At 39.7% G+C, this 124,242-nt stretch overlaps 1 protein-coding gene and 2 long non-coding RNA genes across 17 annotated transcripts; 2 read left to right on the top strand and 1 right to left on the bottom strand.

Annotated features, from left to right (window-relative positions):
• Positions 1 to 23,131: 23,131 nt before the first annotated feature.
• On the top strand, positions 23,132 to 93,702 carry LOC148427586 (neural cell adhesion molecule L1-like protein). 14 transcript variants are annotated; one of them, XM_088407343.1, is made up of 31 exons: positions 47,225 to 47,419; positions 49,614 to 49,789; positions 51,062 to 51,170; positions 51,270 to 51,463; positions 51,550 to 51,672; positions 55,220 to 55,390; positions 55,647 to 55,676; positions 55,853 to 55,961; positions 56,068 to 56,249; positions 56,379 to 56,513; positions 56,656 to 56,796; positions 57,764 to 57,875; positions 59,237 to 59,403; positions 60,946 to 61,111; positions 61,199 to 61,323; positions 63,417 to 63,521; positions 63,979 to 64,176; positions 64,396 to 64,466; positions 64,537 to 64,759; positions 65,543 to 65,578; positions 66,057 to 66,172; positions 67,090 to 67,294; positions 67,589 to 67,711; positions 69,128 to 69,310; positions 76,114 to 76,179; positions 76,630 to 76,737; positions 77,792 to 77,953; positions 80,530 to 80,661; positions 82,548 to 82,620; positions 84,733 to 84,808; positions 93,281 to 93,427. In XM_088407343.1, the coding sequence occupies exons 2-30, from the start codon at positions 49,708 to 49,710 to the stop codon at positions 84,806 to 84,808; spliced, it is 3,723 nt and encodes a 1,240-aa protein (XP_088263469.1). In that variant the 5' UTR covers positions 47,225 to 47,419; positions 49,614 to 49,707; the 3' UTR covers positions 93,281 to 93,427. The 14 variants fall into 14 exon arrangements, with proteins under 14 accessions (XP_088263460.1, XP_088263474.1, XP_088263475.1 ...); XM_088407341.1 differs by having other exon boundaries at positions 80,530 to 80,706; XM_088407334.1 differs by lacking the exons at positions 47,225 to 47,419; positions 84,733 to 84,808 and adding an exon at positions 23,132 to 23,328 and having other exon boundaries at positions 80,530 to 80,706; positions 93,281 to 93,702.
• LOC148427584 (uncharacterized) lies at positions 89,898 to 123,115 on the bottom strand. Its single transcript, XR_015864712.1, has 3 exons — positions 123,066 to 123,115; positions 93,259 to 93,477; positions 89,898 to 90,221 (listed from the first exon to the last, which is right to left on the bottom strand). It is a non-coding gene; the product is annotated as an uncharacterized LOC148427584 (long non-coding RNA).
• Positions 96,727 to 109,554, top strand: LOC148427585 (uncharacterized). 2 transcript variants are annotated; one of them, XR_015864704.1, is made up of 4 exons: positions 96,727 to 96,843; positions 104,706 to 104,771; positions 104,871 to 104,921; positions 109,319 to 109,554. It is a non-coding gene; the product is annotated as an uncharacterized LOC148427585 (long non-coding RNA). The 2 variants fall into 2 exon arrangements; XR_015864698.1 differs by lacking the exon at positions 96,727 to 96,843 and adding an exon at positions 97,752 to 97,894.
• Positions 123,116 to 124,242: the final 1,127 nt, after the last annotated feature.

Below are 124,242 nucleotides of genomic sequence, written 5' to 3'. Positions count from 1 at the left end.
AAATGACAGTAATAACTCATAAGTAGTGGATTACAGTTATGAAGTAACTTGCCCAACACTGCGAATGACCTATCGCAAAATCTAATCAGAATGTTGATGGCATAAATAAAGCAGTAGCACAAAGCACTTTCTGGCATCCGACAAGCACGCCAGCATGAGCTAATGAAATCCTACATGGGTTGAAAGCAAGATAACAGTGATAATGCTCAGTTTTGCTCAATATCATCTGAATGGTGTAGATCCAATTTTGTTTATAGCCCATAAAACATGTCTGTCATGTTGCTGGATCACTGAAACAAATGTTTATTCAATCAGTATGAGACATTTACCCTTGTGCAGTGGTTTGAACATTTTTCGGCCAGTATTTCAGTCAAGATTGGCACACTCCTGGTAGTGTGATAACTAAGTTGGGTGCGCCATGTTGTAATTTGACGTGTCGCCATCTGAGTGAAATTTCAGCTCCCTAATGTCTTCTTTCAACGTTTTCCCTTTGATGTGAAACACCTTTGATGTAAACATAGAATGATTGGACAAAATGCTGTACTGGGGTTGAGTAACATAGAATGACCTATTCTGGGGAAAAGGGGGTTTTATTAGTGGAACTTTGTTGGTTTATTTGTTTTGTGTGTTTGTTTTGTCCAAACGGAGAAGCGGCCTAGCAATTAATTGGGGCATTGTCTCTACTACTGAGGAGCAGCACAGTAGTAGTTCAACACTATTGAAAACTACAATTGCAATGGTAAACGCATAGTTAGATGAATGCTATTTGGACATTCAAAACCTGCATTATGATCTTAGTTGAATCATCCACATCCTCTTGTTTTTGGTTGGAATTTGTGGAGGTGTACTCTGCATTGTGGCTTTTGAATGGAAATATCCCATTCAGGCATGGCATTCAGATATCTGAAAAATAGGGTTGAATATAGTGTGCTTTTTACTCAGGTGTGTTTGAATTCTCCCCGGAAAGCCTATTAGAACACAATTATTACCAACATCAATAGCAATGAGGATGAGTTCTTTGTTTTCTACACCCTGTGAATTTAGATGGTCAAACATGGAAGCATTGAGGACAGGTCCTCTTCATTTGCCTCTTAACAGAAACTAGATTTGGTGAAGTCCCTCGCCCCCTCCTATTCAAAACATACTCTGCTTGCACACAAAGCATCACACACATGCACACATTTTGAATAATTTTATCACCCACTCTGCTGCTTTTGTGTTTTTAGTCACTTTCAACTCATTATATTGGATTGCCGGTACATGGGCTGTATGCTCAGGTCCTGGTGAGTCTGTTTGACCTCCCACATTATATCTGATGGCCACTCATGTCTCATAAACTCACATCGACTCATTTCATGCCACAAGCCTCTAATGAAAGCTTAAGTAAAGAGGATATAAAGTAAAGAGGAAGAAACCTGAAGAAATCCAGACTGTATAAAGAAATGTGGTCATTGGTAACCCTAATTTATCCTCTAACACATTTAAAAAAAGCAAAGTTGACCTTGTTGAAATTTGTAAATCGCTGTCTTTACCCTGTGAGCAGAAGATGATTCTTTAAATGATGTTTTAGCTGTAAATATTGAATGATTAACATTTAAAAGAGAACTGTTATTGTCAATCACAACACTGGTACTCAAAGGAAGGATGACTCAGTCAGGTAAAACTGCTGAACTCAGACACCGTGTTTCAATGCGAACGGTAACATCCCCAGGCAAGACCCGTTTTGGCAATACGCCATCTCACTGCCTCAGCCAGGCATCCGGTGTTCACGCACTACTGTGCAATTGAGAGTCTTCTCTAAACATAGCACGATGTGCGAGGAAGCTGAGTTACCTGTTGAAACCCATGGCACGCATTGGGAAAACAAACAAATGCACACAGGCCGGAGCTTGGCTATGACCTCACAATCTCCTATAAGCCTTCTTAAAAGAAAGAAGAAGAGACAAAAGTCCAAATTAATTTTTACTGTCAATTATTTACAAAATCCTAGTTGAAAATCTGGGGTGGCAAAAATACCTAAACCATGTTGGCCAGTTTCCCCGCTGCTCACCTACATAGTGCTCAAAATGAGGTGAAGAAAAAGAAACCCTCTTTAAACTTTTTGATTAAAGGCTCTTGAGGGTTGGCTCAACTTTCAAGCCATCAAAAATGTTTTCCAGAAGCTTTGTTTGCATTCAGACTGTCAGAAAAAAAAGCATCAAAATGAGCTGAAACCAACTAAAAGAAACAATGACAAAACAAACAAACAAAACATCTCAATTGGATGTGTTTTTGTCAAATTACATTAAACACCAGAAGTTTTGCTTTTTGGCTGGTACAAGACACGTATCAATATATACATACAATATCGACACTTTTAATCGACACTTTCAAAAATATTTTTGAATAAGGCCATGGATGAGTAATATCTTGCCTGGACTTTTCTCTGAATTTGTTGCTGTAGTCATAAACGCACCCCGGATCAGGTTCCTCCATGTTGTTGCTGCCCCGTTTATTTTTTTGCCTGACAAGACCCCACCGTGGTTGACGCTACCTTCCTCTGTTTCAGACTATTTTGTCTTGTCATGAGTCGCAGAGCTTGTAACAAGTCTGTTTTGACCAAATAGAGAGCAATAAAAAATATAGATATCAGCTTATCGGATGTAGGGAATTAAAGTTAAAAAAAAAGTCAGAAAGCAACACTTTCCAGTATTTTATAGAAAAAATCATTAATTCAAGTACTGTATGAATCTCATTTGGGACTGTCGGACGACAGTCGGAATTTTTCGAAAAATAGCAAAAACTGGTAGATCACGCCTGTATAGATTTAGGCAGCGCTCATGCTTAACTTCGACTGTGCATCAAATTGGAGCACTCACACATACAAAACAAGATTGTCTGTTTCAATAACACCCTATTGTGCGATACTATTCATTTCCAGCCAGAAAAATAAATCCTCTCACTCTGTGTGCTTGTCCTTGACACAACCTAGTAAGGTTGGCAAAACCTTGCCAAAGAGCCTGTCCTATTTGAGGGCCACCAGAGCAATGAATTCCGCATGGGGGGAGTTTGCGGTGTACGCAAATAATAAAATACCTCTTGTGGTGGAATAATTCTCTGCTCTGCTTTCACTTTGTAGTGTAGGCTGAAGAATTGTTCGAAATCTTACTCTAGCTTTTTTCCCTCCCTTAACCCTTTACTGATTACCAAAGCTGCTCATTCAGAAATCATGGAATATGATGCATTCATTTCTTTGAGCCCAGCTCAGCCACCCCCTCCAACCAAAAACAGAAGATTAGCAACAGGTTTATGACATCCATCCATTTTCTAGGCCGCTTATCCTTACTAGGGTCGCTGGCGTCCTGTTGCAAATCCCAGTTGTCTTCGGGCAGCAAGGCGGGTGACACCCCTAAGAGGTTGCCAGCCAATTGCAGAGCACACAACTGACCGACCACTCACTCACAAGCACACCTAAGGGCAATTTGGAGTACTCGATTGACCAATCACGCATGGCAAATGTCCAATACATATACAACAAACTTCACTTTAAAGCACTGAATAAAATGTTATGTGAATGTAAACATGGAAGTTACAAACCCAGTAGGAATAGCTGGAGCTTCCAGTGGGGGAATACTAGGGAATCCCAAAGGACGAAAACACATCATCCCGGTGACATTTACCAACACGCACACACAGCCCAAAATCCTGTCAAACATTCAACCCAGACAAATGGTAACACAACACAGCAAACAAAAGGGTGCCCTCGTTCCAGGACCGCCCCCCTAATAACAAGGTTGAGCCCAGTCGGCCGCAAGGAAAAAGTAAGTGTTCTTGTGTCACTAAGCACCCTGTTGAAAGCACCGCGGGGAGGGCGCTGACCGTTGCCACCGCAAGGCGCGGCCAGCTGGAAGCCACTCGAGAGGCAACAAAACGAAAGGGATTGGTAACATCCAAAACAAAGCTGCAGCGTTTCCAGCACTGCATGACTGCAGTCTGTGAGAAGGTTTTCTCTTACCCCCGGGATTATTTTTGATTTATTATTACTGCATAACCAGCCAACAGGTCAACTGTGTTTTGAAGTTGGGGTTCCACTCCATCAATCTGACCTTTGTATCTCTTCTAGATTGACTAGTGAAGCTGAGTTTAATGCATTAAGTCTATTTGTGATACACTCGTGTTATTAAATGCATAGTATTTACCCACACACACAAAAAAAGTTATTTTATTAATGACACAGTTCAAATCCCATCAGTGCTCAAAACTGTTGAACGTTCCCGAGCAGCATCAACCATCAGGTGGCTAGCTTAGTTAGCTGGGGGTGGTGTTTCTTTGTCTAGTAGTCGCTCAATAAATGCCGTACATGATAGATTTTGCAACGATGGATTTTGAGCACAAAAAAAACATTTTGCTCACTCATGATAACCCTTCCTCCCTCACTCAACATCCAACTCTTTGTGCTGGAGTTGTTTCCTCTCAGTGCTCAGATTGGCACACACGTTACCAATTTGCCACATAGCCACCCTGACTAAAAGGTCGAAAAATATTTATGGGACGATAACAGATCGAACAACAAGTCTGTTAGGTTGTAATATAGGAAAAGACAGTTGAATGCCTTGATAAATGCTGCCAGCAATATGCAGGTTGATTATTATTATTTATTTTTTTTATCAACAGGTGCGGCATCAAACTCAAGAAAAGTTTAAATCAATCTTCCTGTCAGTACTTTGCTAAGAAAAATTATGAACTTTGAGTGGGGGGCATAGGTTATTGCATCAGCATGGAGTTCATTCTCCAGATTAGTTTTGAATTTATTACTTTTAAGAAAAAAATCCACAACTTGTTTAACGCTGTTGCGTGTGCATTATTTAATGTGTGAAGTTTGTAACTTTTGAGATAGGTTTGCATTAGTTGTTGAATATTGCATGTGTATTGTTCAATGTTTGAGACTGAGGAGCTTAGCTTACCATGAAATCCCGATTCCCATCTTTTTGTTTTTATTTTGAAAAGATTGAATGGCAAGTTCCTGCACTTTCACTGCATTTGAAGATGGCTTTGGAAATTTGACATGAAGTTTGACTGGCATTCATGTTGAATAATATTTATTCTGAAATGAAAATGTCATTTGGCTTCATATACCATTGACTGAGTTATGTGTTGGCGGGAGTATTAATGGTAAATTCACTCATTGAGGTATTTTCCGCTCTAGTTTTTCCAAAACGTGGATCTAAGATTGGCTGAGGCTTGAAACACACTTAAATGCGGTCCTCAGCTAGCAGACAAAACAAGTTCATTTGATACATGGTCGGGAATTTGAGTCATCCTTTAAGTACGAAAAGAGGACGTGAATGTAGCACAGCTTATTGCTAACGAAAAAGCTAGTCAAGAAGCAATAGCTAATCGCCCTCTTGTTAGGTGCCAAAAGAAACTGCAGGAACAACACAAGCTCTATGTAAGAGTTTTCTACTTGCCTTTCACAAAGACAAGCATGCGTGTCCCATGTCATCCTATTCTGAAGAGATTTGTTTGCTGAAGCGGCTTGGACTTGCTGTCCGGGCTGCGTATCATACTCATGAAGCTGTGACGGAGATCGTTTCCGTTGTCACTCTCCAGCGACGCAGAATTTACCTCTGACTTCTTCGGACGAATGAAACTGGGTGCCGAACGAACAACACAAACCATAACTGATGGACTTATGTAACTTTTTAAGGACGCCGGTTTGAGTAACGTGATGGTCAATGTGTGCAGACAGATGGTGCGCCGCTAATATGGGAGTGACCCTGAGATGGACATTGAGGAAAACTATTTCTAATGAAACAAAAGATGCATATCAAACACTATGTTCTGGTACTCATTTGAGTGGCCCTCGAAAAGAATTATGTGCACCTCTGACTACAGTAGGTAATGTGGGGTTTCCATGGCAATGAAAGACCCAGTTGTCTCTATTACACCCCAATTCACCAGCTGCTATTCTAAGATAAACATTGGCTTTGATGCTTGGTATGCACTAGAAAAGGCGCACTGCATTATTATCATGTTTTTGCCAGTAGACTCATTTTTAAACCGTTCTGCAAAACCAGCTTGTTCACGAGAGTGAAAGAAGAAAAGTGCAAATGTTTGCAAGTTCTGCATATTCCTCATATTTAACCCAGTTTTGCAGAGGGAGATGTCGGCACTCTGCACCTAAATTGCACACTTTGCAGATTGGTTAGCAGACAGCAAAATATAACAATTTTACTCAAAGTAAGGGAGGAAGTCACACAATCATAAATGAGCACAATTCAGGTGGCTCTCAAGATGTTAATTATGATGGTTCTGATCTCGTCTTCTCTGTGGACCTGCGGAACTGTAATGACATTTCTATACTTTAATCACACTCAGAGTGTATTTTCTTTCTTTCTTGTGACAGTTGCTTATTGAGAACACACTCCCAATCGTATTGTTTGTGGTCATTGTTCTTTGCTTTTGCAGACTAGCAAGCGCTGCATTTGATCCCTTGAGCCCGCTGACACACATTTCAACTCCAGTTAATGGGGCCATAAATTATTGAGTCCTGAAATGAAATCTTTATCGAATCTATTGGTAGACAGACAATATATAACCTACTTTATGATGTCATTAAATATTTAATAACCATGCTTCAAACAGGTAAACCAAGGTGGTATTCACGTCCATAGAAATCATGCTTCACTCGACCTTAAATCCTATCGATGCTATCATTTCACACAGTATAAATCATAACTCTCGCCAATGACTGTCCAATTAAAACATGTATGTTCGTCTTGTCTACAAGAGCTCATAGATTTTCTTGTGTTTTCCTCCTTGTTTTTCTTCTCGCTTTTCTCGCTCACTTTGTTCTGGGGACATTAGCTCATTAGCCAGACTGCTTTTGGAAAGGCTCTCAGAGAGCACTAATTAGCCAACGTTAAACCTTATATTGCATAGAGCAATTCAATGTGGAGGATACAAGGACGGCTACCCACCCCTACCTCTTAGCAGCTGTTTCTATATCATACAAGCTTAACAGTTTGCACCTGAGAGAAATTTCCCATTTTTCCCCTTTCTTTCAGTTAGCAGGAAGCAGGACGAATGGTATGCACTACATCTTTGAATGCTCTACATTATTTAGATAAATCAAGACTAAAAGGACAAGGGACAGATAATGTGAGGCACTTATACAATCCATTCGCCTTGTTACAGGGAAGCAACTCCTCTCGACCAGCCAGCAGTCATTAGTATTTATTCCTCCACCATTCATAAACAATGATAAAAATCCTCTTATATTGTGACAGACTTCAAATAAAAGCCTAGTGCAATCCACTAGTCACACTGGACACTATTGGATGCAATAAGGAAATCGACTGTATTTACTCATTTATCAAGCTGCAGTATTTGCTTTCCTGTCGATAGACGGTATATGGACTATGGATTCCCTGTCTACATATGGACATTGAATGCAATGCAGTCTTGTCGCGTTTTGCAAACTCGTCTGACTCAGGAATCCCACACAGCCACAAATGCTATTGCCTCGGTTCACTCTGCTGCTATTGACCAGAATTTGACCAGCACCGATCTAGCGGTTGTGTAAGCATTAAAGTGGCTTTTCTCTATCATGGGTGCCAATCATGTTAAAGCTGTGCTAAATATTTATGCCATCTTCCTGCTAAACGGATCACCAATGACAGGAACGACTCTTTCCCTCCTCTCCTTGTCTCTTTGCTCAAATGCACATTGTCCCGCTCTGACTCTCTCTCTCTCTCTCTCTCTCTCTCTCTCTCTCTCTCTCTCTCTCTTTGTGAATTAAAAACACAAATAGAACAGAAAACAAATGGTGTAATACAAAACAATGTATACAAACTCTAAATTAATACCTAAATACATATTACTTACATACATGTAAATGAACATAAATACTGTCTGTTAGGGCCGGGTAAAAAAAAAAAATCAATAATAAAGTATTCGCTCAATAAATGATATAATAATAAAAATAATTAAAATTTTCCTTGGTTTTCATCATCTTTTTTCTTTCATAACGGAGTATGAGAGCAAGTGAGCAAAAGCCCAGGAGCTGACCAACATAGTAAATAAATGTATCCATTCCATAATTTCTATATATATATTTCTTAACACATTTCATGCAGTCAAGGGCATGCTTGGAATGAAAATGTGGACATGCCACTAGTTTTGAAAAAAAAAGTGTTGAATGTGTGCTCACAGACGTCAATGATGTGCTGCTTCTGCAAAAGAATGTCATGAATAGAATTCCTCACTTTTGTTAAAATGTTTTCATTTTTTTTAAAACATTGCTTATACATATGCCATAGAAGATTTTATTTTTTTTTTACAAATATTGCCCAGTATATCGCCATATGTATCGTAATATGCATTAAATGACAGACAATGTACTTATTAGTTTTACAATTATAAATAACTAGCATAAACAGAAATTTGCAGGACATGACTTTCCATAGTCCGATTTAGTTTTTCTCAGAGCCAATCAGATTTCTTCTTACATTGGATTGTATATTTTTGTCAAGTGGTTGAGGTAGGCACATTCACACAAATTTAAAATGGAGAAAGAAATATATATACAGTACTAGGCAGTTATGTTATTTGCCTGACTATATATTGGAACACATTTAACAACAATACGTGCATGCCACCTCGACAAAGAGTACACAAACTAAAGTGAGGCTCGAACTTGTCCTTCAAACTCCATGACAAAAAGAGAGAAATGTGACTACGCTCATAATGGCAAGTTGTACAGGAGATTCACAACGACCATTCAACGGATTTTGTTTGTGGTGTTATTGAGTAAATGTCACACTTTAGTGAGAACCCACACCACCCCCGCAACACCCACCTCCTCCGACCGCCTGTCCAATGCCACTGCTCATTTGCTTTTTGTGAAATACATTGATTGAGAAGCTTTTTTGGCTACATTATCCAATTATATATCCTGGTGTGTGAGGAACACGTGTATTTTCTGTTGTGACACAAGAAAAGGATATTTTCACACAAGCGCGTCATTTAATGCTGAATAGTGATCAGCAACATGCCCCATGTTCATTTTAACACGTTTTTGAAGCCATCAGTTGAACTGTCGAGTCCTTCAAGTTCACAGAGGCACAAAAAAGACAAAGTAGAGTCTTTTATTCCTTGTAGGAGCAAGATCACCCTGCCAGTAATTTGGGTGTTTAGTGGCTGACTTAAGGACTCTTTAGCAGTGTTTGTGGTGCGTATCAACAGCTACATCACGGCTGATAGTGTGCCACTTTAATGGCCTTCACTGCAGCTCCAGAAATCAAGCGAGCAGAGCTGCTTTAGTGCTTGTAGCAGCTCCGAGGCCACCGTGCAGGCTCCACAAAGAATAAACTGTTGCGGCATCATAATTTTTCAAGGTCTTTGCCCAGCTTTAAAAGCTCTTTAAATCGTGCTGCTCGTGGTGAAGTGCTGATCTGCCTGTGGCCTTGCTGCGCAAAGCAAAACAAAAGACATTCCTGGTCAACCCGGCCAATCTGACCGCACATTCAGTAGCGATTGTGCTCATGACAACATGCACAGTGATAAGCATATCAAAATAGCTTTTACTTCAGCAAAGATGGAGTTGGTGGGTGGGATGTTAAGTGAAGCGCAGGGATGGAAACAAGATTATGACATGCAATAACTTGCAATGGGTTTTCCAACACGGTGCACAGCTTCCCCTACTGAATGTTAGAGATACCAGGGAGTGGAATGTGTTTGAGATATTGAGTTGGACCTTTGAATCACTGATGGTTTCACAAGTCTGAAATGTTCTCAAATACAAAATACAGTAACAACCATCTGAATAGGCACGCACTAACACTGTCTGACAGACACATGCATATGTCTGCTGTTAGCAATATAACAGTGAAAGTAAACGATACAATATATATTTTAGTCAAGACAAAGAAAAGTTGTGGCCGTTAAATCGCCTCTTTATTGTAAAATGAACGGTTAAGGTAAACATCCAATGAACTGCCTATGAGCGCAATATCTTTGAAATGAATATGTACAGCTAACGTGTGTCCAACTTGTAGCCAATCGGATCACAAGGTGGCAACAGTAAGGCCAGCTAGAAAGCCTCACGTGGAACGTGACATATACGCTGTACTCAGCATGGGAGACAGCGCTATGCAGGTCAAGCAAGCTTGGCTGTTTCACCGTGACAAGCCCTGTGTCTTGTGTTTCTGTAGAGTGGTCATTTTCTGGCTTTTTTTAAACGAATTTAAACATATGATAGAAAAGGATTTCTTCTTGGAACTGAAATGCACAGACAGACCGTACTAGCAAGTTTACCTGACGAAAGAAAGAAGAATGGATTTTGTGTTGAATTACGTGTTTTGGTAGACACCTTTTTGGTGAGTGCAATTATTTTTTGGATGTATTTTTTCCATTTCCGTTATGTTTTTGCCATTTCAATTTATTTTTTCAATTAAAGGTAAATAATTAAAATGATGTTCTTATATTAAACTGTGATTTATTGTTAAAGCTTGCCTGCTCTTGGTGGACTTAATAAAACATTGTAGACAAATCATTTTGAATTAGCTTTTATTTTAAAGTTTTGACAGCATCACAAATAGTGATACGTTTCGCTCAACATTTCGCTCACTGCTTTCTCGACTTGTGTCCTCTGCGCGCTCAGTGAGGCACACACCTTACCTTGTGCCTCAAATCCAGCCAATCCGAGCTAGTAAGAGTATATTGATTGACTGCTTGGTCTTAGTTAGATTGCTTGTTGTGTTCACCATGGAGAGAGCAAACGAGATCGCGTCAACACGGATTTGGGTGGGAGAAGATGTACTCATTTGCAAACGATATATGGGCATTATTTTTAATATTAATATTATTACTGTATTGTCTTATTTGATAGAACTACCTTGTTAGATTTTGTAATTTAACATAACATTACACAATTTAACATAATTAAAAAAAATATATATAAAAATAATATATATATATATATATATATATATATATATATATATATATATATATATATATATATATATATTTAACATACTTAAACAGCTTTAGTTTTACAAATTTTGACTGTCTGGTGAATGAAGATGTTAGCAGAAATGTGTGCTCTACTAGTCACCATCCTAGTTTTACTTACACTTTTACCAAGCTTGAGATACTCTCCCAAAGAGACTGACAAGTGTGGTTTACAACATCCACAACATCTAGGTGTTGTATTTGCACCCTTTTTTTGCAAGCACATATAAATATTTAATCAGCAGAAGTGTCGCTGATGATGATACAAATGTACTATCACCTAAATATTTATTACTTATAAATATTTAATTTAATTCAGAGCGAGCAAGAGAGAGAGGGGGGGGGGTATTTGTGGGTGGATACATACATTCATATAGTCTTAGTGTGGAAACTCCTACAGCTTGCAGCAGCTTGGAATAGGATGATTGAAATCTCCCCACTGGTTCAAGTGGAAGCCAGTGCAGAAAGACTCTGCATTTCCTTTTTCGTTTTGTTTTATTGTTGTTTTAGCTCAGCAGTTTCCACTCAGTAAATTCACTTTCACACAAAGTATGAAGAGACCAGTAAGAACGATTGGAAATCAAGACACAGGAAGTTGAATGTGCTTGAATAGACTTGAATAAATGTCCTCACAGAGTCTCCTTTGGTCCAAATACTAGCTTTGAATGAACTGAAAATGAAAGGCAATGTCCCTATTGGTACGATGGATTCAACCCCTTATTGAGAGGGTAAATGACACAGAGTGGAACCAAGTGCCCACAAAATAATTGTTGCACATCATACATTTGCCCAAAGATAAACTAGAAGATCAGTATATGAAAGCGGCTACCCCATGGTAGACGGTAACATAGAAGAAACTGCTGTACACATCCAAATTATTTGGCAGCTCATTCTAGAAGAGCTCTTTAGAAACCTGCATTAACTTTCTGATTTAAGATAAATCCGCATAAGTGATGAAAATCCTTCATTGGTCAGTTTTTATCCTTCAATCGCAAGAAATGGGATGGACGTCCATCTGTGAGATGTTCATGCAAGTTGATCCGACCAGAGATTGCTGTTATATAATGACAAAGGCAACATGCTGACTGTGGCCGTTTTGAACTTGAGTGAGACAAAATGCCCTTGATCTTATAGAAGCTGTTAACAATGTTACATTGTTCTTCGAGTTCTTTAACTTGCATTTTGCCAAAGTCCCACTAATGCTTAATGTTGGGAAGAACAGATCTGCTCCCTCTTAGGAAAAACCAAAGCAGCTTGAAAGTGGTTCTATAAACCTTATCTTTTAAAGGGACTGTATTGAAATTCGGCACATTTTGCCATTGAGCAAATGTTCATTATTTGTCATTTTAAAATACAGTTTTCTATTAGCTGCTTTCATTTTAAAACTCCTCCATAGGTCAGGAAGATTAGTATCTTCCTTCATGTGTCTGACCTTGCAGTAAGAAATAAAATGTGAATTTGAATGATTCCGCCAGATAATGTCGCCTCCCCACTGTGGTCTGTTCATTGGGCAACAAAGTATTTCTGCCTGTTTCACCAGGGACCTTTGTGTGGTCAATGGCATCGCCAAGAAGGTTGAGCCGGATGGGATTCCACCGCACCTGTACTGTAGATTGGATGCTGAAGGACAGTACTGCAGAAGTCCGCCCAGAGAGGGTATTCGCCTTTGAAAACTGCCTGCCCCAAAGGGCAAGCACTGCAGTTGCCAGGTCGATTAAACATTTCGTTGCTTTCACATACTGCTTCTCCCAGGAAGCAGAGGTCTCTCACCTCAACCATCCAAGCCAATAGGTTCACTGATAAACCTCCTAGGAGGAACACAAATCTCTCGTTGCCACTCATCTGGAATGGGTTTGTAATGGTTGGTTTCCAAATGAAACAACATCCAGTCTCAGTCATGGCAGGTTGAGATCATCTATTTTCAGTGTTGGGAGTAACGCATTACAAAGGTAATGTAATTACTGTGAAGCATTACATTTTGCTGTAACGTTGTAGTGTAATGCATTACACACAAAAAATAGTAATATTTTACTCTGTAGAAGGCATTACAAATGCATTTTTAACCCGAAAGTGTTTTTCCCCCCCAGATTCACCAAAAACACTGCAAGATCGGAGGGGAAACGTCCGGGGCAAAATATTTACTTCCTGTTATTAGTAACTACTATGGCAGAGATGAATGCGGCAGAAGGAGTTGATGGGACATTTGCTTGAAGTGCTGAAAAGTCAGCAACACTGCAGTACATGCTTGGCCCTCCGAAAGAGAGACCAACACCCGTCTGTCTCATGCATTCGACGGGAACCATTTGTCTTGGAAAAAGCTCCATGTATCCACTTGTGCCTCATTTAAGGCTGACTGCCTGATATATGCTTTAATAATCCCAGATATAGATTAGATTTCTTTTAGGCAAGGTGAAAAACCTTTTCAACATCTTTATATGAAGACCTCTATTTTTATATGGAATCTAGGAAAATAAATCCCATTATAAAACCCTCCTCTTGTGGCCTGCGCTGTGCTGTCAGGCCATAAATGAAATGTTTGCCTCAGAGTGAGATAACCAAGCATTTTAGTGTTGTGTTTACTTCCATTAGAGAGCATTCAAAGCATATATTTGAGTGATCAGTGAAGTCTAATGGAACAAGCAATGAAGTTGTTCTCTAGTGTTCTTTTCCTGTGCTCACACACAGATGCGTATGAGAGAAGTTCAGATCAATGCTGCCAGCATTTGTTTTTACACCTTGTGCTCATGTGTTCAATAAAAAGAATCTATATCCAGTGAGTAGGTTTTAGATATGTATAGAACAAAGGTGCAGACCTGTATTGATTTTCAATAGTCTCTTTCTAATGGATGTTTTCTCTCTGTTGTTGATTATGCAATGATCTCTTGTACTTTCGAGCCACAGGCATACTAGATTGTGTCGAGAAGGACCATGTTGTAAATGTGGCCATCGTGTATGGATGAATGATCCGTTCTGGTTATCAGTGAAAGCACTGGTTTTACAGTATCCAGCTCAGCTATCAGATGCTTAAATTATTCAGTCGCCTTCATTACCATTAAGGATTTTTTTGCCATCATATGATGACTATGCAACATCTATTATAAACTCTTGTCTGTCCTGTGCAGGGGATCCGAGTTCCATCCCAGCTAACATTGTTGGCTATTGGTGGGTAAATGACTGGGATAGGCACCAGTAAGCCAGCAACCCTAGTGAGGATGAGTTACTATAGAAAATGGATGGATGGATGAAAGCCCCCTTTATAGAATTATCAAACAGTTTGCTATCATAACTGCCTGTCTGATAGTTCTAACAAAGCTATTTGTGTCAAAATCCTGAAATAATTCGATGACTCATAAGTAACAACTGGACTCAGTGTGGTAGCGCGTGCAATTGGAGTTTGAAATGATAATCGACAATGGAGAGGAATTCTGGAATTGTTATCTTTGGTAAATTTTAATTTTTGGTGAAATAGAAAGTCAAGAAGGAAGGATTCAACAAAGATGTGTGAGTTCGGCACTGCTGAAGTCGCAGCGCAGGTGTACGGCAGCTTTTTTCTTTTCATTAAAGAAAACAAAACAAAACACCAACACACTGTTAGTCCTTAAAGTGGTGTCAAGTGGCAGCCTTTAACCACAGGTATACACATTACAGCACTTTCTTGATGTTTTCACAACCAAGCACTTCTGTGAAAATTTCAAGTTTGTTTTCATTCTTTTGACCTCAATACTGTTAAGTTTCTTCTAAATGACCATTTCCTCTTATTAACAGTGCGACTTGCTCGTTCCATCGCCAAATCACTAAGTCATTTTGGAATATAAAAATATTCCAATATCAAGTGAACGAGTGACTCCTCCTGCCTCCCCGACATACACAGCGTTTCCAGCTCTAATGACCTGATCGCTCAATGCAATGCTGGGCTTTAAAAAAAAAAAAAAAACAATCTGAACACAGTTGCTCCACTAACAGACTTCTTGTTTTCTCCCTTTCTGCTCTTGGCTTCACCTTCAATATCCGAGCTGGAGCTCAACAACTTGAATGTCTTTCTTAAAAAAAAAAGAAAAAGAAAAAGAAATAAAACTGGACTGTCTATGCACAAAGAAATGTACACTAATAATATTTTACATTTTAGGACTCCAATCACATTGCTGAAACCCGCGGCTACTCCAAAATAATGACTGCCAATAAGTGAAACCCCAAGTCTTTGTATGCCATAACTATACCCGCAATCCCAGAACTCCATCCCTGTCACCTGTACAAAATCTCCTCCTGCAACTCTATTATGCAATTTTTCAATGAAAAGAATAAGTACATTCACAAAACTTTAAAGTGAGCCCTCAACTTCGCACTTCAGCCAACATTCACCCGCCCACACTTCCACTTTCTACCTCCTGACATTTTAGCAATCACAGAACTCATAATGAAATCCAAGCCAAGCCTGTAAACCTGAGCTCATCACAAACACAGATGAGCTCCTCATGGCAGCTGGTTCTTGACTCCTCAACATTCTCATCCTTTACGGCAGGAGTGCAGTCTTGACACCATTTGTCATACTATTCTTCTCATCAGACTTTTTATCCAGTGGCATCACTGTCTCCATTGAACTGGTTTACATCTTATCTCTCAGGGCAGACTTAGATCCAACTCAAGTCCTTCAAGTCTCTCCAGGTCACCTCAGTTGTGCCACAGATATCTGTCCTGGGGCCCATTCTCGTCATCATCCAGCCTCATCCTTGTCTGCAAAGTTTTCTCTAAATTAGTCATCCTATCCCATTTTTCTGCTGGTGACACCCTTCTTCACATCACACCCAAACCCTCTGCCACTTGCTCAAGCAATTTCCTCACTGACCTGAACGTTCTGAAATTAAACTGCAATAAAACTGAGATCATCCACTCTTTCCAAAAGAGCCAGCTTTTCTGTCACCATTGACAACTCCGCTGTTTCACCAGTCTCAGAGTCATCCTTGACAGTAGTCTCTCCTTCCAACCCTACATTAAAAATTCAATTTATATCCTCTATTAATATCAATTAAGATGGAATGCCCGGAGAGAACCCATACGGCTCGCGGAGAACATGCAAACTCCACACAGGAAGGCTGGAGCGAGCTGGATTCGAACTCGACACTCTGAACCGTGAGGCTGACGTGCTTAACATTCTTCAATTGAGCTGACCAAAAAATGAAGTCATTCTGATCGATTTTACACACAGTTTTGTGTCTTTCACATTTAAATTGAGCTTTGTGTGCATGCCCAGTTGAAGAATGCTGTTTACATCCCTTCTTGAAAGATTCCTGCATATCGGTTCATCCGTGATTCGAGGAATAATCACGCATGCCCACGTTTATCCCATCAGTAACGCAGCCAAGTCCAATAATTCCTTACTAAATAGTCTAATTATGGCATTTCAACAAGCCAGTTTTTAAATGGAGCCAGTAATTCACAGAGGTGGCTGGGCAAGAATGACCCCCATCCTTTCTTCCGCTCTGTCTCTTATAGCGTTCTGTGGGGGAGCGTGTCAAATTGTTCTATGTCCTCTGCAGCCCCCTTCCGGATGAAGGTTCCACTTAAAACAATGCCAGCACATGTGCAACCACGGCATACGCTCAAAGACATACATATGTGAAGCAATCTCATATCAAGCAATGCGGTGACCTTTCTGGTTATATTCACACCGTCTAACCAACAAAGACTAGATATCTCTCTGACTGGGTATTTCTCTGTCAAGTAGGCACCCCAACAGCTTTAGCCATTAAGATGTGAGAGCCTTTTTCTTTATTGCAGGAAGCCGGAGAAGGACCCGGGGTGTCCATTGTCCCTATTGTTTTTTGAAGCCTCAGCCGCAGCCCCCCCGGGAGTTGAGCAGATCACCATTCCCAGCTGATCTTATCACAACAAGTCAAGAGTGAAGAATAGGCAAACCCATCTATTCTATACCCCTCCAGAGGAGGAGAATGACCCAGGCAGGATAGACACTTTTACTCAGCGGTAACTAATAGGGATGACCCAGAATTGCTACAGAGAGAATGTGCTGTGCTGCTTGCTGATCTTCTCCATTATATTTAAGCAGGAAATGTAGTGAGTCCAGTCACAGAACTGAATGGCCATACATTTGTTTTGAAGTTCCTCCCGGTAGCATGGTGACAATGGTCAACTTGATAATCTTTTCCTCCCAGAGCAGTTCCCAATGTTTTTTTTTTCCCGATTGACATTTATTTATTTATTTATTTATTTATTTATTTATTTATTTATTTATTTATTTATTCATTTTTTACAAACAATAACCAACAAATTCAACTAACGAACAGTCTAACGAAACATAGTCTAAACAAATTCTTTTGTAAGTTGGTGTCCATTTGCACTTACTCATTGTTAAACGTAGAATTTTTGAAATAGATACAGACCTTTTAATTAATGTATTGCAAGTTATTAATTAACAGGCTTATCATAAAATGTTATTAGGTCAATTTCATGCATGCCCTGCAGATGCAATAACCACTTGTTAGTTTGCAACAGGCTTGCAAGTCTAACTTGAACTTCTTTCAACATTTAGTGATTGTTTCCTTCCTCTTCTTCTCCAAAGCAAGGAGCTTATTGATTTTGAGACTTTGACCCAATATTTTTCAAGCAGCAAGCGAGGTCAAATCTGATTGGTTGCTAGTATATCTTCCTTATCAGCACTCTACAGGGTGCTCATATTTTTCCACTCACACGCGTAATTTGATTTTTTATCATAAGAAGGGAAATTTTTCTTACATGATAGGTGCACATTAGTTAAATTCATACATATTTCTACAGCACACAAGCGGTAATTTTCAACCTATTCCCCTTGAAGCTTTCTATGAATGTTTCTTCTTCGTATATCAAATGGAATTTCTCCGCCATGCGGCCAAAGTACAGATTTACTGTATGGCACCCCAAACAATACCACAGGTATGCACAGCAAAGCTTCAAAAGCACATTAAACGACATAATTATAAATTGAAAGCCTTGAGCAACATGAATGCCGCTCCTCTGACACTTCCAAAATGTGCCTGTCTATTAAAGTCATTTTACATTTTAATTTCAATTCTTCCCTGAAGCAGCAATCTAACAAGCCACATATACTGCTGGTAAATGATGATGATGTAACTTCTTATTCCTTCCGCACAAATTCGGCATCCTCTTGGGTCGAATTAATGATTGGGAGCTGCAGGCTTTGACCGCACTTATCAGTCAGCATGTGTTCCCAGTCAGTCTCCATTTCGCATCCATCACCTTGCTGTTATCTTGTCATCAATTTGCACAGCGCAGTGCAGCTTTTGCATGAGGCTCTTGATGGTCCTCATGTTGTCTGCATGCCGCAATCAGTCATTAAATCCTCATGCAGCATCATCTCTGTTATGACTCCCCTCAGATAGAATACAGATGGTCCGTATTGTCTCAAGGGCTCCTGTTTCAGATGGAGCAGCAGACCCCAAAAACAAATCCATATCTTTCCACAGATTTTGTTCAGTCTGGCGCACATTGAGGTGGATTGGTTTTACTCAAAAAGAACTGAAAGAGCAGCTGACTTGTGCATGGAGATGCATATTATAATTAATGCAACTGCATGGGAAGGGACGCGCAGAAATATATCAGGTTAATATATTGACATATTTTGCCCCAAAATAGAGCATAATTGTGATGTGAGGCAAATCTCAACAACTATACAGCAGAGTTGATTTTTTGTGCAATGTTGACTCAACGGAAATAGGAAATCTTAAAGAACTCGCGTTTTGAATGCTTTCGGAGACTTCCAGGAAGCACATCTGGTTTGCATTCAAGCCAGTCGACACTCACAGTTTTATTAGTGGGGCGAGTTTGCGCCATGATTAATGATTTGATGGCAATCAAAAATAAATGCCTTCATCAAATGCATCAGCTGTACCGTATGTCGGATCTGACTCGCTTATACAAACTTTGCCAATTACATCTCCTTGCATTCAGGCCGCCTCTTACTATTTGATTGGAAGTGCTGTATCGTTATTCACCAACAGAGAATAGCAGTCGGCGGCGTGAAGATCTCCTTTGATAATGCATTCAGAAACATCTGATTCCTCCTCCTCCATCATGTTAAAAAAAAAAAAAAAAAAAAGTTGAGAACAACTTCTTCAAAAAAATATGACATCCGTTTGAACTTTTACTTTAAGTCAAAAGAGAAATACTTTGTCTCCATAATGTAAATAAACAAAGCGTTTCCTTTTCTGCCTTGTAACAGCAAATTCATGGGAATGAGTCTCGATTTTCATATTGACAGTATTCTCTGGTGTACTGTGTCATTTTGGCATGTCACTAGGGGGCATTGTTAAACCACAGCAGGCTACTTACACCACCAGAAACATGTTCTTTCATATGTTACCTTTTATATACCATGCTTTTCCCCACTGAATTAGTCAGCTGAATATATTTTTCACATGTTTTGTATTTGCTCACTTCACGTTGAAACCCAAAGGGCCAAAAGGTCAACGCAAACAAACACTCGAACTGAACATACTGTCATCAGTGCATTGCTTTTGCTGACAGAGGGTAAGGTTGTCAATTTGTGTGTGATGTGTTGGGGGTCTGTTTAGTCATGTACTTCAGATTTACCTCTGACACAACTAAAAGGTGCTGCAGAATGGACACGTCAGTTATGGGCAGAATGTTTTGAGCCACACACAGTCAAACACGGCAAGAACAGGGGTTCGTGGAGCACAACCTTTCTAATAAGTGACAGTCTGTGGACTGTCAGCTTTGTCCTCAATAAGAGAAAAAGGTCAAGGTTCAAGTGGCAGCGCTCCAGGGAGGTCCGGGTAGAAATCTCAACAGAGGCTTTGCTCAGCTGCTTGGAATGAGGGCTCATGAACAAATAGGCAACAGATTGCTTATTGGGGTTTGTTAAATTTGAGTGGAATATAAAATTATAACTATAAATCAAATGATCTGTAAGCCAAAACATGACTTTTAAAAACGATTGTCTATTACCTTGTCCTATTTAGGGTCACAGGGAGATGGAGCATATAGCTGGAGTTTAGGTGAAGTGTGACCTGTGGTACACCTCAGACGGCATGTCATCCAAGAACCATTTACACTCACATTACTAGCTATGAGAAAGTGAACATTGTGGGATCTCACGTATAAGACAATGCAAACTCCACACTTGAGCCAAGATTGAAACCCTTGGCCTCTCAACTAATGAATGAGGCTGATACCTAACGAGCCCACATACTGCCCCATTCTTATGACCAAACTTTAGAAATATTTTTAGTGTATGAAAGTTTATACTGTAAGTGCCAAAGATTTGCCACAGTCGAGGTCTGCTGCTATCTTAGTAACTAAGATGACAGTAAAACTCTTCTTATATTAAATGACACGCATGAAGACAACCACTTGTACACGGGCTAGCAGACTTAATCAGGCTTTATCAAGTCTATACTCTCCTTTTCTTCTGCAATACTCTACAATATATACTGTATTACTCTGGGGATAGGGACCAGGCAGGCCTGCGAATAGCAAAAATCTGTGTATAATTAATGCACATTAAAAATGCATTGAAACCCTCATCCGCCTTCTCTCTCAATTTTCTTTTCTTTTTCTTTAAAACTTGAAATTCAGAAACGAACAGGGATAAAACACTAGAAAAATACAACTAAAAAAAAAAAACAAAAAAAAAAACCATTGGGGGTAAGGGTGTTTGCAGCAAATAAGTGAATATGCGGCTAAAAAAGACATGTATGCAGGGGTCCTGAACTGTATTAACAAGACTGTGATATCAACATACCCTCTCTGATATAAAGATTTAGGTTCCACTCATCTGCATTTGAAAAGTGGTGTTTTAGAATTACACAATCTAAGACTTTAATTTAACAGTATGTTTAGGATAGCACAGGGCTGCGCTGCAACATATTGGAAGATTCATGCCAAATATTTTCTCAATTATTTACTTACACAGTCAATATATTATTCCAATAAGAAAAAATGAATAATCATTCTTCTTAGAATTCAATTATGCTATTCTGTCACAAGAAGTCGGTAAGTTCATTATTTTGATGACTTTAAATTTAACTCTGAGTTGGACATCATTAAGTTATTGGCCTGCACCAGTGAGGAATGAGAGTGGCAAATGAAGTCTTAGGTAGCTACGCGACATAAGTCTGTCTTAAGTTAATGCTAAGTTAGCTAAGGTTATTCCTTGTGCCAAACCAACAGTATTCTTTTGCTGCACAAGCTGTCGGGGCAATTTGCATTCCAATAGCAATTCATTGCTACTGCATTAACGCTATATAAACCATGTGCACACGGCTAATGAATGTAATTTTTTCATGTGTAGCTGCATAAAACATGCTCCTGTTTTTGTTGGCTCTGTGTAGATTATAATTTTGAGAACGCAGCATTGATTTTATGTAAATTGACAGATATAGCTGCCGAATCAGGCGTGCCAAACATGCGGCCCACATTTTGGCGTGCAAATGGTTTTAAACTTGCCCATGAGATAATTTTGTGAAGTACAAAAATGAGTTGAATATTTTAATAAATGAAAAACTTGAAATGTCTCTTGATAAATAGTAATGTTAATGTTCTGGAACAGTTAAAAGAGTTAGACTTGTGCCTTGGATTTTGTTTTTTGGCGCCGCTTCTGGCCGCTGTTGGGAATGCATTTCTGATGGGGAGGGGGAGGCGTTCCAGTTGGGAGCAGTTATGTCGATGCCACACGCTGTTGTCCGTCCTTACGAGAGCTGGCCCACGAGTGTCTGTGAGTCGTTTTCTTTAGTGGAATATTATTTACCCTAATATGCCCATGGTTGGTCATTCGTGTCATAATAGATCATAAGCTGGCTAATGTTAGTTTATATCAGCATGTTAAACGGTGCTGCCTTTGCATGTGTTGGCTTGTTAGCATTTTCGCGTTAGCCCATTAGCATTTCATATTGAAGAGAACATTATTTGTGGTTGTATGTTTGATTTAATCTTCACAGTTGTCTACATTTGGTAAGATGTGATTTTCGCATATGTATACTTACGTTTGGTATATATTCTTTGCAGATTTACAAAATAAAAATGAGTGAGAACAACACGACTATTAAAGAAGTTGCCCTCATTTTGCTGTTCGCTGTCTGTCTACCTTGACGAAAACCACCTTAACATATTGGGTGGACAGAACAGTTAATATTTTATGATTAATAGTGATGTTGTACTTGCTTTATTTTGGACAGTATAGTAAATTTGATTTATTTATTTTAAGTTATATAAATATATACCATGATTTTATTGGCCCCACCCACTTTGGAATAGATTTTCCACCATGCTGCCCCAAGATTAAATGAGTTTGACACTCCTGCTCTGGATGGTGCAGTCGTTCTCAAAAGGTCTACCTTCAGGAGGAAAAACCTTTTTCCCTATCATCAAGTTGTGGACCATACAGTATATTTAATTTTTCATTTGTTACTATCTGTTATTGGTTTTTGTTCACGTCTTAACAATGCAATTTAAACCTTGGACTTAATTTGTCCTTTTTATTGCACGATTTTTGGGACTCCATACATTTCTGTCGGGACCCTTAGTTATTTAGTATTGCGAGTCCCAAGGACCCAACATTTTTTAGAGGTAAATTGGGCACCGCAACCATCCATTTTCTATAGCCGCTTATCCGCAGTATTGTAGTTTTTTTTTCACAAATTCAAGGCAATAAAATGCAATAAATCTTCAAATGCAATCAATATATGTGCTTGGGAAGTTATGGCACGATTGTGGCAAGCCATCAAGAAGTAAGGGATATTCTTCCACTCACGCTGCTTGAAAGCGCAATAACTTAAGAATTGTACACCTGCCTGAGTTCATTAGCATTCAAGCCCATGCAAATAACATAAAGAGCGGAAAGAAAATGACAGAGGCTAAGCCCGTTTACCCAGAAAAGACAATTACATGCACGGATTAGCAGTGCTCATCAATCAGGCAGATGTGTAAGGAAGTAGAAGAACACCACGGGTTGCCCTACGAATGAGGAAAGACGCCGACACCGTGCACGTAGAAACACGTCGCGTGAAATACTTCCCTTAAGCCTATGGGTGCATGCCTCTCATAGTATGTCAACATCGTCACACACACACCCACACACACACAACACACGCAATCCTCTGCCGCGCATGTCCTTTGACCTCTTTTGCTTCCAAAATAGAGGAACGACCTTGTTGAGACTTGAGGTACAGTTGCAGTGGCTGACAGAGTCACTCAAAGAAGTCGCCTGTGGAAGAGAAAATTGGACTAAAAACGGGAACGCTATGAGAGGACTGCTAAATGGGACTGCGGCTCATATTTGGGACACTCCTGTGGATATCTAAATCGGTAGGAAACATCACTGCTATTTCCTGAACAGGAAAGGTTGTGCTGATTGAACATCTTGGTTGCTTGTGGCGGATGAAGTCATTCACGGGTGCTTTTTACCGTGGCATAATCTAAAGGCAACAACGGCTACTTCATGACTACTACTAAGAGGAATCCTAGTAATCTGAGTAGTTTGAGTAATCCTTGCTGTTAACCTAACAAACATGACCTGGCAAACTATGCCACAAAAGTCAGAGGAAAAAACATTGTCACCCTGCTGCTTCATTATGCTTTAGCAAATATAGTGAGACTTTCGCCTAGTGAGCATTTTTTCCTCTCAATTTTGTTAGCAATGGCAATGAGATGTGTAATGAAAGGCCACAAAACAGGAAATCAAACATTTTGATACAAGAGAGTCTGTCTTTTCAATACAATTAAGTAAAACTAAGTGACATACTCAATTTTACTTTACCAAGCAGATGCAATGTCAAATACACATAAGCAGAATAAGTATAAGAAGTTCAGGAAATCTTAAATGTTGCCTTTTGCTAATAGACTTGCATTGTTTGTAATGGAAATGACTGCTTTCCCCCCTGTATCTATTTTGGTTTTTTTCTAGTTTCACCACACATAAATATTTCATACACAATGGAAAACGATACATTTTATATTTCATAACTTATAACAATGTCCTCCATTCGTGAAAAAAAAAAAAAGTCATTAATGTTTAAAGGCAGGTCTGGTTGTCCTTCATTATATTCAGCCCATGTATTTGCTGAATTTGTAGCAACAAAGTTCCTTTGATGCCCTCGGGAGAATCTAGCTTCATCTTGTTCACACGAGATCATTATTTTGGTCCTACGTTCTATATTGTGATATAACATATATGAAATAATTAAGATGACGATCTTTTCTTTTTGAACAGCGAGAGCAAGTTTTTTGTCTCCTATTTCTATCACTATCACCTTTTGGGGCTTGAGGAATTACACATTTAGCAACTTGAGTATTAAAGGGGGAGTCAAACCCAAATGTGATTTTGTGTTGATTTGGCTCATGTCCCCACACTAGTCTAAACATGGCATTCTGATTATATATTGCATTTGTGATTTGAAGAAATTTGAAGTAAGCAGCAACATCCACCTACTTTATCAATTTCAAGGGGTGGACATTTTTGTCACTTTCTGTTGATTGAAAGTGACATCACAGTTCTCAGACGGCTCAAGTAACGACCAATCACGGCTCACCTGTTTTCGGTGTTTGGTCATGCGGCCTTTGCCAGCTGAACCCCGATTGGTTACCTGAGCCCTGAGTATCTGTGGTGTCAGTTCCAGTTGTAAGCAGTTGGTGATATTGCTGCACCCAGGGATGGATAAATATGAGTGGATCGAGTTTAGATTGCAAGGCAATTCTTAATCAGAATGTCATGTTTGGACTTGTCGGGCTGCACTTTATTGGAAAGACACTTCCCTTATAAAAGCCAGTAGTACAGGTAGCATTTTAACCAGACAAGTTCATCCTTTAATGCAGGGCTTTCCATTGTGTCGCTCGCGGTCAACCGGGGGTCCGCCTAGGGTTTGTTAGTCAACATCGCACTACATGAAAAAAAAAAAAAAAAAAATCAACTGAAAAAAAAAGAAACTAAGAAAATACGAACATAGCACTGTTTACATTGAATGCTGCTCACGCTGGGAGGTAAAGATTTTCAAGTACTAATCATTGTCACAACCTTGCCTCCAGGAGTAACTTCGCAATAAAAGCTTTCCAAGGCCGTTTGTTTCATACATTAGGGGATATCCTGCATTTTATTTTAAAGCATCCTGTGGGTCATTTTATGACCCCTGATTTAATGCATGTGGTGTGGCACAAGATATTGGGGTGTCGATATTCGGAAGGAACTTATCAAAGTCCTCATTTAAATGGTTTTGTGATATAAAAACTACAAAAAACAGGAAAAGTAATTTTCGAACTTTGTACACCGATACATTTCCTAAATCCTGTACAACTCAACTGAAATAAAATGACTACTGGGGAAATAAAATTATACATTTGGTCATGTGTGCAAATCTTCCTTTAACTGGAGATGCAGCTATGTTCAGAATTAGCCAATAATATCAAACTCATGTTAAAAATGGGAGCCTGACATAAATGCATACAATAACTTGCGTGAGAAGCCTTATCAAGCACCCTTAATTAATATTTATTATTATGACTAAGCAGATACTTTTTCCCGTGAATAAGATTTGCCTACTTCTACAGTCGTGTGCCAGGAGCATCCCACACTATGTGACAACTGTATCGAGCATGTGTTGCTACATGTCAGGCAAGCTGTCTCCACCTATTTATAAGAAGAGGAGATAATTACTTCTGTAATTGCACCTGTGAACGCCCCAAGAGCCTGATTCCACGCACTCTTTACCGCACAGGTTTACAAAGCAAGCGAGCAATACCAGATATAGTGTATTATTTATGCATTTATTTATTTATTTTTGCTGTAAATGGGTTTGTAGAGTGACAAAATAGAGTATATATTTCAGCATCTGAGCAATGTTATCCATACTAGAGCTATAAAAGCATTTCCAGGCAGGCGATGTCATTCTCAGCCTTTTAATCAGTGATGGGTGGGGAAACTCCTTGGCTGCCAATTCCGGAAAATAAACAACATTATCAAGATGCCTCTGCATGAAGGACTATGAAACACACAAAAGCAATCTGTAGCCTTTGGCTATTTTGGTCACATTTACGTTGGATATCGGATCCATGCAAAAAATGCCAGTCCTTTGTTAATAAAAATAAATTAGATAAAGCAAAAGACAATTTTGAAGGTACATCTTTCAGCAAAATCCATGCTTTGAGCTTCTTAAACATCAGAGGGATGTTTAGTACATGTGACAATAACATACTGTCTTCGTTATATGTCTGGAATATGGGATAAGATGGGAAAATGTGCTGCAGTCCGATGAAACCATGGGTGAACTTTTTTGACCATGATTCTGAAAGGTATCATGGTTAAAGAACCAGACACACACACGAAAATGAACACCTTACTGACAGCGAAGCTTGGTGGTGGCAGCAATATGCTTTGGGCTGTTGCCCTTTCATAGGAGCTTGGTCCTTCGTCAAGGTGGATGGAATAATGGAATGCCAAACGGTTACAGAAAAAAATACCAGTCAATTGCAGCACACACTCTTAAGGCCTCTGATAGAAAGGAAAGAATAAATGTCAGGAAAAGCCTGAAGTATTTTGGTAGTCCTTCAGGACGGGCCGACTCCTGTTTAACAGATGTTATTTTGAATCGGATTGATTAGTTTTGAGCATAACCAAAATTCATTTATGAGTGCTCACTTGTCCAACAACTCTTATGTTTTCATCCCTTTTTGTAAATCGTTTTCATTTGTGTTGCTCAGGTTATCAGTGACAACATTGGTTTAAAAAAAAACAACAACAACAACAAAAAAAACTTGGTCTCATCTTGGTCTAATTTTTTTGTTTTACAAAAGTCTGGTGTTCCAATCGGGGGTGCAGACATGTTATAGCCACTAAAACCGTTCGAGTGTCACTACCTAGGTGGCTTGCACATGATTTGTCCTTTGAATGGATTCGTTGGATTATGGTATTTATTTCTCAACGTGCATCATGCAAACATGCGACAATGATGACAAGAATTCAACAAGCATGAATTATTCTGAATTTTGGAACGAGAAACTGTCCGTGGGAAGGAAGAGACTTTAAAACCTTTGTGAAGAATGGTCCAACTCCTCATTCCAAGAAGAAAAAAACTTTGATCAAATTTGCATTACTAGAGGGGCAGAATAATCAAATTTTACATATCTGTGATTTTTCCTAAATAACTGAATTAGCAGTTCAGGCTCTGTTTGATCAGATAGTCTGAGAAGTCTGTATATTTGAATATCTTTCAGGCTTCATCTGAGGAATGCAAGAGAGCGGCTGTCAGAAACTGCTGAAATTCACTTTTGTGTGTTTAGTTGATTTTTTTTATGCTGCAAGAAAACCTCCTTTTTTGTGCGTGAGCTTCTATGAATAGAAGCCTTTAAGTAAAAGCAGGGCTCTTGTCCAGACATACACATTTTCTACTGGCTGTGAACTTGTAACATACTTTAGTAGCAGTCAAACAAAGCAAATGTACTTTAAATGCGCCTCATTCAATATGACACGCGTGGGTCTCTGTTCTGTTTTTAATATTCAACAATAGATTGCCACAAAATGTTCTACTTTGGATTATAATGTCTAATCAATTGAATGAAAACTATCAGCTCCAACAAATCATACCCCACATTTGTACTTGCGGTCCACCAGTTGAGAATTCCAACTTTAAAGACTATTTGATATAAAGGGCCAGGTGGCAATGCTATCTTTTCCCCAAGCTCTTGTCTACTGTTGTGCACCAAGTCTGCTTCCATGGCATTAAAGAACACACACGAATCACAATTCTGATTCCAGTTGGTGTCAAAAGAATGCGAGCGTAAAAACATCCTTTTGTGTTTGTGTGTCTGTGCGTGTTTGACTGTGCATGTGTATTTGGTGGGGCAATTTATTGGGCTCCTCTGAGGACAGACAGCGCACAGTCGGAATGCTTGTGAAATATTTGCAGGAGTCACTGACAGGAGAATTCACCACAGTTAACGCAGTGGTTTAAAATAGAGGGGTCACTGTCACAAGATGATTGGGTAATCACTCTGTCTGTCTGGCAAGCTAAAAAAAAAAAAAAGCTTTCTACGTCTCACAAACTCTGCTTCCAGTGAGGGATTAGGATTCTGTGGGGTTTTTTTTTTTTTTTTAACCAACACCCAATACATTTCTTGAGCGTTGTTCTTGTTGCCACAGCATCTGGCTTTGTGCCCCTCGGTCCCGCTGGTTCCTGACGACCAGGGCCAAAGGTGATGACTGGTCTGGCCGACAACTGTTGGGTGAAGTCAACGATTCACGCAGGGGGCACAAATAACTTTGCACCCGTGAATTTGAGCAACTGAACCAAAGGCTCTCATGTGGCTCTTTAGAGAGGCGGTGGCATTGTGTCTACAATTTGAAAAAACATCACATCAGAGTGACAAGTGCTTTGAATGTTTTGCATGCCGACAACTAGCTTGAACAGAACAGAAACTTAAATTCGTTAAACACAAATCAAGACAACACGCAAAAGCTGGAAAAGAACAAGAGGCAGATGACGCTGATTGGATAGGACACGGAGGGGGGGGGGGGGGGGGGCAGGTACACACAGACGATAAGTGGAACAGATCACACAAAGACTCACGCGAGGTAAACACAACAAGTACTTAGGACAAGAACCCCTAAACGGAAATGAACAGAAACCCCTAAGTAAACACATAACCCAAACTCCCCCATCCAAAACACCAACAGAAGGTGACAGAAACATGACTTTTCTGTATTGTATCGTACATATCAGTTGCAGAGTGGCTTCGGAAGTATCATCCCAAACTGCGACACACTAAGTCAGATATGGCATAAATAGTAAATGGTAGAGAGCTGGGGTGCCCAAGACCAGTCATCAAGAGCTCTAATCCACCATATTTTTCATGTAACCCTCATCCAATACACCTGATTCTAATGTTCAGCTAATAAGCGAGCTTTGCAAAATGGAAAATACGTAAAACAGACCAGATACTGGCTCTCAAGGACAGGACTTGGGCACCCCGAGTATAGAGAGTGTGCAGTGATTTGTAGTCAAGGATATGTTTTCATTTCTACAGAATTGCAGCGCACTTTGCCAATTTAGCTCGTATGTATTTAACATTAACATTTCCTGCAGACTTTATGAACCAAAATCACACCAAGAAATTTAATTTTCAGTACTATTATTGTTCTAATATTGTTTAATATTAGTTCAACCAAACAATCTATTGTATGCCTCTGAAACAACATTAGCGTAATTTTGCTTATATTTAATTATAATTTATTTTGTCAGACCATGGTTTCAATCTATTTATTTCAGCAGTTATTGTCTCCAAATTCTCACCGGAACAAAAAATATTAGTGTCGCCAGCAAACAAAACAAATTTCAGTAATTGTGAAATAATAATAGTAATTGTGAATTAATATAATATAATGTAATAATATAATATAAAGAAAGTCAATTTCATTTTTAAAATGTTATTAATATATAATATGAATAATCTTAGACCATAAAACCGAATTTTTTTTTTTTTTTTACTATTTCTATGCCTTGTATTTTTTTTTTAAATATTTTTATTCATGCTTCTCTGGGTATCTGGGGCAGCATGCTGGCTGTCGCATGTCAGTCTTGGTGCTTAGTGTTGATATTTGTATACAGCTATAAGCGACTTGTACAATGCATCTGCACTTGGGTGAGTAAATCTTGTTTAAAAAAAAAAAGTTTACCAACAAACAGTTTGCCGATGAAATTTTGCATGTTAGTACAAATTTACAAGCCAAACTATAAACTGTGAAGGTAGCAGGCCTTGTAAATTTCTTGGACACGAGCCTTTGGAGGATTCAGTGGCAATCCGCCTTCAGTGACGTCGGACTCTTGAATAAATAGCCCTCATGTGCACACGCACGCATTACTGGGCTACACAGGCTACACATTTAAACCTCAAGGAACTCGCATCAGCAAAAAAAAAAAAAAAAACTTGTCATTATACGTGATGCTGTCAACACTCAAAATAATTAACAATAACTTAAAATAGATATCGACAGAAGTCTGGCTGCTTTAAAAGCAACGTCGTTCTTCTCACTATGTATGTAATATATGTATCATCAACAGCGGCCAGAGGCGGCGCCAAAGGTGTTCAATGCCGCAATCTCGCAGTGGCCGAGACCGTGTTAATTATTGTGCTGACAACGCTGCGCTATGGTTAACTTAGCACACTAACTACGGTTCAACAGCTGTTAAGTGAAGCAAACGCTGCACATACCAGTTGTCCCAAGTTCTCGCTTCCGCCTTTCTACAAGCCAGGTGAATGCTCTTGCTTGGCTCTGTTTTGTATTGAAAGCTCAGCTGGCCGTGTTGAATTGTTCCCGGTGACCGCAAATTCAGTCAGTGATTCAGTCCTGCCCCCTGTGTTAGCCGTTGAATGTTCCCGAAGTTGATTGGCTGTGAAAAAGTTAAAAAAAAAAAAAAACTTTACATGGAAGGCGAAATTTCGCTTCTCGTGACCGCGCGCAGCCAAATCGCGTCGCTCCATTTGCGTCTCTCCATTTGCGTCCATGGCGTCGCCCAACGTGCATTCGCGCCTAGTCACGCGAACTCCATTGACTACAATACAAAACTCTCCACTTTTTCGCCTCGTTCGCATTCGGCGTGCACGTACCATTGAACTAAATCATCACCAAAACATTATTTCGGGTGCAGCCCGCGCGGCCCGGTACCAGCTGATCCACGGACCGGTACCGGTCTGCGGACCGGGGGTTGGGGACCACTGGTCTATAGTCTCTCTGGGGAGGAAACGAGCGTCACTTAGTACAGCACTCATACAGCCGACAACACATATGGATATGCGAGCAGAAAAAAAATTGAACAGATTTAACATTTACGATACCCTGCGCTGACTGTTTTCCAAGCAGGCTGTTGTTATATAATTTCAATGCCAGAAGTTACAAACTCATGGAAATACAAAATGGAGCGCGGGGCATCGGCACTTGAGACAGCAAGTCCCAGACAAGGAAGTAAACATCGACTGTGTATACGTTCCCCTCCTGCAGATTTCTCTATGTGGATCACTGCGCTGTTTTGTTTTGCTCCTGGAACCTGCGGAATGAGGAGTTCCACGGGTGGCCTTTTAGAAAATCTGGCCATGTCACTGTAAAAGAACTTGTCTGACGGCGCCATTTAGGCCTTCTCATAAAAAAGCTTTTCATTGGTGATAAGAAGAAAGAATTTGGCTGTGACATTCTGGCTGCTGAGTGAACACTCATTCCCTCTGTTAGGACTTGGATCGTCGACCACAAATACCCAGCAGAGCTCAGGAAGCTTAAACCTGCATCAAAACATGTCTCGACACGTACACTTAGATTTTGTTTTCTCCACGGTAGTTCAATAATTTAGAGTAAGTATAAAAATCGTTGGGGAGATTAGCACCAGTAATTCTTGTTTTGCTGAAAGGAATCATGCTGCTCACCTGCTGAAAGAAAAAACAAATCTTTGGGGTGGCGGTTGAAACTTAACATGCAGAAAAAAAGGTGGCAACTGCTCAAACGTGCGTGTTTCAAATTGAAGCATCGTAGCCATTTCCATAAATCAGGTAAGATTTGGAATCACGTTCATCCATCAGCTTCCACTTTTGTGAACGGAAGGGTGGTGCTGAGATGTACCTGAACGTTTCCATGGTAGCAGTTTTGTCAGAACAGCCTAATGGGTCGCACCCTGGCTCACAGCCCCACACTCTCACAAATAGAATTGTACGCCACAAGCGCGGGCATGAGGTCTCTTGGCATGATTGACACCTTTATTTCGATTATTTATCTTGATACCTTTCTTACAGTAGAGTGTGTCACACTTCTTGCTGGCACTACGAACAACATCTGCTACCTTCCATCTCCCAGAGCACAGCCTTTAAAGCTACTCTTTTCTTAAAGTGTTGCGAAGTGCTTTGGAGAATGTTTTTTTTCATAATATATCAATAAAAATGTCAAACAAGCTTAAAACAACTCAAGACAATTATTTGCTGACGCATTACGGAAACAGCTATACTTGCTCACCCACTCCCATTAAATGTGTGTCATATTCTTGTTCACATTTTGGCAGATCTGAGTAAATCTCAGAATTTTTGAGTCAATAATGAGAAAACATCCTTCGATCCATCAGTTTTGCCTCCATCAGTTGGATTAGTGTTGACTGATTGAAAATTGTGACATTTACACAGATTGGTGAATGATGCACAATAAATGATGCACACTGAAGGGGAGATGGAAGGAAGGAAAGATGGCTATCAACGAGGCCGTGTCATTTCTGTATATATATATATATATATATATATATATATATATATATATATATATATATATATATATATATATATCAGCATATAAATTCTTGCTCTTATGCAAGGTGTTAAGTGGTAGTACTCGAATAGTCTCTGTCGCATGAGGGCCTGTTTTCAAGAACAAATGACAAAGATTTCAAGAAATAGTTGGTTTTGTGAACATATTGTTGTTCTTCTGTGAGTTGTAATTAATCTTGTTGAAGGTTGCCTGCTCTTGATGGACTTGACACTTTATGGACAAATAATTAGAAATACCCTTTTATTTTTTATTTTTATTTGAGTTTTGACAGTTTTAATTGCGAATGCGGGTTTATCGATGTTTAAATACAAATAATGAAAATAGCCTGTGTTGTACACCATTAAGGTGATACAGTACAACGTCCAGTGAAGCATAGGTGAGCTTGTGTGTTTGATTTTTCCATAAATGATGGTATTATGAGGGATTTTTATTCCAGTCAGACTAAGTAGGACATCACTGAAGGCCTGAGTGGGATATGCATGGACCGACACTGCCTTCTAGCAGTTAACTCCAAGTGATTTTTAACCTTGCTATAATAAAATAACATAAAAAAAAGAAAAACAAAAACAGGATAGGATGCAGTTTTCATTGATAAATTATACATTGTTTCCTTCTGAGCAGGACAGGTACACTTTAAGAAATTGGACAATCCTTAAAAATTGAACCGCGTTGTTGTCTTGGTCCTGGGCAAGCGTAAATAAGCGGCATTCATGTTCATCATGGGTGCTCTTGGACATCCCCCGAAACCAAGCCCTTTTTACTCACTGAAGCTACTGTACTACTGTATGTCTTGGTATGCTCAGTAGAGGACAACTTTGCCTTTCCAGGGATACTGTATCGCATGTGTTCGAGTGGGATGCAAAAACACGTTATTGTTAACTGTCACTGTCTTGCTGAGACCAAATGTGGACAGAAATGAATAGGTTGGGATATGTAAAGCCATCAAATAAAAGGTATTATTTTCAACTCCAAAACATAAAACATTTCTTTTTTCGCTCATCTTCGCTTGTTTGTGGGCACGGCGCCAACGGTCTGTTCTTTCCTGTTGCTGGAAATAGATTTGAATGTAAATTAAATAAATTGCCATGGTTTTCCTGCTTGGATATTTGCCACAGAACTTCACCCCTCCCTCGTCCCCTCTGCCCCCTTTATTTCTCCTGTCGTGTATTTTGATGTCTCCGTTGCTTGAGCATTCCTTTGCTCAAGATCTTAGCAATGTTCTGCTTAACTACAAATATATTTTTTTGTGATAGTATGATGTGACACCGAAATAGTAGGTGTGGCTACAAATCTCAGGCCATTTGGGAATGGGAAATATTCACAAATTGTCCTGCTTGTTGGAAATTGCACCTCAAAATGAATGGATGATAAAGAAAAGTGCATTCACAACAGGAGTCTCAAAAGTTTTATGATGAGGGAATCTGGCCACAGACAATATTGAATGTGAAATTGTTTTTTTCTGTGACTTTTGTTCATTTATTTTTTTTGTCATGTCTCACTTCCGTTTTATGTTTGTTTTTGTTGTTTTCAATTACAAGTTTCATGAATGGCAGGATCTGTTTTTTTATGGGTTTTTTTGTATTTTATTGTTGTCTGTCTTCTCTGCTGGTGAGCCAAAGTCAATATTCCATCTCGAACGTCAATGAAAAAATATTGTATTATATTCTATTCCAGGGATGCACCCTCGGTGGCATATTTTTTCAGCCAAGTACCTCCCAACCATTGCAAAGCACTTTTGGATAGGAAAAAAAAACACTTGATATAAAAGTTTTGTGCCATCCGTGTCTGATTAGTTACAAAACTTTAGAAGCACTTATGATCATCTGTATACAATTTAGCATAATAAATACAGCGTTTTGCAAAGGATATAACACAATCACAGCTTTAAAAAGCATACAATTATTTGCTGATTCCTGGAGAAACCCTGTTAAAATTTCACATAATCCCTGAAGTACCACCACATGCCCCCAGGAGTACTCGTACCTACATTTGAGAACCACTATTCTATTCTATTCTATTCTATTCTATTCTATTCTATTCTATTCTATTTTATTCCATTCTATTGGTCATACCAGAAACTGTGTACGTTTGAAAGTCACTAATGGCGTAGCACATGATTTGATGGCCTGAGTTTTGATGAGGCAAAATGGGCTCTGGTCCAGCTGATTTGAATGTAACTCTGAATAGTTCAATGGCTCAGTATTTGCCACCAGAGCGTCTGGTTCTGGTCTCTCACCTACATTCAACGAGATGAACATCATCAGTCACACAGAATACCAATGGATACTACTGTATGTTGAAATAATGGTGTTATGAAATGTGCAAGGCTTAGGCTTCGCCTACATGTAACCGGCTAATTTAAATCTGCATAGACTCACCCTTGACGTCCTTGTTTTTTTTTTTTTTTGTTTGTTTTGTTTTAAGTCTTGTCTGTATGAAACCGCATAGTGCTGTTTCAAATTTATGTGCAAGCATGTCGAATCGCCAGGCGGCAGTAATGTCGCAAATTCCGTCCAATCAGAAAAAAATGATGCCTCTGACGTCACCGGAATCCACGTCTTCATCGGGAAACAAAAAGAGTAGCGCGATGACGCAGATCTCCTTTGAAGCTGGTCACACGCAACCACAAAACCGGAGGCTTGGGCATATCTTCACTTTGGCCGGAGGTTTTGAAAAATTCGATTTTGATGAAGAAAAAAACCCGGCTACATATAACAAATGGGGGAAAACGGAAACATTTACTGCCTATTTGCAAGAACCCCGGCAACAAGTACAAAGACAAGGAGTTAGATTCTGAATCAAGTGAAGTTGAGAGAGTTCCATATTTTAACATGTTACAATATGTTATAGTGTTTTGACAGTAATTTGCTGTATTACAATATGACTATGACCATTGCCATGTTGTATATGACACAAATATTTTTTTAAGCATCTTTCAGGATGTTGGAATTGGAATTGACATTGTATGACATTTCACTTCTTTTTCTGACGCAGTTGAGAACAAATTGCCATTCGCAATGCTGATCTAGTAGCACTGCAGTGTACCATTAGCTACACATAGTCACAGTGATTAATAATAATGAATACTAATTTGATGTACAGTGATGTTCAATCAGACAACAGGAAGGTCAAAATGATTTTGGTAGCACATATGCATTGATGTACTTTCAGCAAAAATATTATGTCATATCTAATTATTTAAATTTTACCAATAGTCGTAGATTTTGCTTTCAGTCACCACATGTTATTTACCATCCATCCATCCATCCATTCGTCCACCCGTACGTTCGTCCGTCTGTCCATCCATCCATTCATCAATTATCTTCCGCTTATCTGGAGTCGGGTTGCGGGGACAGCAGCTTGAGCAGGAAAGCGCAGACTTCCCTCTCCCCGGCCACTTCGTCCAGCTACTCCGGGAGGATCCTGAGGCGTTCCCAGGCCAGCCAAGAGACATAGGCCCTCCACAGTGTGTCCTGGGTCGTCCCCGGGACCTCCACCCGGTGAGACATGCCCTCAACACCTCACCAGGGGGACATCCTGGAGGCATCCTAACCAGATGCCTGAACCCCCTCAACTGGCTCCTATCCACACAGAGGAGCAGCGGCTCGACACTGCGCCCCTCCCGGATGACCGAGCTTCTCACCCTATCTCTAAGGGAGAACCCGGACACCCTGCGGAGGAAATACATTGCTGCCGCTTCTTTTGGTCACGACCCACAGCTCGTGACCATAGGTGAGGGCAGGAACGTAAATCAAACCGGTTTACAGAGAGCTTCACCATTTGGCTCAGTTCTCTCTTCACCACGACAGACCGGTACATTATCCGCATCACAGCAGATGCTGCACCGCTCTGCCTGTCGAGCTCCCTTTACATTTTCATTACAAACTTCTGAATTATTAAAATGATTGGATGAAACCAATTATTTAGTTGACTGATGTTGCAGGCATCCTAAAAGGCGTGAAGTGACGTCTCATCTGCATGCCGAGTGATCTGAACCACAGCGATGACAGTGGCATTTGGAAGCATCAGTTTTGTTCACTTTGCCATATATCAGATCCCAACCAATAGTGAGGAATCCTCTTTAAGCATATATTCATGGACCAATTTTATTTGGAGCATAGACCGAAACAATCACTTTCATTCACGGAGCACCGAAGATGCAAATGAAATGAGGTCGTAAGACTTGCACAGGCGTACCTCCGTCAGCACTCTGTGTTGGACAAGCTGTAAGTCAGGCTGAGCGATGCAAGGTGCAAGACCTATGGATGCTGTCTCATGTAATTTAGACCTACCTGCTTCATGAGATCCACTGGACCGGGGCCAGAACATTAATTAACAGATTATGTGAGAACCAGGTTAAAAAAAAAAAAAAAAAGCTGAACTCAACATCTTCCTGAAACAGCTAATAAAGTGCTCCAGAGAGGTTTGCTGTCAGAATGCCATTTTCCTAAATTAGCATACTTGTTTGAATAATGAAATCAGATCATTTTATCTGTGAATCATCTGATGAACAAAAAAAACAAACTTTTGTATTCCATCAAAGGTCAACGGTAATATATTTTAATGCTCGCTGCTGAGCAGTTGTTTTCATGAAGGGAAATGAGTCAAACTAATTGACTTTTTGTGAAACTATTTCTGAAAGAACAACTGTGAAAACCATAAGAAAGGAAGCTGAAGAATATCTACTGAGAGTAATGCTATAGTAGTCAAGCTTACATGAAGTAAAAAGGAATAAGTACTTTTGTCCAGCGTGAGCAGGTTTCAGTGCCGCAATTGAATGAATCACCACCAATAGTCATTTAAACGGCCGAGCAGAAGTGTTATTTCCATAAAGTAGGTGCATGAGAGAAGGTTCACAAAGTGGTCCACATGGTTAAAATACACATACAAAAATGTGGAGTTACTTCAAGAACAAAACATCAAGACAAGCAGTTCTCACTAAAAGCCTGCCTGAACAAACATGTTTTTGGCTGCGCTTTAAAAGGTGGAGGGATGAGGCAGCTGTTAGCTCGAATGGAAGCGCACTCCACAGTCAGGGAGCAAAGGACTGCAACCTTTGTATCACCTTTACTACTTAAACTTTTCTGAGGGACGGCAAGTAAAAGCGGTCAGCAGACCGCGTTGACCGAACGCGACAATCGCATGACACCAGATCCACTTGGCATGGAGAACCCTGACCGCTGAGGGCACTGCAACTGAGTGTTAGAATTTTATACCAGATCCTAAAATGAACAAGAAACCTGTGCAAAGACTGCAGAATGAGAAGTCATGTGGCTGAACTTTTGAGTTGCGGGTGTTCTGAACAAATTGGAGATTATCTAATAAAGTTTTTCGACAGTTGAATTGAGAGGCATGATTGATGATTTGTAGGTCCCAATTAGATACAATATTTTTTCATTTTCCTTGTGTTGGAAGGCTGTGATCAGCGGTCAAAGATGACCACAGATGGTTCTCAAGCTGTGAGACACATATTTTGAAAGTGACCCTAAACAGGTGACAATTTTGGGAGCCAAGCTGCCGGGTGCAGTGATTAGTATTCAGTTTGCAATATGTTCAAGTGGCGCAAGTTTTGAGCCATTTGAGCCAATACTTAATCACATCTGTAATATCTATTTACACCTGTTCCCCACCGGTAATGAATTAATTTGGATTTTCGTTAGGTATTGAACAGCTTTTCAGGGACAAAAGAGATTTAAATCAAATACATTTGTGATTCTTCACTTGTTTTTGAGAGGGGGTTTTCAAATATTAAGTATTTACGATTTTCAAGCTGTTTTGTTTCAGTAACATACTGAAATTACATACATCGTTTTCATGGGTAGCAGACTTCCTGATTTACATTCCTGCTACTTGTTATTAAGAGGGTGTTATGTTTTTATATTTAATATTATATTGATGGTGTATACCTATTTAAGTTTCACATTTGTTTGTGTGAAAAATACTTGTATTTTTAATTTTTGGTATTACTCAAAACAGTGCCTATAAAGTTATTCATGGGTTTATCAGAGTGACATTTTGAACTTGGGCAAGTTAGTGTAGAATACAATTGCATTCAGTGAGAATTTGACACCCCCCCCCCCCCCCACCCCCCCACCCCGAAAAAGGGTTGCCTTTTTTCATGGTAAGGATTGGCGTTATACCCAAAGGTACTTACGTATTTTGGCATCAGGACTTGTCAAAGCTGGTTGCTGGAAAATAGGAGTGTGGGCCCTCACCTTATATGACTCATAGAAAATTCCCTATGTTTGTCAGTGTTTGGATGAACAGATACAAGCAAAACACAACAAGACCAAAAAAAAAAACATGGATTTTCAACAGGAAATGCTCACTGTTATTGTAAATCAGGCTTGGGGCATCGTATTCATGTTTTCTGTTTAAAACACAGGGTGGGTGTTCAGAGTGTGCATATGCTACAAGACCGGGCAGGTGAAGTGAATCTTCATTACTTCCTGTAATCCGAGACTTTGGGAGATGAATGTTAATCCATGAGATCGACGAGCAGCTGCTCTTTCTACACAACACAAAGTCACATTCATCATGTCGTCACTTTGAGCATACAAGTAGTTGTAGTAGATACCGTAGTCAGTTTCTTCCGTCACGATACTTAAGGATCGTTAACTGCTTTTGTCATTGTCTGCGTGACTTGTTGGCGCCATGCAAAGTATACCTTGATGCACGCCATAAAGACTTTGTTGCACACTAAGAGGAATAATATTCATAGCAAAAACTTCTAGTGAATCGTTATTTGGAGCAAATGCAAAAGAAAAAAAAAAGGCAGACAGTTGTAAATTGACATGACAAGGAACGATACAACTCATTCATTTTACAGTTGTTACAACAGACTCAACAATAATAGAGAAAAACAAAACACTTTACCTTTTTGAAGTAATGCGCATGCACACACACACGCACACACGCACATACACGCAGTATTTATTACTGCATTTACCGTAATGGCCCGAGAGCTCCCACAGGCGCACCCGAAAAATTACACACTATCCCTTTAAGACAAAATTAAACAACCATCAATATCACTCAAATATCAGCATTTTCAAGGCATTTCATTCATTTTTTGTCCCATAAATCTGTATAATTCACAATACTAATTTTGTTTTCTGCTAATCAATACTATTACCCTTTTTTTTTCCAGAGATGGAATATCTTTTCCGTCCGTGAATGAACAGAAGACATGAATGTAAAACTGTATAGCATAGTCAGTGGATTCCCACTGTTGCCATTTGCAAAAGACAGGGACTGGACTGGTCAGCGAATAGAAAACTCTCCATGATTTATGTTCAGTATGTAAGGGTAGGGTTGAAATAAATGTTTTCATAAAAACAGCACAACGCAAAACAAACAAAATACAAACAAACAAACAAACAAACAGGCAGACAAACAAACGAAAAACATTTGCACGGACCAAAATGCAAGTATGGTGGTTTTTCTGGACACATCCATGATGATGAAGTGCTTTTAGGTGAACTCCTTGACTTTGTGAACTTTCACTTTCACTTATAAGCAAATTATAATCAAGCGAGATGGATGGGTCACTGGGTGTATTAATGTTATACATTTATCCACTTTTTTGTCTTTTATAATGCAAGTAAATGATTCTAATTTGATAATTTCATGTAGAAATAATGATGTGCTTGAATATTTTTTACAGTTTATTTCAAAAACAATGCATGTGAAGTGTCTGTCACTTCATTGTCTGCTACACTTCATGGAGAATGTCTACAAGTGTTAAAAAAGATTGACACCCCTATTATCTAAGATCCCACTGAGGCATATCTTGTACATGCTGTGAATAGAAACACATCCGAGGGCAGCACTACAGTACTTTTGCCATGTGAAGATAAGAACATTATTGTTGTTCATGTTAAAAATGTAAACACAATGAAGCATGGAGTCATTATACGCTATCTCGTAAAGGCGTGTCTTTTCTTAAATGGTTCTTTTTCACATTCAACTGCTCCACCAAGCCAACTAAATACCACTTCAGGCATTTAAGATGATCCCATGAACTAAGTAATTAGCAGCTTAGTTAATACTTTGGAGAAAATAACCGCTTCCAAGTTGGATTCTTTGGGTCAGTGACGAACAATATGTGACGCTGACAAGAATGTGTAATGAGGTATGAAGGGAGGAAGCTGAGTGTGACAGCCCCAACTCCATGCTGTCTATTCTTTTTCAAGAGTAGAGGCGCTGGTGAAAGTCAGCCTGTGCTGCTTCTCACTCAGACAACAACCACTTTGTTGTTTTTGGGTCACCTAAAACAGTGGTTCTCAACCTTTATTCAGTGATATACCTCCTGTGAAATATATTTTTAGCCAAGTACCCCTGCACCAGTGCAAAACATTTTGAGGAAAAAGACATGTCCATCAGTGTCTAATTTATTAAACTTTAGACCTTTTCAAAATTCCTTTGTATTAGTCCACCAAAAAATAATCAATTTAAGTGTTTTCGATCATAGAAGAAGTCTGTTGTCAAAAAGAAATAACTTCATTACGAATGAATATTTTTCCACCCCCCCCCAAAAAAAAAAAAAAAAACAATATAAAGTGTGACACCTGTTCTAAAAAAAAAAAACGTATTTGTGTTTTAATGTTTTGGGGTTACAAAAATATATCATTCACTGAGTGATGAATAAATATTTGTGGACACAAAATAATCAACATAAAGTGTCAGACCTCTTTTCAAAAACGAATAATTATAAATAAATATTCGTCCACTGAAAAATATTCAATATAAAGCTCCCTGTTTTCAGATTACAGTTGAGATCTCTTCACAATAATAAATCATTAACTTAATAATCAATAAATATTTGTCCCCCCCACCCCCCCCAAAAAAAAAATCAACATTCTGTGTCAGACCTGTTCTCAAAAAGAAATAATTATAAATATTTGTCCACAAACAAATATTCAACTTAGTGTCTTCTTTTGGGATCATAGTAGAGATGTCTTCACATAAATAAATAATTAAATTGACAGGTAAGGAGAGGTGGCGCATGACACATTGGGTGCAACCATTCTAGTACGGGGGTGATTAACCTGATTGATTAACCTACAGAAAATAAAATTGGTTTTATGAACTTATATTTTCCTGAAGCAAATTATTAAATCAATACTTATTGTTAAATGATATTTGCGTGTTTGTTTGTTGTTTTATTTACCCCCATTTGAGAACAACTGACCTAAACCCATCGAGGATATAATACTTTATGGCGAGTGAAGAGAACATCTGATAGTTTTTGCTTGCATTCACATAAAGACTCGCATTCACATAATGACATCTACAAAAGATAATGACTTTCTTCAGAAAGAACAAAGTTTCAACCGTTCTTTGGAATCCGGAATGAAAGGTTGTAATTGCGTGCCAGCCCAGCCCGTGTTCATGGGAACTCTTCCAACTACTGTGTGGAAAAAACAAAACCCAAACAATTAACTCATTCAATGCCAGTAATTTTCAGACACTCTTTTCCTCAGTAATTGGAGAAAAATGAAAATGTGAGTAAGTAACCTGGGGGTGAATGTCTGGACTCTGTAAAGATGTGTTTATGGGTCTCTGGCATCAAAGGAATTAGCTACATGATAGTTTCCCTTGAACCTCTGCATCAAAATCTGAGCAATACTGCTTTGCATTTGCAGAGGAAGATTGTTTTGTTTTTTTTCTAATTCTGATTTTAACCAGTAAACATGTTTTGGAAACTAATGTGAAGTACTTACACAATGTAAATGTTTTTTCTTTAACATGATACTGGAAGTGCAGGTTTTGATGTGTGTCAGTGTGAGCTGTTTGTGTGAATTCCGGGCGTGATTAGAGGCTTGTCGAGGTGTAAACAGACATGAGCCACACAGGACCGCACTGACAAGGAATAATTTATAGCAAAAAAACTTCTTGAAATACGCTGTGTATCTAGGAGTGGCACACATTTCGGTGGAACACTGGTTAGCACGTCCGCCTCACAGTTAAGGGACCCGAGTATGAATCCACCCCACTTCGGCCTTCCTGTGTGAAGTTTGCATGTTCTCCCCAAGCTCCCATGGGTTTCTCTCCTGGCACTCTCCTGACTTCCTTCCACACTTCAAAAACACGCATGTCTTTTTTTTTTCTGTGACATTTTTCTGAAAGAAGAGCAGTGGTAAAGGAATGACAAGGAATATTCATCGACTTGCTAAATAGGAATTCAATTAACAATGTTCTCTACAATAATATTTTCTATACGTCCCCTCTAGGTCATGTGACCTAATTAATCAGAATGTCACGTTTAATGACTTTTAATGTTTAATGACTTGGTATGTTAATGACGTTTTATGACTATCCCTATTGAAATGTTTTATTAACATTGCTTGTGGCTAGGGTTAAACATATTTTACTTGACAATAATGTGTTAAATTGGTGACAGTTTGGATATATTGTTCTAAAATGTAGTGCATTTCAGTGGCAGTTTGTTGTGACTAATTAAAGTGCAACTACATGACTTGCAATTGTCAACATTTTCTTAAAATTCATATTTTATTGCTATAAATGTTTCTCAATAAGCATTGACATTCTTTAGTCTTACGTCAGTTACACAATAATAATATCAAAAGATAAGTACTGAAAGAAAGGAGGATTAGGCGATCTACACAAGAACAAATTTCAAAATGACAATTTAAAAAAAAGGGACAATTTCAGTTTTAGTTGTACCAGTTTTGTGTGTATTTAATGTTCAAAATGTAGGCACCGTAGTTTAAGTGTAGCAGGCTGTAGAAGAATAGCACAGTGAAAATATTCTACTATGAGCATATTACCAAAAGAAAATACATTGCATAGTGTAGGTCATTCTGGTCTCAGGATATTCTTCTGAAATGTGTGACGTGTGGGTAGAAGCTGATTTGTAGTCTTGCTCTTGTGGCAGCGACACTCCTGTAGCATCCTCCACTTGGAAGAAATATGAAAATTGCGACATCCTTTTCTCAGTTGTGAAAATGAATGCTAATTTGTTTGCGTGCTATATTGTTGCCTGTTAACCAGTTCATGGTAGACACGACCTTTTGTCCAAAATCAGCTGGGATGAGCTCACCGGGGGAGCTCACGATAAAATGGATGGTTTCATACTTTTACAGTCTTGTTTTGTTATTGGAGCAAAACGTGAAGCGAGACAGTCACTCCCCAAATAGCCGGCGAGAAAATTGTCCTTTGTGAACATTGATGGATTTGACAGGCTTTTAACTTGTCTCCCTCAATTCAAACAAGAAGTCGTCGTGTGTCTGCAAGCTTCTCTCATGTCTGGCTGCTCCTTACACCTTACTTTCATGGGTTTCTGTAATCTGTGCACATTCACTTTGCAGCAATTAACCCTCACACGCAACTGGCAGTTTTTCCATGTGCCGTAATGTCTGATTTAATCATTTACACTGACGTCAAGCGCGGCATAGATGCGCAGGAAAATATACAAGGTAAATACATACTTGCATGCTTTGATACAAGACAGACTTGAAATTAGGAGAAGACGGCTGAACAGGAAGCGCATCGGCCATGTCAGTTGGAATACAATAAAAAAAAGTAGCTCACACATTGTAAAATTCAGTGGAGGGCCATCATATTTATGCCTGCATAAATTGATATGCCTCATGATAATATCAATGTAACACCAGGGCATGAGAATCCACGCGTATACAGTAGGTACATTACAACACCAAAGCACTTAAAAATCAATCAATTATCTGGTATCATTTTTGAGGTCGCAGTGTAGTGATCGGTGCGAGTGCTGTAAAACGAATGGGCTGCGTTCATTCACTTAGAGCTGGCAGGCCGTTCCCGTTTCATTCCGAAGGCTTCGGCAATTTTCATGGAACCTGACAACACTAGCTAGCTAAAATATGAAAAATGTTTTGAAATGGAAAACTCCAGCATAGTATTTAGCGCTGGAAGCACTGTAAAAAGGTCTCGGGAAAATAATTGTATTTAAATATATTTATGATTAAATATATTTCTAAGTATGTTTAGGCCAGCAGAAACAGCCTTGCTGGCCCTCAGGGCCGACCACTGGTAAAATGACATTAGAAGTTACCATTTATTATCACAGTCGGTGGGATTGGGTGGATTAATTGGAATCAAAGTTGCTCTGGGTAATACTCGGAGGAAAGACTAATTTTTTCTTCATTGAAAGTTTACTGTCTCTCCATCAGCCTTAGAAGGATGCCACTGATCTACAAACCGCTCAATGGGGGGTGCTGAATACATTAAAGACATGCTACTTAAGTATAGAATCTAACGTCAACAGATTTTGAAAAACCAATGGAACCCTGAGCTCCAAACAAACATGGTGAAGTGGCATTTATTTTTTCTGTAATGCAGGACACAAATAGAGTGAGTACTGACAGAAGTGAAGTGCAAAACGTTTAAATCTGCTTAAAAAAATTGCTTTTTACACATGATGATTAGTTTGTTTGTTTTTTTTTTAAAAAAGAATCAATTTCACAGTACGCTCTTTTCGTAATTTTAGAAACCTCGCTTTATTTCTTTAGTTTTAAACATGAATGATGTCCCGTTTAATGTTGTGAATATCTGCCATTGCTTCGCATTTTAGGTGTTGTCTTCACTTCTGAGATGTTTGGGAAGCACATTGCATAAGGCCAACTTCCTTGTGTTAGTAGGGACATAACATGAATACTGGTTTTACGACCAACTATATCAAGGGAGCCACTCATTTCATAAATTTCAATGCCATCCCTGCAAGTGCGTAGTACATTTTTTTTTCAGAAACTGCATTTTAAGCAATAACTGTATATTCCAAATGCATTCTGGAATGCATTTAGAAACACATCTCAGAACTTCCTTCCATTCATCCATTTTCTATAGCCGCCTATCTTCACGAGAGTCGCAAACAAATGCATTCATGTGAAAACGATTCGAACGGTCTTGTCATAGAAGTGAACCAAGACGTTACTCCTTGTAAATAAATGAATAGGTCATTCTAAGCTTTTGTTACATATGAGGTTGGACAAAATGTATGGAACTAGAGGAATTAACTTGCTCTGAACTTGAATCGCAGACATAATTTATATTGTATGTGTATTTGTGTCCTTTTGAAATACGTTTTGCAAAGTAGCTTTTTTGCAGAAAATGCCTTCTGCTTTTGAGAGAATGCACATTATAATAATCACCAATATAGGATCTTAATGAAAAAAAAAAGATCTGCCTAGACAAAGAATATAATGCTCAGTTCCATTTGACAGTTTGTCCTTCATATTTCTAAGTTGGACCACTGTAAACTCAGTAGGATGCACTGCAGGTTTGTCAGCGTAAAATGTCAATGTTGAATGTAAATATTCGGCTCTAACCAACAGACTGTGTCAACATCCTATACTTAAGCTTTATGCTTTCATTCATATTGCTGTGGAGTTACTGCAATCAATGTGATTATATTTGGTGTTTTACTTTTCTGTATATTCCCTTTTCTATATGAGATTGTTTTTGATGTGCATGTTTGGGGAGGGAGCAGATGTTATGTCACAGATGCATACTGATCTTTTGAGCACACGTCAACAAGGCACGTCAGGCTGTGAGTGGCCATGCAGGTCTGATGGGCTCCACTCTGAGTTGTTTTTTGATGTATACAGCGATCTGTGCTCACCTCAGTCAGCAATGTCTCCTTCGGACATAAGAGCAACGGTCTTCCTTTAAACTCCCTTTCTGATCATTGGCCAATTATCCTGCCATGGGAATAGTGCAGAATAACTCAGCCACTGTTTGTTTCAAGGTATCAGACATAGTGATGTTTTCTTTGGAGCTATGCTGGAACAGGGCAAAGTGTTGCTCCAGGGCCGCATCCGGCCCACCTACAGTCTTGACAGGCCATTACGGTGATCAAAAAGACAATATGACACATTAAAAATGTGATCGTTTCATACTGAACGTTACTGTATGTTTTCATTTTATGTGAGCGTCGGTACAAGCGAGGCAGCAAGCAGGAACTACAACGTGTGTCTGCGGGGTATTCTTACTGTTAGATGTTTCTGCTCTATTTAGCATGTTTTCTTTATATATCATAAACCTAATCTAATCAGATTAAATCAAAGTAAAAAAATGGTCATCGTGGAAAAAACTATATAAAAGGTGGTCATTCTTTATTAAGTGGAAATTTGTTACTTGGTCTTCTGTGTTTATGTGGTACTTCATGTTTATTTTCTTCCAAATGTTCAAAGTTCAAATTATCTGTTGGCTATCCAAATACCAAAAATACTAAATTGCTGCGGCCGTACAATTTTCAAAAGTCATGATTTCCCACATATGTGCGAGACCTGGCGAGAGAAATGAAGTGGCTGTTGATGCACAATATGAGCATTACAATTTTGAGATATTTTTAAAGCCATCTTATAGTTTTGTTGACAATTTGCTTTGCAAATTCTAATATACAGTATTCTGTATCCACACACATAACATTTTATTGAAACAACACTACGCCCTTGTGAAAAACAAAAATTGTGGCGCTTTAAGGCAAAAAATAAAAAAAATAACCAAGATAACCAATAACCAAGACAAACTACAGAAAGCGAGAAAGAAAACAAGCATGTGCTCCCATTCTTTCACTTACTGTACCAGTAGCCTGGAGGCCTCAAGGCAAAGTGAGTTCCCCCGACAAAGGCCCCGATCTTCAAAAAGATGCCTCCCTGCTCCTTTCAGTGGAGCTCAGACACATTTCATTGAAAAGATGAGCGTAGCGTAAATGGGCGCGCATAGTTTGTGGAAGGCGTGATTGAGGGATCCACATTAAAATAAAAGAGGAAGAAGCAAGAGAAGAGACATGCTTGCACTTCCTCTTTCATGCTCCCGACAAGCCCCCGCAGTGCAGGCTTTGTCCCGGTTTTTGTCACAGGCTTAGAGAGCTTCTTTTGCCGAGCGAGTGGCTTTGGCGACATATGTCACTTGAGCGGCTCTCCTGTCATCCCTTTCGGGCTCTCAAACGGAGCGCCGGAAGGGGAGGGCGTGTTCAAGGGGGCAGGCCTGAGGTGGAACAGGAAGGACATGTTACTTCAGAGAGGAGTTGGAATACTTAGCGGATGGTGCTGTGTCTGGGATTCTTGCTGCACCCCATACACTTAAGGATGTAGGATGACTCAAGAATTAGTAAGTACTTCTTAAAAGTCTGTTTGCACACAACATTTCATTGGACTGTGGCTTACCTTAATCTTAGACAGCCGGTTAGGGATGGAAGTAGCTCATATTTAGATTGCAGCTTTTGAGTCATATTATGCTTTAACTAAGACTATTTGTGCAGCATAACAACTACTTTTCATGCACTGACATACAGTAGGTAGCACAATACCTAAGACTTTAAGGCCTTGTGTTCAGGTGCTGGATGACACTGAAAGAAATGGTCGTTGCCTATCTTTCTTTTTACTTTGAAAGATTATTTGGATTATCATTAATGTTTCAGGTTGACACTTCAATAACAAGTAGGCCCCCAGCAGTGTAATTAGTGAATTTGAGCACATGGATGTGATATGCCAAGTTCTGATCCCGGCTGTCTTGTTGGGATTGAAAGAGTTAAAGGGAAGGTTGAACTCCAGCTCTACTGCGTCAACCTAGGGCCTTTTCTGTAATCACCTCGTTGTCTCTCTTGGCGCCGAAGCTTGTCTTTTCTAATTGTGCTTGCATTGCATTTCGTCCAAAAGCTGTGATGCATGTGAGGCTGCACTTAACAATAGTACAATGAAAGCAGCTTACCACATTATTATAGTAAGAAAATGTGTTTTCTACACTGGAACAAACACCTTGCCAGCTTTGTGTGCCATTTAATCCGGCAAAAGATGATCACAAAAAGTCTGAATAGGATATAATGGTCTTTCAATTTGTTTAATTGATTTTAAATTCAAGCAGCTTAATCTTGAATCGAGTCAACGCCAATTAGCACATAACGCCGCATGGCTAAGAAGAGGTAACGCATGCTCACTCCCACCTTTACAAGTTGCTCTCAGTCATTGTGGGGCATCCCATCCCTTCATTCCTCTGATAGCGGGATTAGCTGCAGGGCGAAGCCATTTGGCGCTGCCAAGGAGGCCGCCACAGAATAAGCGCTGTGAGAACTAAGCCGTGAAACGGCGGTGGGCTTAAGCCAATTTATAGTCTGATACTTGGATCTAGCCATCGTAGCAGACAGCAGCTCAGCCTTTCTGCCAGTTGGGTTTACTGTAAGCATGCCATGTCACCAGACCTCCAGGGGGGAAAATGTAGGCTCATCTGCAGACCAGCGTTCTGCTACGTTGTTCGACGACAACACAACAACGGTGTTTACCGGATTTGTTTTGCATTCAAGTCCATGCCGGAATAAAAACATGAATCTGATTGGATCGAAGGGGGACTTTAAATTTGTCTAAAAAGGAACAGGATTCAGATCCCTGTTTCTGCAAACTTTTGACCACGTATGAACTATTTTTTTTTTTTGTGGGACAGACAATGAGCATCTGAACCATCACATCCAGCAAATGAAACTGTTTTCAAAAATGTCGGCAGCACACAAATACTTTGAATTTCATTGCTGAAACTTTATTTTCCAGCATGTTCTGATTGATTTCCGTCAAACAAGGATGGCCTTGACAGAGAACTGCGCAGTGTTGAATGGCATCTAGAAGTGATTTCTTCCTTTTGACTTGCTAAAATAGTTGTGTTCTTCACCTTGTTGCTTTGATACGCGCTGGACTGTATGTGCACATCCAGGCTTCTTTTGTTTGTCCTTTTAGTACTGTTTGATAGGCCAGATATGTTTTGACCCTGAAGTCAGAAAAGCATATACTCTCATGTTTTATATTTTGTATTTATTGTTCATAAGCGATTTGTGATTTTGTTATTTTATTTCTCTTTTCTGAAGTTGAGTACAGTATCACTTTAACAGACTCCTTGCAGCTAATCCACTGTTTAATTTCTTAAAACACACATTAATGAAGCCTATTAGTTCCCTAAGAGTAAGCTTATTTGAAAAAGTCAACTGTTGGAAGAAAACAAAAAAGATCTTTAAGTTAACTTTTTATCATTTCTCAGTGAAAAGCCCTACGGAATAGGGAGAAAGATTTGATCCTTTTTATTTTTATTATTTATGGCATGTAAGTCTTTTCCCCCGCTAGCAGGCAGCCATTTGACATACAATTCTGTTTATCAATTCAACCAACCAACCTTCTTCATTTTTGGGTGAACAACTCTTCCGGGAGGTTCACTCAGTTCTGCATTTGATTACAGTGGATGCTTTCACAATGCCATTATCTTGCTCTTTCATTCTAAATGAACTAGACTTACCATGACCATGTTTTGAAATGCGACTCTGCAGGTCTGCTGTGCCTTAGAAAGTCCAAGGATTTCCAATTGATCTCCTTCCACACATCTCCCTTAACACCTCTGTGTCCACTGACCAGTGGAGGGTGATGAGGCTGGCAGGGAGCCTCCAGCTTGTCCTCCTGCTGGCCCTGAGCACTAAGGCCACAAGCCTCCATATACCCCCTGAAGGTAGGCAAGTCATTAGTCCTTAGCTTGCCATCAGTATCGAAAATACATTAGATGCATCCGTGTTTATGACCTACGTTTACAATCTAATTACTAAAATGGGTTCTGTGAGATTGTAAATGTTCATGCATTTATATAGTATATTTAATTTTGTATTGATTGTATTGTATTGTTTGGCTGTGGTGCTTTCTGTAAGTGCATTTTTTTTCTTTGGCCAATCAAATTTCAGAATGTACAGTGTGTTCTATTATGTCAGTCTGGCCGGGGTATGCAAAGCCTGTATCGCTTTAACTTTAAATGACCGTATGATACAAATGGGGCCGTTTTTTTTCCACGGATCAGAGTTCCAATTTGCCTCGCAGGGCCAAACTATTAGCTGGCCGACAATAAGGTCAGCAATTTTTTCTCCCTTGGCAATCAGACCGTACGTTTTAGCAGCCACGTTCAGGTAGATGAAGACCTCTGTCGTGATCTGTACACACTCATTACAGTACATTCAAAACACTGGGGATTTTTTTTTTTTTTTGTTGATTTGTTTTGTTGAGTTAGGACTGAGGTGTTCTTTACTGATTTTTGGGTGTGGAATCTAAAACTGATCTCAGTTTTTCTGCATCACGTCCAGTTTTTCAGCCACAGGATTCTTATTTTCTATAGAAAAAAATATAAATAAATATGTATGTGTGTAAATAAAACTCTAAGAAGGATTAGTTACAAGTTAAAAAAAAATAGAACTTATAATGGTATGCCCAAATCTATAAGGTTGAGAGAAAAGACAGCATTAATCCTCTTCATTTTTACTAGTTTTCCGTTTGCCAAGTATTGATAGTGCTGACCTGCTGGGAGCAGCAAACACCTCACCACATTATCTTAATAATGACTGCACAAATAAGTTGCCACACAGATATAAATGAGTCATCTTATCTTATTACAGTCTGAGAACAGTTGCGTGGAATTTTGCTCATCTGATGGGTAGGCTGTGGAGAGAAAACTTAACCTGCTAGAAAAAAAAAAAAGACTGTTTTGGAATCAGTATGCCAGTTTTAGTTTTAGTCAGCATAAAACTCTAATTCAGATTTTTCACTTTTCATCTTGTTTCTCCATGTGCCCAGCACCTCTGGAGTAAAATATATTCTAGTATGTTTATAAATGGTATATTATTATCTAGATATCTTTTTTTATGTTATTCAGATCATTATGCTTGTGCATTTATACTAATGTTGTCTTTGGTTCATGTTACCTGTCTTTACATTGCATGTTTCTGTCTTCTAATGACAGTGGAGCAACTTCCTACTATTATATTTCACACTACTGGGCCCATAATTGCCCTTCCTTATGACAACACGGTGACAATAAGGTGTGAAGCAAGTGGAAACCCTCCCCCAGAGTAAGTGACAATACCTTTATGAAAATACATTTAAAAAAAAAAAAAACAGTGAACAGCTGTATAATTTTCAATGCACCACTCTTTTGTTCTGGCGAGCAGATACAGATGGACGAAAGATGACCTCGACTTCATCCCTCCCCAGCCTACAACAATCAGAAGTGCCCAACTTGCCACAGATGGTACTTTTGTGCTTCAAAACAAAAGCCTTTCCCGATTTCAGGGTAAATATCGATGCTATGCTTCCAACAAGCTTGGAACCGCCATGACAGAGGCAATTGAGCTGATAGTACCTAGTAAGTAACATATACTGTTAAAGGCTAAACTCTTAATAATAACTGCATTGTTTTAGTGTTTTTATTTTTCCTCTCCCTTTGATCAGGTATGCCAAAATTTTCTAAGGAGACAATTGAACCAATTGTTATTGAGGAGGGCGAACCTTTTGTCCTTCACTGTAACCCTCCGGAAGGTGTTCCCCCAAGAAAGATTCACTGGATGTCCATTGGTAAGCCCATAATTGTGTCTGGTATCTGCCCACAGCATGTTGACCTTTCACGCAACCTAATAATGAGCTATCTCAAATATTGTGCCTTTACAAAGGCAGTAATGCTCAACAAAGCCATGAAACAAAGCCTGTATCTAAATGACAATGTTGGTCAGAGCGGAGAGTCATTGCATATGTATAACTAAAACATTTGTCATCCTCTCACAGGCAAAAAATCACCGAATAATGCTTTGCGTAAATGACAAATATGGATTGTATGGGAAAAGTATTAATTTTGACATTTCTTTAAAAATACCCAACTTAAGGTCTGTAATTTTATTTTCCAGCAGCCAACAGGGTAAATTTGTAGTCCAAGGGTTTGAAAATAAGGGATAACGAGACTATGCTTATCTTTGCTCGTGTGTTTTATCTGAAAAGTTGTGACTGATAAAATATCAGTCACAAGCCATACCAAATGGTGACTAATCTTGTGACAAAAAAAAAAAATCCCAAATCAATATTTCCCCAATATTACCTTTTGAGGATAAGCGGCTATAGATAATGGATGGATGGATGATCCTCATTATAAAACACACGCGCACACACATATGCATTTAGCAATAATAAAAGAAACAAACTTTGGGAGATAAAGCTTCAGAAGATGAAATGAGCTTGGGATCTTTGAAGTTGTTTTCCTGTTGCAGCCAACATATCATTTTTGCAATTTCATCTGTTGAGAGGTCAAACTAGCTCTGTATTTAAAGGCTTAAAATCTTGGATGACATCCTTACCTTCTATTGGAATTCAGTTTCCTGTGATCTTTCAACACTTCCTAAATGTTTGAGGTCAATATAGTTTTCCTTGCACTGGAACTTTGAAAGACATACATGCAAAAACTTTAATTGTGGATTTCTCAAAAGTCAGGATTTCAAATCAGCAACATTCACACTGCTGTAATAGTCCATTTTTGTGGTACCTTTGATATGATGAGTCATTTCAATGAGTATTGGTGTAGAAATAGAACATATCAATAAATCAATTTTCTTTTTGTATCATACAGCATAAATGAAAGTTTGTACATGCAAACTGCTTATGATTTCAAATTTTATATCGATGTTACACAGGTGTCACTCATACACGAAACTTTATTCTGGTGATATAATGCAACGGGTTAGTATTAAATTGGGCAAAACGTATTCTTGCCATAATTGGCGGCTGTAGCTGCCGGGAAACTTGTTCATTGGTAAGGCCTAGGGTCTTTATCGCTAATTTTGAAGTGAAATCAAAACTGTCAAAGGCATTTGATGCCGAGAGTGCCCTACCTGATCTTTGAATTGTGGTGTTTGCTTTCAAAAGCCTCCACCGTATTGACAACAACAGAGGGAAACCTTACCAATAGCCATCTGGAAAGCGAAAACGGAAGAAAATGTGGAATTGATGCCACATTTACAGCTAAAACACCATCTATTCTTCTGGGATGACTTTTTACAAGATACTTGAGTTTGTGGGAGGTTGGACTGGAGAAAAAAGGCTTACTGCCCACCATCACTGTTATGCTTTATAGAGGTTAACTTTCAAATCATCTTGCGCGGCAAAGAAAGAACCTCACCTGACTTGACCTCAAATTGTGCCCGTTTTCCAAGCTCTGCCCAGACAAAGTGATTTGTCGAGCAAAATGCGACCTTTTTTTTCCCTAAAAGGACTGAGGTGTGTGTCTGACTCTCGAGGCGCCCTCAAATGACAGAAAGTCAAAACTCAAAAGAAGTGCTCACTGAGCTTTTCTTTTATATACGACCCAAATGCATAAGAATAGACACTCAGTTCTCCCTAGTGCCATGGAACATAACTCTGTACTCAACGTGTTTTATGAGTTTGCTTTGTGTATTGACTTAAGCAATGACTTAAGGCTATGCTTAAAATGAGACTGTAAATGAAGCTTCAGTGACCCGAGACATAAATAATAGTTCTGCGCAGACCAGCACACTTGCACCAGGAGTTCAGGGGTTCTGATCGAGTGCTGCGTCCTTCCCACTGAAGTCAAGTATATTAGAATACATTGCACAAACCCCATAATTCAACCTGTCAAAAAAGTGTGGCAGTATTATGTAACACTAATTAATATAGGCTGCTGTAATATTCAGATGCCTAAGAGTCACCGAAAACTTCATTAGGGATTCCTAATCCAACAGCATACAAAATTCATTTTTGAATGACAGATAGAGGCGGTATTCTTATTTTCCCTCTCATTAGCAGATTATGCTGTGCAGTTCTGTACCCACTGCAAATACTCTGTTCTTTGCCTTTCAAATTGATACAGCGTATTACTAAAAAACTATGTAATGGCTGCAACTAATTATGCTTTTTTTAAATAATTAATTCAATTGTTGATTGTTTTGTTAATTATTGAATTGGAATTATTAAAAGCATGTTTTAATTTCCATCCATCCACCAATTTCTAGAGCCGCTTACCCTCACAAGGCTCGCAGGCTTGCTGGTGCCTATCCCGGTTGACTTTGAGCAGTAGGCGGGGGACACCCTGAACTGGTAGCCAGCCAATTGCAGGGCGCACAGAGACAAACAAGCATTCACGGATCCAGTCACACCTAAGGACGATTTCGTATATCCAATATGCGATGCGTGTTTTGGGAGTATGGGAGGAAGTTGGGGTGCCCGGAGGAAACCCACGTGCGCTCAGGGAGAACATGCAAACTCCACACAATAGGGTCGGAGTTGTTGAATTTACACTAGGGTCGGCTCGGGCGTACGTACTTGACAAAGCTCCGTCGAGCCGCCTGTTTTAATTCCAATCCCTGAAAAAAAGTGTATTTTATCAAATTCACACTGCAGAATTTAGATATGTATATGACTGTTTCGGAACATGTCATAATTAGGCTAAAATCATGAAAATTGTTTTCCAAAACAAGAGTAGATTTTTGTCAATGTCTTGTGTATCCAGAGTAGTATTTGTTTGGGCTTGTTCAAAGGAGCTTTCCATTTCTCATCCAATACATTTTCAGGACCTTAATAACGGATTCATGTGAAGGAAATAGGAGGGCATAATCTGTCTGGTCACCAAATCATAAAGCCAAGTGACACTTGACTGAAGTCAGTAGATACCATCATGCTGCGTGACAAAAGATTTGATGTCAGTTTTAAGCTAAGCCTCCTCATTGGGCTTGAAGGTCCCCGGTTTGAGGATCAAAATCATTCAAGTGATACATCACTTGCATGCAACTAGTTGTAAAAGTCAGCATAATGTGTTGGAAATGTGATGGGGGGCTGTCGGTTTGCGTGTGTGTCATGTGTGATATGTGCCCGTACTGTTGCAATGAAAAAGAAACACTTTGTCTTCCTTGATTGTTGTCAAACAAATCTATAGCAAGTCCTCAAATTTGTGTTTTCATAGAGGTTACTTTATGTTGTTGAACACTTTAAAGCCATGCTTTTCAGCAGAAAATGAACCTGCCAGAATCTTTATGTTGATCATTCCACAATGTATGTACAGCGCTGCTCTCGTTTTAGCATCAATATCATGTCGCTGAAAGAAATGTGCACTTTTTTTTTGCAGGTCTTCAGCACATTGAGCAGGATGAGAGGGTTTCCATGGGCACTGATGGCAGCCTGTACTTCTCTCATGCCTTACAGAAAGACAGTCGTCAGGACTACTGCTGCTTTGCCGACTTTCTTCGCATACGTACAATCGTCCAGAAACCCGCTATGGCCGTTGAGGTCAAGCCATGTAGGTGTATTGGCGTTGAATCAAATACTATGCTATCATAGGGGGGAAAAAATCCTCTGACAAAGTATTTCAAAATAGAATCTTTTTTGCAAGCATTGCAATTGCCTCTTTTTTTAAGGGCATACCAAAACGCAAGACTTGTCCTGTCTAGTTTTTGCTGTCGACTGTAGGAAGTGTGGCGTCGTCATGGTATTTACTTGTGATAGCTGCTAACACTACTGTATATTAAACTGGCAATGTTATTTGTCCGTTGCAGGGACACCGGAGTATGAGAACAGTGACGTCAGTGAGTGATTCTCCTACCCCCTTGTTTTCGCTGACCCAAAAAATATCAACGTTTAACATTAGTGCTTCTTTTCATGATATAAAAGAGCACAGCGTGCATTTGTAAATGTTTTTTTTTTCTATTATGACCACTGATATACATGATACATAAAACTGAGAGGGGCTTTGTTGTAACAGCAGGCCCCCCCGTGAGAACACCCAGCCTTCTGCTGCCCTCTGGTGTCCAGACAGAGAAAGTGCTATTGAAAGGAGCAGAACTTCAGCTTGAGTGTGTACCAGGGGGAAAGTAAGGATCAGTACTGCAACCGCATTTGATTAATTCCTGATAACACTTGGCTTTATACATGTCTGTCTTGATTGCTCATAACGTCCAAATGTGTCTCATTTTGCAGTCCCACTCCGACGATAGAATGGATGAAGATGGGAGACAAAATTACCACTCGAGCAAAATTTGACAATTTTGGAAAACTATTGACCATCGCTGCGATGGAGGAAAATGACGAGGGCAAATACATGTGCTTAGCCAAGAACATAGTTGGACAGGCTGTCCATTACTTTGATGTAATAGTAGAAGGTTAGTCAACATCAGGTGCTCATTATGCACGAAGTACACCGCGGGCACTCTTGTTTTGACTCAAAGTGATGACAGCTGGTTTAACACAAAACAAACACAACATTTTTTTTTCCCCTCGACATCTCCCAGAGCCTCCAAAGTGGCTGACTGAGCCGCCTCACAACCAACTGACTGTGATCGGCTCTGATGTACACATCAAGTGCTCGGTCAGCGGGAAACCACAACCAGACATAATGTGGAGAAAGAATGGACGCATTTTTGAAGGTGTGTGATGGAAAGTTATGCTTATACAATGCCACATTTTCACCGATGTTCTCTTCTGCAAAGTCTAATGCCCGTGTGACCTGTTATTTTTATCACTATATACATACTGGTTGAGAGTTCATCAAAATTATTTATAATTCAGATGACCCCTTGAACAACAAACGGGTGCTTGATGACACAATTGTGCTCCACAACGCCATGCCGGATGACAGTGGCGTATACCAGTGCGAAGCAGCCAACAGACACGGGGTTGTTCTGGGCAACATTAACATCATGGTCATGAGTGAGTAGGCTGTGTAGATTAAAAGTTGCAGGTTAGAATAGAAATCTATTTCTTCACCAAGTATGTTAAATACGTGTAGCATTTACTGGTGTCTCTCAAGTGTGCCCAACATATACTATACAAATCAATACTGAGAGTAGAGACAAAATGTTTACATTTAGAATATTTAAATTCATGTGCACAAAACAATTTTCCTCATAGAGACAAATGAGCAGCAATACTGCATTAATACAGACATATGCGAAATGTCCATGAGATCCAATACAAAAAACTTAATGCTATAATGCAAAGATTAGGGAAACATAGAAAGAGTAAGTAATTTAAATTAAATGTGTGTGCTGAAAAAATGGTCTAACAACTTGATAATTAATGCAATTAGTTGCGATACACCTTTTTTTTTTTTTAAATTGAGTCTACTTAGAAAAAGTACTGCAACAAATTGCATCCGTTTAACAAGTAGTTGTTACAAACATTTATTTTGTTGTGTTTTCTTAACAAGGACTATGCTTTACTTTATATAAGTAACCCCAATTTTTCTGTGTGCATTTTCAGTCAATTGAGGTTCATTTTTTCAGTGTGCATACAATATACAGTATACTTTTACATGCTTTTCTATGAATGTGACATAACTTAAAATACATTTAAAAACCTCAAACCATTTTTCAATTGAGGACCTTAATACTGAGCATTTTCAACTGATAAGATAAAATAGGGCTTCCTTAGTTCATCTTGTAAAGGCAGGTTTTTTTTTTTTTATATTATTCTCAGTCCCAATCAACCCATTCAATCCCCAATACTTAATTTTTTTTCCAAATGTTTTGCTGAAGGAGGGTTGAAAAATGGCTGTGACTAAATGAATTAAAAACTTAAGAAATCAGTTACTTTAGGCAATGAAGCACTAAAGTAATACAATTCTTCATGTGCAGTTGAATTTCTTGCCATTAGTAATTTTTTCATTCACATGTAGATTTGGCTCCTCTAATCCTCACGGAGGACTACCACGAGTACGCAGTGATACGTGGCAAAGATGTGACCATGAACTGTAATACTTTTGGCTCGCCACCTCCCACTATCTCTTGGTAAGAAGCACAGGAATATTGGTGAGAAATTTCACAGAAATGGAACATAACTACCTAACACATTGTGTGGTGTGATTTTTGTGTCTGTATGCGTGTTTGTGTGTGTGTGTGTGTGTGTGTGGGGGGGGGGGGGGGGCTTAGTCATAAATAAACACATCAGTATGTGTGACTGAGGAGAAAAAAAAAGCATAGCTGCAGCATGTGAGTGAAGGAGTTGAACCTCACAGCTTCAGGTGTTCACACCACACATGCCTCTGCCTGTTTAATGAGATTATCCTCCTGCCATCCTCGAAACTGGGGCTAATTTGATTCTATTAATGAGCAGCAAAGCTTTGCCTCATTTCCTTTAAAAGAGACTTTGCTACCTGCTGCTGTCTTACTAGTTTGTACTTGCCGGCGGCTCGGTGGGGCAGTGGTTAGCACCTGCGCCTCACGGTTTAGGAACCCCGGTTCAAATCCACCTCGCTTTGGCCTGAGAATATTATAAAACTGAGACAAAGGCTTTGTCAAATTGAAATGTTACGCAACAAAATTGTTCAGGGAATATGTTGGCATTTAATCCTCGTCTCAGAGTCACCATTCAAAAGCCATCTCATTGCCATGGAAACTACCGACTAGATGCACTGCATGATGTATGACCGTGGTTGTTACCGACTACATCTGTAGCGGAAATTGTGCAAGCAACTAGGATAGAAATGCATGCCAATGTCCCAACACGTAAATTTAGACCACAAAAATAACAGTGGTAAATTCGTACAGCGCAAAACTGAGGAGCTAGCATTTTTACCATCCGTGCTTTATTATTAAACCTTGTCCTCATTTAGGTGCCAATGCCTACGGATCTGTGTGGAGGGTTGTATAGCCAATCATTGCTCTCACATTCATTTGAACATTTCTTCAGAGAGTCTTGCATTCAGGTTTTTGATATGTGGTAGGAAACCACAATATCTAGCAAAAACACACATGAGCACATGGCAAACAAGTTCACTATGGGAATCCCACGGCTGTCCCACGGAAAAGCGATGCACTGCAGTTAGGCAACAGGACCAGTATTGTCTACATGCGTTGTGTAAGTTGTTGCAATGCCTGTTCAACAAACTCAGATGGGATACGATCCAACTCACCTATGACACGAATGAGCGTAAACGCTGTAGAAAATAGATAGATGGAGAATACAGTATCTTACGGTAAAACGTCCTTCAAAATGTTCATTTGAAGAATTTTGATCCATTCATCCAAAAGTAAATATGTGATGTTGTGAAGTCTGTGATATATTCCCTTTAATTTAGCTCTGCGTAATGCACTTGGCTGTCTGATATGCGGCAATGTGAAAACATTCTTGCTCTCACTCTTTCTCTCAGGGCCAAAGATGAAACTCCAGAAACCATTGAGGGAGAAAGATTTGTTGCCCTTCAGAACGGGTCATTACAAATCTCCAGTGTGGAGAAAAAAGACAGCAGCGAATACGTCTGTGTTGCCGATAACAGCGAGGGCAAGTCGTCTATTACAGCTGTGCTGGCAGTGAAAGGTATCGCAACAGAAAATGAAAATTGCTTCAGCATTAGGAGACTAGACAGTTCTTAGAGGGCCAAGCACAAATAAACATAAATGATGACAAATTAACTTATTAATAAACGTTGTAAGGTAAATGACTAAATTAGCCTCAATGATGACAGGAATTTTGGATGGCATTGGATAATGACTTGGTTCCGGAACAGATTAATATTGGAACTAAGTATAAATGGAAATATAGAAAGTCTATAAATATTTTTCATTTTAAACCATGTGAATATAAATTAGCAACATGTAATTAAGTACATAAAGGTGTTGTGTTTTTCAAGAATTTTTCTTTCAGGGTCAGTTATTGTAATTTTTCATATCTGAAAAAAAACTCACCATCAGAGGTTTTTTTTTTTTTTAGTTTCTCTTTAACTGAAATCACTGGCGTTGAACAGTTACCTGAGTCGGCATGAAACCCTCCTCTGAGGCAGGCCAATCCTGAGCAAACAGACAGTTGAAAGAACCAATCAGCGAAGCAAGTGACTCGTGGAAGCCAGGTAGCAAACAGTAGCAATGGAACCGAGTAAATTCAAAAAGGCTAGTCCACGACAGACAGGAGTGAATAATTTGTTATTGTTGCGAATTTCGTGATTCTAGTCATTTAACATCGAGTTTAACGCTGAATAAAACAAGCTATTGTCTTTACACCGCTTTAAATGCCAGTCATGCATCTGTGTGTATGCTGTTGACGCAGATTGAAATCGCTTTTCCAAACTTAACACTGAGTTGGAGAGGAGTACTTTTCCTCCAATTCAACACTTCTAAAAAGAGCTTGTGATGATTTTAGAGGAAGGAGAAAATCAAGAAATGGTGAGAATTCATTTTGATTAGATCCTTCAAAGTCCAATGAATTTTCGGCGATAATTAGGAACTTATAAAGGATGCCTTATCAAATTAACTTTTGTTTTGGAAATGATTTAGTATTTTAAAGGCTTTACATGATTTCTACTTTCCAACTTATACTTTTACTTTTCACATTTTACTATTCATAGTTATAATTTCTTAATCAAAAGTTGAATGGTTTAACAATGAAGGTACAAATTGATTATTGAATGTAAAGCAACTTAGGGTGCCAGTTATACATTATGTTATCTATCATATTCTTTAAATCTTGTCTAAACATTAACTTCTGGTAAAAATGGTAAATGGACTTTCACTTATATAGCGCTTTTCTACCTTGGGTACTCAAAGCACTAACTAGTCATTTACCTACTGATGACACAGCATCAGGAGCAACTAGGGGTTCAGTGTCTCGCTCGAGGACACTTCAACATGGTTTTGTGCAACGATGGTACTGATTGAAATACCATGACAACCGTTGCCTTGCTATTGTCAAATAAATCCTATAAAATGCAACTTGAGCTCTATTTTTGTCATAATTTATATATATATATATATATATATATATATATATATATATATATATATATATATATATATATATATATATATGTATATATGTATATATGTATATATGTATTCTTTTTCCTCACTGACTTTCTGTTGCTAGACCCCACCCAGATTATAAATGGACCTCAGGATATGCAGGTCATCAGCGGGACAACAGCCCAGTTGATGTGTCAGGCTGAGTATGATAAAAGTCTGGAGGACTCCTTTGAGGTAGTTTGGATGAAGGACGGTGAAAATATGACTTTCTCCACCGAGGAACATTCCAGGTTTGCGTATGCAATAGTGTTTCTCTGTTGGGTTTGCAATTGTGTATATTTACAAAGCACTTCCTAATGAAAGGTTTTTATATTTAGGTACTTTGTGGGTGATGGCATGCTGCAGATTATGAACGTAAACTTGAATGATGAGGGAGTATACACATGCATGGCTAGAACCCGTCTAGATGTGGACAATAGGACGGCACTTCTCACAGTGCTTGGTAAGGTGCTCCTATCATTAGTTCTATGACATGTATATTCTTGAAATATTAATTAAAAAAAATCAAGAGCAGTTATTCAAACTGTTGACTTATTTTGAGAAGCAACTATCTACTGGATATCAGTGCAAATTTCTACTGCACAATCTGCCCCCCCTCAAAAAAAAAAAAAAAAGAATATACACACACACACACACACACATATGCACGCAAAACTCCTTTGTCAAACAGTAAATACAATTCCAGAGTAAGATAATGAACAGGAAATACCCACCCCCAAAAATTAAATGACAGCCCAGTTAAAATAGATTCAGCAAGGAAGCCAAGACATCCTTCTCCCCGGCCACTTCGTCCAGGTCCTCCGGGGGGATCCCCAGACGTTCCAAGGCCAGCCGAGAGACATAGTCTTTCTAGCATGTCCCCGGGGCCTCCTCCCGTTGGGACATGCTCGGAACACCTCACTAGGGGGGCGCCCGGGAGGCATCCTAATCAGATGCCTGAACCACCTCAACTGGCTCCTCTCAACGCGGAGGTGCAGTGAGCAGCGCACTGAGCCCCTCCCGGATGACCGATCTTCTCACCCTATCTACAAGGGAGAGCCCGGATACCCTACAGAGGAAACTCATTTCTGCCGCGATCTCGTTCTTTCAGTCATGACACACAGCTCGTGACCATAGGTGGGGGCAGGAATGTAGATCGACCAGTACACAGAGAGCTTTGCCTTTCGGCTCTGCTCGTTCTTCACCACAACAGACTAGTAGGGAGTACAGACTACAGCAAACGCTGCACCGATCTGCCTGTCGATCTCCTGTTCCATCTTACCCTAACTCGCGAACAGGACCCCAAGATGCTTGAACTCATCCACTTGGGGCAGCACCTCATCTCCGACCCCGAGTAGGCATTCCACCCTTTTCCAACTGAGGATCATGGTCTCAGATTTGGAGGTGCCGATCTTCATCCCAGCGGCTTCACACTCTGCTGCAAACAGCTCCAGTGAGAGTTGGTGGTCACTGCCTGAAGAAGCCAACAGCACTACATCATCCGCAAAAAGCAGGGATGCAAAGACTCCAAAACCAAACCCTCTCAACGCTTCGGCTACTTCTTGAGATCCTGTCAATAATAGTAATGAACAGAATCTGTGACAAAGAGCAGCCTTGGTGGAGAAACCCCCACTGGAAACAGATTCGACTTATTGCCGGCAATGTGGACCAAACTCTGACAATGGTGGCACAGGGACTGAACAACTCATACCAGGGCGTTCTGTAATCCGTACTCTCGAAGCACCCCCCCATAGAACTCCCCGAAGAACACGGTCAAACACCTTTTCCAAGTCCACAAAACACGTGTGGACTGGGTCAGGCAAACTCTCATGCGCCCTCTCGGATCCCGCTGAGGGCGTCGAGCTGCTCCACTGCCACGGCTAACCCTGACCCTAACCCACCCCAACAAGGGAAACCTGACTTCAATGATCTTACTCATCATGAGGGGTCTTTGAGCCCTCCTTATTTTGGAACCTCACCTCGGACCTGTTGCCCCAGGCAACATAGCTCTTAGGATCATTGGAACCTGCAAAACCCTCCACCATGATAATGTTGACAGCTCAATAATTTTATCTATTTTATAATTAATACAGCACTGCGATTCAATTGTTAAACTTTAGTCATTCGGTAAATGAATGTAACTACACCCTTTTAACTTTATAGTGCTGTTTTTGGAATATTTTCCCTTGCATATGCATTCAATAAAAAATCAAATTTAGCCCCTAGGTGTCTCTTGAATGTGTTGAATAAAGCACTGCATTACATGATACATGTTATATGTTAAACTACGTTATAAAACTTAAATGTTAAATGTTTCTTAAATCTCACATGTAAAGATTGTGCTGTAGCGTGAGTAGTGAATAACTATTTTGACTATCGATCAAAAAACATACACACACACACACACACACACACACACACAGACTTATTTTAGAAGAGGTATTGTATCGTACCTAAAATATTGGTACATTTTAATGTTGAGATACATTATCTTAGATTATTTATCCATTGTCTCTGTTGAGAAAGCCACCGTGATCTTGTTGCTATATTTTGCAGATGTTCCTGATGCCCCACAAAACGTAGCGATAAGTGAGCTCGAGGATCAGAGACATATCCGTTTGGCTTGGGTACCTGGTAGTGATCACAACAGCTCTGTATTAGGTGAGACAAAAGTGATGATTGCTCTTTTCAAAAATGTTCACAGGCACCTTGTGTCTGTTTAAATGGTTATCGAATTATCATTGTTCTCTTTTGTTATCCTGTTACAATGTTACTGTTCCCAACTGCTTAACCAGTATTCTGTGTTACAATATGTGTTCAACGTGCGCATCTAAATATGCAAATAACTATTTATTCTTTTGATGACAATAGGACAAATTTAGAAAGAATGAAATACATTTTCTTTACTGGTTAGTCCAACGTTCATCTAATCCTCACATTCAATTAGTTAGAGTGGTAAAAATTAAATCAGCACTGTTTTCACCACATATTGACCTTTCATGATAAAACACGAGAAACACGATGTAATAATAAAGGATGTCAGAAGTTCAAATGCTGATGTGTGCGATGGTGATTAAACTTATACCCCCCGGATCTCCTGCATGAATATTGAATGCAGAATTCATTGTGGAGTATGAGGAGAGCCAATGGGAGCCAGGCAAGTGGAAAGAGCTGCATAAAGTCCCTGGTAACCAGGCAACAGCCGAGCTAGCACTCCACGGACATCTCAACTACCAGTTCAGAGTATATGCAGTTAATGCTGTTGGACCTGGGCCCCCTAGTGAGCCCACTGAGCGCTACAAAACCCCCCCAGCTGGTGAGACTCATCTCCCTCTCTCTCGGTCTCACTCTCTCTCTCTTGAATCCATGCTTTCTGCTCTGATAAAGTTTTTACGGTTCTTTTTAAATTGTGTAACAGCTGGACTTATACACTGTAATTCTGCAGTAGTATGCTTAGTATTGCCTTTGAACCTTTTTAAAAATGTGTATGCATAATTCAGTGTCCAAGAATCATTATTACAAATACTCTTCAAAGCTCCTGATAGGAACCCAGAAAACATTAAAATCCATGGCCACCTACCTCATCAAATGGATATCAGCTGGGAGGTACGTTTTTTTCTCAACTGCAACATTTCCATGTACTGGGATCCAGTCCAATGAAATGTCCCCATTGTAGCCATTGTTGCCCGTTGAACAAAATGGCCCAGGCCTGGAGTACAAGGTGAGCTACAGAAAGCTTGCTGTGGATGACACCTGGACAGAACACCTGGTCCAAAGGCACTCTTTCGTTGTGAGGAACACGTCAACGTTCATCCCGTATGAAATCAAAATTCAGAGCAGGAACAGCCATGGCTGGGGACCGGAGCCTAAAATTGCTACGGGTTATTCTGGAGAAGATGGTGAGTGAAAATTGTGCCAGTAACCACAAATATAGGGTGGCATTTATTATTGTGGAAATGCTTGCAAAAAGCTTTTATGCTCATGCGCCAAAGCATTTGACAACATCATTTCCCTGGAAGATGAAAAGAGTATGATATATATATATATATATATATATATATATATATATATATATATATATATATATATATATATACGGTGCAAAAAGGTGCTGTCCGTGAAAATATTGGCTGTCACATCCCAGAAAAGTGAAAGTTCTCAGCAATGCTCTTTTTTCCGGATCTACCGGAAGTGCACAGCAAGCCCCCCCCCCCTCCCCTCTCCTCTCGCGAGTAGAAAGAAAGTGGACAAAAAGTCCATACCATACCCGGTCCATACGTTTGTGATGTGGTTTTTAAAGTTGGCTGCCCCCCTCCCCCCCCGCAGTCTAAATTTAAGTCTAGACAACCCCCCAAATAAAAAGAAAACAAAGGAAACACCCTCTCATTACTTCCTACCTGAGAGCAAATTAAAGCAGCCAACCTCCACACAAGTCCGGCATCCAAATTCGAGCCCCCAACCTTAGAACTGTGAGGCTTATTTGAAAACCACTTGCGCACTGCGCTGCGACCAAGAAAGGCTCACAAATAGCCTTGTGGGAATTCATTTTCATTATCGTCCTCAGCATTTCACCTTAGTTACATAATGAGTTTATCTCTTAACTCGAGGCTCACCTAACTCACATTGTATAAATGACCTCCTTAATTAATTGTTTCTTTTATCGTACCCCGGGCCATCTTCAGTCATCTTTCGCCATTGTCTACGGGAAAATGTGTCAGGTTAAGTTCTTTCCTTTTTTTTCCCCGTTTGCCTGTGCCGCTTTTCTGTAGTGACTTCTCCCGCCCCCGAGTGCAGCAGGTGGCAAATAACCTTTTGTAGAGCTGTGAGATAAGAAATGTAACTCTTCTGTCTCAGAATCTGGCAACCTTTATTCGATCACGACACGTTCAGTAGCGTAGGCTGACTGAGGCGCGATGCTGCTGCTTCTAGTGTCTTCTTTGCTTCCATCCTCTCCAGCAACCACATAGAGCAGAATTTATGTAGAGCTCATTTTTGGTGTGTGTCCCCCCTCTACTTAGAGGATGATTTGGGGCAGTTATGCTTTCAAATGTTTGTGTCTGCTCATTTAGTACCACCAAAAACACTTGCACCATCGTTTATGTGCAGTAATGTTCCTGCATCCACAAGCTTGACTGTAGCAGTAAGAGACTTTGTTACTTTGTACAGTTGTTTGACTTCTCTCCATGTGCCCTTTAGTTCCTACTGCTGCGCCACGGGATGTTGCTGTGGAGGTGATTAACACGACTGTTTTGAGAGTAAGCTGGACCCCGGTTCCACCTGCCACACTGAGAGGTCACCTAAGGGGGTACCATGTAAGACTTCATCCAGCACCGCCACAAATAAAATGTGTGCATTAAATTAGCTTTCTGTTTTCTAATCATATTTCATGACACGCGTCATTTGGTTGCAAATTTAGTAACACGGCAAAGTAACAGGTTTGTGTTTCATATTACCAGCTGTACAAACATGAAGTGTCATGGAAAATAGTTTCAAAAATAGTTTCAAAATACATTAGATAGATAGATAGATAGATAGATAGATAGATAGATAGATAGATAGATAGATAGATAGATAGATAGATAGATAGATAGATAGATAGATAGATAGATAGATAGATAGATAGATAGATAGAAGGTTTCATTGGGGCGGGAGGTAATGGCAGAGGAGGAATAAATTGAGTCTTCAGCCGTGCCCCAAAAAGAGGAGGTGGCTCAAGTCTGGCAAAAAGTCCCAGCACATGCGTCAGCTATCTATCTATCTATCTATCTATCTATCTATCTATCTATCTATCTATCTATCTATCTATCTATCTATCTATCTATCTATCTATCTATCTATCTATCTATCTATCTATCTATCTTATGTATTTTGTTATTATGTATGGATTGACGGGTCAATTATGAAGTTTGTAAGAGCGGAACATTAATTTAACTAAATAATAGATACGTCTATAATGGCAAATGAGTAAATATATTTTTCCTGAGGGTGAAATGTCCAAATGCATTTGAGTGCACCTCATGATACGTGTGCATCCCTTCAATCTCAACACTTCCATTCGTGGCTAGCTGCCAGGGCTAGAGATTTGTGACCGCCACCATTAACTTCTCATCTTAAAAAAAATAAAAAAAAGAAGAAAGAAAATTCGAAGTAAAACGACTGAATTTTCATTCCAATTGCATGGAAAATGTCTCCCTTTTAGGCAAATTTCAACATTCCCTGCTTCTTACAGGTTCATTGGCTGAGGAAGCGAAGCTTCTTGAATCCTGACAGGATCTTGGATGAGCGCCGCATGCTGTCATTTCCCGGGAAGAGGACTCATGCCATTGTGCCCAACCTTGATGCTTTCTCAGAGTACACACTTACTGTCAACGTTTTCAACAAGAAAGGAAACGGGCCTAGCAGTGACCCAGTCACCTTTCACACTCCAGAGGGAGGTGAGATGTAGACTCAGCAATACATAGATGCTTCTCCTCACACCCAGACGCTGCTTATGCAATTATAACCTGCAAACCTTTTTAAATACATATATCATGCAAATAATTGCAAAATGCCAATTGCTTGTGGGAAAGACGGTGCAGCATGAATTCTAGACTGAATTTGAATTTCCTCTTGAGATATTATAACAAATTAAATTGACATCAAATAGTAAAATGATATTGTGCAGCAAAGTTGATTTGATTGCCTTAACGTGCATTTTAAAAACCACCACAATTTGAATTATTTCACAGTTCCAGAACAAGTGCCCATTCTGACCACTTCCAATGCCAAGAAAAATTCCATCCGGCTCGTTTGGGGTCCACCGGTGGTGACAAATGGCATCCTGACTGGCTACCTCCTGCAGTACCACCTCGGTATGTGCACATAGAAACTCTCTCGTTTTTGCTGGTAAATAACATGAAAGGCAGTTCTTAAATGGTGATTTGATTTTCTAAGATAAAATATATATATATATATATATATATATATATATATATATATATATATATATATATATATTCATAGCTATGTGACCCAATGTGAAAAGTATTTTGGGTCATTACATTTTTCAATTTCTTTTCACTAAAAGGAATGAAACTGACCAAAAGATCTCAAAATGCTGCAACAAAATGCCATGCTTCAAAGAAGTTCAAAAACAAATAAAAAAATGAAAAACTTGATATCCATTAGCATAGAAAGGGTTACGAGTCCAGTGCATCACAGTGCAAGTCATAATCCACAAACTGAGTCAAAGAAAGCTTCTCTTGTAATTTGTATGTGTCAGTATCAAACGCTAGATGGCAGTGTTTAGTTCCAAACAAGACCCTACCAACACCCTCAAGAGTACTGACTTAATATCGTTACATCTCACAGTCTTTGAGACCGCAGATTCTTTCTCCAAAACAATCATTCATGTCGAGGCTGCTTTTGCCCTCGCGCCCTTACACATTAACAACCTTTTCCCAAAAGCTTGCGGAATGCTGGTCAGAGAGGAGCTTTGCTTTTTACACATACATTGGCTGAATTATTTGTGCTGTGACAGCGCAAGATCCCCTTGTATGTCTGCCACATTTCAACATATAGATGTGCAATGAATGTGCCAATGAAGCGCTGCCGAGTAATTCACTCATGTCTAAATTAGTCGATGACTAACCCGATGGCGTTCATCAGCGCACAGAAACCCCTAAAGTGGCTGCGAACTGCTTTGGTTGAGTATCAGCCCTCACCTGCATTTCAACATTGGCATCGATGATGATTTCCTCCCTCGACACACACACGCACTGCACTTTGATCTATAATGCATGTTGGGTGATATGTTTGACTGCTCCTGATTGCCCCTATATTCATACTTCTTTTTACCGCCTACTCTTTATGCAAATGTTTTCTTCTTTCTTCTGCAATTCCTAGCTTTCTTCAAGTATTGCTCCTTTGTTTACCCACCTTTAATAATGCTGACTCTCCCCATTTTGCTCCCTCGCCTCTTCATCAACTGCCACTTGTTAAGAGTCTTCCCTCGCATCTTTTGAGTTCTATATATTCCGCCTCATCTCACTCTTGACAACTTAATGTATTCCTGCTCAGCTCACCTGTCAGACATGTATCTGCGACATTTGCTTTCCGCTTGAGTGGGCATGACACCTATTCATCCTCTCCCATCCCCAGGCCGTTGACCTTTATTTTACTGTTGTTCCACTAACATACAGCATGTGCTAACGTCGGACGTCTCATCCGTCTGCCATGTACCTCAGCTCACTTGAGCCCCTTGAACTGACGTAACGTCTTTTTTGTAGTTAATGAGACCACAAAGGAGGTGCTGGGTTCCCGGGAAATGAATATCACAGGGCCCGACACCACCCACTGGCAGCTGGAGGGCTTAGAAGAAGGCAGCCTCTACCTCTTCCACCTCAGTGCCTGCACCCGGGCAGGGTGTGGACCTTCACTGGCGCAGGAGAGCAGCACTGTCACTCCGGCACGTGAGTACATGTAAAAGACGCATCTTTAATGGCAGATTGAATGATGGGCTACATGCTGTCTCAGTATTCAATGCACAAGTTGTATCAACTCAACTTCATTTATGTAGCACTTTAAAACAGCCTTTGCTGTGTATGAAAATGAAATCAATGAATTGTGAATAAGTACATGGATGGATGCTAGGACGGCTCAATACAAACGATATAACATAAAACTGTCACGGTCAGAACGAAAGAACCCAGGAGCACGCGCAGCAGATAAGAGTTGGAACTACCTCTTTATTTATAAACGGTAGGGTTGCACTTGGGGCGTGAGGGCCAGGGGGCAGGCTGACAGAATTGAGCCGGGACTGACAGTCTGTTAGGGAAGACTGGTGGAAACGTGGCCAGCCAAGTGGAACAGGTGTTCTTATTGCCGGCGTAGCCGGTATTGGATTGGACAGGGACAAGTTGGGTCAAGACACGAGCAGAACAGAATGGTCATCAGGCAGGCGAGTGGTCAGGAACGGGCAGGCTCAAGGCATGGGCAGGCAAGAATGCTCGTCAGGCAGGCATGCCAGGGTCAAGCTCAAGGCCATGGAAAAAGCACCATCTGCTGGGGCTCCGCATGGTCCTAGACACCTCCAGTAGCTTTGGGACCAAACACCGTAACTTCTGTTTGTGTTTTTGTTGAAATTTAAGAAATTCCATATCATCCAGGCTTTGTTTGCCTACAGAATGCTCTGAGACGATCAGACGATCTTGTAAGCAAACCAGAGTAAGCCCTGGGCAGTATGTGGATGTGAGAGCTCTAGGAATACCACATTCCTGCTCACCTAACCTCTGAAAAGACCAGCCAGTACAGATCAGTGTAATACCCAGGCCTAAATAACTGTAAATAACGAGTGTTGGGCCTTATAAAGGGCATCCTTTCATAGAATCTACTGTATGTCAAAATGGGTCCGCAAATAAGAAGAAAAAAGTTCGCTACAGTATAATACGGAGTATATTTGACCACAGTACTTTCTGTGATGGTGGTTGAATACATAAAACAAAATATTCCCTTTACAGCAATGCTTCTCATAACATCATCCATCTCGTTTTCTCTCCTGTTATCTTGTTCTTATTGAGATGCTAACTGGAGCCGATCGCTGCTAACATTGGGCAGACAGCTGGTAAAACCCTAGATTGGTCTTCAGCTCAACACTATACATAATTTGGCTGCTGGTGCCTATTGCAGCTGTTTATGAGCAGTGGGCGGGGGACACCCTGAACTTTTTGCCAGTTAATTGCTGGGCACGCTCAGACGAACCACCATTTTACCCAGTGAACCAACCACTCCTAAGCACAATTTAGAGCAGGGGTGGGCAACTCCAGCCCTCCAGGGCCGGTGTCCTGCATGTTTTCCAGTTTTCTCTCCCTAACACACCTGATTTAAACCATTAGCTCATCAACAAGCTCTGCTGGAGCTTGAGAATAATCCTAATCATTTGATTCAGGTGTGTTTGAGAGAGAAAACAGGAAAACATGCAGGACACCGGCCCCCGAGGCCTGGAGTTGCCCACCCCTGATTTAGAGCGTCCAATTCACCTGCCATGCATGCTTTTGGAATATGGAAGGAAGCTGGAGTGCCTGGAAAAAACCCACACGGGCTTGGGGAGAACATGCAAACCCCGCACAGGAAGAGGTGGAAGTGCTAACCACTGCGCCATGACCCGCCCTATTTCCCATTCAGATGAAGCAAAATAAATTCTATAAGACTCACTTTGAAATAACGTTAGTAAATCGATACCGCACAAATCTATTGTTCTCAATGACGCAATAGACCAGTTCTGATGTTGTGCATTCTTAGGTATTTGAAAATAATGATGATTCTTTTTCAATGGCAAATGTCACCAATACTGCAATTGGCTGCCAACCAGTCCAGGATGTACTCCGCCTCTTGATCAAAATCGTCAGGGATACGCTCCAGCTCACGCGTAATCTTAACAAGGATAAATGCTCCTCCAAAGGGGGCGGGTGCAATGAATCCATTATTATAAACTAGAATGTTCATCAGATCATGGCATACAAAGGGCAGTAGATAATGTCACACAGCGAAATGAGGTATGTTAACGAGGAGAACAACAACTGTAACATTTCTTATCTATTGTCTTTGAAATGTGAGGAATGGTGCACTATTTTAATACTCTAAGCCTCCCTTAAGGTTGGTGATAAATGTTTGGTATATTTATTACTTGTTGGTTTGTTGAGCGCACTCATGTGTTGATGGATTTTAGAATGTCAAATGTGTGTACTTCAGCTTTAGCTTCAGGAACAGAGGTTTCCGTATAACAAAGCTTTTGGTATTAATGGTGATGTGGTTTTCACAAGAGTTTTGTTTTTTACTTTGGCTTGTCTGTATTTAAAGTCACTCATTAATTCTGCGTGGCTGAATAATACATAGCAGCTTTGCTTTTTTTTTTTTAACTTCAAACTTTCATACCAAGAGTTTCTTGATAGTAAAGTAAGTATTCAAAGTTCTACCAGCCATTTTTAACTGTAGCAAAAAATTCTTGCCTTAATCAGTTTCAGTGGATCACTAATGAATCAAAGTGAAAATGGATCATTTTGGCAATGTTTTATCACGCGTGTGTTTTTTTAAAGTTGAACAAAGACGGTAACACAGTCAGTACATTTTCAGAAAACCAATCTCAAACAAATAAGCGACAAAAAGTGAGCTTATGGTTTGCTTGACTTTGTTTGTTTATATAACCATTAGAGTTGCGTTATTATGGTTTGGATGGAAGACAAGCAATCTGTCTCACTTAAATGACAACCCCCAGACGCACACAAATAAATGCTTGTGAATGGTTTCGTAGCATGACTCCATTAGTGTACTCTTCCTGCAAACCCGAGGAGGTCTGATTCAGCCACTGAACCCCAACCCTGTCGGTCCATCCACTGCAATGCTGTCTAAATACACATATCATATGGCAAGTCGGCAAGACAGAACTCATAAAACCCCCGATTTTGTGTTGTACCGCGTAACCTAACCCAGTCTGCTTCAACCACAACGTCATCCAAATCAATGCCATTCAAGGCCACACTGTAACTTCAGCGCAGTTGTTGCATAGGCAACAGAAAGGCCATTTGGAGTTTTACAAAACAAGCCGTTGATGTACCGGGTGGAAAATGTGACCGTGAAGGGAAATATTTGTCCTCTATTTGATAAAGGTTACTCATACCTTTGTGGCTTTTAAGTTTCCTTAGAGGGTGTTGGCATTTTCTCCCCACTGCAAGATTCATTGTTTGTAAATGCAGCTTGGTGGAGAGATCAAACTAGTTGCGTTTGGGGAGTGTGATCCTCCAGGCGTGTTACTCACGATGTAATTCATGACTGTCAATAGCACCAAGGAGAAGCGCCATAAATCTGAAGATGTGAATGTGCAGTGATTGAGAGACAGTGTGGGGGCGAAAAAGGGAACACACGGGAGCAAACGATTCCGCACACTGAACAGTTTCTTTTTAGGTTTTACCTTTAGGGTACACTTATATGTCAACAATCTAGTAAAAAAAATACACCCTGCCCCCAAGCAGTGGTAAAGGTTTTGGGAAAGACAACTTTGCTCGAATAATCCCCTTCCATATGGACTAGCAAAAGAAACATGTATAACCAATTCTATAAAACCGGGCCAGTATTTGGTGACGCCACTTTATAAAGAAATGATGCACTCATACACAAGGCCAGTTTTCAAATATTTTCGAGCTCTCAAATGCTTTATGTAAATCAGTTGACAAAATAGTGTTTATGTTCCCCTTTCATTGACAATTGAAGTGCAGTAAAAAGTGTTGGGACTTGGGAGTAATGCATTACTAAAGTTACGTAATTATTGTTATGCATTACGTTTTGCTGTAACCCGGTAGTGTAATGTATTACACACAAAAAGTAGTAATATTATCCTCGTTACAAATGAGAGTAATGCAACTCATCACAATGCACTAGTACAAATCATTTCTTCTGTGTTGTATTGTAAACCTTTAAACACAAGATACAACATCTTTTTGTTATTTTTATTTGAATCCCTTTCTAATTTAGCTTCACAGCATAGTGTTTACGCTGTAGGCAAAAACAGTGCATTTCAAAATTTCAATGTTAATATTCAAGTTCAAGATCAAATGGCTGAGTTTGAGACATATGTTTAAAAATAGATGGTTTCAGTGGGGCTAACGTTAGCAACTAGCCTACAAAATTGTTAAGGTATTTCACATACTTTCTAACATGAGTTTTGTTTGCTTCATCTTAAGACACATTGACCAGAATTATTTATCAACTATTATTAATAACAATTGTAAAGTGAAAATTAGCATTAGCTTACATTGTCATTATTGTTGGATGTGACAGGGATCTTGCTAACAAGGTTTCGAATTATTTTCTTGTCTTTATCTCTGACGAACTGAAAATAATGGTCGTATGTTCATATGTACTCGTGTGTACATATTGTCCATATTCAACCTGCCGTTTCTTCTCAGCTGTAGTAGATGAGCAAGTAAACATTTTGCCCCGGACTTTTCTCCTCCAGACTCGTGGCGGTTTTTGGCGAATTTGGGGGGTCGGGGGGCACTTTTAGGCTAAAAATGCATTGTAATGCATTCCTTTACTCTCATTTGTAAAAAGTACGATATTACTATTTTTGTGTGTGTAATATATTACATTATCGTGTTTACAGTCAAAAGTAATGCATATTATTACTATCCTGTATTAGCATCCAACAATGTCTTCATCTGCTTTCCCTCAAACTCGACTATCCTCTCCCACTCACTTGAGCATATGAATTAAATGGCTAACCAAGAGAAAATATTCACACAGAACAGAAAGCAAACAGCCTGTAGTCAACACAACACAAAACATGTCAACAAAACAAAAATCAAATTAACCAAAACCAGATAAAATACAAAACAATATATGCAAACTCAAATTTAATTCAAAAAAGGCACAAACACTGGCTTGGAAAGTAGTCATACTGGCATTAAAGATTGAAATCAACTTTGTGGCTTTGTTTGTGGCCAAGATTGAGGCTTAAATGCAAAAAAACAGTTTTTTCACATGAAAAAAAGAATAAACACGAATGAGGGGGAAAAAAAAATCCATTGCCTTCATGGGGTCTTCTAAGATAAGAAGGCTGCAGAGATAATGTGGGTTTCAAACTAGACAAACAGCATCAAGAGCACATATTCCGACTCAATCTCAAGTCGCAGGAAAAATAACCACAAGTATCCCACAGGGATTCATATATTTGCCCACATACACCACGTTTGAGCACCCGGCGTGCTATCAGCAATGGCGGGCATCTTTGAAAGTAGCTAATGCTGATAAAAAGGGTTTGTTTGGAAAAACAGCAATCAAAAGCCCTGAAGTCAAATCTCAATCATCAGCAGAATCAGTAGCTATTTTTGTACAAGGAGGCAATCACTGATGCACACAGAACACACATTGATGAACAAAGTGAAGCAAAAGAAAAGCGCATGTGAGTTGGAGACCTGTTACATCGGCTTTGCTAATTTTCTACGAGATCCATGCATTTCCACCTATTTTTGTCATTCATTGTTTAGCATGCTCACCAATTTTCTGCAGTTTTCTGCAGCTTTTTTGTTGTTTTTTCTGTGACATACACTCATTGCTCACATATTGTGTGTGCATTTGGCGTAAAAGCAACCCAAAAATATGTCTTATTTTAATACACAATGTGTTCAGTGCAGCATCACGAGTCCAAACTTGTGTTTGTGAAATATGAATTAAGCAGGAAAAAAAGTTTCCAACCGTATACACCATCCCCGGTTTGGGGGTGACCATTTGGCTACTTGCTGATGAGTGATTACATCACATATTTTGCTACTTAATTGATATTTGACAAATATCAATCACAATACCATGTCTCTATTAGGCCACGTCGAATGTATTGTTTTCAAAAAAAAATGGGGGTTGACTTTCCTCTTACGAAAAATGTTTTTACGTAAGATTATTTTGTAATACAAGCCATTTCAATGAAGTTGGTGTTCATTACAAACGAAAAACAAAATGGCCCCACTTTTAGGATATTTAATTAAAAACTAATTCAAAAGTAAAGCCATACAACTCTCCAAATGTATTTAAGATGCACTGCAATGTATATAACTTCATGGTGAGGCCATAGATGGGGGAAAATGGTTAATTTAAAAAGACTTCTTCAAGAAAGCATTGCTTTAGCATTGCATTCAATCGGAATTGTTTTAATTATCCGTTTGTGTTCACTGGTATGGGAGAAATTCATACTGCACAAACACTAATGTTATCTTCCCATTCAAACCATGAATAAATTACATCTTTTTTATATTTGTTGACTGCAGCCGTGGCCTCTGTTGATTACAGTATGTATGACCGCCTGTCGCCTCTGCAACTCAATGACCTATTGTCCACCGTACTATTTGTGCAAGGCTCAAGATTTTCAAGATTGCTTTGTTTGTATGTTTATAAAGCCTGCCATGAGTTTTTCCAGTAGTAGTTATCCAAGTAGCCGTTCATTTGACAGTAGAACCTATAAGGTGGCGCGCGGTGTTCTCAGACAATTAGTCTTGCCGTCATCATGCATGACGATATTTCAAGGACTAAGAGTCTGTGAGTTTTTGTTTTTTTTGAAAGTGTGTTAAATTAGAGAGTTGTGCAGCCTCAATGTGATTCCATCTCGGATGTTCTACTTCATTAGTTTCTTTAAAAGACCTGCTTACTTCAAGTTCCGCTTGCTAAGTTTGCAAACCTCCGACTCGTGGCGTAGCGTGACTAACGTTTGAGACTTCTTCTGTCATTTCAGACCACAACTGCACTCTTTCCTTTCCTCACTTGATCCCAGGCAGTGCTACTCATCCTCCTTCTTTAGGTATATACTATATGTACTCTATCTCATGCTCCCTGTGATGCCATCATCAAGTACCTGAACGTTCTATGAACAGTTGGATTCCATGCATGGGGTCCTTCTGCGCTATTTGTGACGGCGTCAGCTCTGCTTAAGAGATGTAGATGTCACACGTGCCCATCAGGACGATATTGACCCTTTAAGACCAAATCCGGCTCTACTTAAATAAGTCTGGGGGACCATGGTTGCGTTTCCTAACTGTCATCTTGAAGGACTTTTTTTTTTCTGCCTGCAAGCTGTACTGTTCTCAAACTGCAAGGGGTATCCTATTTGCTTCTGCTAATCCTCTTTTCCTGCCTCCTTTCTCTCTTTCCTGTGTCTGGTGATGTTTCTCTCTCTCTCTCTCTCTCTCTCTCTCTCTCTCTCCCCGTCATATGTTCCCCTCCCGCTTTTTTCCCTCTTTATCAATTCCAGGCCTGTTGAACATAAGCTCTTACGTGAGTGACACCTACGCCAAAATCAGCTGGACTGCCAGGGAGGAGCACCAGGACTCGCAACTTTACGTGGCTTATAGGAACAACCGTAAGCTTCTTTCGACGGCTCGGCACAACAGAAGTTTTAGTTGACATTGATACAAATGTGTCTAAAATAATAACACATCGATATTTCCTCCTGGCCGGAAAGTGGTAAATATTTACATTCGTTGATGGGATGAAGTGGAACTTCTTAAGATGGAACACAAGCAATGCTGCTTTGCTCATTTTGATGATTGTATTGTGGTGGTGGGTGTGATTCTTGAGCATTTCCATGACTATCCCCACCCTCTGCTGTGTTGCCTTTTTCGACCAACTTTATTTTTAATTTATGGCTGTATTTATTCATAAAAACCACTAAACAGTAAGCTAACAAAACTGGTGTTGTACTGTATATGGTCAAATCACTCCCTGTCCAAGTTCTTTATACAGATGCTTATGATGGCCTGGAAGGAGATGGTTTCCAAATTATAATGCAAAAAATGGTTTTCCAGAAATGTGTTTTCACACCACAGGGGCACAATGCTCCATATGTTAAATGGACTAGTTGCTCTAACGGGAGTTTGAGAGAGGTGTGCGGAAAATAAACAAGCACGTGCTTGGACACCAGTTCATATAGAAACATGCTCACACTTTCCACCATGGTGCGTGTATCAATCGAGCGCCTGAATGAGTCTTATCCACATGATCTAATCAACCCTCTTCACCTCTTGACGCCGACACTGGTTTATTTCTTTCTTTTTTTAATGTTTTTTTTTTTTTTTAAAACCCCAAAGGAAATGCAAAGTTTCAGGGTCAAACTCTCAGTATCAAAAACACTGTAAGTATCATTTCAGCAGTAACAATGACTCAAGGGAAAAAAAAGTTAACTTTTGTCGCAAGTAAAACATAACATCCGTCACTTTTTCGCAAATAATGACTATTTTGGTGAAACAAAAAACAACAAACTCCTCAACTTAGTCACAAACACATAGTCGACTGAACTGAGATATCACAGGCGAGTTCAACTTTCGAGGTTCCACCCTAGCAGCGTGTCTTTATTTTCTGCCAGGATGACTGTTTAAGACTTGCTGCTTGTACACTTGTACTTGGCTTGTGTGTAGGTGATGGTAACTGGCGAATGTCCAAGGCAGTAAACACATCTCAAAGGTTCCACGTAATTGACGGGCTCAAACCGGGGACGGTGTATACGGTTCGCCTCATGGCCAAGACTTTGCTCGATAATGCTAGCATTTTCGAAGACGTTATCCAGACGCAAGTCACAGGTAAGAGGCAGTCAACTTCTTGTGTGACGTCAGTAGCGGTTAGTTCCTGAAGTTGTTGTCTGCCATTCTGAGCCGGCCCAAGGCATTCACAAACTTAGCACCCGCTGACTGACAAGTGACCACTATGGTCCCCAAAACCTTGTTGTAATGTACAGTATTTCCGAATGTCTTCGTTTTTTCCACGCAGCAGTAAAGTAGTACTGAGAAGTAACATCGTTTTTGCACATATTTACACAGTTTATTATAAACCTTTATAGTTGTTAAGCCATTTAAACTACATTATTCCGGGTATTTATATATATATATATATATATATATATATATATATATATATATATATATATATATATATATATATATATATATATATACAGTGGGCCCCCGGGTTACGAACTTAATCCGTTCAGCGGCTACGCTCGTATCTCGAATTGCTCGTATAGCGGGCAATCCAAACCCATGTTAATTCGTGAATGCGTGCAACGCGCGCAGAAGCCTTAGGTAAAATCATCACGCTGTATACATATATTAATATTGAGTGACATAATCTACTGTACAGTTGCATTAAATAACAAGTACAAAGGAAAAATGACTTTTACCTTTGAAAAGACGTAACTTGGGCTGAGATAAGCAGAGATGAGCAGAGATGAATGCTCGAAGTCAATGCGGTAAATCAGATATGCTATTGGTCTTACAGTGTCACAGTAACTTTTTCAGTCAGGGTTTTCTCTACTTCCTTCCATCCCAACCAGCTGTGCCATCAAGCTAGATAAAGGCGTTCGGCCAATAGCATATCGGCACTTCTGTGATTGACGTGTGACACCGGCCAATAGCATCTCCGTGAGTGAGACCGGGTGACCTTAATCGACCAATAGCATATTGGCGTCTCCTTGACTGACTGATAATTATTTGCACTTTTTTTTTAAACGGTTGGAATGTATTGACATCTTATTGATTAAAACACATTTAAATCTGTGACGATTTTTTGTCCTGCAATCGGCACACTTAATTTCATGTCAACTGTTTTTCCCGACGTGAATTGAGCTGGGTGGAGGCGGAGGGGAAGTTGTGTGTGTTGTATTTACTAGGCACCACACTTATGGCTAGTTCGAACGTCAGTTCACCGTTGGTTACAATTCACAGAATTCCGAGAATGGCGCTGTCCCAAAGCATATCGGGAGGTCGCCGACTAACAAGACATGCAGTTTCGTCAAGCAACCATTATATGGCTCTGTAATACCAGCCGTAACAGGGTGCAGAGATTAACCTCTTGAGTCAATACGGCAACGCACATAGGCTATTGGTCTTACAGTGTTACAGTAACTCTTTCAGTCATGGTGCAAATCACGGAGATACTAAAACATCATCCTCTTATTTCTTCCTTTACCGCTGCTAGTAATTTTAGAAGCTATGTCTAACAGATAAAGTTTGCAAAGTCTTCAAAACATTCCGTTTTTCACTCATTTTGTCTACTTCCTTCCATCCTGTCCCATCAAGCTAAATAAAGGCGTTCGGCCAATAGCATATCGGCATTTCTGTGATTGACGTGTGACGCCGGCCAATAGCATCTCCGTGAGTGAGACCGGGTGACCTTAATCAACCAATAGCATATTGGCGTCTCCTTGACTGACTGATAATTATTCGCACTTTTTTTTAAACGGTTGGAATGTATTGACAATTAATTAAAAAAAAAACACACATTTAAACCAATGACAATTCTTTGTCCTGCAATCGGCACATTTAATTTCATGTCAGCTGTTTTTCCCTTTAGCTGTACAAACACTACACTTAAATGGTAATATATTTAGACACCGTGAGTGAGACAGTCAGTGTGAGATTGTAAGACCAATAGCGTTCACGTTACCGCCTTAACTATCTATTAATGATTGTAGATGACGCAACTGCTGAATATATTGACGCAGTTAGGCGAGAACATTTCTACATACTCAATGGCTGGTTTGACGGAATGCTCGCAAGACGAGAGGTTTGCTCGTAAGCGGAGGACAAAATTCTCCCTGATCCACGCTCGTAAGGCGGAATGTTCGCAAATCAGGATGCTCGTAAGCAGGGGGCTGACTGTATATATATATATATATATATATATATATATATATATATATATATATATACTTCCATTTTCAAAGTATTCAATCATTGAATACTTTGAAAAGGAAGAATAGTGCACTGGTTGTGTTACCTTTTGTCGTCCTTGATGATATTCACGGTGCCATTGTTTTATCAATTTAGAATATTCAATATCAAAGCACCATATGCTCCTCTTGTGAAATGATTAAAATGACATAATCATGTTTTAATATTTGACAATTATTGCTTATTAACACGTTTTATTGGCAAAAATGGAGGTGATGGAAAAATGACTTTAAAATCAAATTTTGCTAAAGGCCTCAAGGAGGCTTGGGCCGGCTCTGCTGCCATTACGCCAGTGTGATATTCACTCAGGAGAAAGTGTTTTCCCGCTGAAAGGAATTTGTGTCATCTTCCCCAGCTTGAATCTTTATTTTTAGTTCGACATCAACTGAAAATTTGTTTTTGAAGTGATTTTGTGCTTTTATCTGCAGGCATGGCAGGTCAACAGAGAACCATATCTACCAAGGGTTGGTTCATCGGGACCATGTGTGCTGTGGCACTCCTTACCCTCATTGTCCTCATCGTGTGCTTTTTGCGGAGAAACCAAGGTGGCAAGTATGCAGGTACGCCGCCGCATGGGAGACAAGACATGCTCGCCATGGACAAAGGTCAGTTAGAATTTCTTTGGGGTTTGCTTCAGGGTTTCCTGTCTTTTTTGGAAGTCAACCAAAACGCTGCTACCTCGACTGACATACCCACAACATTCATCCCCAGTCGTTTGGATGTATCTTACTGTACCTATTCACATTTACATCTTTGTTTTGGGTGACCTCCTGAAAGAGCAGGTTTTAACTCTGAAACCCCAAACTTTTTGCATCATGCATGCGTGTTCCATGTTTGAATAAAGTCCTGTCAGACCTCGTGTTACTGAACAAACCGATCATGACAGGTTTACTCAACTCTCTTATCCATCCTGAGAGTTGACTTCTACGTACATTTTTCAACACTACTTAAAGAGTTTGAAAATTAATGAAGCTTGGAGTGTCAACCAGTTCAGTAGCGGAACATGAATCCCAAATAGTGTGGGAAGGGGAGAATGGCATCGGGACTTATTTTCAGCCCAGGCGAGGACCTAAAAAATGTTTGTTTTTTCTGTCTTCTCTTGGCGGTACAAGGATTCCCTCTGTCAAAAGTGACTACAGCCACTACTAATGACAGCAACAAAGATGCTAATATAGCAGCCATAGCAAAGCTCTTTACAAAACTCCACTCAAAAACACTCCACTTTTGAGCAAATCTGCACCACACTGGATGTGTGATGTTTTATATTAATGCTAATTTCTTAATTATTGGGCAATTGACAAAAGAAAACAGCCCCATTCTTATTGATGAGCGAAACTAAAGTTTGCAGCCAGCAATTGGGAGTAATCGCAAGTACAGCAGAAGGTAAATGCTTACAACTGCATCTCTTAAAGTCTGCTAAACATAATTAATGATTGAAGCACAAATTCGTTTTTGTTTATCAATCTTTCAAAACACCTTATGACCTGCCACAATAACAACAACAAAAACATCTTTTCTTGAGGGTTTTTTCATACACCTTCAGGTGAGACCAAAACGAGATTTATTAGATCAGCCAAGTACATGTCTTGATTTAATATTTAAATAGATGTATACATCTCCTTCTCATCCTGGCGGGGTGGTATCCGTGTCATCCTCCAGCTCGGGTCCTTCTATGTTTCTAGGACTGCACTCTTCTGGACTGAGGCTTCAGACGTTGTTCCTATATTGGTGTGTGTGTGTGTGTGTGTGTGTGTGTGCGTGCGTGCGTGCGTGCGTGCGTGTGCGTAAGCAGAACAAGCTTGCAGCAGTGCATGCATGTATAAAGCACTATTTCGGAATGAAAGTCTTGTCAAGGCATATGAAGCAGTTTTGACTTCTCACCTGTGCTTCTGCACCCGCTGTGCCTCAGCACTTCCTCTAGCAGAGAGAGACTCATTCTCCTCACATGCTTTATTTCTTTACAAGCTCTCTTTTCTCTTGCAACTCACCTCTGCGGGGGTAGCATTTGACAAGTATTGAAGTTTTTCACAAGCACACTAAGACCTCAGTTTTTGCCTATCTAGTTTTTTGTATACACACACACAAAAAAGTAAGGTTCAAAACATCTCGTGGTCACACTCAATAGACACGCCATATGGCGTTATCCCCAATAGCTTTTCATTTCTGTCTTCTGAATTCTTTCTGGCATTCACTTTTATGCTTTGGAATGGATTTTTGATTATTTGAGCTTGAATGTTAAGTGCTGCTTTACTTTTATGAACAGTGACCGGCACCAAAAATAACCCTTACAAAATGTTTTATTGCTGCCTTGATCTATCCTCCTGTGGGCACACACAAGAACCCTAAGGACTGTTGAAGTAACATTTCAAATGTGAAAATTGTGGCAATCGGTCTAGCTATAACAAAACCATGTGTAATAGACAAAATGTCCCAATTGTTTTTGCAGTGAAAGAGAAGGAAGACCTCCATCCTGATGAGGAGTCACAAGCAATCAATGATGACACCTTTTGTGAATACAGGTAAGATGCAACATTTTATTTTGAGACATTGGTCAGTGTGTGCATAGCTGGTATGCCAATTAGGAAATAAAGACAAAAAGAAAAGGGTGTCAAGAGAAAAACAAGAGAAAATTCCTTCAATCGATTTTCATAAATCTTGTTTGTTCTGTTAACTTTTAAAATGGATAAGCTAACCGATTCCAATGTTCCTTGTAAGGGGAGGGGGTGAATTTACTGATGAGACATCAGAGAACTTGGTGAACATATATAAAAAATAAATAAAAAAATAAAAAAAACACCCTCTTTTGTGGAACTGGAAAGTACCAAAAAAAAGAGGACGAAGAAATAAAAAAGAAAGAAAGAGTGAAAAAAAAACCAATCAAATGAAGCATCAATTGTTACATTGTCTATTGATTGAGAGTTACCTGTAAAAGTCGTTTAGCACATGACATGTACCATTAAGTAAATGTGCTCCATGTGGTGCCCTTATGTGCCGGCAAACTGTGGAATTTTCCTTTTTTTCTTTTTTCTTTGACGCACTGAATAAAAAACAAAAAAAACTGTGTTTTCATCATTGTAGGTGTGAACACACTCGATTTGCTTCCTGGCCGAGAAAGAATGCTACCGTATTTCTCCTTGTACAAGTCAAGTTTTTTTCCCTCATTTTTAAACTTCATATTGGGGAGAATCGACTTATACCCGCATAACTCAAAACCAGACCAATTTTCTCAACATATATCTGTTAATTCGAATGCGAAATAACAAACAAATTAAACGGGTCCAAAGATGGCTTGTGGAAGAGTAACGAGCACACTTTTTAGCAAAGTAGTTTTTAACTGTGTCAAAAACATAAAACATTGAAACTTCAAATCATTTTATTGTTGCAAAATTAGTTTCAGCATTTGTGTCTATGTGCGCATACATTGCCATGCACTTGTCTCGTTTCTGCCCCACCGCAATAGTGTGTTATTCAATATACAATGAAGAAATGCGTCTAAATGTATCGTAATTTTTGTCACTTTTGATAACACACACCGTGTGTTTTAATTGGACAGCCATGATATGTGTAACCAGTAAAGTCAGGGGTGTATACACGCGTCTTTGTCAAATTCACCCAAATTGAAGTAAAAAAAAAAGGGGGGGGGGGGGGGTCAACTCATGCATGAGGTCGACTTGTACACGGAGAAATACGGCAATCTCAGTCCTTTCAAAATCAGAACGCGAGAGGCGTAAGCATCTTGGATATTGCGGAAGCAGATGCAAACTCCACAGGTCAACAATGTACTGTATAGTAAAGCCCGTGACGATTATAGACCACTGCCTTCCAACCTAGTCACTTAAGCCTGTGTGTGAACAAAGTAACAATTTACTGTTAATACTTAGAATTTTCATATGCAGTATTAAGATGCAGTTTACTGCCTTTTTGCAGATTTGTCAATCAACATTCCATTGCACAGTAATGACAAGTTAGCTGCATCTAATCTAAGGGCGACTAAGTCTGGTCCCAAGAGCCACAATTCAGCCTGCTTTTGAGGTTTCCCTGATAAAAGTTCTTTCTGCGAAACTTGCTGTTGAGCTAATATTGGAATCAAGTGTTTTGATTGAAGGGAAACATCGAAAACAGCCTGGATTGTGGCTCTCGAGAACATAGTATGTTACATACTGTAGAAGATGCACAGTAGGCACAGTATTAGTGTTTGCTGATAATATTGATATCTCGATACAGTGGAATTCAAAGTGATGCAATAAGCGTATTGCAAGACGTTCAGTGTCCAATATATTATGTATCAGTTCCAAGATATCGCGTAGGCCTGTTTTCGTAATACGGGATTTCGTTTTGTTTTTGTTTTGTTTTTTCAATCAATCCCCTCCAGAGTGACTTTCGAATCATAATTTTGGTCATAATATGAATCATGTTTTACATGTAAATCATTCCAAGCGCTTCGAAAACATCCCATTAATTAGCATTGGTAAAAACAACGCCAATTGATTTCTTTTCTAAGTGACTGTAAATAGTATCCTGATGGGCCACATTGGATAAGGCAGTTCCTGCTTATATGTAATGAAAAAGATACACATTCAACAAAATTTCATTTCCTTTCACTGTCATTTCTTTCTTCCCCATCCAAAAAGCAAACCGTCTGTTCACGAGCTTTACGAGGATGAGCCTAGACGACACTTTTCAACTTTTCGTCAAGAATTTGACTAGGTAATCACACAGCGTAGCTCAGACTTAGTTGGACTAGGACCTAATAGAAATGTTGTGCTCCCCTCAGTTAGATACATACAGGTCTGAGGATCGACCTGTCTGCGGTTTGTGGATTGCTTGTAGCATCACTAGTTTTTTGCTGTGCTTTTAGAATGTGCATGTATTTCTCTTTTTTCTTTTTGCTTCTCTTTTTATTTTGTGTTATCCTTCACACTGAATATAGACTAGGCTACCTCATCAAAACCACCTAATGAGCTATAATATCAATAACAGTTAAATAATATGAATTTATTGTACAGTAGTTGTCTGCAAGTCAAAGTGTTTTAGTTAATTGCATTAATTGCAGTAGGTGAATACACTTTCATATTAATTGGTTAATTTGCTATTGTTTTACTGTAAGCCATAAGCAATAATATTATTTCATTGCTTGTATTTGTAACTAAATGCATAGGAAGATGACCTTAAAATAATAGCACGACGAAGAAGACCTTAAAATAATAGCATGTCAAATTTCAATAGAGTGGGATAAAATGCGATAAGATTGTTCTTCATTCTAACCCTCCGCCCCACAAGTAATATGTACCGCAACAACAATGCTGGTTTTATTAGCACTGATGTAGTCATTGTGGGGCCTCTATTATTCAAGGGTTTCAATTAACCGTAGGTGGGCCTCTTACACTTTTTCTGCTGCTCCGACAGTTGTCGTTGCCCTGACCCCCTTCCGTATGAGGTGCAATCGTTTTATAGTCAGCGATAGTTGACTGTTAATACAATGACACACTCTAAAAAAAAAGTTGGCTTCAAATGATTGAATATAACAAAAGAAAAACACAAACGAATCAAGTAAAATAAACTGTCGATATATATGAATTCAATGATATTTACAGTGTATGTTCAAAAGGAAGAAGTATAAAACTTTTCTAGTCTTACTCATTTTATTCTATTTACCCAGACACTAACATATTGTTTCAGAAATACAGAACGGGTCATACTCCCGGTATTAGAGGTCAGCATTCGTATTAGTAAACTCCCTGTGTAATTGATGTAATTCATGTATACAGTCGTACTTCTTTAAAAAGATATTTAAAAAGATATATGTTGCACACAGATGCACACAAATGAACCCAACTATATGTCAAAAAAAAGGAATGACCCAATGACTTGGGTTATTCTGACCCAACCTTCTAGGTGGTTTTTGTACCCAACAACTCAATTTTTGAAGTGGTCCTATCAAAAATGATCCCCTATTGCAGAAAGTTTGCATTTGACCCAAAAATTGTCCCTCTCCTTTTTTGACCCAGTGGTTTTTAGACTGCATAAACAACAGACGTCCACGGACCTCAGAATCTGTCTGCAAGCTTCTCGATCACATTTGTCAAAAAACGTGTTACACCATTACATCACTGAAACGTAGACCTGCTTTCAGATGGTGGAAGATTTAGTCTACTTTCAGCCGACAAAGTGTTCTGTGTGCCGAGAGTACCTAAAAGAAAATGCCCTTGGTCCACTGGACCGTCCAGAATGGCGCAGTGCACTCTGCCATATTCCTACCTGTATGAGAATCAAGATTTGTCCATTTTGTGCCAAACGTGTGCTGTCTATCAAAACGGAGCTCTAAAGGTTTTAGGCAGTGAGTACCTGTCCATTCTTTTTGTGTGGAGGCCGTTTTCCATAACTGCGACACTGTCCCTTTTTCCGGCAGAGTCCATCCCTGTTCAAGGAGCGAGACTAATGGTGGCGCTCAAGAATAAATACATCTTATCTTTCAGTACCACAGAGGGAACCATTTACTGGTCAATACACCACCCAGTGAGGCTACTTTGTTTCAAAGCCACAAGCCGGGGTCAGAGATCCTAACCTGTGAAGTCCACAGGCAGAAATGGATCAATGAGTCATGCAGACCTACATCACATATTTGTGCACACGCTTTCCGCAGCGGCACTCTCTCAGCCACGCGAGGCTAGCTAAGGGAGGAGGGTTAACATGGCAGATGCATGCAGATATTTTGGTAGTATAGTAGCAACATTCAATTGCAATTGGAAAAGAAAATGCTGGCGGCAGTCCACCTCATGGTGAAATATACCCTTTAACGGGCTGTCATTGTAGATTGTAAATTCTACTTGTTATAATTAGATGTCGGGAAGAAGGAGATCACATGTTATGTGCTACTTCTCGGTTACTGCGTAATGTGAAATGTGGGAGGTTAAGTACCACAATAATTAGACGGCATAGATCACTGTGTACCACTTTATTTTTGCAAATCTCTGCCAGTGTTTAAATTTTCACATGATCGCTTCTACAGCATTCCTCGGAAAATGTTCCATGACTGGTGAGCAATTCTTAGAACGAACCCGCCGGCTACTCGTGCGGTCCCGGGGGGGTTACCTGGTGCCTGCAGGCACCACGGTAATGACCTCTGCTGCATGATATGACATATGTAACCAAAATTTTCTGATAAATTTACTAATTATTTGGAAGAAATCAATGTGTAGTGTGTCACTGCCATAGTACATACACTATATTGACAAAATTCATCAACATGCATTATGGCAGCAAACACACAATGACTACATTAACTTCATTCAGTTTTTCACAATGCCCAAAAATATGGTAGTGCGGATTTTGCCTAAGTGTAAAATGCGTTGCTTTTTTTTCCCCCCTGATTTTAAGGATCGGACAGTTACACATTTTTATCTGCTGGCTTCATTTAAAAAAACAAAACAAACAAACAAACATGTCATTCGACATTTTACAGTATATTTTCCAACCCTGCACACTGACATAAAACAGTTTACAGGTGTTTTTATAAAGTGTATGCCATTCTTTGGTTGAATGAAACAAAGGACACTAATTCATTATGGCACATTTAACACAAGTTGGAAAACTATAGCTTACAATATTCAGGTTTATTTTGTTGGTTTTGTCTGCAGTGAGGGTGATGGAAATCAAAGTCCATAGGTTTCAGTTGTCAGAGGAGGTCTTCTGAGACATAATTTGTCTGGTCACTTACCAGAATCTTTTTGCCATGGGTATCGTCGCCAGGGGCATGAAGCCCAAGGCAGCCTAGCGCCTAGGATCATTGCGACACACACGCTTTTCTACCGCAATAAAATGTCAGCTTACTGAGGGGGACTTTACCACCAAAACACTGAATTATACTTGAGGATTTTTGCCAACTGCGCTGCTCTGCTTACTGCACATTGTGCTTCAACGTAAACTTGAAAATAGCAGCTCTCTAAGTGGAGAATTAATTATGGTCAGGGTGGATAGCATGTCCACCACAGGGTTTAGGGACTTGAGGTCACTTCCAGCTGTCTCTGGCCTTCCTGCGTGGAGTTTGCGTGTTCTCCCCTAGCCCACGCGGGTTCTTTCTGGGAACTCTGGCTTCTTCCCACACTCCAAAATCATGCATGGCAGGTGTATTGGGCACACTAAATTGTCTTGAGGTGTGATTGGGTGTGTGAATGGTTGTTTGTCTTTGTGTGACCTGCAATTGGCTGGCAACCATTTCGGGGTGTCCCCCGCCTACGCCCGAAGTCGGATGGGATAGGCGCCAGCAAGTCTGTGACCCTGTGAAGATGAGTGGCTCTAGAAAACGGATGGAATAATGGCTACAATTTGTTTTATTGCTAAAAGGAAACGTTCAAATAGGTTTTTGAAGTGTCATTGTTCATTTTTGTTGTTTTCTTTGCTTTGCTGACAGGAAGCCGAATTGATTGAATCCAGTTTTGCATGGGATTACTGCTAGATGTTTGTGTCACAATGACATTTTTTTATACACACGCTCAAGAAATCACCCCAAAAAGCCTATTTCCATTCTAAACATACAGTAGTGAGTCACAATTGCACGCTGGCTGTCAATTGCATTCCTATGATGCTTGCCAAGATGATAGTTCAACACGAAGAAGCATCTTGTCTTGGGTGTGTTCATGGGCTCTATCTCCGAGATGTGATGACAGCGTCTTTGCAGCCCCAAAGCAATTTGTGGTCATGAAAGTGATTCAGGCTAATAGCTCTGAATCATTCTGTGCTGTACACACGCTAACGTGACTCAAACACACTGGGTTGCTTTTGATATGGATTTAGTTTCTGAGGTTTTACCCAGATGGAGGGCATTATATAATACGGCTGAGCTGCCACATTGGATTAGAAGTGGACTGTCCACTTTAGCCACCTCTGTCATGTCTTCCAATAATTGCGAAAGGTATGAAAACTATAACAGTATTGCAGTGTTGTTTCTAAGTTTTCTACTTTAATTTTGGCTAACCTGGAACAAATGTTGTTGGAGACGTTATGCTCGCATTGCTATTTACTTTGTTTATTTATCGAACGACCACAAACATTTGTGCGGTCCCTGTGCATGTCTCAACCAGGAGCACAATAAATGTCAACAAAATTGTAATTCCTCGCTCTGTATTCTCTTAGGTTAACACCGCCAGTTGCAGCTGTTTTCTTCAATTCCTCAGTGTATGATGACAAAATCCAGACACATGCATGATGTGCCACCTATGGTCTGGTATTGGGTCATTCCACCTTGGTTGAGTCGCGATTTAGAGGAAGTTCCATTTGCCAAACTTTGAAAAGTGCTGAAAAGGGGTTAAATTGTATGCGTTTTTTCTTCGACAGAATTTGACACGCAACAAAAACCCTTCAGATATAACCACTGCTAATTCAAAATTGATAACCGAATACCCTTTTTATAATGTTGATGTTTATAAAACAATTATTTATTCAACTCCAGTGTATCGCTGGAGGGAGTGTTGGGAATTCAGTGAAGATGCGAGAGGGTCCCTATCTGTTTAGAATGCCTCTCATGCTTGGCTTCATGAAGCTGTTCTGACTGCCATCCCCCCAGAGTGCCCTTAGCCTGGCTGTGATGTTGTTTTCCTGGCTTTAAAGCTGGAGCCGGGCCCCTCTTATGCCCTTTCTGTCTCTGAAGGCAATAAGCCACCCACTGTTTTGCCACGTGTCCGTAGAGCTGACAAGTAGTGGTTATGCTTCAGACAATTTCTCTTTAGAGACAACCCTCTGCTGATTTGCCCTGCTGCCCAGTGCAAGAACAGCAGGTGTCATGGCTCAGGGTCTGCTTCCAGCCATGAGGGGATTCTATTTTTTTGTTTTTCTTTGCGAGCTTTCTGGTTTATTTAAAGGGGCGTAACATGTGATTTAAATACTTTCCTCATTATAATATGCATAAAGAGTATAAATTACGACTGGCACGTTGGCGATTTAATTTTTTATTAAATATGAGTCTTACGATACCAATTTTTCTAACCAGGAAGTAAAATGGCGCCATTTGCTCTTACCGTGCCACGGCATCTTATAGCGCAATGCTGGCGGGCCACGCAACACGCATCCATCCATCATCCTGACCGCTCGTCAACACGAGGCCGGTGGTTGATCCAGACTACTCCTACGGTGTGAATAACAGGGCCAAAAACAGGCATTATACCGACATTAAAATGCAAAACATCATCTGTACACCCCTCTCACAAACACGTGTTACTCCTATCAAATCAGTTCCTGTGGGAACCCAGTATTCATAGCAATAGTCCGCGGGTGAATTATTTACTACTGACGTTGATTGTACGACTGTGAGATCCCAAACATACATATTTGCCACTTCAGCATTTTCTACAGTAAAACTAATAAATCAAACGTTGCTGTTTACTGTACTTGGCCAACACAGTGCAAAATCCCTCCTCCTCAGCTCCAGAATCAAGACGAAACGAAAGACGTGGATAAGGTCGACGTATATTTTCTCTTATGAAAGCGGTGTGAGAACTTGCGAATTGCTCCTGTCTTGATCCTGTCATCATCTGCACGGGTGCTATGTATGAGACCACAGAACAAGCAAGGAATGCTTAGAAATGCATCAATGAAGGAAACTAATTCTTTGGGAGTGTTTAGGCTGAGAGGTCAACATTGGAACATGGTTAAAAGATACAAAAGTTGACTTCGCATTCATCTGCTCTTTATTTCACATTCAGTCTTTGTTCAACTTTTTTGTCAAATACAATCCTTCTCAGAATGAAATACTGTATAGCCTTTTGGGTAGGTTAGAAAAAACACAGAGACATATTCTCATAGGCTGGCACCCTTGTGCTCAGAGTAAAAACGGGCACAAATTCATTTTCATGCCAGGGTAAATCTAGTTTAGCAGGTGAATGTGGTAGAGCGTGCTATGTAACACTAAGCGATCCGGCTGACCAAGGGTGTCTTCTATTACACTCTGCTAATTTGGTGAGAAAAAGTAGACTAGATTCTGAGACTACCTGGTATACGGTGAGGTTTTAGTCAATTTGGTACATGCGCAGATTTAAGTGGATTTCATAGTATTTTATTCATAAAAATTATAGCTGCAAAAAAAACACCCTGAATCATTGTAGAATTCAATCCATGATATATTATCATCATAGAAATATTATAATCATCATGCTCCTAAAACTGGGCGTTATAACTATTCTGCATGTGTGGTGGAACAAACAGAGTAAATGTATGTGTTTCCAATGCCGTGTGGGCCTGTTGCACATGTCAGTAGTATATTGTTTTTCATATCAGAAAATGCTACCCAATTCTTTTGAGTTCTTCCAAAAAATATAAAAATGTGATGAGTGAAAACACCTTAAAACTCAGGGAAAAACAAATGGATAAGAAATCTGAATCGTTCCCTGGACCTGATGTTTCTGGAACAACCCTGGAACCAAGTCATTGCAGGTCAATGGCCAGACAAAAGTAATTACTGTGGGCCTGGTGATGTGCCTCCACTCCATCACCTAGATTCTTGTGGGGAGGGGGCCGCAGGAAAGCTTTGTTGCACAAGCAGCTGAGGCCAACATAGGCGGAACATCCCGAAGGAGCTGGAACTCAAAAGCTTTGGCCTTTTTTTTTTTTTTTTCCCTCCATCAGTGCAATCAAAGTCACTGTGGGCGGGCAGCGGCGTCCGTGGCATTACACCGCTCTTCGATAACAGCTACTTATCTTCACCGCTCAACAATCATCAGCCAAAGAAGCTTTGATAAGAGTTGAAATGTGGTCCGCATGTGGCCTGCATGGTAAAACGGTCTAATAGAATAGAATAAAAAGGAAAGATAAGGTTTGCCTATTAAAAGTCCCCATAAAAGAGGCCTTCTTATAATTCTTGACGTGCGCCTTGACGTGCGTCTTTGTGCTCAGTATGTGCTGGACCAAAGCATCGCACTATAGTGAGCCACAATTATTTTCTTTAAGTACTTGTGAGCTATTCAGACAGATTTGAGTTCATGCCAAAAATGGGTACTGAGAAAATAAACATTCTTTTCTGACATTTTAAATATCGTTCTGCGTGAGACACACTACCACTATGCACCATGCTACTTTAGGTCGAAAAGGCAGTTAAAGGGTTTTATATATATATATATATATATATATATATATATATATATATATATATATATATATATATATATATATATATATATATATATATTTGCAGCTATATTGATATATTACAGTATCAGCCTTATATTTGGCTCTCTTAGAAGGTGCATTCTCACTGCATGAATTCCCGTTCAAGAAAGCATTTTAGACCACAAAAGCAATTTACATTCAAAATTATGTGCCGAGGGCTGCTTTAAATCTTTTTTTTGTCATTTTTCTCAAGCTGTTTCACCTCCCTTAAAAGTCCAAGGCACCCCCCTCCTAACTCGCGCTGATTAAAAGCATCCACCTCTGCATTTAACTGCTTTGTCTTGTGAATACTAAATCAAAGGCGAGGGAGTGATTTAGGGAATTAGAAAGCAGGGCAGCGAGTGAGAAATATCCTGTTTTGAGGTGACCTCCTGTCTTGTAGTGAGACAGTAGCAAAGTTGGCCAGTTGCCTGCTCTTAAATTGGCATCTAATCTCCCAGGCCGTGGTGTGTGCCCTTTGGGAATACCGGGAATGACAGGCTGTTTGTCTGGGATTGTATATGCCCTCACTTCTCTCGACCGCCCCCCTTCCGTATTTCTCTCCGTTTCTCAATCTCAGCCTTCAACACTAACCATTCTTCACACACACACGCACATACACGCTCCCTTTTTTCCGCTGTTTGGAATGAGCTAGACTCTTGCAATTTCTATCACAGGCTCTAAAGAGGTTTGAAATTGCCTCTGGTCCTGGAGCCCTAACAATTAGCAATTAGCGAAGTGATTGTAGCGGGCCTTCGCTGACTCCCTTGTGCCATGCAGCCGCTGCATCTGCACCCTGCTCGCACCACGCAGTGAGACATTAAAACCATAAGGACTTGCCTTGTGAGTGTGGTCGGCTTTTCCTGTGGCCAAAAATTGGATGGTCTGTATGTGATTTGCTTTTTCAGCGTTTTTGCTCTGTTTGATGTGTGTTTGCTTATGAAATAAATCTCCGCAGGCCATACGTGAAACTTACATTATTGTTCCATATTATGTCTTTGTTTAAACATTGCACTACTGACCTTTGTGTGTTGTTGATGACAGTGACAGTGATGAAAAGCCACTGAGGGGCAGCTTGTGTTCCCTGAATGGCAACGATGCGGTCAGGGACAGCATCAGCGGTGACAGCCTGGTGGACTACGCTGATGGCGGAGGAGAATTCAGTGAGGACGGATCCTTTATCGGGGAATATTCGGGACGCAAACGAGGAGGATCTGTCGCCGAGCCCAATGGATTCGGACCTGTCATTACATAATGACAAGCTTCTTTTCATATTCTGACAAGAAATGCTACATATTAGGCTTTCGCAACAATATGTATAGCAAACTTAGCCAAAATAAGAAGCAGTAGAAATGTATTTTCTATCAGTTTCTGTCAGGAGACTGTAAAGACAAGTGTTTTTGTATATAACTGTGAGACAATTGAACTGAATGATTAAAAACAAACTTTTTTACGTGTCAATCACATTCTGATGTCCCCAAAAATGTTGCGCACCTTAGGGTTCTTTGTGTAAGTTTTTTATATAAAGTGCTTTGCCAAAGTAGTCGGCCTTTTTAACCCTTTGCCACATTTCAGGCTTCAAACATGAATTGTATTCAACAAGTGGGACTCAGTCATTAAGGGCTCTGTTTAAAGAGCAGAGAATATCTTGAATATCACCAACACAACAGGAGGATAACATACTGTTGAGGAGAAGTTCAAAGCTGTATTTGGATACAAAACGATTTCACAAGCTTTAAACACCTCAAGGAGTACTGTGCAAGCAATCATATTGAAATGGAAGGAGTATCAGACCACTAAAACTCTACCAAGACTCAGCTGTCCCTCTAAAAGTTCATCTCGAACGATGAAAAACTGAGCAGAGATGCAGCCAAGAGTCCCATGACCACTCTTGATGATCAGCAGAGATCTACAGATGAGGTAGGAGAGTGTGTACATAGAATAACAGTCAGTAGTGCAATGTACAAAGACGGCCTTTAGGGAAGAGTGACAAGAAGAAAGCCATTTTGCAAAGATAACCAGGAAACATCTCATTTAAATTCTGCCACAAGCCACCTGGGAGACATACCAAATACGTATTTGCAGAATTTTTATTCACTAGCATGCTCACACACAGCCATCAAAGATAACACGATAAGGACAGGAAGTTATTCTTCTTTTGTTTAAAGGCAGAGCTAGAACGAAACAGTGATGCAACAGTGACATCTATTGAGACCAAATTTTGAAAAGTACTGCATTACAACACTCAGTTTTTCAGTTATGTTAATTAATTTTACAGCGCTGAGCTCTTATTCATCAATAATGTCAAAGAACAACAAGAAACATTCTTTCACATTGTTTTGCTGGGACTGAAACGTATTACTGGTAAAAACGTTTCATCACAGTCAGCACCATACAACTGTGAGTAGCCATTGGCGACAAGCTGCACTTGTATCTCTCCACTCTTGCATCACTGATGCTTGACTGTGAACACCTATCTCCAGCGACCTGCCTTTTCTTTTGTTGGTGAATCCACCAAGTCCTACTTCTCATTTTGAATCAGATTCAGTCAATTTGACAATAGTAACATTACAGTCGAGTAATAGGCTCAGATGAGTGAGTAAACTGGGTATGATCAATTCACTATTTGTCGTTCATAGTTATAGTACAGCTGACTTTAGCAGAGATTTAATTGTAGTTGCTCTCTGTCTTAGTCCTGTTTTTTTTTCTTTTTTTTTTTTTTGCTGATAAGAGCGTTCCAGGATGTGTTTCAAGTAACCAATGAATGCAGACCAAATTCACATGTTTTGTCTGATTGGCTCTTGGCCACGAATGTATTATCTTTAATCCCCTCATGAAAGAGGTTTTTCGTAAATCCAACCTCAGCAATACTTTGTATCACTTGTAGTCTTTGTAACATGAATTGCAGATACATTTAGACAAATGTTAATGAAATCGTCTTCTACAGTTGTCGGGCATGCAGCTATAAATGCCAATCAACATCTATCATTTCTGTGTTATTGAAAGCATGAAAATGTCATCCATTGGACATGAATGTTGAATGCACTCTCGTTCCCTGTATTAAACATAATGGTGTATAACAGCCTAGGTTTAAACCCCTAGGCATTTTTTTTCCGTTTTGTTTCAATTGCAGTGTGACTGCAGAACATCAGACATGGTGTTAACTTTAATTGTAAATTATAAAACTAAACAAAAATAAAGAAATAGGATGAGTGCAGAATGACGCACCAGAAAAAAAAAAAAGTCAAAAGTTGCGCGCTAGCGGTGGCGTAAGGTTGGGCAAAAATACACAGACGGACCAAGATTACAAATTAGTCTGGCTTGAAAAAACGACGAACCCGACGATGACGGAAAGGGGGCGGGCTCTGCCGAATGACGGACCACCAAAAAAATGCAAGTTGCCCACCTGTGAGTACACGTATTAGTACTAGTTATAGACTACTAGTAGTAATAATAATAGTATACTGTACAATAATAAAGCTTGTTTACCATGTTTGGGAATTTGGCAACTCATGTTGTGCCTCACTGGGCTTTCCAGAAATGGAGCTGGCGAGTTTTCGCTAAGATGACATTTTGGTGAAAGAGTAAACTGCGCTCGGCAAAAATGGACTTTATTTTCATGCCAAGGTAAGGCTGTGTGCTGGTTGTGCAAAAGCAGTCTGACCCACTCTGGGCGCTGTCAACACTGGTCATGCACACTCAAACACATCGATCTTGGTGTAAAGCGCTCACCCCTTCTTTTTCATTCGATTTGATCAGTGCTGATATTTAGGCTAAGTGCCTTAGAAATTGCCTCGTGGGAGGCAATCAATAATTTGGTTGCCCCGACACCCATAGGCTGAAACACTCATTGGCTTTAAACATTCCAACTCACACGTGCACACCAGTGCGCCACTGGCAAACGTCAGTTCACAATAAGACTGTCCGGTGAAGTAGACGGTGAGTGAGCGTCACAAACATGAATATCTCATCCATAATGCACATAGTCGGGTTCACAGAAAGGGTAAGTGTGTGTGACAGGTGTTTGCGGAGGTGCTCTCAAATGCAGCACCCGGACGCAAAAGCCACACTATGAGGAGTTAAAGCAACATCACTGCTCTGGCTTATGAAATGGACCGACAATCTAATGAGAGAACGACCTCAAGGACACACTTGCAACACTCTCTACCGTGAAGGGGGGAGAGGGTGGCAGCAGAAAAAAGGGTAGAGCACTTAATGTTATTTCATGTTCTGCACTTTACTGCTCTGACTCCATTTGGAGATAAAGAAAAGGAGGTCAGACTGAAAGCATGTGACATTCAAAGCGAATCCGTCACTGTTTTATTTGACATTCTCTCAATGGCCTTCACAGCTATTTTAGACAATGTGCGCTTTTCAGAAAGGAAAACAGGTGAAGATGTTGGCGTTCCAGAGGGTTTTATAATTCCTTTGAGAGCCTTTGATTTAAATATAGAGTAACGCGCAACTTGCAGCACATTTTGTAACTCACTCGGCGCTCAGCCGTGTTTGGCTTTGTGTCAGAATAATTGGAAACACTCCCTTGACCGACTGGACGGCCCATGGGGCCACCTCTCCTGTTTGTATCATTCCTCTGTCACCCAAACAAGGCAAGCCACTCACCTTCTACTCAAATTAAATTTGTCTCACTTAAATGTAAATATACCAGGACAACTCAGCATATCCAGAATCGTTTTAAAGGTCTATTATTTCCAGGCTAAACTGCTTTACATGCAAGTCTAAAACATTTAAAATGCCAGCAAGCATTTATGAGTGTGTGTGTGTGCGTGTGTGTATTTGCGTGCGTGCGCATGTGTGTCAGAGCAATAGGAAGGAGGAACGCTCAGCCATGTCACAAACTAATGAGACATGCACTGCTAATATAATTACAAAGTCAAGCTGCCAATGTCAGAGAACAGCTTTAAGTGAAGTCAGTGCGGGACAAAGTGGACATTGGTATGGATGTTCACTCGCAAAATGCTCGATGGTGCTTCCGGTGTAATACGGCGGTATACGTATAGCCACTTAAGGGTAATCATTGTGTATACCCACCTCTAACCTACCCCGATGCGCACCTTTCAGTTATATCCAACTGCCCGATAGCCTCTTTTCCCCCAAGAATGCCTCGACACCATTCAAGGAAGATTGATCCATCAGCCACATAAGCCAAGTTTTGATTCACAGATGTGCATTTTTTCTATATCGGTTGCATTCTGACTTACTTCCAATAATTACCATAAAGGGACGAGCTAGAGGAGTGGGATATCAAGTGTCTTTCGCAGCTAACAAAAGTTCCTGTTCGTTAAGGTTGCTACGGCATTATTTTCAATAAAAGAAGCAGGAAGACTTAACCAGTCTGACTTGGTTTTCTGCTCAACTTCGGGTATTTACGGTAAAAATGAACTCGAGCCGCATGACAAGGAAAAAGGAAAAGCAAAAACATTGAGCCCTTACCTTTGATGCTTTGAACCTATTTGCTTTGTCTTTGCTGTTTTGGACAGTGACGGCACGCGAGGAGTAAAGATCTACACAAGCACAAACGTGTGGTTTCTTCGCCTTGCCACAAGTGCAAAATAAATTGAAAAATTCCAAAAAACCATGTTAGCCTCATGGTGAATATATTTGACATCCATCCATTCTGCTTGTATGACCAGTAATACTGTAAGTACAAACTGCTCCTAAATAAGCCATGATAATTTTATAATAGTTAGTAGAAATGACAGATTTTCGGTTTGAGTTGTCTAATATGTCACTGCTTCTAAAAATGTCCTTATTTTCTTTACTACTTAAAAAAGGTTAACATTAGGAACATACCCACTTCTCAAGGGTCCACTATGCCACTGGCTTCCACTGATAAATCACTTAGTGTCAAAAAAAAAAAAAGAATAAATAAATAAACACACACACACACACACATACACGCAAAACCAGATGTAACTTTAAGGCTAGTGTCTGGCCTCTTTTAGGTCAACAGCAAGTGGATCATATCAGATGTTGAGAAGGCAGTGAATAATTCTCACCCTTCTTCCTTTGGCTCTGATTTGTCAGAGCACAACACTCAACAGAAGCTATACCAGAATCTTCATCTTCTTAAAGGCTGTGTGCAAAATTATTTTTTAAACCTGATAACAAATGACTTCCATTTGTTTGTATTTGTACCAGCGATGCTTTAATCAAATGATAATTTGAAGTTGTGAATTTTTTTCTAATAGCTATGCGACAAATGTCAAAGCAAAGCACAGAATTGCATTCATAGTATTCTTACAATGTGGAACAGCAAAATAACACAAACTGGGTTTGAAAACAGCAACCGTTCGCTGCATGAGAAATTTTAAGGGTTAGGGTTGTGGTTAGAGTTAGACATGTCACCTGCGATCTGACATACAAGCCCAAGGAAATACGTTGAGATCATATTGCAAGTGCAATTAATCGTTCAGCCCGAGCATAAACCTCACATCGGGTTCTGCTTGATTCAATCTGTTAAGCATAAATGGTGAGCAGTATCTCATCAAAGATGCTTGAAGTAACTAGCATTCAAAGCTACTGTATGTTTTCTGGTCAGCCATAACAGCATTTTTTTTTCGCTGTCTCCCAGTAATCTGTCGTTTGTCACACCGTCCCTGTCGCCAGTGTTATTAAAGATGAATAAGGAAGGGACAGGTGGACTAGGTGATTAGGCGTTCAAAAAAATACCGTATTGTCAATTTTTATCTATGCAAAACAACTATTTTCAGCCTGTTTGTTCCTGCATTGTGCTTTGAGGGTACAAACCATCTGAATTATTCATTACGCCTTTATTAAAACACAGAGATGTGCACAACGCAAGGGGTGTTGGAAAACGCATTCGAGCTTTTGATCCTCGTGTAAATGTCAAATGATTTAGCCTGCCGCTGGACCGTAAAACAGCCAGGGAACATGGATGCCTTGAAATGTATTCCGGTAAACTGATTACACCTTAAATTTTAGCAAAAATTGAAAAAAGGTTCCGGTTTGCAAACCATGACTCTCGCATTTTCAAAAAGGATATTAAGTGAGCAAATAAAGCATGACAGGTAATGCCAATTAGTACATAGTTGCTACATGCGGGAAATGGCATTTGTGAAGCTGCTAAGACAGCAGTCAGTCAATGTGGATCATTTAAATGTCTGATAACTTTAAAAATTTGCTAGCTACCACGAACGCGAGAAGGGATCCGTTTAACTAAGCCATAACGCAGATGCAATCACAGTGCAAGACAGAGCAGAGGTCAGTTGAACCAAATATTGCATAAAAATAACTACTTCAGGTAGTCACTCTTTTAAAAGGACACACAAAAAAGCAATCGTAACGTACTGTATGTTCTTGAGTGCCTGTGTGTTATGCAGCACACTTGACCATTTGATATATGGTCAAATCTTGTGTGCCACTGTCTAGACATAAACTGTGGCTGACAGCAGCTCCAACTTATGTGTGCGCATTTATTCATGTTACTATTCTCATGTCTTTAAAGAAACATTTTAAATGACCTCACTTTCATTTTTTATTCTGCACTTACTTCTGTAGATTACATTACATTTCCACGACAGACAGAAATGTGAGAAATAGCTGATTGGACAAATGAATGTGTGTGAAGAATAACTCGTGTGGATGGCAACCAAAAGATTGCTGCAATGTTGAATGTAAATAATTTTACCGACAGAACACTAAAACTACGCATGAGTTTTTCATACCATGTCACAGGTCATCTGAACAGGATTGATAATTGCTGTGTGGATTTAAAGCGGCACTAATAATCTTTTCAACTTTCATAAAGTACTTACATAACTCTCCTGAAGAAACATTGATTTACAGCTACTGTGATTGACGTGTACTTTTTGCCATGGTGTGAGGGGGTTTGCGCTGCTCTTACAGCACTAAAATTCTTTGAGGAAGGGGTGGCAGGATCTTTCCCAAACAATATCCACAAATGTGGTGACTGGCTGCCATACAGCATACACCACATTCCCCATTTGTTACAAAGACGGAGGTCGATTTGAATGTCTACGCAAGATGCTGTAATGGCAAAAGACCCCAAAAACAAGCGAATATACAAAAAGACAAAAACGTTAGCTGTCGTAAAGTTGTGTGGTAACAATAAAAAGCAACCCTTTTTTGGTGGTCTCCCGATGCATCACTAAACCAAAAAGCAAAGGGGTTCAACTGGGTTTTACCTATTTCATGTACTGTACATAAAAGCAGGCTTTAAGAGCTTTCTTGATAATAACCAATGTGACTTGCTGTTGCATCAATAGTAGTGCAATGACAGTGCTTTTAGACCTTCCATCTTTTCCTTTGTCCATCACAATAGACGTTCAGTGGTACCAGCCATTTAAATGAGCAAAACGAAATTGAACACAGTTTAATGTTTTTTCCATGAAGCTCGATGCCCCTTGCCATTATATGCGGAAATATACTAAAAGCCAGATTTCAGACGTCATTTTTACTTGTTCAATTGTTGCTGTCACAAATGAAAAGAAGCCATATTGTGTGTCCATACCTATTTGATTATGCCAATTTAGCTGTCTTTTGTGGCAAAAAAGAAAAAAGTGAACTAGTGAGATGGTGGGTAATGGCGAGTGCAAAAAGCCTCAAATAATCACACTGTCAAATCTAAAAACCTAGCACGGCCCATGCATGAAAGCCAACATTTTTTCTTCTTTCAATTCCATTCAGCACAGACTGATTACTGTGATTATAGACTGGCTTTGCCCGCTCCACCATAGAAATACTTGATCCTTGTACAAGCGCTGCACATTAAGACTGTACGTTAACACTCGCTCATATGTACACGCCGGAACAATGAGCACAGATGGGTTTTATGTATTTAGCGAGCTTTTCTGTCTTACTGTCTTCCTTTTTTACTCTCTTTGTTAAAGCGTTGTGCCAAGCCCTCAAGGCACACTTGAACTACCTCAGTGGTTGTGCTGACAACAGCAGTCACAAACAGCATTGTGCCGCTCTTAGTCGCGTATGTTTTTCTGACTCATCTACAAGTCGCCGCTAATTGGGAAGAATCATTTGTTTTATTTAGAACTACAAAAGTGCAGCAAATAACCGCAGCCCTTTTACAGGGAAGACCCGTTGGATGTCTTTGATGATTCAGAGAGGATTGATTGTCTGGCAAGGGCTTTTGGAAGCCAGGCGACACAAGCTTGGCATAATGACTCACTGTTTGGGATTGTGTGCTTAATTCTAATCAGTGTATTGCAGCAGCTTATTATTTGGTGAGTTTTTCAAATGATAACATGGACATGACAGAGGTGGCAAGCTAAAAGTGAGTGACATACATACTGTAGCAAAAAAGGAAGGTAACATGAAAGCTTTTGCGACAGCATTGACAATTCAAGTGGTCCTTAGATGTGTCTGTGTCATCCAAAGGGTGTTTTTTTATTTTATTTTATTTTTTTACCAGTCATTAATTGTTTAACAAAATCCAAACGTTAAATCTATTTTGACATTCAGCTCGATCATGTGCTACTCCAGGCCTGCAGGTGTTTATTGTTCAGAACGTCAATCCCTCACTGGATTTTATGTCGAGTGCTTCTCCATAAACTGCTTTATGGTGTTGTTAAGTGTCGGCACAATTTGCATAGCACTCCTAACCATCTCTGGATCATATGTACGCTAAAAATAGAAAATATCTTTCCAAAAACTAAAGCTATCCGTCAGTCAAAGTTTAGGCTTCAATAAATCTAAAAAAAAACATTCAGTTTGTGTAACTAGAAAGTTTTACTTTCAAGTAATGTTATTGCTTAAGCCAAAGCAAACCCATTGTTGCTTCTCCTAATTTAAAATAATTAAGTTGGATTCATGACATAAAATAAGAAATATTTCAGTTTAACCTGGGAAAAAAAAGCCTATATATTTTAGTTGTCCTATTTCTGTATTTGAAAAATATTTAAAATGACAGGCAAGGTAACTTTTACACAGTGCACAATTACAACTGAACTACTAAAAAAAAAAAAAAAAAAACCTTAAAAATTGCTGTGAAAAATGTTTTGATAGAGTTCAGTCATATAGGCATGCAAGACAATCAGCGAAGATTTCAATTTATGGGAATTTTGTTCTATGTTCCTTCCGTGACTATTTTAAAGCCTTTGCGTCAGCGCAAAGAATCTGCTCTCAGTGACTATGGTAACTTGCTCCACTTTGTCAGCCTCATTTCTTCTAATTGCGCAAAAAAAGAAAACGCAAATGCAACTCTGAAAATGGAAAGAAGCAAAGCTGAGTACAGAACTAAAGAGCAAACGTATTTACTTCTGCATTCATAACACATAAAACTACATGCTTTTTTTTTAATCTATTTCCTGTGAAATTCAAAGTTACAAATGAAGTGACTGCCACAAGGATTATTATTACAAGCAAACGTGTTTTCTGAAAAACACATGCACATTTTATTGAGGAGCTTGGCCATTGTTGCTATATACAGTGTTTTTGCACGGTTAATGGGGAATGAATAGTGAAAAGTAGGATGCTCTTTGAGGACTCATGACAGAGAGTAATTAAGGGCGAACTACTGTAGCATCTATTTACAGACTGGAGCTGCCACTCGGTTACATTTTGTAAATAATGCTGAAAATAATACTGTCGGTGCATGTGGCTAAACCCTCTGTAATACAATTCATTGTGCACAACGCAACACGTGTCCACGCACATTAATTTTGCTTGAATGGGCTCGTGTATCAAACTTCACCTTTAATGTTACCGGTGACATCTCTACATTTTCATGAAAAGAAGTCAGAGACTCTTAACCGGACTTGTCTGAGCTCATAATGTCTAACTTCTTCAAACTTCTTCACACTCCAGTGCTTGTGGGCTGTGTCCTCTGGATCTTTCAGCCCAAATCACCTCATTTCATTTGGCTCCATTATACTTCATCACGCCTCATAGCTCCCGTATGACTTCACCAAACTTAATTTGCCCTTCTGTCTACGCGCAACATGCAGAGCGACACAATGAGGGTGCCACATCCTCAATTAGTATCCACTCATCCACCTCTGGAATCCATTATGTTTGCCTACCTTAGCTTATTTGCACTTCCCCCGTCTTCTTAACTTCACATTTTGTGCCTGAAAGACGACGTCTGGCGCGCACAATTACTGGAGAGCTATTTGCTTCCCTTCAATATCATACTTATAAAGCTTTGATGGTGCCGAGTTCAGCTCTTGAGAGGATGGTGGGTAAAACTAAGTTATTCCCATTTGATCTTTAATGTGCTTAAATGGATGTCTGTATTTGCTCACCCACTACTGTTTTTCTGGAGAATAGACGGAAATCAATATCCGAGCATGTGTGAACATGATGTTCAGTAGCACTAAAAAGAAAGAAGAATTCCACCATTGTGGTTAATAACCGGTGTCTGGATTCAGGCTGTCTTTGTGTTCTAAAGCAAGCAGCCTACTGTTAAGCCATGTGCAGAGACATGATTAAATACCAGAGTGTTGAAATTAAGAACATCTGGCTTACAAACACATTTGTTAGCACGCAGACAATTAAAACTTGTATGATTAAATATGCCCTGCGACTGGCCTGCACCCACTTCACCCAGGGGTGCCCCCTGCCTGAAGACGGCTAGGATAAGCAACAACCAGCAAGCCAGCAACCCTAGTGAGGATAAGCGGCTAAAACATGGATGGATGGTATCAAAAATCTCCTTAATGAACGTATTATGATTATGAAGAAAAAAAAAATGCTGCTTTGGTGTCTGCCCGCGTCCCTCATGTTTGGTGATTGTTATCATAAGGTGTCACTGTAATCATACGAACAAATGATTTACAGTGAAAACGGCACCAAATTTGTGAGCGACATTTTATTGGGGGAAATAGAGCAAAAGTTGAAAATCCAGAACCAAGAAATCTACCTGGATCTACTGCACGCTTATTCTGGAGCCTACGTGTTCGTGGTTCCAAGAAAAGTATCCTGGTTCCAAAATGTGATGAAAATATTTTGAAGGCCATTAACTTGTACAAGACAGATTTGAATATGCTGCAGCGCAAACCACTCAGGGAAAACAGCCACCATTAATGACGAAGACAGGAAAAAGAATGACAAAGCTATCGCTTCCACAACTGTTCTGTGATGGACTGGAAGTGAATATTGTGCTCTGACTGATGCAACATTCCACAACGTCCACAAACCAAGCACCAGCTTCAGTGATCCTTCCGCACTCTTCATTGTTTTAGTTATTGTGCGCCTGCGACGTCATCCATTTCCAAAATGATGGATATAGCTGGTGTCGCATTCTAAACAGGATCAAAAGTGCAGTCCTCATGCATATCATTGAGCAAATCTTATGTAATTTGCAAGCAATAACCTTATTACACACTGGAAAAGAAATTAAAACATTTGTTGTATTTTCAATAATGTCTTCTTTAATGATGCTTGACTTAATTTGATACTTTTTTGACCTCATTGACATGGGCAGGACTGATCCCTGGTCCATTATTTCCTATAGGAATCTCAACAAAATCTGAAAAAATGGTTTCCATGGATCGGACTATTTGATGTTGAAAGTTCCGGGGTATTTCTACTTTCTACTAAACAGCGCACATAATTGAACATTGTCTTGCTTCAATGCAGAATTGAAAATGATTTTATTTTTTGTGAATGTTCCCGTAAGATGATTCTTTGGCAATTTGGGCAGGGGGATGACCAGCAAAGAAAAGAGAAGGTGAGGTTACCCAATGTCCATCAGAAACACACATTAAGTAAGTACGGGACTCGAGAAACAGTATTATAAGGATTATGATTACAACCGCCCATACTTACGAATCAAGACTTAGAAAAAACAACCTACAAAGCGCGAATTTTCCTCATATTTTGAGCTCTGCGGCTTATAGTCAGTGTGGCTTATATGTGTTTTTTGTTTGTTTTGTTTTTGCTTTGTTTCGTTTTGTTTTGTCTTGTTTTGCTAGCCACCAGCAAGCAAATGAGGTGTCAATTTATGGAACAACTATCAAATAGGATTGAAAAGATGTGAGTCAATAGCTGTGCTCAAAAAGAGTTAAAACAATATATATATATATAATATATATATATATATATATATATATATATATATATATATATATATATATATATATATATATATATATGTGTGTGTATAGGGAGGGATGGATGGATGGATGGATGGATGGATGGATGGATGGATAGATAGATAGATAGATAGATAGATAGATAGATAGATAGATATCTATATATATATATATATATATATATATATATATATATATTATATATATATATATATGTGTGTGTATAGGGAGGGATGGATGGATGGATGGATGGATGGATGGATGGATGGATGGATGGATGGATGGATGGATGGATGGATAGATAGATAGATAGATAGATAGATAGATAGATAGATAGATAGATAGATAGATAGATAGATAGATAGATAGATAGATAGATAGATAGATAGATATGTCTAAGGTTAATAAAAGTTGGGGTAAATTTGTGATGTGTAAATTTTATATGCAGTACACAGTATATGTGATTTTGTTTATGTATTTATGATTGTATATGAATTATGTAGAGTGTGTTATTCTGTTCATTAAAATAAACCATCAAACAGAGGGGGACTAAAAAGATGCTATTGAAGTATTGGTTTCGATTTTGAACTGCTATTTAACTAACAGATATCCATCCATCCATCTATCCATTTTCTATAAATATGTTGGGACTAAACAGGCAGGCATGTTCAGTCTGTTAAAGAGAAGATGTTGCTGTTGGCAGACAATTACAAAAAAAAATTAAATAACTAAACAAAATTATAAACTTCATGTACAATCTTTTTGCGTAAAATCTGATGTTATTAAATGCAGTTTATAGTCCAGTGCATCTTATCCATGACAAAAATATTTTATTTTGCTCATATTTTGCTTATATACCAGTGCACCTTATCGTCGGGAAAATACGGTAACTGTAGCTGCAGCTACAGCTATCTGCAGCTAAATTGTACGAATCAGGACGTTCATTTGAAATGGTGTAGAAAGTGCGGACGGCATTTGTTGATGGCGTAGCACACCTGAGGGCCAGAGGCCGTTTGCAAATGCATTGGAAGAACATCGTTATATTTTATTGAGTCGGGTGAAGTTATCATACCTCAGCTGCAGAGGAGCATTTCTTCACAGGTTTTGTTGTGTATAATTTGGCCACTGAGGAGTAGATTTTATAACTCTTATCAAAGACTCAATACATAGATGCCCTGAAGCACAAGTGCAGCGTAACATTGCATTAAATACAATGAATTACCTGACGCCGTGCATGTGCAGTATTCCTGTCGACCTGGTGGGCTAGTGGGCCTTTTGGGTTGTTTTATTCTCACTACTGCAGAGATCAGTCATGAACAAGACGGATGAAGATGGTAAATCTTATTGTCATTTCTATTATCTTTTTATTGAAAGGCCATGCGTTTGTCTTTCCCAGGACGCTTGGCGACTGAGTACTTTAAGGGTTTGGGGAGGGTCTGCGTGCCCCTGAATGAAGTGTGATCAGAAAACAACACAGCGGGTCATAAAACTGCTCTGCGCTAGCTCAGAGAAATTTGGTGGCGTGCTCCCTTTTTTGCAGAGTAGAGGCAAAACTTTCCTGGGGCTTGAACACAATTATTTGTGGTCGCAGGAGTGTAATGTACAATACAGTATGTCCATAGCCTAACTGGATATCATCTTTGCTGGGTTAGAATAGCAAAAATAAAATGTTGTTTTGAAAACGGAATTCTTAATTAGAATGCAGTAACGGATCATTAAACCTATAGTCATTTTCAACTGCTTATAAGGTCCGAGGTCTATGCGATGTTGACCTAACATGAGCAGTCACAGTGATTGTTCAAATGCAGTGGCACAATACGGTTTGCAAGTAAGTTGTCCTTCCACCTATTTGTTTGCTGCGCCACTTTCTTGGAGCTCAACTTGCATTGGGGGAGAGGCAGAGTACAACTTGTTTACAAGTACTAAAATAACCTTAAGTCTCAAATTATGTTCCTTCAAACATTTTTAAAACTCTTCCAAACTAAAAAGTAAAAGCCAGGCATTTAAATATTGCGACAATTCACGAGCAGGGACATTCCTTCGGGTGACTAGCAATTTTGGATTAACCAGTTCCGCTGTTCTGTCCAATTTTTACAAAGGTTGTTTTTTGTTTTTTCTTTCCAGCAAGCCAATTTTTGGGGGCCAGGTTTCTATTAGTGAGTCATACTTTGTGATAAACCCATTGTATAGGAATTTGACTGTTCCTTCTTGTGTAATACCAGAACTAGAGCTACTCCCTGTTTACAAGTCTAGAAATCATGGGAAATGTTGTCGGACCAACTGCAAGCTGAGCATTTCTGGTTTCACATTGAGGTCTTTTGTGCCAATTGACTTTCAGTTTTCTGAACAAGATTTTTGCAAAATAAATACATTTTAAACAATGTTTGCGTTGAACAATTGAAAGCAAAAGAAAGAAATCACTGTGCTCACTCGTGTTCGACATTTGGCTCGAGGTGCTCACCCAGTAGGCTATCCTGAATAACTGTACAAATACCCACTCGGTGCACCATGTGGCAGAGGGTACGCGGAAACCTTTTACTACTTATTTGACATTCCAAACGCACAACAGTTGCATTTCATCTCCTGCATTAAGAATTGGCACAATACCGTGACAGAGCAAAAAGAAAAATGTTGAAAAGTTTAATGACTTGGTTAGCTCTGTTGAAGCGGCACCCAAGATAGCATTAAGCATAAGCTGAAATAAACAAGCATCGGTCACCAGACTGACCAGTAATTACTTTTGTTTGAAAAGCCGGTCACCTCTTATGTGATGTTCTTTCTTTGCAAATTCTGACACTGACAGTATTTAGAGCGACAGTATGTCTTTGCTATCTGCCATTAGCTTATTGTTACATTGATACTGTCATAGAGACATTGGGTCATGTTCTGACAGGTTTCTGACACTTCCCTGTAAGACAGCATGAAGTGTTGCGATTTTCGCCAACACTGAGCAGAGATATTAGGCACCTTCCTCCTTGCTAGGGTGACAAAGCAGAATCTCATATTAGTCTGATATCTTTGTGACATCTGGCTTTTGAGAAGGGGAATTATGAGGCCACAAGCAATCCGAGAGAGCAGAGATGCATGGATACAACAGTGACAGCTATCACAGCAGCTGTAATTTCGAGCATGCATTATTCAATGGTACTTTAAGATCAGTGAGACTTTGAGATTATTTACACTTTGAAAAGTGGCAGCATGGCAATTGCAGACATGTCCTGCCGAGCCCAATGGTAATATCTCAGCTTGTGAGCGCAGGTATGAGTTTGGCACATTTCTAACATCCAAATTGTTTTTTTTTTTTTTTTTTTTTTTTTTACTTTAGCTTGGTGTGTACTATGGTGTGTTCTATGTCACTTAAGGAAAACAAATCTATCTTTACCAAACCTTCAACCTTTACCAAACAGAAAATCAATGCTGTTTATTTATCCTCATCCATCTATCTGGCCTAATTTACATCACTGCACTTACACTTTTAACTACATTATTCTAACATTGCAGTCTATCCACCATCACTGGACTACACCTATCACAACTCTTGTGTGCACTGTGACAGTAATGTAAACCCATGGGCAAACTTGTTGGTACCCATTGCATCGGTGACACAGTATCATGTGTCGCGACTCCTTTGCAACAGAATTCAAAGGGGATTGGTAGTTAATGTTGAAAGCTGGCTTGTCGGGTGTCTACCTCAAGAAGACAGCAGTCACTTTTATTCTGTTTGGCTGTACAGGATGACTTATCAGACTATTTTTGCAATTGTGTCTGTTTGTCCAGAGTCATCTTACATTCATTATGGTAATTGTCATGGCAGGCAGCGATGACTCTCAAACATGCTGTCCACTGAGCTTGGCCCATGTACTGTGGCCCTTGCTCTAACACAATCTGCGTTGTCTACGGTATACGTGTGTGCCTGTTTCTATTTATGCCCCAGCTACAGGCCTTCCCTACAAATATTACTCAAGTTCCCGCTATTCTTCTTTGACTAAATCCTCTTCTTGCTGCCTACGTCCTTTCTGCCTGTCTGTGTCAGAATGCAGGGTGTGACGCTCGGGCCACGGAGTTATAAGCAGAAACATCTCTCCATCTCACCATGAAGACAAAGAGGGGGCATTATCAGGCAGAGGGATAAACTCTGTGTTCAGTCCTCAACTATAAATAACCTCCTACAACATCCTCATTGGCATTCATGAGGTGAAATGGCACCGTATGGAAAATCAAGTGCTGTATGTCTTGTGTCTTATTTGCTTAATAAAACATCACAACATAGCATCCATCACGCTTATTATTATTATTATGGATTTGTCTAGCTTGATCACTACTCTTCTAGGAAACTTCCTAGCTAGTTTACATCTATCAGAGTATCATAAAATGACCTTCACAGTAATAAAATAACAAATGAAATATGTGTAATTCAAAGAAATAATGTACAGTAATCACATTTTCCTTGTCAATATATAAAATTGCTTTATTGTTCAGTTAAGTGCTGCAGTTCAACTTATATGCAGCCAGGTCAGTCTTGGCTGGCGTGAAAAGAAATTGGAATAATAAATTTAATCTATGTAAACTATTAACATTTCTTCACCTTTAGCACTCATGCGCATGCACTGCACTAGTTGAAAGAATTCAGTTTTATTTCATTTACTTATTTATTTTATATACAGTATTATATGTCGTCAACCGTTGAGTCAGATGACCAAATACACAAAGTGGCGTGATATGCCTTTGGCAAAATCTTATAATGCATCACCCTTTCTGGTAATGGTTGGCACCGGTGGTTAATTTAGAACTCTGAATTTTTATAGATTGCCAACAAGTTAGCGTATTTCTTCATTATTGTATGTATGCGGTTGTGTGTATTGGTCATGCCATCGAAGATGAGGAGAGGACAGTACATCGAGCTATCATAGGTGTGTGCCTACCCAGGTAAACAGATTCTTCATGGTGTAACTGCTACTCTGAGCAGCAGGGGCTGTGGTTTGTTCACATTCACAGGGATACATTTAGGGTTACGCCAAAGTCTGTTTTCTGCATTTATTCCACCTGATGTAATGCAGCTTCAACCTGGCCAGGGGGTTGTTTCTGACCACTTGAAATAGCCCTCATTTTGACACCTCAAAGCTCTGATGAGCTTGTTTACACAGGAGAATGGTATTCCCGACCTTTTGAGTTTGCCTATGTCTAAATGTATGTTATTCTGTCTATTTCTATGCTGCCATTTTATTGTAATTAATGATTAATGATAACAATTATGATTCATTATTCCTGCGCCACTGGGACAACATTGTCAGGTTTTCATCAAAACCACTTTTCAGCTGCAGCATTGATTTGAGAAAAGTCACTAGGGTCAATTAAAAAGAATAAACACGCACACACTTATACAGTAGAAGAGGCATTTGTTTGAAAATATTGGCAGGGTTAAGTCAAAGAATGATTGATACAGCGAGCAAGAGATCAGTGTGTGTGTGTGTGTGTGTGGGGGGGGGGGGGCATTTGGCTCTAAAGGGACAATTCCCCTTAATTGTTTCACTTACAATAACATATGAATAGGTATACATCAATTAATTAAAAAAATGCAACCAAAAAAAAAATAATATAATTTGCAAAAATCGAACTCAAATCCATCATTTGAAAATTTTACTCGCACGTTGTGATTCCCTGCCACAACTATTGGGTGGGTATGAGGGTCAATGACACAGTCGTGGTTGCGGGACCATGGGGTGGGGGTCACAGAGTTGTGGTTGCAAGGTGTTCTTCAGTTGCACACATTACATGCACAGCCATCACCCATAAAGCTGTATGAACGTGTACCAATGTCTTGGAAATTGAACAGAAAAATTGAAACGGTAAAATCTGTTTTCAAAGGGCCAAGTCTCTCAATCTTATTGGAAAAATTATGTTAAGGACTGTCAACACTGAGGTGAAACCTTTGGCCAACAATTCAAGAAGACTTATTCGGTGCAAACACAAAACTGTTCATTATCCAAAAAACACCTTTTAAAAAAAACCTTCAAACTTTTAAACTCTCTTTTATACCTTGTACGGTACTTAAAAAAGTGGGAAAGCAGTACATTTGTGCAATCACACTGTTTAATTTGTTTACTTTTTCTCTCATAAAGACATGTGTTTCAATTATGTAGTAGTCATATAAACATTGTAGTTTTTTAAATGTTTAATTTTTCTGTGTGATTAATGAGATGCACAATAGGCCACTTGACTGCCCAGTCACCACTGCAAGTACACGACCAGTCGTTACATGGAACTGCCAAACTCAAGTTATGTATGCTTTTTCAGCCAAATGAGAGATGTTTCTGGCACACAAAAACAATAGGAGTTGCTATGGAAACAGAACGTGTCTCTGTATATGTGTGCGTATGGATGCGTGTGTGTCACTGTACAAGATCTGTCGTTCAAGCAACGGGGCTGCGACACTCATGGCTTGTTAAAAGTTAGCTCTACTTGGGATCTTGAGCCCCTGTCTTCCACCTTCCAGTCAAATGCACATGATGTTGAGTCAGAGGAAAGCTGCCAAAAGACAAACAAACACAATGACAATTTAAAAAAAAAAAGGCTATTTGAATTCTGCTGCGCGGGCTGGTAGAAAATCTGTTGGGCTAAAATTAGAAATGGTCAAGAAAAATGTAATGCTGTACAAGAACAGGTAATTGTGTTCGTAAGTGGATAAAGTTAACGTAGGATTAGAAGTACCGATTCAACCCGGAAGTCATCTATTAATGGCAGAGTCTGAAATGTGCTTGAATACCAAAGGATTTCTTCTTCAATTTTACAAAATATGTCTTATGAAAAAGAATGATAACGTAATAACAGCATTTGTACACACAAAGCAGTTTCACTCTTCAGTTAACTTGCACAGTGCTTGCACTGAAAAAGAAACAAAAATCATTCAACACGTTTACTAATAGAAAGTGTTCCCTTTGCTAACGGGCATATTGTGACACTAAATGGAAAAGAAAGTCTTCAATGTTTTCAAATGTAGGGAGTAAAAAGTCAGCAGTTAAAGAAACACTCAAGTTTAGAGACCAGACAATTCTACCTAGCACAGGAACAAACTATCTATTGCATACATGAGTTCTTCCCACGGTTGAGCATTAGGGAAGAGACAATAAAGCCTTACATTTTTCTGACAAGAGTATCTACCTGCTCGTTTTTCTACCTTCATTCTTGCCTCATCTTGACATGATGCGGGCTGACCCTGAAACTAATTAATGCTGGTATTAGCATCTTGTTTCCGCCACCACGTCTCACCTTGGTGACGTATACGGTTTTAACACGCTTGCTGAAAACCCTCCAGATGAAATGTTCTTTGTTGTAGAGCTGAGATTTGCTCAATACTCAATCAAGCTCAATCTGAATGGGCAAAATAATAATGATAAAAAAAGCTTTTTAGGCTTGGTCCTCAGAATGCACTCTCCAAGCCATTGTGTGAAGCTGTTCCTATTTGTTTAGATTTCCCAACAACCTTTCCAATGCCAAACCGCCCATGTCATCGTGCAAATTTTGCTTCAACATTTCATTTGATCGCTTTTCACTGAGATGTTATGTAGCTGCTATAACTGAATCTACTTACTTAGGAAAGCTACCACTTGTTGCCCGTCATGATGTATAGTGGAATAAGACCCACTAAAAATGTTCATAGTCTAAACTGTAAATATACCACAAACTAATCACAACCCATTTTAAAATAATTGTCAACTCATCTTATGCCATTACTCTTCATAAACGGTTTACTGTTCAGTCGATTTAAAACAATTAAGTAAAGTGGTACAGAAATGGATAAATGAACTGGTCCGTTGAAAGAAAATGCTCAGCAATAGGTGAGACTGCAAGCCATCATTTGTCAACTTCAGCTATTTATAGCTACTCAGCAAATCGACAACCTGTGGCTGCTTTTTGTTTTACTCTCTGTTACCCCATAACAACTCAGGCTAAACACACAATACAGAGATAGGGCCTGGTTTACCGAGATGACAAATGGTGGATTAATTGGGTGTTCACTCACTCTAACAGATGGCATGAGCTGTTGAAAACAGGTGTTAACAAGATTTGAGCTCCTGAGATAATCCTAATGTGTTTTCACACTGATTTTTTTTTTTTTTTTAAGTACAAGATGAATTTTGAAGTGATGGAACTGAAACCTCGATTCTGAATCCTGAAATCTTTTTGACTATATGGTACACCATATAATCAATAACAGCCAAAGGTTTGGCGAAGCCAGCAACGGCATGTTAGAAGTGACCACCCAACAGAACATTGCATTTAAATGACAGCATGCCTTCGAGACAGGACTGGCCCAGACACTTGTCGCAGTATGTTTAAATGATCTGGATAAGAATCAAAGTTGCTCAAATTAATAAAATGTTGAACAAACAATTTTGTATCTGCATTATGTGTTTTGTTCTTCTTTTCCTCGTGTACCATCCAGTTTTAAGTGAGCCTCAAAACGTTTTGTCCTCTTTTGAAAGTTGAAAATATTGCAAAAATATAGTGAAAAAACGATCATCGTGAAAACATAGCTAAGGCGCGGCCTTTTGTACAGTGATTTTCTTTTTTTTCTTTCCCAATACGGTGCTTGCGGTACAAGTATCAAGTCTATATTACAGATCTGAGGTTTGATTTTCTGCCGGAATCTTGTTTCTATTTATAATCACGGGCGTGAATATTTGTTTGTCTAAATGTGCCAACCTTTCTCCGTCACAAAATGTCGTCTTACATGCTCATTACCCAAAGGAAAATTTAAAAACATTTCTTGGGTTATTACTCACTGAGCTGAAGTCTTGCAAGATTTGCTCAAGTGATGCCGTACACGCCAATGACTTAAGTGGGATATTTTCCCCAAAATGTATCTCCCTGCAGATTTTCGACTAATTGCGTCCTCACTTATTGGCCCAGAACATCTAGCTCCTGCATGTGTCATCGCATGACACTCATAGGGGGGTTGTGAATTGGCTGTAAATACTCATGCGCTTTTCTAGAGTGTTAAGTGAAGCCGTGCTGCTTTATCCAAACAAAGACTGACCCAAAGACCCTCAAAAGTCGGAGCATATTAGCATGATCAACCTCAGTTTACCCGAGAGAAGCTCGCATGTCCTTGGAGGGGTTGCATTTCAGCCGAGCCGCAACTCGAAACACAGTCCTTGCCAGGCTGAGCCATGAAATCTGCTGCCTGTGAAACCTTCCCTCATGAAAAATTAATTGTGGAATTGAGTGGGTAGCATCCAGCTGAGAAATATCGCGCGGCGTATAAGGTTAGATTTAGAAAAACAAAGAATGTATGCAGCTTAATTCAGATCCATAAGGTTGTGTTTTCTCTTCTGACAGATTCATTTTCAGTATTTGAATTTACAAGGCACGCTCTTAAGTTAGGAGCACCGAGAAATAAGAAACACAATGCTTTCCATGTGTTAAGAATACTCTTGTTTCCCTCTACACCTTTGAAATAAATAGGGAAACTGGGCTGAAAAAGCAAAAAGAGGCATTAGGATTTGGGCGAAAATGCCTTTACTCCATCTGCCTATGTATCTACAATCACTCATTTTATTGGTTTGATCTGCTGGGATGCAAGGTCAGAGATTTGTCTCCTCTATTTTCTCCGTTTGTATTTTTGTCAGCTCTTTGAGAGTGGGTAACTAATGATGTCGACAGATCGACAAGCCAGAGCTTGGAGCCACAAAAAAGATAGGATTCATCCCCATTATTAGGCCAAGTCATTTCCCTCCATGCTCATTCAAATTCTATATTAAATCCAACCTATTTTCATCATGCCGTTTCTTCCACGAGTGCCATTCTGCACTGTGCCCTGTTTTGCTCTACAGCCAAGGATTGACTTGCTGCTCACACAAAAGATGGCACGCCGCATAGTGCGGGGAGGGACATGAATATTGCATGACAATATATGTTCAAGTAAAAGCTGCGTAGGGCGTGAGCCGGCTCTGCGCAAAGTATGCACACGTTCGTAGAGGATGGGTGGCCCCAAACTCAAAACGTCTCATTACTACAAGGCAAGTCATGGAGTTATGCCCAAGTTGTAGGTGAAATTGTAAGTAGAACTTTTCTACCATAGCACACTCTCTCAAATACAGGCTGGACATGTCTGGTTCTGATGAAGTTGTTATCAGAGGTTGCTAAGTTTACAATTTCACAGCGCTACCAAAACAATTTCCTCAATGACTCTCTTTCGTCAACAACTAACATGACAAAGAAAATTACTACAAGGCAAGTCATGGCGTTATGCCCAAGTTGTAGGTGAAATTGTAAGTAGAACTTTTCTACCATAGCACACTCTCTCAAATACAGGCTGGACATGTCTGGATCTGATGAAGTTGTTATCAGAGGTTGCTAAGTTTACAATTTCACAGCGCTACCAAAACAATTTCCTCAATGACTCTCTTTCGTCAACAACTAACATGACAAAGAAAATGGACTCATGCAGTTACAAATCAGTTTTTGTCAAGTCCTGCCCTTGCAGTGTAATGATTTTGTCAGGTTCATCTGTCAAGACATTTGTCAGAAACTGCACACAAAAAAGGAGAAAAGGCAATCTTTTTCCAGCTCATGCATGAGGGGAGCGAAGAGGAAGTGGCCAAGGCCAATTCTATTGCGTTCTGCCAGCCTCTCTGAACCCCCTCTCTTTTATTTGACACAGAGGTCCCTAACTACATGATGGTTCCAGCCCTAAAAGGGGCAAAAGTGCATCAGGGGAAAGACTATGGCTGGAACCTAGTGTAGTTGTCCTTCTAAGTGTGAGCATGTGGGTGAAAAACAAATTCATGTATGATCAAATATGCGTAGCGAGACACTCTGCAAAATATTTTATCCGTACGTTGTTTTGAAAATCACAGCTGCAGGAGCGCCCCAGCAGTCAGGCTTGAGCGGCCTTCCTCCTGCTTGAGACAAAACAATAACAAGACAGTTTTCCTCTACAAGCAATGCACTCATTCTCACAGGGTACCTTTTCTTCTTTGCACACATTTATATTTTGTAGAACTTGTATAATCACTATGTCTACAATTATTCTAACACAATTTTAGGAACCAAAACTTCCAAAGGCCAAAAAGACGGACATTAGTAAAGGAAGTCAAGAAAAGTGCTGTTTTTGCCTGTGTTTTTCTGGAAACTGATCACGTGAGATAAACTTTGAATGGACAATCCAGAGTACGAGCAATAACGTTAGCGCCATTGCTAGTAGCAACGTGCATGGGAGAGATCACGGCTACTCTGGCAATATTACTCAGAGAAATTTTCCAGTATTAAAAAATAAAAGGAACAACTAATTGTTCAAACAAACTAAAAATCTCCCGCCCCATACGCTTCAAAGAGTGCAGATGTGTGTTTTGTACACACCACAGAGAAGACATGTCCTTGACACAGTTATTTTCATAAACAGTTGCTTCCCTCAATTGAAATAACTGTGTTTCAAATCACTATCCAAACGCACAAAAAGCTCTCTCTCAGTTGGGCATTTTAAAAAGAGCAAAGAAACCAGGCTAATTGCTGTGCACCTTGCTTGTTACCAAAGCTCGAGGGCGCAGTTGAAAATTCAGAATACGGTGTCTCCAGGGCAAAGGTAGGCTCACCACAGGAGATGCGGCAAGATGAGATATGCTTCACAGCAGGCGTTTCTTCCAAATCCATGAATGTGTATCTAAATTAGATAGGCAGGTGTATATCTTGTATGCATCGGCAGGACCATTCTCACCACTGCAGAGAGAAATCACGCTTTCGTTCTCAATCTCCTCTTTGTGTGCTGTGGCATGGAGGGATCATTTTTCAGTCTTGAATCATGTGTACGGTATACTGTATATGAGGGCTGTGCATTTGCAACACTGAGGCTGAGCAGCAGCAGCAATACTGTTGCAATCCTAAAATTCATACAAAAGACATACACAATGCTGAGAGATTTGCCTTGATATTGACATATGAATAATAAATATGTACCGGTAGTCATTGTTTTGCAAGTGGCCAGATAGAAAACAATTGTTATCTGTTACATGCTGTCTGTAAATGTTTTATTGTAGAAAAAGAATAGACAAATTGTGTCATCCTCAATGAGACTTTTGCACCATAGTGAGACTGCGGCCCACCGATAAGGAAACTGTTCAATCTGTTACAAGTTTGAAGGGTGCCTTCTTCACATTGCCCGTCTCGCCTCCTTTGGCATCTGTTCAATGTAATTTAGATAAGGGCTGTTCAGAATCATTCGTTGTTTTGTTCTTAACCATTCTGGGGCTGTCTTTCGTTTTGTGCAGTGGCGGAACTATGACCTGCAAGTTAGATTTACATTTCTGCCACTCGGCAGCATATTTCACTCCAAATTAGCTTACAGTAATCGTCTGAAGAATTCACTGTACACTGATCGGATTATTAGAGCCACCGTACCAGGTACGAAACAAGCAAACGTTCTCTTTTTTATGCTTTTCTGAGTCTGTAAACATGAAGCTGATGGGACTTGTCAAAAAAGATCCAGTTTTGTCAACAATTTGTGAATTGTAAATATATAGACAACTACATTTTTTGGGTATGTTTTTCGGGGGGGGGGGGGGGGGGGGGCATTGTCAATAATACATTACATAAATACATACATACATGTTGCCCTAATATTATGAGAAACAAGTTTGATCCATTGCACTATGATACAATGTTTGTAATAATAAAAACTAATAATAATTCATAAGTATTATGGGTAATAATAATTATCTATAAAATATATCATTTCTTCCTGTCACCCAATTTTGGTATCCCCTGGTTGTCAGATTGTAGAAGTTCTTCAATATCATTTACACAAGAATGGCAAAAAAAAGGCGTTTTACATATGTAGCTTTTTTAAAGATATACCTGTAGCACATTGATGGCATCAGCATCCCCACCGACATCTCTAATGCATGGAGTTATTCAATATTTGATGTTAGGGAACTGGATAAGTCCAACTATGGAACCAAAAGCAAACTTTACAAAAGGTAAATCCGAAAAAGGAATCTGGTACCTACTCAAGTTCAAACTATTAAAGAACAGAAATTTAGAGAAGTACATATTTATGAGAACGTCAGACCAAAATGTAAGTACAAGTGAAAAACGCTGTGGCGATGGTGGGAAAGCAATGCAATAATAATTGCGTCTTCCTTACGCTTCTGATGCTTTAATAACCCAGCTGTGATAGCAGGTGATGCGGGCGGCTGCGCCCACCAACGCTCATCAAGGAAAACCAAAACAAAGTAGCTCAACAAATTGGCAGATACGATACCAGTTACCTGTATGTTTGACAACTCCCTCCAATTCATTTTTTTTCCATTACTGTATTTGAAAATTTTTGAATGGAAGTTAACACGTCATTGACTTCATAAAGAAATATTAACTTCTTTGGTAACCATTTTTTTCAATCCGAATAGTTTATTTTGTAATTATTGACACGCTATATTAGCTTTGCACATCTTGGCATAAGCCTTGATGACCTGGAATTAATTTCAATTCACAGCTGTGCATTTGGCTTGCATTTATAGTTTAATGGATTGAATGGTTCAGCCTCTGGATGAGAGCATTTGAATTTAAATGTGTTTCCAAAGTTTTGACTTGTACTGTAAATTGGTACGTATCAATATGAAACGTTTGACAACTTTTCAAATTTTACCTCAAGCAAGTATGAGATATGTTATATTTCTGCTATTTGGTTTTGTTACTTTTCCTCAAAAGCCAGACATATTGCTGTTCTGATCAGATAGAGACACTGATTCAAATATTTTCTAACACTGTTTTGGTTCCATTGTCCTTCCGAGTAATGTACTGATGTCCGGCCATGTGGAGAAAGAATTGCTGACTTTTCAGGACTCACATTGACACAAGCTACCAGCTCCTTTTGACACTCAAAATTACAGCTCAACATAGCCCAAGAAAGCAGGTGGTATTATAAGGAAAGCTGCATTAGGTTTGACTTCTCAACTTCGGATTTAATGGGAATACAGTAATTCACATTGCGGATATAGTATATCCCACAATGTCTGCATCTCAGAGATTGGATTACAAACAATAACAACAAACTGCTTCACACTGGTTGATTTCTTTTCCCCTCGCCAGCCAAAACACCAATTAACGGTTCAAACGGACATGTTTGGATTTGTTCGATTGACAATGCAGTAGCGTGGACATAAATGGCACGTCGATGTAAGTAGTCAATATGATATTTGTCTCGCGCTGTGCCGAGACAATTTGCCAAAGATTTTTATCACAATTACGACCATAAGGGTTTTTTTCAAATACAGCAGATGAGTCAAGGGCGTTTAAAAGAAGCTATGTGTTCATTGCATTTGTCTTGGATAACAAATTTGCACTGAAAACCTCGAGAGGCATCTTAGCTCAGTCATGTTTCCCTGAGCTTGAACATATTCTTTAATTATGTGCTGTCCCCTTTGGCAGACGCAAACCATTTGTGAGCAATGGAGCTGTGACATTTCAAAATGAGGGAAGGCAGGACAAGTAAGACGTACAGTGGGATTAACCCCTTATGATTCTAACTTGCATGGGCTGGTAAACTGTGCTTAAATAGGAAATAGTGCACTTAATTTTCAACACATGTCTGTTTTTTTTTTTCTTTTGGTTACCTTGTTTCATCATTTTGGTGAATTACAAATGTCACATCAGATGTGGTGTTAAATATTGTCACCATGCTAGGGTGAAAGCTTCATTTACATGTGCTTAAAGGCACTCAGAGTAACTGTAAAATGTCACAAATTCTTGGTAACATTAAGAATGTGCCTTCAAATGTGCACTACTACTATTTGTGTCAGAGCTTTGAAAGTGAGACAAAGATGCTTTTCCTTCAGCCTAATGACAAAATATCTTCTAAGAGCCCTTTCAATGAAGATAATATCTCTACACGAATAAAGGGGCAATTTATCAGGCCATCCTGAAAGCATATCAAAAGACAACACCCGAGCACCGCTTTCCCCCTCAGCGGAGGCATAAATAGCAGCCGAGGTCGCTGATTGATAATTATCCTTATCTCCAAATGTCTCCTGTTACGGGCAAACAAATAAGGCTAGCTGCGCATTGGCAGGCAGAGGTCATCGGGAGGACTTCTACATTTCACATGGCACCCGCTGAAAGATAGAGGTGCCACAGAGTCAGCGTCTCCGACCCCTAGGTGAGATCTGAACGGGATGATAAAGGCAACTGACGGAGAGAAAATTGGCAGATAATTACAAAGGCTAGAGGGGCGCATTTTGTCCCTCCGTGTCTCTTTCTCTTTGTCATATAACACACATTTATCACCCCCACCAGCAACACAGGAATAATGCAACAACGTAGTCAAGTCAGCGGGGTGTGCAAGCTCCACTGAAATGACCTCTGGGCCCCGTCGCATTGAACAATTTCTATGTTGGTTTATAGAACAGACATTTCTTACACTTATAAGACCCCTGGAAAACCCAAATTTCGAAAAACACACAAAACATTTTTTTCAACCATTCAGATGTTGTTGTAGGAGGCCATTGGAGAAGAAAATGAAGTGTTTTCATTTTTTTTTTTTTTGTAAGTTTTTACAGAAGTGTTGTAATGTTATACAGTACACATTGTCACACATTATCATACAGACAATTTAGACGTCATAGACAATATAGACATCAAAGTCCAGCATCATAGTTTCCAGAGTTTGTCCATCTTTTCAGTGTCTGACACTGTTAAATTGTTCACAAAATGTAAGCTTGTCAACAGAGATTGGAATCTGTTGCGTGGCATCACATCAGCAACAGGGCGGATACGTATATTGTTCTCCCAATACATACGGGTTCCCGCCATTTGTACCAAGCCCATCCTAAGGTACATCCCCAACATTTTCTGTATTTCCTTGGTATTAGTGTTGACAGATCTTCCAGTGTTTTGAACGCTGTACTCGTTTGTATTTGTTGCCAGAGCTCCAATCATTTCTTCTGACACAAACTTTTCAAAGTACTGTAGTGGTGTGTGGAGGACAGGTGCATTGTCTGTGATGGCCGGACCAGAGAAATCAGTATTGGGACTGATAAAATCCTTTTTTTTCCAGCAATATCTGTCACGGGAAATGATGGGTTTGTGTGCCTGCGGCTCAATGTCCACGATGGCGGGGCAATCAGCTGGTCTGGTATTTTCTTTGTCCACACAGGCATCATCACCTGACTCCTCATCACTTATCATACTTATCATATGATAAGTGCCCTGAGGTACCCTAGTGTCTCATTTCACCGGTCACACAATGGCCAATTTGTGAACTGATTATAATTTGAACAAGAATTGCAGGATTGCATGTAGCCTCCAACGACACCTTGCATTCCTGATCGTTAGCAGCTGTTCCAAATTCACAGACAGACAACCCTACTTATCCTATGAAGTGCTTACACATTGCCCTAAGGTAACCTAGTGACTCATTTCACTGGTCACACAATGGCCAATTTGTGAACTGATTATAATTTGAACAGGAATTGCAGGATTGCATGTAGCCTCCAACGACACCTTGCATTCCTGATTGTTAGCAGTTGTTCCAAAAGAACGCATGACCCTCCAAGCATCTCCCACAACTTGTGGCCGTGAACTGGTCACAGCTACTGTGACCATTGCTAGGAAGATTTCCTTATCAACAGCCAAGACAAGGGACATGCACAAACAGAATTTCTTTTTTAGAAAGTCTTTCTTTCTGTGACAATGGGAAAACACAGAAGAAAAAAAAAACAGGAGTGTTGAAGGTAGTTAAGAAACCACACGTTGCTGAGCTAGTGGAGATCTTTACTCTTCGCATGCCATCACAAAACTGATACAACAAAGTCCAAAACAGCAAAGACAAAGCCAACAGGTTCAAAGCGTCAAAGGATCATAGAAACATGCCTACTGGGTGAGAGACATGGTCCTAGTGTCCGCCCTAGAAATGTGGCGAGGCGAAGAAACCACACGTTGCTGAGCTAGTGGAGATCTTTACTCTTCGCATGCCATCACAAAACTGATACAACAAAGTCCAAAACAGCAAAGACAAAGCCAACAGGTTCAAAGCATCAAAGGATCATGGCAACATGCCTACTGGGTGAGAGACATGGTCCTAGTGTCCGCCCTAGAAATGTGGCGAGGCGAAGAAACCACACGTTGCTGAGCTAGTGGAGATCTTTACTCTTCGCATGCCATCACAAAACTGATACAACAAAGTCCAAAACAGCAAAGACAAAGCCAACAGGTTCAAAGCATCAAAGGATCATAGAAACATGCCTACTGGGTGAGAGACATGGTCCTAGTGTCCGCCCTAGAAATGTGGCGAGGCGAAGAAACCACACGTTGCTGAGCTAGTGGAGATCTTTACTCTTCGCATGCCATCACAAAACTGATACAACAAAGTCCAAAACAGCAAAGACAAAGCCAACAGGTTCAAAGCATCAAAGGATCATAGCAACATGCCCACTGGGTGAGAGACATGGTCCTAGTGTCCACCCCATTAAAAATCATTAAAAGTAAATGAAAAAGATCAGATATGGCACTATATTTTTGAAAATTAGATTCTCTTTCATAATATATGTAATGCAATGTTACGCTAAGGGATAAATGTAGTTGTGTGTTTAAAGTTATATTGGGAAAATTTTTGTTGAAGTTCCCCTCAAAACAGGGGTGTTTTGGCTACCACATTCACCCAATGTTGGAACACTCACAAAACAAGCTCTAAATAAACTGCAAGGCACATTTTCCATAATAGCTACATATCTACATGTTCTAGACACTGTAATAAACACAAAAAAATATTTTTAAAGCATTTTACTTACTTCTATGGGATAAATCCTGTCAAGGCAATTGTAGGGATGATGCTCGATCGGAAATCTGGAGGTTGTGTGACTTCTTGACCTCGGGGCATGCCTTATATACAAAAGTGTGAGCCAATAGCATTGTGGGATCGAACAATAGGACCCAATGAGCATGTTAATGTAGTTGAACCCAAACATATCTATATAAGTAGGTTTTTTGTGGACAACAAAAATTATGTGTATTTCTGCAACTGTGGGTGTGTAAGGGATTTATAAGACCATCAACCAATGTTGCGTTTATGTTGTAGCTCCCCTAAAGGAACCCCTCAAAGAACTGGTAATCATCAAAATCGTCCTTTGCTTTCTCTGTTTGTTAATGCACAAGTGGAATGACAATATAGCCACCTGGCAAGATTCTACACCCACCACACTTGGGAGTTGGCATTGGTTTTAGGTTTGAAAGCATTTATGTTGGCATCTCCCAACCATAGCTCTTGTCACACAAAAAGTAATAGTCAAAAGATAAAAGAAATAAAAGTCAAAAACAATTTATGATTGACTTAAACTGACCATCTTGCAATCGCTGTCTGTGTGAAATGATGCTAACAAACGAACATGCCCCTTTGCATTTGATTATCTGATTATCCCACTCTGAGGTTGAGAGATTCAGTGTTTCGCTCCAAATCACCACAACAGTAGCCAGGATGTAGGCCAGCACTTCTCCAACTCAAAACTCGGGCACTGCGGCTTCGTCCCACACTCCAAAAACATGCATGGCAAGTGTATTGTCCTTAGGTGTGATTGAATGGTTGTTCGTCCCTATGTGCCCAGTGATTTGCTGCCAACCAGTTCAGGGTGTCCCCGTCCACTGCCCGTAGACATCTGGAATAGGCACCAGCAAGCCAGAGAACCCAGTGAGGATAAGCGGTTATCGAAAGTGGACGGACGGATGGAAGGATGGATGGGTGGAAGTACTCAACCATACTCCATAAATTGCTGTATTATAAGAGTTGAGACTGAAAGTGCTATCTCTACTTCATTTACTAGCAGAGGTAGGCAGTTTTGCGTTATTGATGAAAACATGCATTTTCGTCAGACATGTCAACAGGTCTCAAGTTTCATTTCTTAGCAGCTGGAAGGTTCAAATTGTAATCAAAGTGTATGTAAAATAGGGATTAGTTAAAGATGCATACCTTTG

The sequence above is a fragment of the Hippichthys cyanospilos genome, chromosome 2, assembly GCF_059441005.1.
Source record: "Hippichthys cyanospilos isolate Australia breed blue-spotted pipefish chromosome 2, RoL_Hcya_1.0, whole genome shotgun sequence".
Lineage (NCBI taxonomy): Eukaryota > Metazoa > Chordata > Actinopteri > Syngnathiformes > Syngnathidae > Hippichthys > Hippichthys cyanospilos.
Note: the sequence above shows the minus strand (reverse complement) of the source record. Positions and strands in the feature narration are given on the sequence as shown.

What these genes read in the sequence shown, in the direction of transcription:
- LOC148427586 (XM_088407334.1), top strand. Translation starts at nt 49,708, where the DNA reads ATGAGGCTGGCAGGGAGCCTCCAGCTTGTCCTCCTGCTGGCCCTGAGC. An exon ending in GGCCGTTGAGGTCAAGCCAT is followed by an intron (nt 55,391 to 55,646) that starts GTAGGTGTATTG and finishes TGTCCGTTGCAG; the next exon opens with GGACACCGGAGTATGAGAAC. An exon ending in CCTCCTGCAGTACCACCTCG is followed by an intron (nt 67,712 to 69,127) that starts GTATGTGCACAT and finishes TCTTTTTTGTAG; the next exon opens with TTAATGAGACCACAAAGGAG.